At 42.6% G+C, this 134,769-nt stretch overlaps 4 protein-coding genes across 6 annotated transcripts; 2 read left to right on the top strand and 2 right to left on the bottom strand.

Moving 5' to 3' along the window:
- Positions 1-51,721: 51,721 nt before the first annotated feature.
- On the top strand, positions 51,722-69,489 carry SCNN1A (sodium channel epithelial 1 subunit alpha; the record flags this gene model as incomplete). The annotated part of the gene is made up of 12 exons (XM_083352083.1): positions 51,722-52,116; positions 53,658-53,898; positions 54,703-54,890; positions 58,513-58,613; positions 59,846-60,009; positions 61,576-61,674; positions 61,798-61,915; positions 62,192-62,270; positions 62,694-62,751; positions 63,366-63,421; positions 64,172-64,247; positions 68,719-69,489. 12 exons carry the CDS (start codon positions 51,722-51,724, stop codon positions 69,037-69,039), a joined length of 1,896 nt encoding a protein of 631 aa, XP_083208209.1. The 3' UTR covers positions 69,040-69,489.
- A 3,309-nt stretch (positions 69,490-72,798) lies between these two features.
- Positions 72,799-79,008, bottom strand: VAMP1 (vesicle associated membrane protein 1; the record flags this gene model as incomplete). The annotated part of the gene is given in 6 exon segments (XM_083353471.1): positions 72,799-73,044; positions 73,047-73,087; positions 74,845-74,896; positions 75,614-75,772; positions 76,219-76,351; positions 78,902-79,008. Coding segments are annotated over 6 exon segments (738 nt in total).
- An 8,257-nt stretch (positions 79,009-87,265) lies between these two features.
- On the bottom strand, positions 87,266-90,248 carry MRPL51 (mitochondrial ribosomal protein L51). 2 transcript variants are annotated; one of them, XM_083351672.1, is made up of 3 exons: positions 90,045-90,248; positions 89,552-89,659; positions 87,266-87,783 (listed from the first exon to the last, which is right to left on the bottom strand). In XM_083351672.1, exons 1-3 carry the CDS (start codon positions 90,133-90,135, stop codon positions 87,587-87,589), a joined length of 396 nt encoding a protein of 131 aa, XP_083207798.1. In that variant the 5' UTR covers positions 90,136-90,248; the 3' UTR covers positions 87,266-87,586. The 2 variants fall into 2 exon arrangements, with proteins under 2 accessions (XP_083207798.1, XP_083207799.1); XM_083351673.1 differs by lacking the exon at positions 90,045-90,248 and adding an exon at positions 89,858-89,999.
- Positions 90,249-91,606: 1,358 nt separating this feature from the next.
- Positions 91,607-133,710, top strand: NCAPD2 (non-SMC condensin I complex subunit D2). 2 transcript variants are annotated; one of them, XM_083351895.1, is made up of 31 exons: positions 91,607-91,813; positions 92,951-93,026; positions 93,462-93,520; positions 93,964-94,145; positions 94,765-94,898; positions 95,403-95,530; positions 95,667-95,790; positions 95,865-96,012; positions 96,811-97,008; positions 99,284-99,418; positions 104,286-104,367; positions 104,959-105,121; positions 105,720-105,847; positions 106,907-107,116; positions 107,726-107,900; positions 108,582-108,666; positions 110,516-110,649; positions 112,247-112,379; positions 117,350-117,434; positions 117,956-118,048; positions 118,203-118,420; positions 119,258-119,369; positions 119,750-119,873; positions 120,004-120,159; positions 120,307-120,484; positions 122,337-122,431; positions 123,125-123,205; positions 131,631-131,817; positions 131,970-132,111; positions 133,024-133,176; positions 133,436-133,710. In XM_083351895.1, exons 1-31 carry the CDS (start codon positions 91,669-91,671, stop codon positions 133,516-133,518), a joined length of 4,146 nt encoding a protein of 1,381 aa, XP_083208021.1. In that variant the 5' UTR covers positions 91,607-91,668; the 3' UTR covers positions 133,519-133,710. The 2 variants fall into 2 exon arrangements, with proteins under 2 accessions (XP_083208021.1, XP_083208020.1); XM_083351894.1 differs by having other exon boundaries at positions 117,884-118,048.
- Positions 133,711-134,769: the final 1,059 nt, after the last annotated feature.

Raw genomic sequence — 134,769 nt, 5'->3', positions numbered from 1 at the left:
CTGAGATCACCTGTTGAAACCATATTAATTTCATTCAACTATTTTCAGCAATTCTGGGAAGTCGGGGAAGGGGAGGGGAGGGGAGGGTGGGGTTGGGGAAAGGGGGGGAGGAGGGGAGGTTTTTTTTGTTTTTCCTTTTTGTATTTTAAAATGTATTTTAAAACTTTTCAATAAAAAAAACTATTTTCAGCAATTCTGAACCCAAAGGAGCATATTAGTGAGGTACATATCTGTGTATTTTGTTATCACCTTCTGTCCGACCCAATGGAGATTTATACCAAATAATCCTCAGAGGCGAGTTGAACAGTGATGGTAAAATAGGTCTAAAGGGAGCCTTGGCTGACTTTCCAAGGGACATTTCTAATCTTGCCTCTTCAGGGAAATGTTTCCAAAGTTAAAGTTTTGATAATCTTAATGAGCATCTGGGGACTAAAGTTAACCTGAGGCTTACATCAGAACAGAGACTTCTTCAAAGTACAATGTTGCTTCCACAGAATGTCATAGAGAATATCACAGCTTCCACAGTTCTGATCTTTGTAGAATATATATTTTCCAAGGCCTTTATGACTTCTCTACCAAGTGCTAATCTTTTCCGTGTTTCTTCTCTGCTTGTTCCATTACTGTAGAACAGTTAAAAAAGAGGGGGCTAAATGAGAAGTCATTTGTTGAAGTGAATAGATTATGATTTCGCTATTCATAAATAAAATGGCATATATCAGGAAGATTTAATACAATATCAGCATTTAATAACAAGTTATGTAGAACTCCAGTCGCATTTATATCCAGAATATTCTTTGCTTGCTTGACAAAGCATGTCAATTTTGTCAAATTAAATATGAGAAGAGATAAAAAGCATCCTTAATACCTTCTGTAAGACAAGTTAATATATAAGGAAATAATTCCATTTGTATCAATCCTTATTATAGCATACTATAATCCAATTAATAAAAAAACTGGGAAATCTGTATTTGGCAAAATTTGCACTGTATCAAAGTTTTTTCTTACATTCAGCAACACCACCCCCTGTCAATTTCAGGTTTTTTAGAATGTGTATCCAAAATGACAATTAAGGGACAAAGTGTAATGGTAAATGTCAATATTGAAAAGTTGTTGCTTAGATATTGAGTCATATGAAAAAGAAATTCGTTGCCTTGGACAATGTGCTACAAACAGGTACAGACAGGTGCATCATCAATGTACCTGTCTGTAGCGCTTTGTAGTACATTGATGATGTACCTGTCTGTAGCTACAGACAGGTACATTATCAATCATCATCAGGTACAGACAGGTACCTCAATGTGCTACATCATCTTCATCAAGATTATTCAGGCTCCCAGTGGCTTATAGTAAAATAAAACATAATAAAACTTCCATGGTAAAGAAAAGGCAAATGTAATAAATATAACCTACAGCCCTAATAATATTAAGAGAAGACAATTCTTATACTTAAAAACAACAGTAATAGTAACAACATAAAAATAATGGTGAAGAACAACCAGATCTCCCATGCTGTCTAGAAGAGTTCATTCTTAGCCTCCAGCAGCCATCATCAATGGAGCCAGTTTAGCTACCAGAGGGAAGCTGTATAGGTGCCATCGTCATCATCTTCACCATCAGCAGCTGTTTATCCTGGGAGGATGTAAAAATTAACTCTGGTTCGGTGATCCTGCAAGAACCTTGGTGTCAAACTTCATAAGTCAAACTAGCACTCTGAATAGTACCTGCAAACCTGTAGACAATGCAGAGCCTGTAACAGTGGTGGCGAACCTATGGCACACGTGCCAGATGTAGCACACAGAGCATTGTCTGCGGGCATGTGTGCCGTCACCCCAGCCCCGCTTCCCCCATGGAGGAGAGTTGCCCCCAGGCACGGCCCACGCAAAGCGGCACAGCCAAGGACATGGCAGCTGGGCATCAAGGACAAGACACCTCCCTCGCACCCCGTTGCATGCAGATGATGCTGTGGGGCGCAGGCAGAGGGCATGTCCGCCATGGTGTTGCAGGGCCACCTGAGCGATCTACTGCAGTGGGCCGTGGAGGCGGTAGGTGGCCCTGCAGGCAGGTGGGGCAGGGCGTTTTTTGGGCACTCGGTGTCTAAAAGATTCACCATAACTGGCCTATCAATCCATACTGTTTAATGTGATCAAAGTGCCTAGCACTAGTCAACAAATGGACTCTTACATTTTGCATCAATTTTATTTTCTAAAATGTTTTCAAAGGCATTCCCATGTAGAATACATTGAAGAAGTTTAACCATGTGGTGATAAGGTGGTAACGCTGTAGCCAGATCCATTCTCTTCAAGAAAGTCTAAATAAAGTTGGGCAAAACTCTTTTAATCAGAAATTCCACATGCCATCTAACAGTAGTTGTGAGATTAGGAGGATCCCCAAGTCATGGTATAGACGTCTCCCTCCCTGTCTTCCTCCATGTGAAATAGTGCTGCTAAACCTGTCAAGGTATAAATCACCTTAGTAGAGGGCGAAGGACCGTGCTTCAGAGGATGCATGATGTGCATGAAGGAAGGAAATAAAACACGACACATAATCTTACTAAATACCTTTTAATTACAAAAACTACATATATATTATAAAGAGAGCTAGCTGACTACATCCTAACATAACAGACAGTAACAGCAAAGTGAAAGACAATAAAAGAATAACTGTGAGAAACTTTTTCTAGGCATGCGCACAAAACAGTCTGAAACCATAACATAGCTGGACATATGACACTATGGTTACATGATAAGCTATCACCACAGGTGCAGAGAGCAGGGGAAATGTACAGTTAGAAATGAACTTTTCTGACGAACTAAAAAAAAACGTGCAGTGACAAAACCTAACCCAGGATACATGGTTAATGGTATCAAAAGCCACCAAGAGAACCAAAAAGACTGCTTCTATCTCTCTCCCTACCAAGATTCCAATAAATGACATCTAACCGAACAACTAATTCAGTCTCTATCTGATGCCCAGGCTTGCACTCTGAATGAAAAAGGTCCAGATAATTCATTTTTCCTAGGGATCTGCAACTGAATCCCCCCACCAGTGTTCAACAATGTTCCTAAAGAAAAAGTTTGGGAAGTGGGCTGTTGTCAAAAACCACTGGATCCAAAAAGGGCCCACTATTTGACTTCTTTCTTTTTAGCCTTAATTATTGTAAGATTAAATTTGAACTTGAATTTGTCATACACTTTTGATATTCAGTTGTTAAACCTATTACTTTTGAGAAACACAGGACTTACTATGTACAATATATGTGTTCTGTTCCCCCCCCCCCGGGTACAAACAGACAGACAAGCAGGCATGACTAGCAAGGGTTAATTCATCAGGCTTTAGTAATTGCCTTCTGATAAGGCCTTGGCAGCAAAATACAAACAGTCAGCCAAAATAGGCTCGTACCTCAAGCGTGGGCTGGAATGAGATAACTTCCAAACAATTACTCAAAATGAGTCCAAGCAAACAGTCCAGAAACGTACAGAAACGTACAGAAGCGTTGTCAAGAATTCAGGCCAGGGTTTCAAACAGGTAATAAATCCAACAGACTTCCAAAGATGTGACCAGAAGTTGATTAACTTATTGTTCGTCACAAAGTCCTCAGAGCAGCCACACCCCCTTTTGTACCTTGTGGGCTGTGGCTCAGTGACTCAGCTAATCCCTGACCCTCCTACTCTTCCTACGCTACTGTAAACGCTTGGCTCTGTGCCGTTCTCGGGGATCTAGCCATGATTCATCTCTGCTGCTCTCCATCTGCTGCAGCTGCTCTGGCTCACTCCCAGCTTGGCTAATCACAGGCTGCTCCTGTCGGCCTTCAGATGGAGATGGAGGCCTTGCTAGAGGGGAGGGTCCCAGAGAGGGAGGCCTTGCCAGTTCCTCCCCATCATCCTCAGAGTTTTCTTCCTCAGGTAGGACAGGCTCGGGGGTCGGGGCCACAACAATATGGTAGTCCTTCAGGTACGAAAAAAACATGCTTTTATGCAATTCATCTGTGGACATGAAGGTGGCTCTGCAGTCCTATGAGCCGTGGTAGGACAGTGGTTAGAATGCAGTACTGCAGGCTACTTCTGCTGACTGCCGGCTGCCAGCAGTTCGGCAGTTCAATTCTCACCAGGTCAAGGTTGACTCAGCCTTCCATTCTTCCAAGGTCAGTAAAATGAGGACCCAGATTGTTGGAGGCAAGCTTGTAAGCCACCCTGCTAAGCTTGTAAGCCGTCTTCGGAGAAGGGCGGGATATAAATGGAATTAAAATAAAATAAAAAATAAAGAAATATGCTGAGTCTATTAACCACTTAGAGAAGGCTGTAAAGCACTGTGAAGTGGTATATAAGTCTAAATGTTATTGTTATTACTATTGCAATTCCAGAAGCACAGAGTCTATCACAATGGGGGTCACTGGAACTCCATTGTTATAGTAACTGTGGGTATTATTCTGTATGTGGCTCACAATTTTTGCCGTGCCTTTCTTCAAAGCCAGTGAAGGCTTCATAGCAAGGACTCATCAGAGGGCTATATTAGTAGCCAGAGTTTCTAGTTACCTTGGCTAGATAGCACAATGGTTTGGATTTCTTTCATAGTATCTTTATAGCACTTGTGTGGTTGACCTCAAGGTCTCTTCCCTGACTCCAATACAGTTGGTAAGGCATACAGTGCTCATCCATTTTGATGATGTGTTCCATTCACATCTAGTGTCTGATAATAGGGACTCAGTGTTGATGATCTCCATGCAATCAAGACCTCCAAATTGGAGGCACAGTCTTGCCAACAAATGCTGAGAATGAAGCAGAGAGCACGTATGTGAAATTTCTCCAGTTGTTTAATGTGCTTTTGGTATAAAGTCTGGGACTTACATCTATATAAGAGGGAAGGAATAACCACAACTAGTCTAGCCAAAGAGCATAGCAGTATCTGAAAATAATCTTGTTATTATATTATACTGGTAGAAATGAAAATAACACACTGGATAATCAGCAAAGAATATATAATGGGTAGTTGGTGGACCAAAATTTGGATGCAGTCCTGAGAAATAATCTGGCATAATAAATTAAGGAATAATGAAAATGTCAGCTCATTGAAATATTTGCAATGTATGTCAGTATAGACTTCCGCATTAAGCATCCATTTTGGTCTAATGATTAAGACACTTGGCTAGAAACCAGGAGACTATGAATTCTACTCCCACCTTAGGCACAAAAGCCATCTGGGTGACTTTAGGGCAGTTACACTCTCTCAGTCCAACTCATCTCACAGGATTGTTATGGGTAAAATAGAAGGATGAAGAAATATCAGTTATGTTCACCACTTTGATATCTGTGGAGATTCTCAGTCACTCAAGTCATGGTTGTCCCAAAGGTGCCTTTTCAAAAGGCAACTGGACTTTCTTTGTTTTTACTTGAAGATGTTTCACTTCTCATCCATGAAGCTTTTTCGTTCTGACTGAATGGTGGAGAACGGAAAGCATCTGGTTGTTAGCACTCTTTCTGAGAGTCGCTGGAGATTTATTAAATAATACAAATGTTCTTGGACAACACGATCCTTTGGGCAGTTCCAAGAAGGTTCCACACCCTGAGGGCACAGATAAACCTCCAAGTGGCCTCAACAACTCTCAGAAAGAGTGCTAACGACCAGATGACTGCAGACAATATAAATCCTTCCATTCCCCACCATTCAGTTAGAAATAAAGAAGCTTCTTGGATGAGAAGCAAAATATCTTCAAGGAAAAGCAAAGAAAGTCCAGCTGCCTCTTGAAAAAGCACCTTTGGGTTCACCGCTTTGAGTTATTTACAAAAATAATAAAGGCAAGATATAAATAAATATTCTCTCAGTCAGGTACATTTCTGCAAAGAATTACGTATAATAACAGAAAAAGAACACTACTGGGAGCAATAGAACATAAAACTTATTCCAGGACCATATATTGCATATTAACCTCTGCTGTACCTGCTAATTTATCTGGAAACAATGTAAAACAAGTGCAAAATTCTGTTTTCCTTTCATGGATTATTTTGTTTTTAAGCTGTTTCCATTTTAATCCTTATCCTTCTTTCATGTAAATGAAACACAGAAATACAACTAAAGATAGCACAGAGATGATCATTCAGAACACACGAGTCAAAATACGTTAATTAAAGATCCAGCCTGACTCCCATGTATACAATCCTGAATTTAGTTTTCACTTTCTGATATACAGAAATCTTTATTAATTTCATCAATGACTGTCCACAGAAAGTTCTTGTCTGTAATAAGCTCACAGTGGATTTAATTAAGGAACCAGAGTTCCCACACATAGTGTAATCCAGCCTTGTCAACCATAACAAGGAGTTGCAGTGGACCTTATTATTAAAAATAAACAAGATAGTGTGTTTAACCACTGAAATCCATTGTGGCTAATTACTTTTTTTTAAGTGCCTTTGTTTTCTTATCTTCAGTGCCCTGTATTACGCTAAGAGTTGTACCCTTGCGGCCCCTGACCTGGTGCAGATCCCAGCGGGCTCCATGGTTTTCCGCGGAGCTCCGGGAGATGAAGTGTCGGAGACGGGGCCTAGAGAGCTGTTGGAGATCCAGCCGATCTGAATCCGACCGATTGCAACTAAGAACCTATATTAGGTCTTATCTCACGGCGATAAGGGTGGCGAGGTCTAATCACTTTGCTACCCTTATCGCGTCCGCAGATAATCGCCCGGCTGCCCTGTTTAGGGTGACCCGCTCCCTCCTTAATCAGGAGATGAGGGAGGAACCCTTGCAGGGACGTGCCGAGGAGTTTAGTCAACATCGGATTCAGACCGGTTTGGACTCTGACTGGGCAGAGTCTAACGATCAGGACACGGGTGGTCTTGTCAAAGTTATCTGGGAGGAGTTCGATCCTGTGACTCCGGAGGAAGTAGACAGGATTATGGGGAGGCTGAGCTCCACCACGTGTTTATTGGACCTGTGCCCGTCCTGGCTGGTTTATGCGGCCCGGGAGGGGACACGAGGCTGGTTCCAGGCAGTTATATCTGCATCTTTGAGTGAGGGTAGTTTCCCCGCCGTCTTGAAGGAGGCGGTGGTGAGACCTCTCCTCAAGAAGCCTGCCTTGGACCCAGCTGTGTTAAATAACTTTCGTCCGGTCTCCAACCTTCGCTTTCTTGTGAAGGTTGTTGAGAGCGTGGTGGCGCATCAGCTCCCTCTGGTTCTGGATGAAGCGGATTATCTAGACCCATACCAATCGGGCTTCAGGCCTGGGTACATCACGGAGACGGCATTGGTCGCTCTGGTGAATGATCTCTGGAGGGCTCGGGACAGGGAATATTCCTCTGTCCTAGTCCTATTAGACCTCTCAGTGACTTTCGATACCATCGACCATGGTATCCTGCTGCGGCGTCTCAGGGGATTGGGAGTGGGAGGCACGGTTCTTCAGTTGTTCTCCTCCTATCTCCTGGGACGTTCACAGTCGGTGTTGGCAGGGGGACAGAGGTCGGTCCTCTCGCGTCTCCTGTTCAACATCTATATGAAGCCGCTGGGTGAGATCATTCGTGGTTTTGGAGTTGGGTATCATCAGTATGCGGATGATACCCAGCTTTTCATTTCGACCCCAAACCACCCCAGTGATGCCCTTGACGTGATGTCCCATTGCCTGGAGGCGGTTCGGGTCTGGATGGGGAGGAACAGGCTTCGACTCAACCCTGACAAGACTGAGTGGCTGTGCGTACCGGAATCTCAGGATATTCAGAATATCCCATCTCTTTCTATGGGGGGTGAGTTATTACCCCCCCGTAGATAGGGCTCGCAACTTGGGAGTCCTCCTAGATTCACAGCTTTCTTTAGAAGACCATATAGTAAATGTGACTAGGGGGGCCTTCGCCCAGGTTCGCCAGTTGCGGCCCTATCTAGACTGGGATGCCTTGCGTACGGCCACTCACGCACTCGTGACCTCTCGTTTGGACTACTGCAACGCTCTCTGCATGGGGCTGCCCTTGAGGACCACTTGGAGGCTCCAACTGGTACAGAATGCAGCCGTGAGAGTTATGTTGGGAGTCTCCCGATACTCCCATGTTACACCCCTGCTCCGCGAGCTGCATTGGCTCCCAGTTGTCTTCCGGGTGAGATTCAAGGTGCTGGTAATGACCTACAAAGCCCTTCATGGCATGGGTCCGGAATACCTCAGGGAACACATGCGGCTGGCATCAACTTCCCTCCGCCCAGTGCGCTCCCACAGAGAGGGCCTCCTCAGGGTGCCACCGGTCAAAGAATGTCGACTGGTGGCCCCCAGGGGGAGGGCGTTCTCTGTAGGCGCGCCAGATTTATGGAACCATCTTCCGGTTGAGCTCCGGATGGCGCCCGACCTTCGCTCCTTCCGGCGCGATCTAAAGACCTACCTGTTCGAACAAGCCAGCCTGGCCTGATGGGTGATGGGTTTGGGTTTTATTGTTTTTATGTATTTTAACTTATTGTTATAGTTTTTGGGCATCTTATTTAATCTTTTTTAACTTTTGTATTCTTGTTTTTTAACATGTATTGCCCTGTTCACCGCCCTGAGTCCTTCGGGAGAAGGGCGGTATACAAATAAAATTATTATTATTATTATTATTATTATTATTATTATTATTATTATTATTATTATTATTATTATTATTATTATTATTATTATATAAAATATTCTGAATGTTATTTACCCAATATTTAAAATGTGTAGAAAGAAAGAGATACCATATTACTAGCACGAATTACATAAATAGCGATAACACTTAGCAATAGCACCTAAACTTATATCCCATCCCAAAGTCCTTTGCAAATAATGTGAAATATTAGTATGATAACAGTGAATGTTAACAACTACATCAGTTTTTTAAAAAATTCAGAGCAGGAAATAAATTATTTTTGGCCCAAAACCAGTTGAGTGACCTTGGGCCAGTCACTCTCTCTCAGCTCTAGGCAATGGCAATGTTCCCAAAGAAGCATAGAAGATGACAAGATATCATGTCTCTAAAAGGTACAAGTGTCTGTAAAAATACTGGTAGAAGGAAGCATCTTCTTCCAAAATGTTTGGAAGCTCATTGTCAGATTTCTTCTAACTCAAGGGCTTTAGTTTTTCTTTCCTTAGCTGATGAGGAAACATATCTCAGAGCATTTTCCCCCTTTCTTAAAGTTCCTACATTGCGTGGTGGCACAGTGGTTAGAATGCAGTACTGCAGGCTAGCTCACTGCTCACTCCAGGAGTTCGATCCTGAGCAGCTCAAGGTGGACTCAGACCTTCCATCCTTCCGAGGTTGGTAAAATGAGGACCCAGCTTGCTGGGGGCAATATGTTGATTCTGTAAACCACTTAGAGAGGGCTGTAAAGCACTGTGAAGGGGTACATAAGTCTAAGTGCTATTGCCATTGCTACATGATGAAACCTGGCACCAGCTTGACAAAAGAGTGAGACAAGGCTACATAATCTCTCAATTGAATTGGCAATTTTTATTAAGAGTTGTTGAGGAGATGAATTTTGGAGAAGGTTTTCTACATGCTATTAAAGCTATATATCAACAACAAACTGCACAAATTATAGTTAATGGGGGATTAACAGAGACTTTTAAAATTGAAAAAGGTACAAGACAGGGTTGCCCCCTATCACCATTATTGTTTGTTTTAACATTAGAGATTTTACTAATTAAAATTCGAGAGTCCTCTTTGATAAAGGGAATTAAAATAAAACAGAATGATTATAGATTCCCAACCGTTACAGTCGGTTATAGACTTGATGGAAATTATAACTCAGTATGGTAAGGTTTCTGGGTTTAAGGTGAATAGTAATAAGACTAAGATATTATCCAAGAATGTTTTATAGATGGCATCTGGATCCCAAGAAGTTGTCCAACATGTATCCTAATTTACAGTCTAAATGTTGGAGGTGCGGTAGTTTAGAAGCTACCTATTTTCACATGTGGTGGACTTGTAGAAATATAAAAGCTTTTTGGATTAAAATTTGGTGGAACATTCAAAAGATTTTTAAGAGAAAGATAAAGTTTTCCCCGCAATTGTTTTTATTGGGCATTGTTGTAGATTGTGATGTTAAAGAAACTAACTTGATGTTGAACATGATAACGGCAGCACGGTTACTGGTGGGACAATATTGGAAGAAGGATAGTTTGCCCACTGTAGAAGAATGGGTGTTTAAAGTTTTGAATCTTGCAGAAATGTCTAAGATTTCTGCTTATCTGAAGGATCATTCACAGGAAAGATATATTTCAGTTTGGAGGAGATGGATAAATTATATTCAAAACAAATATGGGACTAAAAAGTTCCATTTAGCTTATGAGTAGATTTTAGTGGGATATTGTTATTGGTACATTGTTTGTAGTTATGTTAAAAGAGAGTTAAAGCACATTATGAATTTGGTTAATTGTATATTATGCATAATTTTTATTTAAAATATGATTATTGTAACTATAATCCTGTATTTCGCTCTGGGAAGTGGGGGGGGGAGTGGGTTTGGGGTGGGAGGCATTTTGGGATATATTGTAAAATTTTGTTTTTGTAAAACTCTTTAATAAAAAAAAGACAAGACAACATAATCTCTCCTTCCATTTTGAAGCTATATGCTGAATGTAGGGAATTTAAGGAAAGCTTTAATTGGAAGAAGATGAACGTTATTTTAAAACTGGAGGGAAAAACATTAATAACCTGCACTATGTTGATGAGAGACAAAAATGCAAAGGATCTGCAAGCTCTAGTAATAGAAGTCAAGCATAATAAAAAAATAGAAATAAAATAAAATGTAAAGACAACCAAACTAATGACAACAGGTACAATGGCCAGCCTTAGAATTGACTATGAAGATATCAAAGTAGTAGATAACTTATTCCTTTTAGGTTCTCAGAACAAGCAATCAAGAAGTGTGCTACAGAATAGCAGTTGGTAGAGAAAGCTCTAAATGATGGGATGGCAGGAAAGAGACAAAGAGGATAACCAGGAGCAAGGTGGGATGGACAGTTACAGTGGCAATGAGCGCACTGTTGCAAGACCTGAAAGACCAGATTAGGAAGAGATATGACCAAAAAAAGTCATCCATGTGATCACTAAAAGTCAACACTTATTGATGGCATATCATTAGTCAGTCAAAGTTTCTAACTTCATTCTGAACCTTAACATTTTGAACATTCCCTGAAGTAGTACGTATGACTTTTTGTTATGTTTAAATAGTTAAGAATATAAATATGCTTAAACTGAGAATGAATAGTTTTCCCTTCCTCTTCTACTTCCTTTCCTTGCAATAGCTAATAGTATACATAACAACTCTGACACAAAACAATACGGCACGCAGCTGCTGAAGTTATCTACAGCAGGTAAGACCTGGATGGTTATCCATGAAAAAATTAAGACAAATGTTGTCTTTAATATGCCACAACTCTTGGAATTCAATATACATTTTATCATTAATTTCACTAATTCTCACCAGGAGGTGCTGTTGCCATTTTGAGCCTACATTAAAATCAGTGACTAGAAAGAATTCTCACCACTACTTTAAATCCAGAACGTTGATGCTTATATTTACACCAAAATATCCCACAGTGATGGTGCCTGCCACTGAGATCATCATAAGATGCCCTCTTCCAAATTCTTCCATCACTTGAAGAATGAAGGTTGGTGCTTTCTTCATAATGGCACCTCATTCAGGCTCTCCTTCTCCCAAGCGATTCAATACATTTTCTGTATAATATACTCCAGGGTCTTATTTTTGTATTTTGTATTATAGCTTCCCTTAAAGCACCATAGGAAGGAAAGAAGGAAGGAAGGAAGGGAGGGAGGGAGGGAGGGAGGGAGGAGGAGGGGGAGGAGGGGGAGGGGGAAGTAGAAGAGGAAGGGAGGGAGGGAGGAGGAGGGGGGAGGGGGAGAAGAGGAAGGAAGGAAGGAAGGAAGGAAGGAAGGAAGGAAGGAAGGAAGGAAGGAAGGAAGGAAGGAAGGAAGGAAGGAAGTTCTAACCCTCACTTAAGCTTCTGTGGCTATGAGTTAATAAGGCTCATGTCTTGTCCAAAATGTCTACATCCAGTGTTATTCATATGTGAATAATAATGCAGACTTTCAACATATGAAATGGGGTTGCTAAAACTTTATGCTATTTAAGTGGCTGCTCGCAAAATACTGTGCTAAATTTTCTGACAGAATAACAAGAATATAAAACAAAATACTACTGAAGATGTTTTTTGGGGGAAAAGGATGTCCTTCCCTGTATGTACTCATTATATATTCTTAGGTTCAATATTTTTAGATGCCGATGAATATCTCACTTTTCTTCCAAGAAGATCGTGGTGCCGCTCATAATTTCATTCTCACCACAGGCATTGACTGAACGATGAATGAGATGCCCTGATGGATAGAAGGGAATCTAAATCCACTCTCCCCTTCTTCCTTTTGCATTGAACTTATTACATCTGATTGGCTTTCCAAAACAAGCCACTGCTGATATTATTACTTGTTTTGCTTATGAAACAGTAGACAAATAGATAAATTAAGGAAATCCCAGAAAAAAGTTTATTTCAGCAAGCTTGGAGATTCCAGAGAAATGGGGAACCTGTGAAATGCTTATTTTATGCAGGGCTCTGGTCCATTCTACTGCAGTTTTATTTTTATTTCTATTTGTATCTAATTGTTTTCAACTATTGTTTTAACTGACTGTTATTCTACAGTACCCAGAGTTATATTTTGGAAATGGGAGACTATATAAATCTGATGAATCAAAAATAAATAATGAACATGACTATGCACAGAAAGATATACGTTCCTCTTTGACATCAGCCATGCACAGTGTTTGCCTACAAATATATGCTGTAAACTAATCATAAAGAAGGGATTTCTCCAGGCAGTTTGGGAAGGGAGGGAACCATTCAAAAGCTACAAAAGTAGCTCAGCAGGTTGTTCTCTTGTACCAGCTCCATAAAGTGAATGCAAGCATGAGAGACATGTACTACAACATTGGGTTATGCCCAAGACAGAGTTCACTGCAAGAAGATACTGGATTTATAGATGGATCTTTCTTGATACTAAAGTAGTAAAAATCCAGCCAGTAGAGTTTTATCAAGGCACTCCAGAGAACATGGGTTTCCTAATAATGACAAAAATGGCTAAATTTAGGTTATTTCAATATATGATTACTGTGGTAAGATAATTGGAATTGTCTTCAAGTCATTCTTGAGTCCTGGCAGCTGCCTAGACACGCTGCAGGGTTATTTGGCCAATTTTTTGAAAGTGGCTTGCCCTTGGTGCCTTCCTCCCAGGGCTTAGAGAGAGGGACTAGCCCAAAGTCACCCAGCTGGCTTTCTGCCTAAAGCAGGACTAGAAGTCATAGTTGAAGTGGCTGACAGACCACTCAGAGACAGCTGGCAACGTTAACAGGGTTTATTCAGAACAGGGCGACTAGGTACAGAAAGGTTCAGCTTTTATAGCCAGCAGCCGGCTGGCTTGGTCCAATCAGCGACTGGTCTTCTCCCGCCTCGCTTCCTGCTCCAATCGGCTTCGTGTATTGTTTGACAGTTCTTGCTCCTCGTGGCTGGGCGGCTCTGCGTTGTTTTGACAGCTGAGAGCTGTCAACCGGTTAGCGCCTGCGCCTTGCCGGTGAGTTTTGACAGCTGTCAAAACTCCCGCGTGTTCGGCTGTCAGAAGCTTTACCTCAATATTGTTAAACATTTTAGTGATAACTATTTACATATAATACACCCCTTACCCCTCCCCTGGATTGTTTCTGGCCCCCTGTAGTTGTCTGTTGCTGCCTTCCCATTTTGTAGTCCTGGAGGTAGGCAGGTGTTCTCCTGGTTCGGTTGGAGCGTCGTGGGGGTGTCTCGTTTTCCGGCTCCCCTTCCCCCTGCGGTAGTGTTGGCATTGCGTCCTCGTAAGGTGGGGTTGGGTCGACTGGTATCGAGGTTGGTGTGAGGGGTCGCTGGTCTGTTGGTGGTGGGGGTGTGTTTTCCAGTTTCCGGGTCCGGAGCTGGTCGACGTGCCGTCGTAACTGGCCCTCGGAGTCTGTGTGTACGAGGTATGAAATGGGTCCCGATTGTTTTATTATGACCCCTTGTATCCATTTCTGGTTGCTGGAATAGCTCCTGGCCCAGATGGCTTGACCTGGGGTGAAGGTTCGCGGTGGGGTGGTGGTTCTGGGTCAGCGGTTGCTCTGTCAGGATGCAACCGATCTAATCTTGTTATTAGTCTCCTGCCCCACCTGAGTTCTGCAGGTGATTTGCCGGTGGTGGTGCACGGTGTGGTGTGCTGGGCTAGGAGGAATTGGCTGAGCCGCCGGTGCCAATCCCCTTTTATAAACTTTTTTAATGCCTCCTTGGTGGATCTTACCATAATCTCTGCCATTCCGTTCATCGATGGGTGGAATGGCACTGATGTAACCAGTCTAATAGAGTTCCTCATAGCGAACATCTGAAATTCACGAGAAGTGAATTGTGGTCCGTTATCGGAAACTATGACGTCTGGGAGGCCGTGTGATGCGAAAACCCTCCTAAGTGCTTGTATGGTGGAGTTTGTAGTTGTTTTATTGAGGGGGACCACCTCGAGCCATTTTGTGTAACTGTTTACGATTATCAAAAAACTCTGTCCCCGGATTGGTCCTGCGAAATCTAAGTGGATGCGGGACCATGGGTTTTTTGTGGTCTCCCATTTATGGACTGGGGCGTGGGGAGGCTCACCTCTGGTTAACTGGCATGGGTAGCACCCCCCTACGTGGTTCTCTATGTCCTTATCAATGCCTGGCCACCATACATAGCTTCTAGCGAGAGACTTCATTTTTACCACTCCTGGGTGTCCTTCGTGTAGGGTTTTGAGTGTTTGCTGTGTGTTTTTGTTCAGTATCACCACCCTGTTTCCCCATAGTAGGCAGCCTAGATGGGATGTTAATTCTAGTTGCTTGGTGAAGAAGGGCCTGAAGTCTTCTTCCGGGCACTTAGTTGGCCATCCTGCAGTGACCCAATGCAGGACCCTGCTAAGGGTTTTGTCCTTGGCGGTGTTGACTGCTATGATCTTGGCTGAGAGAGGGCACTCTGGTAACTCTGAGATAGCTAGTATGTTCCCTGCGGGGGCTTGGTCCGAGTCATCTAGTTGTATAGGGAGTCTGCTCAGGCAATTGGCATGTCCTAGTTCTTTCCCTGGTTTGTGTATCAGCTTGTAGGCGTATGCTGATAAAAAGGTGGACCAACGCAGGATTCTAGGAGACAATATTTGAGGAGTTGTCTTATCCCAAGTGAATATACCTAATAGGGGTCTGTGGTTGGTGAAGATTGTGAAGAGTCTGCCATAAAGGTAGTCGTGAAACTTTTTCACGCCTGCCACGATAGCTAGTGCCTCCCTGTCTATTTGCGCATAATTCCTTTCGGCTTTGGACAGGGTACGGGAGTAAAAAGCGATTGGTCTTTGCGTGCCATCCTTGTCCAGGTGGCTTAAGACGGCTCCTATTCCGTACGGGGAAGTATCGCAAGCGATGCAGACGAGAACGTCCTCTTTAAACAAGGTGACTGTGGAGCTTTTGCAAATGATATTTTTGAGTGATTGGAAGCTGTTCTCGTGTGTCCTAGTCCAGGACCACGGCGTGCCTTTATCTAATAATCTATGTAGAGGCTCTGCAATTGTAGCCTTGTGCGGTAGAAAGGCATGATAAAAATTTAATAGCCCCAAGAACGCCTGGAGTTCTTGTTTGTTCTTGGGGCTGGGGGCTGTTTGGATGGCTTTGAGTTTTTCGTTAGTAGGGTGGATGCCCTGGGCGTCAATTCTGTACCCCAGGAATTCCGTAGAGGGAACTCCAATGGAGCACTTTTCCCTTTTTAGCTTAAACCCGGCTGTTCTGAGCCGATCCAGAACAGCTGACAACCTGTCAGCTAGATTGGCTTCTGTTTCACCGGCGATGAGCACATCGTCGAAATAGGGGCAAACCCCGGGAATTCCCTTCAAAGTCTTTTCCATTATGCTTTGGAATATTCCCGGGGCTGCCGAAATGCCAAATTGCAATCTTTTTACTTTAAATGCCCCGCGGTGCGTGACGATTGTCTGCGCATCCGCGGTTTCATTGGTTACAGGCAATTGCAAGTACGCCTGCGTGAGATCCAGTTTCGCGAAGATGGCGCCGGAGCGGATGGACGCGAGGACGTCTCTCACCGCTGGAACGGGGTAAGTGTGGGCATTGAGCGCTAGGTTCAGGGTGGCTTTATAATCAGTGCATAGTCTTATTTGCCTGTTAGGTTTGATGGGGGTTACTATAGGGGTCTCCCAGCTTCCCCCTTCGGTAGGTTCTAAAACCCCTAGCTGAACGAGGCGTTCCAGCTCGTCCTCAATTTTCTTTTTGAGGGCGAATGGAACCCTCCTGGCCCTAATCCTAATGGGTTGTATGGTGGGGTTTAGATTGAGGGAGATGGGTGGACCTGTATATTTCCCCAACGAGCCGTCGAAGACGTCTGCATATTTACTGCAGACGGCTTCGAGGCTTGAGGCCTGTACTGAATTGATGCCGGTAATGGCAATGCCTAAGGGGCTAAACCAGTTGAGCCCTATCAAATTGGTGCGATCCCCTCGTGTAACTAGCACTTCTAGGGGGCCCTTAAATTTTTTGTACTCAACCCAAACTTGGGCCTTACCCTTAAGTTGTATAGGGGTTTTCTGGTAATCGGCTAGTTGTACGTGCGGGGGCTCTAAGAGTATTGCTTTTTTGCTGTGCCGGCAGATTTCCTTGTATGTTTTCAAGGAGATTAGGGTTACTGCCGACCCGGAGTCGACCTCCATCTCGCAGGTGACTCCTTGAAGCTTAGTTTTGATTTTTACTTTGGGACTTAAGTAGTGGACCCTGTCTACCACCTCCACTAGACTTCCCCGGGTCTTCCCCTTACTGGCTCGGTGGGTGCTCGTACCTGGGGGGTTAGCCTCCACTTCGTGTAAGTTGTCGCAGAGGCGGCTTCGGCAAACGGGCTTGATGTGGCCGGTCTTTCCACAATTGTGGCACTTCCCATTTCGGAATCGGCAGTTGGCCCGGGTATGATTGCCCCCGCAGCTGGCACAGTTGGTGCATTGTTCCCTTCATGGCGGGATGAGGTTCCTTGGGTTTGGACAGTCGTTGTTGTCACTCCATCGGTTTTGTCGCCTCTCCATCCGGCATTGTAGTGCGTCAGTGTTTGTCAGGTTTATGGACTCGTTGTCATCGCTGAGGGTCGCTTCATCCTGATGGACGCTTCCCGGGGGTTCAGGCGCAGGCCGGGCTGGGGTTCTCCTGTGGTTGTCTTCGTAAGCCAAGATCTCCTGGGAGACCTCGGCTAGGGTCATATCTGGCTTAGATGTGATCTTTTTTTGGAGCCGTTCGTCCCTCAGCCCGATGACCACTTGGTCCCGGATCCGATCTTCCAGGTCTGGAAAACTGCAGCTTCTTGCGGCGTGCCGGACTCCTGCGATGAAGTCATTCGCCGCTTCATCTGGCCGCTGTTTCCGCTGGGCGAATTGTACCCGCCAGTACAGTTCCGAGCGGGCCGGCATATAATGCTTGTTGAGCCGGTCGGTGAGCTCGGCGTACGGGACCTCGGTGATCGGTACTGGCCTGAACAGCCCTATGGCGGCATCGTAGACCGGGGGACTGCTGATGTAGAGGAGTGCGGCAGCTTTTGCTCTGTCGTCAGTGATTTTACTGACGAGGAGAAATCCCTCGACCTGCCCCAGATGCGATTCCCATCGCTCTGGGTGGCGGGTGTCGAACTCCCTGACGCATCCAAAATTGGCCATGCTGTCCGGGTCCGGTGGTCCGCTCCGCTATGGAAGTTAAAACTTCCAGTGACTTGCTCAGCCGGCCGGGAACTCTCTTCCCAGGCCGTGACTTCAGCTCGGGGAAGCGGATCCCATCCTCGTCGCCAGTGAAGTGGCTGACAGACCACTCAGAGACAGCTGGCAACGTTAACAGGGTTTATTCAGAACAGGGCGACTAGGTACAGAAAGGTTCAGCTTTTATAGCCAGCAGCCGGCTGGCTTGGTCCAATCAGCGACTGGTCTTCTCCCGCCTCGCTTCCTGCTCCAATCGGCTTTGTGTATTGTTTGATAGTTCTTGCTCCTCGTGGCTGGGCGGCTCTGCGTTGTTTTGACAGCCGAGAGCTGTCAACCGGTTAGCGCCTGCGCCTTGCCGGTGAGTTTTGACAGCTGTCAAAACTCCCGCGTGTTCGGCTGTCAGAAGCTTTACCTCATAACCAATATCGTTAAACATTTTAGTGATAACTATTTACATACAATACAATAGTTGTCCAGTTTCTAGTCCAGCGAATGTCTCAAGACATGAACAGGTACTCTGCAAGACATAATTCATGGAAGAAATGGTTCACTTGCAGTTCTTTGGAGTATCCATTCCAGAGCACTCAAATAGGTCAACCTGATTTCCAGGAAAGATACATGCTTGAACGTGCTTCTCTGTTCCTTCTTCCTTATTCCTCTGAAGATTAATATCAGCACTGAACAAACAGATTCAAGGAACGGAAGTTGACTTGTCCTTTCCCCCAGAAAAAACAATGTGTCATCCCACAGCCTACACTTTCACCATTGGAAGATTGTTTTTTTTCAAGAAAAGCAGTGATGTCCCCAGTAAAAATGTTTTTATGTAATGCTCTTAATATGTGATTACAACATATGGTACATGTACATAAGGAATCAATGCACCCTATACTAATATTTGGACTACCCCAAAATATTATCTAAAATTTCCTGCAGATACCTATACATAATCTAGGGAGCTGATCCTTTATAACCACACTCCCTTGCCAACATTAGTCAATGTATTAATAAGAATCTAAAAACCAAAAGTAAGCTTTGGGCTGTTAGAAATATGTTGTTAAAACCAAAAGAATATTGTCTATTCAATACCCTAATGCTTTATTCTGCCAACTGAAGCATTTAATAGAAGACTAGCAATAGTATATTACATGGAGAGATTAAAGACTGAAACAACTAATTTACAGTGATATGTCATGGTAATTATTGCTATGGATCCAATAAACCAAAGTCTTGGACTAAATAAATGTTAGGTCATATCAAAGAAAGAAAATGTTTCCATCTGCATTTCTCTGGCATTCTTCTGGCATATGGAGATTTGCATTGCTTCATATTTCCTTTCATCGAGCAGATTATGACTTAGGGTGGCATCCAAACCATTGCACTGTCACTACTGTAGAATTTGGAAAGGAATACTGTTACTGCAAAAGTCCTGTTTTTTATTGACTCTCATCTAGAAATGCGCATGCGAAGCAGTGAGTTATATGCAGTTGTATGCCACTGCTGAGATTCCAGCAAGCAAAATAAGAGGGGTTTTTGTGTATGTGTGTGTGTGTGTGTGTGTGTGTGTGTGTGTGTGTGTACACATATATATAGGTATGTATGTATGTATCTTTGTGAGGAGAGGTTGTTAGAGTTTTAAAAAAATGTGTAGGACATGATGGCAATATTGAGGAACTTATTTCTTAAGGAAAGGAAAAATACTGCATGTTCTTTCCTGTTGAGTTGAAAGGTTGCAGAGCTTGGGAAAGTGATCCTGAAATGAAAAGATTAAGCAACCCCTTTGTAAAAAAACAAAAAAAATCTTGTTGGAAAAATACTAAGTAAACTTTATATTTGAACATAGTCCATACATAATTAGAAATAAATCCTGGGCATAGTTTCCTAGCAATGGCTCCCTCTCATGAACCCCAGATAGCCAGTGAACCAAGGCCTTCAAAAACTGTGGTATTTCCAGAAAAACCTTGCTAGGAGCAGCCTATCTGTAGGGAAATAGTTATAGAATTCAGTTGCAAAGAAATAAACTCATCCCACAAAATGTGAGGCTGCTCTTTCTGCTTGTTCAGTTAAATACTATGAAGTGAAGGAGACAAAAATCTTAAAGCTATTATATCCCATAGGCGACATTCCAACTATAGAACTATAGAGGGGAAAGAATATACAGCATTAACTAGCATTAAGTTTAAAACCTACATTTCCTATTTCTCATTGTTGCTCTCCTGCCTACTAGGAGTCACTCTATCAACTGGCAGACAAACTCTGTAGCAAGTGGGAGCTCAAACAGATTCCTAACCAATCTAGGCATCAACGTTTGTCATCCAAAAGGCAGAGGAGGGAACTAGAGGAAAAGCTATACTGGACCTGTTTTGTTGACAGGGTGATGTCTCTGCTTTTTAGTGTACTGTCTAGATTTGCCATTGCTTTCCTCCCCAGGAGCAAGCGTCTTTTAATTTCTTGGCTACAGTCCCCATCTGCAGTGATCTTGGAGCCCAGGAAAATACTGGACCTAATTCTTACTAACTGAGAAGAAATGATAGAGGGAATTGAAGTTGCCGGAACCTTGGGCAAGAGTGACCACGTCATATTTTAATTCAATATAAAGCAGACACAAGCAATAGAATATAATCCTACCAATGTCTTAAACTTTAAAAGAGATGATTTTAACTAACTCAGAGAGACCCTAAGCAAAATTTCATGGATAAAAATCCTAAAGGAAAAAACAACTCAAGAAGCATGGGAAACACTGAAAAATATGATCATAAAAGCCCAGTCCAACACAATACCACTGAAAAAGAAAAACAAGAAATCCAAGAAAAAACCCAGCATGGTTGCACAAAGATTTCTCTGATAAACTGAAAGACAAAAAGGATAAATACAAAAAATGGAAAGAGGGACACATAACTAAGGCAGATATCAGCAAATAGCTCAAATCTGCAAAGATGAAATCAGGAAAGGCTCAGAATGAACAAAGACTTGCAACAAAAGTCAAAGAAAATTTAAAAAGTTTCTTTCAACATATAAATAACAAGAAAAAAGTCAAGGAAACACTAAAGAGAGTGTCCACTAAACAGAGAAGATGGCAAGGAAGTAACAGGCAGTAAAGACAAAGTAGATCTGCTAAACTCATTCTTTGCATCAATATTCACACAAAAAGAAACTATAGGCCAACCTATCAAAAACGTAACTGTAAAAGACAGACTAGAAATAAAAATAGCAATATTTTCCAAAGCACCAGAAGGCAAGATAAGCAACAATGGATGGAAACTAATCAAGGAGAGAAGAAACCTGGAACTAAGGAGAGTTCCTAACAGTGAGGACAATTAACCAGTGGAACGACTTGCTTTCAGACGTTGTGGGTGCTTCATCACTAAACGTTTTTAAGAAAAGACTGGACAGCCACCTATTTGAAAGGGTATAGGATCTCCTATAGGGACGCGGTGGCTCAGTGGGTTAGGACGCTGAGCTTGTCGATCAGAAGGTCAGCAGTTTGGCGGGTTGAATCCCGAGTGCCGCGTAACAGAGTGAGCGCCTGTTACTCGTCCCAGCTTCTGCCAACCTAGCAGTTCGAAAGCACGTAAAAAATGCAAGTAGAAAAATAGGGACCACTACGGTGGGAAGGTAACAGCGTTCCGTGCGCCTTTGGCGTCTAGTCATGCCGGCCACATGACCACGGAGACGTCCTCGGACAAGCGCTGGCTCTTCGGCTTTGAAACGGAGATGAGCACCGGCCCCTAGAGTCGGAAACGACTAGCACGCATGTGCGGGGGAACCTTTACCTTTACCTTTAGGATCTCCTGCTTGAGCAGGGGGTTAGACTAGAAGACCTCCAAGGTCTCTTCTAGCTCTATTCTGATTGAACGTCTCCACTGAAATTTAGCTGTTTTCATTATGCAAATCCAAAGTATATTAGATGATAATCATACTCACAACACTGGCCACAATAATGCCTCCCAATAGAGCTGCGTTGTAGAACTATGATGCATAATAAAGACCACAGATGTTGCTCCTATAAACATAACAAATGAATATTTAGAAATTGGAATGAACGTATATACATAGAACAAGGAACCGAAAGAGCCAAACCACACATGACAGGGAGGTTCGTAGGAAAAAACTTCCAGAATCTTGATAACTCCGGGTTGCTCTTTAGAGTTCTGCAGTTGTTCTGCTGGTGATGGAAAGGCTTCATCTGCTTCTTGCTGGGTTGATGCTATGGATCTCTCAGAGCCAAGGAAAGAGTACTTATGGTGGAAAGGATTACACTGCACAGACTTACGGGGACCTCCAAAAACCCTGCAACCACATCTAGGCATCACACTGAGGGTTTCAGAAACGGTGGGCCTCTATCATAATTTCTATCTGATAGAATTGTAAGAAATGTGAGTTTCTTAAAACTGGGGTTTTTCTTTGGTCTTTGCTTTGTTTTGGGCAGGTTAAAAAACAACCTTAACACATACAAGTGCAACTTTGTCCAACACCTTAAGCCATAGTTGCTTGTTGGGTTTGGGCCAGGGGCATCAGGAAAGGGGTAGAAAGGGACCAAATGGAGGCAGATTGACCATATTTTCAAATTTCATCCCTTTGTACATGTACTGACACTGTACCGTATACATATACAAAGGAGTGGTGTTCAGTCAGACAACCGCACCTACCATCTTATCCCTCTCTATCCACATGGAGGCCCATACTTTCGCCCTTCCACATTATAAGCCATTTTGGTTCGCAAAACATAGTTTATAAGTTAGTGGGGACCCCAACCAATTCCTAGTTATTAAGCAACCATGATAAAGCAAATCATGGTTAGTTCAATATCTGAAGCTAATCAAAAGGGGTTTTTTTTTCTCATACTGCTATATTCTTAATTTTGCAGATGATATTGTATAGTACCTAGACAAGCATCTTTATATCACCAGTATATCTTATTATCCATTCCTTGACCAGTTTCATCATTTCTTTTATCATTTTTAACTAAAAGAAAGCACCTTGAATTTAAGACAAACCTCCCTCCAAAGAAAGAAGAGGCAGAAAACTATGCCAACACTGACAGAAGGGGTATGTACTAGTGCCCAAACTCTGCACTTTGCCTATTTGTTTGCCAAATTCAAACGAAGATTCTGGCCCTTCCAGAAAAGTGTATATGCAATATACTAATGTATGTTTATTCAGGGATAAATATAAAAAATAAGTGATATTGATTAAAAGGATGGCCTAATTAAAATCAGCGCACTTTAAAATATACCATTTTGCCAGGTAGTAAAGATATGAAATCATTTCCAGCTTCATCCATGTACCTGTACAATTCAGAGATAATTCTTTGGGGGGGAAAAATATATTATCTTCGTATCAGCAAATATTTTTTGAATTTTACAGGGCAAAGTGAAAGTTGAGCTTACATCCAAATAAAAGATTCTTATTTTGAAATGGATAGCACACCTGACGCACATGAAGGGGGGCATTTGCCCAGGTTCGCCTGGTGCGCCAGTTGCGCCCCTATCTGGACCGAGATGCCCTACGTACGGTAACTCATGAACTCGTTACCTCTCGGATAGATTACTGCAATGCTCTCTACATGGGGCTGCCCTTGAAGACCACCCGGAGGCTTCAGCTGGTGCAGAATGCGGCTGCGCGGGTAGTGATGGGAGCATCCCGATACTCCCATATTACACCCCTCCTGCGTGAGCTGCATTGGCTACCAGTTGTCTTCCGGGCGAGATTTAATGTGCTGGTACTTACCTTTAAAGCCCTACATGGCTTAGGCCCGGGATATTTGCAGGACCGTCTGCTACCGGGGACGACTTCCCATCGCCCAGTGTGCTCACACAGAGAGGGCCTCCTCAGGGTGCCGTCGGCCAGACAATGTCGGCTGGCGACCCCCAGGAGGAGGGCCTTCTCTGTGGGAGCACCAGCCCTTTGGAACCAACTCCCCCTTGAGCTTCGGATGGCCCCGGACCTCCGGTCCTTTCGCCGTGGCCTCAAAACTTTTTTCTTCCATCAGGCTGACCTGGATTGATGATGGGTTTTTAAATATGTTTTAATTTTTAACTGTGTAGTTAATTTATTTTGGGGCTGTTATTTAATTCTTTTTTAATTTTTGTATTGTTGTTTTGTATTGTTGTTAGCCGCCCTGAGTCCTTCGGGAGATAGGGCAGCATATAAGTCCCATAAATAAATAAATAAATAAATAAATAAATAAATAAATAAATAAATGAAGAGGGGACAATACTAAGAGGAGATGTTTACATTTGTCAGGTGATTTGCAAAGCCAGGTTCATACTCCTTGAAGACTCAAGTGCATTCCACTTGTCCTATTGTCTTAAAAAGGGCTAGATGAAAAAAAAACCCACCATCAACTTCAAAAGCAGTGTTTGCATTGATTATGAAATATATTTTCCTCTCTCATGCTGTAATAAGTCTAACAGGAAGAGCTGGATAATGCATCTAATCCCAGGCTGGACAGTCCAAAGAAAGTCTGATCGCCAGCCTCTCCCAGGTATTCGATCTCCTGCTAACTATAGGGCTTACCAGTTTGGAAAAACCCTTTGGAGCTGGCGCCTTCATTGACCAACACTTTAAAAAAATGGTTCTCTGCTCATATGATAATTGTCCTCTTCAAATTCAGCTTGTAGAAAGATACAAAGGCTCAAGATGTGGAGAGATCTGGCCCATAGAGTGGCCAAGAGTCAAACATGATTGAATGGATAACATCATCATCGTCATCAAACATGATCATATGATAACTTTTTGGAATAGTGTGTTAATGTATATGGGGAATGTATATACTTAAGCCTTGGAATCTGACTGTTTATCAAGAATTATGGTGGTACTGAGCAGGAAAATGCCTAGGAGAATCATACTGAGTAACCGGAAAACTGATGTTAAGAAGTAGCTTTCAAAAATGTGAGATGTACTGTATCTGTTTTGACAAAAGCAACATTTCCTAATAATCAAAGGCTAAAGCATTGTGTGTTACTATGGCAAAGATTTTGTGATATTTTACAATAAAAAATTATACCAATCATATTATTGTAGTGTATGGTAAAAAAAAGGTAAAGGTAAAGGTTCCCCTGCACATGCGTGCTAGTCGTTTCCAACTCTAGGGGCCGGTGCTCATCTCTGTTTCAAAGCCGAAGAGCCAGCGCTTGTTCGAGGACGTCTCTGTGGTCATGTGGCCGGCATGACTAGACGCCAAAGGCGCAAGGAACGCTGTTACCTTCCCACCGGAGTGGTCCCTATTTTTCTACTTGCATTTTTACGTGCTTTTGAACTGCTAGGTTGGCAGAAGCTAGGACGAGTAACAGGCGCTCACTCTGTTACGCGGCACTCGGGATTCGACCCACCAAACTGCCAACCTTCTGATTGACAAGCTCAGCGTCCTAACCCACTGAGCCACCAATGACTACCAATGACTACTGATAATATATACAGTAAGGTCATTTTTTTCATTTTCTCTTTTAATTTATTTGGGGATTTTCTTTTCTTTTTTGATATTTGTTTCTTTAAGTACAGTATATATACTGCTTCACTGCATGAGTTTTAATGTTATGTTGAACTTTTCTTGTAATTTGTAAATAAAATTAAGAGAAGAAAGAAGAAAAAGCTAGTCCAATGAATCACGGCTTTCAGAAGATACCCTTCTGCGTTCAATGAGACTTTTCCTTTGCAAATGCATATAAAACAGGGGTGTCAAACTCAATTTCATTGAGGGCCGCATCAGCATTGCGGTTGCCCTCAGGGGGCCGGGTGGGTGTGGCCAGGGTGGGTGTGGCCTACTGGGTGGGCGTGGCCTACTGGGTGGGTGTGGCTAGAGTGCGTATAGACTACTGGGTGGGCGTGGCCAGCTCTACATCGTTGGCATCAAGGGTGCCTATGGGGGCCTGGGCAGGAGTGGGTCAGATCTGGGGGTCTCTGGCAGGAGGAGGGTCTCTGGGCCGGGGCCAAGGCAGTGGGGGCTGCTCCCTCACTGTTTCCAGGATGGCTTCGTGGGCCGCATGAAACCACTTCGCGGGCCGGATCCGGCCCCCGGGCCTTGTGTTTGACATGTCTGATATAAAACAATAGCATAACCTGTGTAATGCTTTCTTCTCAACAATTCAGCATGTTTTCAAAACAGTAAATAAAACGCCAGGTGTCATGTACTTTTACAGCTTCTCACACTGTACCTGGACCTAATTTAAACAATGCATTTTGTCACAGAGGAAGGATTAAAAGTCCAAAGGAGGTAGAACTGCTAAGGAAGTTAGGTCTTTAACTGTTAAGATTTTCCCTCGCGCCCATGGAAATTTGCTTCCTGATTTCTGGTAGTGATCACAGAATCCTTTCTGAAGCTAGTAACTGCCAAATTCAGGCTTTTGTTAAGGGTCAGTTTGAGTTAGGGTTCCACCAAACATATAGTCTAGGTTCCTCTGCATAGAACCAAAGGGCAATCCATCAAAGGTTAACAGCTGTTGCACAAAAATATGAAATGAGCAGGTCTTGACATTTTGCATGTAGCTGGTCAGTCCACCTACCTCCAAGCCCACATGAACTAAGCCGGGTAATCTTCAGGACAAAAAGCTTAAGAGCCGTGGTGGCGCAGTGGTTAGAATGCAGTATTGCAGGCTAATTCTACCAACTGCCAGCAGTTCACTTCTCACCAGCTCAAGGCTGACTCAGCCTTCTATCCTTCTGAGGTTGGTAAAACGAGGACCCAGATTGCTGGGGGCAATACGCTGGCTCTGTAAATCGCTTGGAGAGGATTATAAAGCACTGTGAAGCGGTATATAAGTCTAAGCGCTATTGCTATTGCTAAGACAACCCAGGCTGGCTCAGTGACTATGCAGACTGTATAGTTGTAAATGATCTTCTCCAATACTAGAACGCATAAGAAAATCCTGATAACTTGTTTTGGAATGTATAAGGACCAGCCTTAAGAGTTCCCAGCAAAACTCAAGATTATGAACATGAACTTCTTTTTTACAGGGTTGAAACTGGATGCTTCCTAAGTAACCTAATGTAAGTTTGCTGAAGAGGATCTTATGTTTCAAGCACATGTCAACTTCTTACAAAAAAAAAAATAAAAAAAATAGAAAGGCTATTATCAGGGACTTGGGGAGAAAAGGAGAGAGTCCAATGCCATGCCAAGGGCCTAAATATTGGGCTTCAGGGCCAATATCTCTGTCCCAAGCAACCAGCAAGGCAGTGAGGTGGTCTAAAGGAAACTGGAGATAAAGTTGGTGAAAGTACCCAAAAGCCATTAGCAAATAAAACAGACAATAAATGACATCTTAACCACTGGAAAGGAAAAAAGAATCTCAAGATAGCCTTGCCTTGATTTTACTGCGTAAAGGTATGAGTGGGCAGTGGCAGGCTTTCAAAATTCTGTTTTTACCCCCTACAACAATATAGTGGTATTGTAATATGTATCTATTTTCTGATCCAGCCTACCTTGAACAGCCGATAAGAGATGGTAAAGGGTGGTAGCATGTTCAAAACATGCTGCTTGTTTAAGCATAATCCTGAGCTCTCTTCTTTGCCCAGAAACCCTGAATCCTGTAATAGGGTGCATATTCCCCAACTACATCTGCAATGCCAACCACATTTTTTTTAAAAAAAATTGTGATAGGAATTTTCCCATCCCAGAATTCACAAAAAACTTCTCTCCTTGGCTCTTCCTCCTCAGCTCTGCAGACCATTTGATTAAATGCTCAATTTGCTGCCTCTTAAACTAATTTGTAGGCTGCAGGTGCAAACTGGAGGATATATTTACTAAAGTACTCCAGTAAATGTTTAAACTTGTTGTTGTTAGTTGCGAAGTCGTGTCCGACCCATCGTGACCCTATGGACAATGTTCCTCCAGGCCTTCCTGTCCTCTACCATCTTCTGGAGTCCATCTAGGCTCACGCCTACTGCTTCAGTGACTCCATCTAGCCACCTAATTCTCTGTCGTCCCCTTCTTCTATTGTCCTCAATCTTTCCCAGCATTAGGCTCTTCTCCAGTGAGTCCTTCCTTCTCATTAGGTGGCCAAAGTATTTGAGTTTTAGCTTCAGGATCTGGCCTTCTAAAGAGCAGTCAGGGTTGATCTCCTCTAGGACTGACCGGTTTGATCACCTTGCAGTCCAAGGAACTCGCAGGAGTCTTCTCCAGCACCATAGTTCAAAGGCTTCAATTCTTTGGCGCTCAGCCTTTCTTATAGTCCAGCTTTCCCTGCCATACATTGCAACTGGGAAGACCATAGCCTTGACTATACACACTTTTGTTGACAGGGTGATGTCTCTGCTTTTTAGTGTGCTGTCTAGATTTGCCATGGCTTTCCTCCCAAGGAGCAAGCATCTTTTAATTTCTTGGCTACAGTCCCCATCTGCAGTGATCTTGGAGCCCAGGAAAATAAAATCTGAAACTACCTCCATTTCTTCCCCATCTATTTGCCAGGAATTGAGAGGGCCAGATGCCATGATCTTGGTTTTCTTAATGTTTAGTTTCAACCCAACTTTTGCACTCTCCTTCTTCACCCACAACAAGAGGCTCTTTAGTTCCTCTTCACTTTCTGCCATTAGAGTGGTATCATCTGCATATCTTAGGTTGTTGATTTTTCTTCCGGCAATCTTAATTCCAACTTTTGATTCATCTAGCCCTGCCTTTCTCATGATGTGCTCTGCATATAAGTTAAATAGGCAAGGCGACAGTATACAGCCTTGCCGGACTCCTTTCCCAATTTTGAACCAATCAGTGGTTCCGTGTCCAGTTCTCACTGTTGCTTCTTGGCCCGCATATAGATTTCTCAAGAGACAAATAAGATGGTCTGGTACTCCCATCTCTTTAAGGACTTGCCAGAGTTTGTTATGATCCACACAATCAAAGGCTTTAGCATAGTCAATGAAGCAGAAGTAGATGTTTTTCTGGAACTCTCTAGCTTTCTCCATGATCCAGCGTATGTTGGCAATTTGATCTCTAGTTCCTCTGCCTCTTCGAAATCCTGCCTGTACTTCTGGTAGTTCTCGATCCACATACTGCTGGAGTCTAGCTTGTAGGATTTTAAGCATAACTTTACTAGCATGAGAAATGAGTGCAATGGTGCGATAGTTTGAACATTTGTTTAATCTTACTCTACATTAAACAAGCAATATTTAGACCTTAAGACAGCTTCCTCCAAAGACAGCCCCAAACAGCCAACCTCAGACTGACAAACTGGAAGCTGGACCTCAGGTGACAGATCCAAGTAGTGGACCACATACCCAACTCCTGTTCTTGAGCTTGTTGGTCTTATGGCTCTGCCTTTCCCTCTTCCTCCTCAGTTTGAAATCCATTGCCCAAGATAGCTATCTCGTTTTGCCTAGGGGGTCACTTGGAAGGCTTTGCTGCTCCTGTAATTCTGAAATTATGTTTTCTTCCTCAGTGGCTGCTTTTAGCACCACCCAGGCATTGCTTGTTTGCAAGAACCTATACTCAGCAATACAATTAACTTCTCATACTTAAGCAGTAAGATTATCCAAAGCCTGTTTAAAAATGTTATGTGTAACTTGATGCTTCCTTGCAGAGCATATTTAATGTTTATTTTCTTATGAGTAGGCTAAAGAGGATTAAAGCAGATCAGAAAAAGATTCACCTATAGACTCCATAAAGATAATATGATAATTATCAGAAGAAGCAAGGATTCATAAAAGAGTAAATCTTGCTGGACTAATCTTATTTCATTTGGAAGCTGCGGCTGTTTCCTTATCAGGTTGTGAAAATGCTATAGACAGAATATGCCTCGATTATAGCAAAGTCCCTCATTTGTGAAATGTTAATTAACAAGCAAGCTATGTATGTGGGCTGGTTGGGAAGGAAATTAAATAGCACAATTATTCACTTAGAAAAGACAAAATCAAAATACAAAATAGAAGATAACTAGTTTGGTAACAGCACTTATGAAAAACAGCTTGGAACAATTGTTGGTTGCAAACTGTGTATGAGTCAGCTGGTGTCACTCAAAAATCCAGTTTTTGTTGCATTAACAGAAAACAATGTACTCTAAATTGTGTGAGACAACATAGTTGTCCATTTAGCTCTGAGAAGAGTAGAGGTGTTATACCATAGCACTCTTTAGATATCTGAATGGATATCATAGAAAGTTACATTTCTATATACATACAAACATACATGTTCTCAATAAATTCAGTGCAGACATGGAATTACAGATATCAGTTACGGTATATGAAATATTTCTAGTTCAATGTAGGAGGGAGAATCCTTCCTATTAATAAGAATCCTTTGATGGTGGGGATCCCACCCAGAGAAGCAGGGTGGTCAAGCAAAGGTGAGACAGGATACTTAGGAGGTTGCTTTAACTTGCATTCCAAATTGAGCAGTTAGTTTGATTAAATAACTTCAGCCAGCCCTACAGTTCTATGAATTGATAGGAAATCCCGTTTTTCACTGGAACATTGCAAAATGAACACAGGAATTCATGTGTGTTTTTTTTAAAAAAATGTGAATGTTTTTGTGCTGTTAAAAGTAATACAATTGCACCAATCCAAAATTACTGTATACTAAAATAATTCTACCCTATTCTTTATCCTTAAATTTGGCTGGCATTTATCCATCGTGGTTGTGCTGATGGCATAATCTAAGTAAATACTGTTGCAAGGTGTGTTTTCAAAAGTTGTGGTTTCTCATCTCCTTGGAAAACCTGTTTCCATTGTCTCTGTCTTATTTCAGAAATAAATGAAACCTGCAATCTAGTTAAAAAACATTCTGTGTTTGTAGGTATCTGGTTTCCCACGAGAGGCAATGCTAGCCATGCCCCCAGTTTCTTGGCTTTTTTGCCTAGAACTGATATTGAGAGAGAGAGAGATCCCTGTTCTGACCATTGTTACAAAGAAATTCTGGGATATCACCCTTCATACCATTTGCTGTAATGCCAAACAGACTGTAAAGACAAGATGTATGCATGCAGTTAGAAATGCTAGAAATTTATCTGCTTTTCTCCTTGTAAATGAAAGGTTAATAGAGATATGTTAATTCATGTCTTATGAAAGCTCTGCAGCAGGGCATTCAGCAGCTGGTCATCTGGAAAGTGAAAAAGAGCCAATAGTAATTGCTTGGCATTCTGCACAATTGTTATTGACTTGTCAGTCGAAATGTGAGCAGCACCTGAATGAAGACGTTTTCTGCTAGCTACACTTATCTAAGCATACAGAGAATGAGGTATTAAAAGCATTTGAAATCTGCAAATAGCGAGGACAATGTAGATAAAATGGGTTGGTTTTAAAGTGCCTTGAGATTGATTGATCAATGAAAAGGCTGCTTTGTGGTTGACTTCAGGTTATAACCAAGTACAATTCATGTGAATAAGTTATATCACTGCAAATGTCAAAGCCACCAGTCTTGGAAAAAAAGTGGAACCATGTTAAGTGGGCTAGTGGGGTGAGGGGGAATTGTATTTCATTCTTTCCACAATACGACCATAACTGGATGAGAATGCCTGGTAGAGCCCCACAAAACGAGATTAAAGTATGTAGTTTATTCCAGAGGAAACTTGTTTTGGGGAAACCTTCTGAGATTCCAATCACCTGTTTCAGCTGAGACTCTTCTGAATGGCAACTCCAAGTTTAAAAATAGTAGAAAGAATTCAAGCTCATGAATTACCATTCAAAAAGTCTCAAATTTGAACTTCCACTATTTCAGAAACTCACTGGAGAATCATTTTAATACCTAGATCCACTGTTTACGGTGGTGCAGTGACTCAGTGGTTAAGATGCTGGGCTTGTCAGCTGGAATGCAGGCAGCCCAGGTTCAAGACCTGAGCACCACACAATAGGATGAGCTCCCATCCTTGCCCCAGTCCCTGCCAACCTAGCAGTTCAAAATCTTGCAAATGCAAGTAGATAAATAGGTATCACTTCGGTGGGGAGGTAACAGAGCTGTCATGCTGGCCACGTTTTTGGACAGCCCTGGCTCAATGGCCTTGAAATGGAGATGAGCACTACCCTCGATAGTTGCAACAACCAGTGGAGTAAACTCCACAGGGACGCCTTTACCACTGTTTAGTAGGGCCACAATTGAACCCAATTGTTGCTAAGACAGTTGTTAGGTGAATTTTGCCCCATTTTATGACCTTTCTTGCCACAGTTGTTAAATGAATCACAGCAATTGTTAAGATAGCAATTTAGTTGTTGCTTCCTCATTGACTTTGCTTGTCAGAAAGTCACAAAAGTTGATCCTATGAGCACAGGACACTGCAGCTATCATAAGTACATGTGAGTTGCCAAGTGTCTAAATTTTGATCACATGATCATGGGGATGCTGCAACAGTTGTAAGTGTGAAAAACAGTCACAAATCACTTTTTTTCAGTGCCATTGTAACTTTGAATATTCACTAAATGAATGGTTGTAAGTTAAGGACTACCTGTATCAGTCTAAAAATTGGTTATTCCAGAGTCTAAGTTAGGCAGTTTTGATTTAAAGATGCTTTATTTCTCTATGTGGACTCAAAATCAAAGTCCACTGCAAAGCTAGACAATGGAGAAAAGGTTTGCTTAAGCTTTAATTACTGCTGTGTTGAAGATCTCCTGATCAGATGCCCATAGAATTGCTTTTTATCCAGTTAGCTTTTTTAGAAAAACTCTGGGACTTCAAGCTGCAGATAGAAGCGCTGAAAGATTATACCCCACTATCTAGTCTCTTGTTGCAGTTTTGTAACTGGACTCCACTTTCGATCCACCCACATGATCTTCAGCATCCTACTTTGAGAAAGGGCTCCTGAGAGTGAAGCATTGGGCAATATTTGAAGGAGCTCCATTGAGCAGAGAGTGCTGCCAAAGAAAGCAATATTTGAACTCTGCAATCCATCTAGAATGCCCAATGGCTGACTGAGAAAGCTGTGGTGTCCCTGGTGCTCTCTGAGCTGGGTCACTTGTTTGCTGAAGTTTCATTTCCCAATTATGTAATATTTACAGTGCTAGAAAGGAGTGGGGTTTGCTTGCTGTTTATATACAAGTAAGCTTGCCCTGGTGAGAGTGTTGTTTTCTCCTTAATTTATTAGGGTGTTGTTTGCTGATTTATTGTTTGGTGTTATCCTGGTGCTAATCCCTGATTATTTGGGTATTGATTGCTATCTTTGAGGTGTTCTTGTCTTTTTATTTCCTTTTTAGCTTTTGTGTCTTTTGTATGTTGTATAAACATTGTTTTTCTTTGTGTGCCTGTTGATTGATGATTAGGATTTAGCTTGGTCTAAGACACGGGTATCAAACTCGCCGCGTCACATGACGTGTCGCGACATATCATGATTTTTTTTGCATTGCTGGAGCTGGGGTGGGCGCAGCCTCTATATGATGCAACCAGCCCGTGGGCCAGCAGTTTGACACCCTTGGTCTAAGATGTTCACAGTTTCCCAGTCAAAACTATAGTTAAGTCTGTCCATGTGTTATGAAATTAAAGAGTTTTCATCATGTCTTCTGACTATATTCCTCATTGGATGCTTCCTGACAAAACCATAGAAGGATAATGAACAATAAGGCCAGGAAAATTGTGGACATGGCTCTTTAGGGGCAATTCAATCCCACACAGAATCGGATCTATATCTCCAGACCACAGTACTTCTCACAATACTTCATTTTATTTTCCAAGTGGTAGAAATAATAAAACAATGGACATGGCTGGGTATATGTACAAACTGATAACATAATGCACATATCGATATTAAAAAGAATGTTCACATAAGATAGGCTTTCATTCATTGTCTATGGACCAGAATATAATTTGGTCATTATTACTGTCAAATCCTTCATTCTAGATATGACTGAAATTACATCACAACTTGGAGAATGTGTTATTAATGGGATCAAACATTTAGAGATCCAAGAGAATGAGTAATGGGAAGAGTATTCTCTTCCCATTAATTTCCCACTTTAACTTATCCACTAAGACAACCAAGGCAGTTTATTTAAAAATCCAGCTCACAAGATGGATTGGAATGGTTCTTAAAAAGTAAGCTCACTAGAGTAAATGAATTAGCATTACTCCAGCTTCTTGTTTAAATTGGTATATTGTGACTGGATTATGATTTTTTCAAAAACATTCAAAAATTTCAATCTGGCTTTTTCAGTAATTCCCATTTGTATGCATATTGGGACAACTCTATCATGATGAGCATTTACCATTTCTGATAATAGTACTCTTAGCTTAATCCAGGAAGATGACACAAAATTTTATGGATAAAGGTTAGCCTCCAGACAGTCTGCTCACATTCTCAGATTGGAAAACACAGCAAATAACAAGACCAGTCACTGCAGTAGCTCAATACATCTCTGAGTCTGGTAAATCTGTGGCATCTATAAACAGATACTGGTAATTTGTACTGTAGAATGCAGCACAAATCATTCATCAGGGCTTGGTCTCCTCTGGGATGGACTGTCAGTGAGAAGTGTGCTTCATGTTTGCAGCAGATATTGAAGGAGTGGCAGTAGTTTATCTGGATATCTTCACCTAGCAGCTCTGTAATTTATAATACAGGAAGGCACCTGATTTCCAGCGTGCATCCCACTTTTAGTGTTTGTCTCTTTATATCATTTTGCATTTAAATGCAGTACAATATTGCATAAATTAAGAATCAATTTAACCACAGGCAATCAGCCAGTTCTAGAGGGACTGCTCTAAAGAGGGACTGCACTTCCGGAGGAAGTGGACAGGATCATGGGGAGGCTGAGCTCCACCACATGTTTATTGGACCCGTGCCCTTCCTGGCTGGTTTATGCAGCTCGGGAGGGGACACGAGGCTGGTTCCAGGTGGTTATACAGTATCTGCCTCTCTGAGTGAGGGTAGTTTTCCCGCCGCCTTGAAAGAGGCGGTGGTAAGACCTCTCCTCAAGAAGCCTGCCTTGGACCCGGCTGTTTTGAATAACTTTTGTCCGGTCTCCAACCTTCGCTTTCTTGCGAAGGTTGTTGAGAGTGTGGTGGCGCATCAGCTCCCTCTGGTCCTGGATGAAGCGGATTATCTAGACCCGTACCAATCGGGCTTCAGGCCCGGGCACAGCACGGAGACGGCATTGGTCGTGCTGGTGAATGATCTCTGGAGGGCTCGGGACAGGGGATATTCCTCTGTTCTAGTCCTATTAGACCTCTCAGCGGCTTTCGATACCATCGACCATGGTATCCTGCTGTGGCGTCTCAGGGGATTGGGAGTGGGAGGCACGGTTCTTCAGTGGTTCTCCTCCTATCTCCTGGGACGCTCGCAGTCGGTGTTGGCAGGGGGGCAGAGGTCGATCGCGAGGCCTCTCGCTTGTGGAGTTCCTCAGGGGTCGGTCCTCTCGCCTCTCCTGTTCAACATCTACATGAATCCGCTGGGTGAGATCATTCGTGGTTTTGGAGTTGGGTATCATCAGTATGCTGATGATACCCAACTTTTCATTTCGACCCCAAACCACCCCAGTGATGCCCTCGACGTGATGTCCCGGTGCCTGGAGGCGGTCCGGGTCTGGATGGGGAGGAACAGGCTTCGACTCAACCCTGACAAGACTGAGTGGCTGTGCGTACCGGCATCTCGGGATATTCAGGATATCCCACCCCTCATTATGGGGGGTGAGTCATTACCTCCTGTAGATAGGGCTCGCAACTTGGGAGTCCTCCTAGATTCACAACTCTCCTTAGAAGACCATATTGTAGCTGTGACTAGGGGGGCCTTCGCCCAGGTTCGCCTGGTGCGCCAGTTGCGGCCCTATCTAGACTGGGATGCCTTACGTACGGTCACTCATGCGCTCGTGACCTCTCGTCTTGATTACTGCAACGCTCTCTACATGGGGCTACCCTTGAAGACCACTCGGAGGCTCCAACTGGTACAGAATGCAGCCGCGAGAGTTGTACTGGGAGTTTCCCGATACTCCCATGTCACACCTTTGCTCCGCGAGCTGCATTGGTTACCAGTTGTCTTCTGGGTGAGGTTCAAGGTGTTGGTAATGACCTACAAAGCCCTTCATGGCATGGGTCCAGAATACCTTGGGGAGCACCTGCAGCCCGCGTCAACTTCCCTCCGCCCAGTACGCTCCCACAGAGAGGGCCTCCTCAGGGTGCCACCGGTCAAAGAATGCCGACTGGTGGCCCCCAGGGGGAGAGCGTTCTCTGTGGGTGCACCGGATCTATGGAACCATCTTCCGGTTGAGCTCTGGATGGCGCCCGATCTCCGCTCCTTCCGGCGCGATCTTAAAACCCATCTCTTTAAACAAGCTGGCCTGGCCTGATGGGACGGGGTGGGATTTTTATAAACGACTTTAATTTTAAATTTGTATTAATTTTATGGGCATTGTTTAATCATGTTTTAATAATTTTAATTTTTGTATCTAGTTTTTATGTATTGCCCTGTTCACCGCCCTGAGTCCCCTGGGAGAAGGGCGGTATATAAATTAAATTAATAAATAAAATAATAAATAAAGTATTGCAGCAAAATTAACAAGTCTTAGGACACATTTATCACCTTGTAGAGCAAGAGAACCTACCTCATATAAGGCAATAAAATCTGAATGAACAAATAAGCAGCAGCAAGCTCAATCTTCAGTAGTTTAAAGTACGGTATATGGGGAGGTCTTTCCACTTTCATAGGCCAGCAAAACCATTTTTTATTTATGCTTTTAGTGTCCTCCTCCCTCCCTTCCTTCGTTTTGGGTAACTCTGAAAGGAAATGTTGCAACTGTCCAACTGTAATTAAATAGTGTACAGAGGAATGCAATGATGACACACAGTGGACACACAGAGCTCTCCCAGGACAGAAACAGTAAATGGAGTGAATCTAAACCACAGTCAATGTAAGCAATGATCTGCAATGTTAAAGTGGTTGGGATCCTGAGCAAAAGCATGGCAAACCACTTTTAGATCCTAGTTCAGCAGTGAGTTTCAGATATGCACAGGTGCCAAAAAATGGGCTGAAGGAGGCATGAGACCATCCCCAATATTTCTGCAGCCGATCAGCACTGAAGTCTGAACAGAGTCTGGCAAGAGCAGTCAAAGCCTCTCTTCAGCCTTACGAGGGTTTCCAGTCATGCAGATGAACTTAACTAAAATGCTGGACATTGGCCTAGAATCAAAGCTGAAAGTCAAGTGCGCCTCTACAGCAGGGTTTTCCAACCTTGGCAACTTTAAGATGAGTGGACTTCAGTCTCCAGAATTCTGTGAGTTGAAGTCCACGCATCTTGAAGTTGCCAGGATTGGGAAACCCTGCTGTACAGAGACATGAGAAATGGAGCTTGGGTGCCTGCTCTGACTTGTACATACTGTTAGCGCTTATAAATTCAGCAAGTGGGGCTAGTGAAGCATAACTATCACTCATAGATATATTGTGATTTAAGCTTGTGCATGTTCCTCTGAGTTCCTTGAAGGAAGAATACATAGAAATTATCACAAGCAAATGGCATCATTACACTTTATACTGCTCTCCTGGGTTTGCCACAGCATTGGGATGTCTCACCAATACGCATTTTGGAGCATTTCCACATGACCGCATCACTTGGTGTCTGTTCAGTATTTTTGTGTCCTTGTTGTGTGATCCTTCAGAGAGACCCATCACTTGAATACACCATTCCAGGCCATGGAATTTCCACAATCTCTATGTGTTGGCAGAACCTGTATATGCTTACGTCTTGTTCTTGGGCCTTTCCAGCATATTCTCAGAACACCTGCACATTGGCAGGGATTGTCCAAAATCTCTAGGTTCATTTTCTTCACATTTTGCATGTTTCAGAATTCTTGGACAGCTGGATACAGAAATGGCTGAATGAATAGATATTTGGGGAAGGGGAGAAAATTCATAAGTCATTTTCAAAGCTCTGTTTTGCCATGAACACTTGGAAGAAGGAGGCCAATGAAGCTGCATCAGCAAGAAAAACAAAATCCTCCCTGACATCTTTTTGCCCAGAGTGAACCCTCTTTCCAACACACAATAAGCTGCTGGTCAAAAAAGTAGGAGCAGCTGCTCAGATTTACTGCAGAGAAGGGGCAAGGCTCACAATGGTGTGAATCAGTCAATATCACAATGTTGTGACAACAGGGACAGATTTCCTACTGAGAAATCCAAAGGGCAAAAAAAGGAAAAACTGTCCTTAGGTTTGATTCCTAAGAATTGCATGAATACATCCATGCACTTTTTCTGGCTGCTTAGAATAATGGTTTGCCACTGCCTCATTCTGGGGTTGTTGTTTTTTTTAACTTCCCAGTTTGGCCTGGTATTCCTCATCTCTCCAACCGTACCTGACCTTGTTTAGCATTCCAACCCAGGCAAGGTCAGCCAGATTTGTATATCCTCAGTGTTCCCCTCAAGGAGGAAGAATACTTTAAAAAAGAGGGCCAAAGAAAGATTGAATCTGAAAATGATCTGCATATCCTAATATATAACTGCTCTCAGTGAACATTGAGAAATGCAATATAAATAGAACTATAATCAATTTCACTATAGTGAGAAGTATATGGTTTATCTGCAATGTGTCTCCTCATGTAGGTCTCCACTGTTTATTGGTGACATCAAACAATGAAGACCAGCCCTCTCCCTTGCTTCAAGGGACTATCCTCTGCATTCTAACTCTAAAAGGGGATACAGGCACTGCAAAGTGTGTAGCTCCTGAGCATGGACAGTAAAAAAAATAGATCAAGCAATTGCCTGAAGGTTCCCCCTCTCTTAAGAATTTGCCTCCCGTGTCCGTTCGTCCTTCCTTCCTCCCTCCCTCCCTCCCTCAGTTACTCTGAAGCAATAGCATTATTTGCTGGTCCCTGCCCAGGCCCTCACCCCAGCCCCCCCTTTCTAGGAACATTATGTTCTTTATTGCAGCTTATAATTATACCCTGGAGCAGAAAGTGTATTTCTTCCCATCCTCCCCCTTACAGGTGGCAGAAAAGGGCCAGGAGATTGCAATCACACCATGCAAAACTGTCAAGCAAGATATAGGACAAAACGGTCAACAGTTAAGATCACCATCTTTTGTTTACAGGCCTAGCAGGGAATAAAATAGCCAGGGAAAATCTCACCTGTCCGTCATGGAGCTGTTAAAGGCACAGAAATTTTACTGCTGCTATCAGTTGCGGTCAGGTCTGTTTGTCCTGCCCAGGCTGATTGATGGGAATAAATCTGAACATTTCATTGTTCGCTAATTTCGCAAGGACTTGAGGGCAGGGAGGGGACAGTTTATTCTGCCAAGGAGGTCTGAGTTTCTCTAGGCTACCCCCTTCACCCAGGTGATAAATTTGCATTTAAAACCCAAGAACTGATTTTTAAAGAAAGTCCAAGACCAAAAAAAAAAAAATCCTGAGGCCTCCAGGCACACTTTATTTGTTGTTTCATTCTGCTCCACTGTTCTATACCAGCCTACTACCCGCCCTGCAGATAAGGCAGGGACAACCCCTTTACAAGAAGGCAAGAGGCTGGAACTAAGCCTGCCAAATTTATGGACACAAAAGCAAACAGAGCAAAACAAGACACGAACCATGAAACAGGAGCTATTCAAACAGTTGCCTTCAGCAAACCAGCCCTCCCACGCATTCCCCTTTTAAACAGTTCAGGGCGTGGCTTCTCTCTGCCGAGGTGCCCCATTGCCTTCGGGCGTCCTTGAACAGGGCCAGCTGTGGATCATCTTCATCCACGCTGTCAGGCTCACACAGCTGGGTCTGTGTCGTAACCAGATGGGAGGGGCCTGGCTGAGGGCTCTCATCATCAAGCTCTCCAACACCCCCCTCCTCCTCCTCTGAATCGTCCGACCCAACTGCCGAACCCACAGGCTGACCCTGAATCACAACATCCACTGCCTTTTTAAAATGGGAAGAAGTACATCAATACTTTGAATAAAATGATCAATAAAAAATTTTGTGCAAATTCCTCAGTTTTAATAAAAATAGGGGGGGAACAGTAGAACTGGACCTGCACAGAAAGTTACAGTAAAGCAATTTGAATAATCGATTCTAATAAAAAGATGGAATAAATAAGAATCCACCACAGTCAATCCACAACTGTGAAGAATAATATGAACTAACAGTGGGCTCTTAGTAGTATTTGTTTAAAAAATAGGGCATTTGGTTACATAAAATTGGAATATAGTTCTCATGGAAACATGGTCTTTGTTTTATTAGTGCTATGCTAGTTATTCATGTCACCAGAGTTAAGAAGAGATTTAGAGAGAACAATAGGGAATAAGCCATGCCTCAGGCATCATGAAGTCATAATGATATCATAATGATAGTGTGATTTATCTAAATTGCATGGTGATGCAGTAGCAATAGCAATAGCACTTATATACCGCTTCACAGGGCTCTCTAAGCAGTTTACAGAGTCAGAGTCAGCTTAATTGCCCCCAACAATCTGGGTCCTCATTTTTCTGACCTCAGAAGGATGGAAGGCTGAGTCAACCTTGAGCCTGGTGGGACTTGAACTACCGAACTGCTGGCAATGCTACATTTTAACCACTGCACCACCACGGCTCATAATGTACATGATGTTATCATAGCGTGTTCTGAACAGCTGTGGGAAAGCAACATTTTTACTTTTTACTTCGGTCTCTGCTGAAAGAAAAAAAATCAACAGTGGTCATGCTGCAACTGGGGTTATTGAAATGAGAAGGAACATAAACAGTCAGAGAGTCTTCTTTGGGGCAAGACAAACATTTTAAAAATCAGTATATCCAAGGATGCTTTTTTTCACCCATCTCATTGTTTGGCTTCTGTTACCATGTGGAGAATATATATCCATAAATGAAGGTATTCCACTGCTTTGTCTAAAACAATACATATAATAATTTTTGGTTTTCGTTGTCCAGTTGCCAGGTTCAATACCTGGAGAAAAAGATTTGAGGATGCATGAGAAGTTGTGTCTTCTCCCAACCACCTGATTCAACTGAATCCAAAATATGAACAACTGGGAGACAGATATGCCCATCTTTGCTGTGCTTTGCAGTAAATTGTCTGAATCCCACTATAGCATACAGTACTCAGAGCTGCTGTGCGTTATAATTTTGCTGCTTGAGACAAGGGAAAAGTCACGCCCCACCCACTTTCCATATACAGATACTGCCTGTCTGGCCAATAGCTTTTATTTCAAGGTTCCCAGCTCTCTGACATCCATCACCTGAGGCAGCTGATTCCTGCCCAGCAGCAGAGCATGTTCTCTGCCCAATTCCAGAAACATCCAGTTCACCAGACTGAAAGTACTACCTCCTCAGTTACATCATAGGTGCCAGGCTTGAAAACAATCTGGGATGATTGGTTTTATAAATGCAAAGAAGCCCAGCTGGCCAGAATCTAACAAAGGCAGTATATACTGTAGAGTACACAGGGATTGGCCTTGAAGGACGAGAGGAGAAACTGCCACCAAAGTTAACAATAAGGCAAATAGGGCTCAAGTCCTTTCCAAGGAACTACTGTAATTTGGGAAAGCACCCTCTGTCGCCACGCCTCTTTAGAGGAGCAGGAGCACTTTTAGGCTTGCAAGATTCAGTTACTCAGGGGTGTCAAACTCAATTTCATTGAGGGCCACATCAGCACTGCGGTTGCCCTCAGGGGGCTGGGTGGTTATGGCCAGGGTGGGCGCGGCCTACTGGGTGGGCATGGCTAGAGTGCGTATGGCCTACTGGGTGGGCATGGCCAGCTCTACATTGTTAAGGGTGCCTATGGGGGCCTGGGCAGGAGTGGGACAGATCTGGGGGTCTCTGGCAGGAGGAGGGTCTCTGGGCCAGGGCCAAGACAGAGGGGGCTGTTCCCTCACTGTTTCCAGGATGGCTTCGCGGGCCACATGAAACCACTTTGCGGGCCAGATCCGGCCCCAGGGCCTTGTGTTTGACATGTCTGCTATAGCTGTTCCACTAAAAGTAGTTTTAGACCTATATGGCAGGGCTTTTCAACCTTTTCACCGACTGTACCACTTTTAGGATACGTTAATATTCGAGTACCACCAGTTGCTTAGCAAGGTGTCAAAAACTTGGACAAAAAATAAAGGAAAAAAGTGATAAAGTACAGGTAGTCCTCGACTTACAACAGTCGCTTAGTGACTGTTCAAAGTTACAGCGACACTGAAAAATGTGACTTATGACCATTTTTCACACTTATGACTGTTGCAGCATCCCCAGGGTAACATGATTTACGTTCAGATGCTTGGCAACTGATTCATACTTACGACGGTCATTGTACCAGGGTCATGTGATCCCCTTTTGCAACCTTTTGACAAAGTCAATGGCTGGAGGCATGGTCAGCTCAATGTCACTCAGGCTGGGTGGCACGGGGGGCGGCAGGCAGGATTGTGGGGGGATCCAGGAGTCTCCGTTGGAAGTGGGGTGGGACTGGGGTGGGCATCAGGGCATGGTCCACCAGAGGAGCCTCACTGTCCCTCTTGGGTCGTGTGGGGGATTCTCAGATGGTGGTGTGGGCTGCCCGGAGCCCTGGGCAGCAGAGGGCAAGTGCCTAGCCCAGCCCTCAAGCTCCTGGGGCACCAGGACCCTGCAGCCCAACCCAGTCCAGCCCCACTTCCCTGAGGGGGAACCCGGCTACACTTACCTCCTCCTTGAGGCTGCTGCTGATGTGCCCACTCTCCTTGGCCAGGTTGCTCATGGTGGGTGCAGAAGGGCAAAGTGTGTGGGTCAGAGGCAGGCCCACTCCCTCTCCATGCGAAGAGACCCAGCTTTGTAACCAAAGCATCCTTCAGAATAGGATGGGAGACCACCAGGATAGGCCAGGAGGAGGGGCCAAAGGGATGGCGAAAGGGCAGCAGGGCTGCTGGTGGCCAAATGCTAAGGCAGGACTTGCCTCAGAGCCTTCCTCCCTCCCTCCCTCCTTCCTTCCTTCCTTCCTTCCTTCCTTCCTTTTTCCCTTCCCTCTTCATTCTTTCTTTCTTCTTCCTTCCCCTTTCCTTCTTTTTCCTTCCTTGCTTTCTTCCCCTCTTTCCTTCTTTTTCGTTGTCTTTCCTCTTTCCCTTTCTCCTTTCTTGTCTCTTCTTGGATGCTCAAATGCAAAAGGGGAAACATTTCTCGATGCCTCCTTGCCTTGTGATCAAAGGCCACTTTTGCTAGTAGTCTGTGGCCACTTAAAAGATTGAGAACAAACCAGGCTGTTTATCCCGTGCTTGCATTTGGTGGGGGCGTCCACAGACAACAGTACAGCAAAACTGTCGAAATTGTGGCTGTGATAGTTGATCAGAGCTCCTCCGCTTTTTATGTGCAACAGCTTTAGCGTTTAGGATCAGAGGTAGCTTAGTTGCTTTTCTATTAATACATAATCCTTAAAAGGGCTCTTCCGTAGGGAGCCTGCCTTGGTCTAATTCAGAATGGAAATATAGCAAAGGAAAATATTTTCCCCCACTCTGCTTTGTCTTGTTTTCCCAACTGGAAATGGCTGTTAGCAACACCCAAGGTGGGAATACTTTCCTAAAGAGCTCACAATTCAAGAACAGCAATGTTAACTTGGATTGCCAACAAAGTTCTGTCTGTGACAAAACAGAACAGAAAATTGCTTTCTCCTTTGAACTGGGGTATTTCCAATCAAGTTGCCTCTCCTTCCTTCCTTCCTTCCTTCCTTCCTTCCTTCCTTCCTTCCTTCCTTCCTTCCTTCCTTCCTTCCTTCCTTCCTTCCTTCCTTCCTTCCCTGCTTTTTTTAAAAGCTGCCAGAAGCTCTGGGCAGAGATGGCAGCAGACAGGCAGCGGTGGGCAGAGGCTTCACATTTTGACCCCTCCCCTGTCTTTGCCTCTGCGCTCACGTCTCCCAGACCCACACACGTGTTCTTGTCTGTATGTATGCGCACACGGGCTGGGGCCTCACCCCTTGCAGCCCCGCACCCTCAACAGAGACCTTCTGCCATGGCAGGCTGCAAACTAATGAAAGCTGTTTTTTTTTTTTTGGAGTCCTTGTTTCTTTTTTTCAACGTGCCGCCAATCGCATCATGCCCTGCCCCCCTCAGCTCCCCCACCCCCAGCCCTGTGGAAGGCTGCAAGAAGCTCCCATCACAGCTTCTCTCGTCTCTCCCGCTCTTTTCCTCCCCAATGTCACAGCGTGGGGCTACAAGTAGTGAGACACCCCCCCCACGCGCATGTGCACACACACACACACAAACATGTGCGTGGGTCTGGGAGAGGCGAGCTGAGAGCCATGCAAAGGCCCTTCAGGCACAGAGACAACAATGGGGGGGGGAGGGGGAAGGGGAGGGATCAAAATAGAAACCTCTGCCCAGAGCCTTGGGCAGCTTAAAAAAATTGAACTTGTGAAGCACTCAGAAGGCAGTCACTTTCCCAGCTCCTTCCTTCCTTCCTCTGTTCCTTTCTTCCGCCCTTGCTTCTCTTTCCTTCCTCCATGCTCAGGAAGGAATGATGGGAGGGGGAGAGATTGCTAGCATTGCCAGCGGCCATGCTGCTGGCGGCCATCACTATCCCACGCAGGCAGGGGCAGTCCCGGTGAAAGGGAAGCCTGGTGGCTGCAAGACTAGGTCAGTGAGAGGGCGTGGCGCTGATCTACCAGTGGGGGCCATCAAAGCCGGAACACGCTCAGCCTTAGATCCACGGGGCAGCCCTGGAGCCAGCAAGGTTCCCCCCCCCACACTGTCTCTGCCCGGCCCTCTGGGGATGCACAGAGAAGGTGGTGAGCGCGAGACCGCTGGCATCCTAGGGGAAAGGGAAGCACTTCTCTTACTTTTTTTCTTCCTCAGTGGTCAGCAGAGATGCCAGGCACTTGCTGCCTCCGCATGCCCAGGAGGTAGGGCGGGGGCAGCCCCTCGCTGGCCCTTTCCTGCCAAAATCTCCTTTTATATCCTCTTCTCTCTCCCCCCTCCTCCTTTTCTCTTCAGCGCACCTCAAACTTCCAGAAGCACCGATCAGCTGGAGCCCGGCGCTGACCTTGGAGCCTCTGGCAAGTCCAGACTGCCCTGCAGCTCCAGCTGTCTTTCCCTCAGGCTTGCTCATTCCTCTCCGCCCCACTACCACTTCTCTAGGATGGTTGCGTACCACCTGCTAGGTGCCAAAGTACCACCGGTGGTACACGTACCACCAGCTGAAAAGCCCTGCTATATGGCACTGGTTTCTTAGTCTGGTCTACCTTACATGACTGATATCTACTATATAGGGGCACTTATACTATATCCCTTCAGATTATCTTCCACCACCACCACCCCCAACCTGAGGCCACTTCTCTGGGCCTTTATTTATTTATAAAATTTATTAGCTGCCCATCTTATCATAAGGTAACTCTGAGTGGCTTACAGTCACAAAAATATATCTGCATTAAAACATAAATAAATTAAAACCAAAGATTAAAATTTAAGGACACAGATGAAGGTATGAGGGGTGGGATCTTCTGTTACTTGATCAACCACCTCCACTGAGCTATTCCCCCATTGGGCCCCCTGTAAAGGCCAACTTCTGACTGTTTAGCAACAATTTGAAGTTATGATGGCCTCAGGAAAAAATATTTTAGACTTATCCTCAAAGTTATGGCCATTGTACCACCTTACGGTCATGTGATCACAATTTGGGTGCTTGTCAAAGAACTTGCATTTATGGCAGTTGTGGTGTCTTACATTCACATGATTGTGACTTGGGACCTTCCCAACTGGCTTCCAACAAGCAAAGCCAATTGGGGAAAATGAATTTGCTTAATGACTCTGCTGTTTTGCTTAATAATGGTAAAATAGTGATAAAATAGTGATATTGATAAAATCACTATTAATGACTGTATTGCGTACCAATTGAAAGTCTGATCCACTTGTGATCATAAGTCAAGACTACCTATATTCATTTCTTTGAGTAGTAATCTGTTAAAATGACAGGGGTGCCCACAAGAGAGAAAAAAAAATCAAGTTAGTAGCCCTGAATATGCACACAAAGTTTTGATCTTTTTTAGTTGCAATGCACATAAAAAAAAGAAAGGGGCTTGATCTTATGGTTGTGACTGCCATCTTGACCTTTTTGACCTTCCAAAGGACATCCCTGGAAATCTGTATATATGAGACTGTCTGTCTGCATGTGCTCAAAATGTAACTTTTAACCAATAAATTTATATAGCTATATTGACAATTATTTAAAATAATTAATTATAAACAATGATTTAATTTATTAAATTAATTTATTAATTCATTAAATTAAACTAGTCATTTGACCATGCCTCTTTTTGCAGTATAACCTCCACAATTCCTTGAAAATCCATTTGTGGCTTTTGAGTTGACAAAAATATTGCATCTGTGGCTTGGACCCAACCCATAATTGTTCAAATCCAGAGGGAGGGAGAGAGACAGATTAGGATTAATCTGGTTAAGAAATACAGAATTTCACTCAATTATGCATCAAATGGAGAGAAAAAAACATTGAGTGTCACTGAAAGTCAAGAGTTTGGAATGTTATGCATGGGCAGGATATCTCATTCTGTCTGCTGTTTGTTCCTTTTCACTCTCATATTTTTGTAAGCATATAACAGGCATCTTCCTTTTTTTTATTAAAGAGTTTTACAAAAACAAGATTTTACAATATATCCCAAATCCCCCCCACCCCAAACCCGCCCACTTCCCCCCCCACTTCCCCGAGCTAAATACAGGATTATTGTTATAATAATCATATTCTAAATAAAAATTATACATAATATACAATTAACCAAATTCATAATGTGCTTTAACTCCCCTTTAACATAACTGCATACAAAGTACCAATAACAATATCCCTCTAAAATCTACTCATAAGCTAAATGGAACTAACAGGCATCTTCCATGAGATTTTTGTAAAAAGATAACTCCAGGGCAGAGGCTGGAAGCATCTTTAGCTGCTGGAGTAATAAATTAACTTTTTATGAGTCAGTTTGGCGTTGGGTGGCCCTGAAACCCAATCAAATAAATAAATAATGTATGGGTCAAAGCCAAAAGAAAAGATGGCATTAGCCACATAAACACAACATGATTAAATTCTCTTTTCAGCCACCAAGGTACCCCAATCAATGCTTGCACCTCCCATTCATTCAGTCAGCACCCTCTATTTTCTTGGCCTCTTTTTCCTCTCCCGATTAAGAAAGAAAGATTATTTCACAGATTTATTTCGCAACCAGTTGCCTGCCACTAAACTCATAGAAAATACGATACGTCAGTGGCCGTTAGCTGGAGCTAAAGATGAAGGAGGTTTGATGCGCAGTTAGAACCCAAGTACCATTCAAAATTAGGCACTGTGGTTTCATAAATCCTCAGATTTAAGCAGAACGTGTTTGTAGAGCAATTATCTCCTTGGTGTTTTCTCTGTTTTACTTATCCTCATCTACTAACCAGTGAACTGAGACACTGCTGCTGCTTGCCACTGCAGCTCAAGAAACTTCTCTTTCATCCCAGCCCCTTGCATGGGCGGGGAGAGCCAGGGAGGGCGAGAGCAGGACAAGTTGCTAGATTGATCTGGAAAGGAACCAGTTTAATCCCAACTATCAGGAAAAGGCAGCTGCCAGCAAGCCAAGGACAGCCTTTTCTGATCAGAGTGGAGAAGGAGGAGAAGGAAGAGGAAACCTCTCTCTTCTGGAGGAGAGACATCCACCCCCCCGCCCCAGATGCCTTCCTCTGGAGAAGCCACCAAGGCAAGAGCATCATCATGAGGAAAAGGCATGAGGTTGGTCTCCATTTACTGTAGTGCTGCCAGGTACAGAGAGTGCAGGGGGAGAGAAAGATCTTTGGAGATGATCAAGGACAAGTGAGATGCGTGAGAGAAGGAAGAGGGGAGGATGCCAATGATTTTCCCGTAGACTATTAAACTGTACCACTGTTTCAAAATCTATGCAGCTGAACAGGATTTCCAAGCAAACAGAGACAGAGTCAGACAGGCAGATTGATCAGATAAGGATTTTTGCCTTCAATCCAGACTTTAGGAGCACTCCAGGGCCACCGTTGTAAGCTCATCCCTGATGGAATGAGCCCATTGTTCCCTCTCGTGAAGGGTATTTTTTCCCTTTAGGAATTGTGTGCTATGATGCTGAAGTAGTGAACAGCCGGTAGCCACCCTCTCTCATTTCCAGAGCGAACCTTTCCTCGCTTCCATGCAATTATGGTATGTAGCTCATTCAAGAACAGAATGTCTCTTTATTCCCCCCTCCCGCCACGATTCCTGTATCGCATTGTTTGTCCAGCCGCTCCTTTTGTGGTTTACCTTGTGCCTTGTATCTCCTGCGATTTAATTACTGGGTTTAAAAAAAAATCAGTGCGTTTTCGCATGCCACAATGATGAACTGTCGACAGTCAGTGCAATGATTATTTTTTAAAAAACACATGGAAAAGTCATAGCAGGCTGGTTTTGATTTATTCTTAGAACAAGACAGAGATGACACTCAAAGTGGATGTATTAAACTCCAATGGCAATAATAAGCATCTGATCCACAAAGGAGAATTGTGTGTGGGGGGGGGGGGGAAGGATAAACTTTCCTTTGCTTACTGGTCGGAAACTGATCAAAGAGAGAAGCAACTTGGAACTAAGGAGAAACTTCTTGACAGTGAGGACAATCAACCAGTGGAATAGCTTACCCCCATAAATCGTGGGCACTCCATCAATTGAGATTTTTAAGAAGAGACTGGACAGTCACTTGTCTGAGATGATATAGGTTCTCCTGCATGAGCAGGAGACTGGACTAGAAGACCTCCAATGTTCCTTCCAGCTTCTATTCTATTCTATTCTATTCTATTCTATTCTATTCTATTCTATTCTATTCTATTCTATTCTATTCTATTCTATTCTATTCTATTCTATTCTATCCTATCCTATCCTATCCTATCCTATCCTATTCTAAATTCCCTCACTGCTCCCCACTTGTTTTGTCTTCTGCTGGGAATTTTGTCTTTTGGCTTGCATGAAAATCAAAGATGCTGAGTTTGTGTATATATTTGGGGAAGAGATTCTAAGTGCAGCATCAAGAAAGCTGAGGGTTAAGAGGTGATGAGCCCTCTCAACATTGTCTCCTTTTATGGACTGGGGCTCAACTGGCAGAAAAAGGCATTTTAAATGCCAGAATCCAGCTAGATAAGCCAAAGGAAAGAAAGAAAGAAAGAAAGAAAGAAAGAAAGAAAGAAAGAAAGAAAGAAAGAAAGAAAGAAAGAAAGAAAGAAAGAAAGAGAGAGAGAGAGAGAGAGAGAGAGAGAGACAGAGAACATGAGGCAGGGAGCTGATAATACAGACCAACTCTAGTGGATTAACTTTTTCTCGGAATAAGACAATAGGACTGTCCCTTCTTTGCTAGCACTGGGCTTAAGTTAACTTTCAGCACAATGGCAAGTTATTTAAATTACGTTTCAGGGAAAACCCTCCTGTGGGTTTCTTCCTTTTTCTTTCTTTTTTAATGGGTTCAGAGGAAGAGGATTGAAAAAAAGTTTCTCATTTCTGGAAATTCTGCTCTAAGCTTCCACAGGTCTCAAAAGGTCATCATCAATACTATTTTACTATTGTGCTAATATTCTACAATACTATAGCGTTAATAGCTATCTAGTAAATAATTAATACTGTAAGTCCTATAGTACTGTTCAATGCTATACGAAATTCTTGACTGAGATAGTCCGTAATTTTAGGGATTCATATTTTAACTCAGAATTTGGGATCAGCTGTCTTTATCCTAGACATATGGAGGCCATGATTAGTTGGGAAGAGACAGACAGGCAGACAGATGACAGACACAGTACTGATATTATATGGAATTTGCCTGCCTAGAATGATATATGTTTCAGTTTAAAAGTCTTGCCCTAATTTTATGTCCATCCTAAACTCTAGTGGAAAGTGTCTTTTGTCATCTCATTTCACTAGAAAGCTTGTCTGTTTTCTCTCTACACCAGGAGCTTGCCTTCTTGCTCATAAATACTTTTAAGCTCCAGCTTGAATACCACACCACTCTTTTCACGGGGCTGCACTTGAAGACAACCCAGAACCTTCAAGTCATGACACAACTGTTTGTTCTCCACACTGTTCAAGCTGTGAACCTGCTGAGCAAAAGTGCTCACAAGTGTTTAATCAGCAAGGACAATGATTGGAATGGAATGCCTGGCCTTTGCCAGCAACCAATTTACTTCTCTATGGGAATATGTAACTTCCTTAGGTAGGGTTTAGTAACGGGCAGTGACTAGGAACAGAGTAGCCTTACATGCATCCTAAGCTGTCATTGTGACATGGGAAAATTAGTCACACCGGCTTGAGGATGGCTATGTTGATTCCCCATCTCATCCCCTGCCATATCTTGTGAAAAAAATGGCAGGGAAATATCCATTTGCATCTGATAATAAAACTGCACCTTCAACTTGGGTATGAACATAATGTTAATGGGTACAAAGTGAGGTGTATTTCCTCCTCCCTTATTTTATTCACAACTTTCATTTCAACTATTCCACTTATATGGCTTTAGTAGGACAAGTAATGTAATGGCAGTGATATATTTGACCATTATACATCTGAAATGCCCAGCTAGCAAAAATCTTGTGACTATGCCTTATATGTCATGTTATATTTGGCACTCCACTGATTTGGCATTTTAGCAATGTCAGAGAAGAGACAGAGACCGCAGAGAGAGAGAAAGAGAGATGTCAGCATATTTTTAGGCAGAGAGTACACCCCTAATGAACTAGTTTCAGACCTATTACACATTTTTAAGTTGTTTTTTCAGATAAGGAACTTCACAAAACAGTTTACAGTAATAACAAAACACAAATTGCTACAGCCAGTGCAGAGATTAAATCAAAAGCTTAGACTAAAGAATGATAAATACTTTTTAAGTCTATGTAAAGAAATAACAAAGCTAGCAAGTTTTTATTTCTGATCGTTTTCTTTACGAGACAACCATAAACAGATTTTCAGATTACATGAACCAGCAACGTCCCATTTTCTCATTTAATGCCTATAATCCTAGATCCACATTGATAATATGTTTAGCAAATAACAGTGCAATTTTCTGTAAATATATGGTAAGGAAGGACCATCGTACAGCAACGACAACTGTTTTTTCACTTTACTTAGTGAATGTATCGTTTGTTATGAGCAGATGCTATGTCTTTTCTCCGAGGCCATTATTTTGGAATTTTTTGATTCATTGATAATGGAATTTCCTGCTTGGCCTGCTGCATCACGTTTTTATTGATTATTTGTTTCATCACTTATTAATGTACTTACTACGGGACTTTGCATAAAGAGTGACATAAGTAAAAGGAAAAATCCCGAGGCTCAAGGAGCTAAAGTTTAATAATAAAGGAGAGGGGGGAAAAACAGAGGGTACAGGAGAGGACAACTCTTTTACCCATGTGATTCATTCATTCACTCATTCATACTATACTATTTATCATCACCTCAGCAGAATCCAAATAGTTGATAGATAATGATGAGCAAGCTCTGATGAGAAAGACTTCAGAAAAAAGAAAAAGGATTTTTGGCATGCCTTCCCCAATTTGAGTCCATTTTTGGTGCTTATTCATTCATATTCTATTCTGCTATTATTTTAAGCATTGAACAGAAGAAATAAAGACTGCACAAAGATTCATATTTAACAATATGCAGTCCGTACGGTTATTTACAGTATGGTTTGTTTATTTATTGTGCAAACCCACAAATTAGACTAATGGATAAAACCATTAATCAGTGTTAGTCTTGTGTTAAGTACTGAACAAAATAAACCTAATTTATTTGTACATGATAGTTAACTTGTTATACGTAATATCCAGCATTAAAGTTAAATGTCCACAAAAATCCATATTTTAAGTCCAGAGATTTATGTTATAACAACAAGTTAACGTTTAAAGTAATACTTTAATATTTTGCATAATTTTATAGATTCTGAAAAATTACATCTGAGGCCTGCCAACATCCTAATGATACATGGAAGAGGTTTCTGGCCGCAATGTTACTTGGAAACCTGGTTGCATTAGGATTTATCTTCAAGGAAGCATGCCTAGTGTATGGCTGTACATCACTCAATTACAGATAACAAGGCACAATGTCACAGTCAAAATGCCAAGTCTTTTTATCTGATATCAGGACTTTCATATATGAATGGTAAAATCAGAAGCAGAAAATTCACAATATTGTTGAATATTCCTTTCCAGCTTTCAGCTATGAAGGTTGAAAATCAGTCAGAAGGTAAGAAGATGGAGCAGCCCAGACTGGAGGCAAAGCAACGGAGTGTGAAGGTGGAAACTGAGGTGGAAGAAGAGAAGACGGAAGGAAGTGAAGGCCTGATCGAATTCTTCAGTTCCTACCAGGACCTTTTCCAATTTTTTTGCAACAATACAACCATCCATGGTGCCATCCGGCTGGTTTGTTCTAAGAAGAATAAGATGAAGACTGCCTTTTGGACAGTTCTTTTTTTCCTGACTTTTGGCCTCTTGTATTGGCAGTTTGGAATCATTTATAAAGATTATTTCAGCTTTCCAGTCAACTTGAATTTGAACCTGAACTCTGATAGACTTACCTTTCCTGCTGTCACACTATGTACTCTCAATCCGTATAGGTAAGACTGCTGATCTTTCAGGTCTGTGTGTTCTGCTCTCCTGGCATTGGTATTTGGGAAACTGTGATCCGTCTGGGCATTTGATTTATAAAACAAGAGAAGCTATTGATTTTAGTGATGTGAACTAAAGGATTACTTCTCAGTGTTCCTATAACAATTTTTTACATTATTTTTACAAGGCACGGTTACTTGCTACAAAATTTCTCTTGACAAATCATTAGTGCCCAAGAAAAGCTTCAGGATTTTCAGGAGAAATTTAAGTTTTAAATGAAATTACCCTTATATTTCTGTAGATGTTCAGATTGTAGAGGTTGAATTCTTGCATTCTTCTTCAAGGGTGCAACTTACCTAAAGAGACATGGCTACTATTGCAAATTATCTTCCCAGTAATGCTTAATATGGCATCACCATGCCCTAAAAATCTTTTTTATATTTATATTCCTGAGACTGCCTTCATCTTATTCCCCAGTCCGTGAATGAGACAGGCAGCTGCTTAGGTTGTCAATAGCTGCACTGGTGACAGTAATTTTCTCCATATCCTTCCTCAAGGTGTGTGAAAACTGTTAGGCTTTCTCACAAGTCACGTGATTCAGAGCGACTGCAACACAGACATCAGTGACACGGATAAGGGTCAGCAACAAGGACAATAAATGTCATGCTATTATATTTTCTACCAACACAAGGATGAATGAATACCATTATTGTAGGGGAGACATGCTCCAACAGTCAAGAATTCTGGAACTGCTTTTAATTATGTGGTGCTTGGGCTAGAAAGCATAACAAAAATGATGAAGACCAGGAAATTATTAGGATTTAACTTAAAATTTAATTTAATTGAAGGAATGGCAGGAAAGAGAAAGATCGAGTCAATGGATTGTTTTAAAAATTATTCGTAATGGTAATTGATTTCTTTAACAAAATACTATAATGGTTGATGAGAATGGACAAAAACAGAGAATAATCTCAAAAATAGATGCACTTCATCAGTACTGTAAGATAAACTGTTATCATAGGGATCAATTTAAGCTTAAAATAATTTATTACAAAATGACGAAAGATAAGTTGATGGGAATGCAACGACCAAGGCAAAGCTTGGAAGAGAGGGGTGGGGTGATCAAGACTAAGATGGGCACATATTGTTATTGTAGTTGTTGTTGTTGTGTTTTCATGACCTCAGTTGCTTTTCCACTGGCCCTGCCCATTTCTGTGAGTATAAACCTTAACGAGTTACAAAAAGCCGAAAGTGACCCTGGACCTGAAATAGATAGATCTTCCCTGTTCTAGAAATGATACCCTCAGTCCAACAATCTTGGTAAGAATTCCAGCACAGCTGGATCCTAATTCATCTTCTGCTCACCTCCGATATACCGTATTGTTAAAGGGACATGAACTTCAGCCTTCCCGAGCTTGTGCCTTTGGATATGTTGAATTTTGGCCATATTGACAGAGATTTCTGGAGTATTAGTCTCACACATCTGAAGACCAGCAACTCATTAATAATTGGATACTGTATCCCTGAAGCCAATTCTTCCATCTTTTAGGTATAGTGCTTTTCGGAAAGAGATGGAAGAATTGGATCAAATGACCCGACAGACTCTTCTGGAGATGTACAAATACAATATGTCTTTGGAGCACAAATCCTCTCAGAAACGCATCTCTAGGAGTCTATACAATCACATTCAGCGTTACCCATTGCATCGACGCAAACGTGATATACGAGCCAACATGGAGGACAACAACCCCCAAGTGGGCAAAAGTGATTCGAGCATTGGTTTCACCCTGGTAAGCATGATTTCAGATTCTTTTTTGTACAACTATGCCAAGACCCCCTCAATCACCTTCATGGCCAAATTCCTGGATCTGAAAAGCATCCAACTGCTGTGGATTCAATCAAAATCATGAATATGTTATCCTCTCAATATCTATCATATCTCTGTGTGTATTTGAAATGGTAGAGGGTTTCCTGCCTGAGCAAGGGGTTGGACTAGAAGACCTCCAGGGTCCCTTCCATCTCTGTCATTATGTTCTAAATAAGATAATCTTATTACAAGTGGTTAAGATATTTGAGGGCAGTTCTACTGATCACTGAATCCAGTATATAGCATCATCATCATCATTATTATATTACTGAAATGCAAGCAATTAAAACACCAACCATACAGTATACGATTTTTAAAAGATCACACGTGTTACTATTAAAAATATAAAAAGGAAGAAAAATATGTTTTTAATAAAGATCCATATCATATTTTTGTAGATAACTGTGGGGTTGATTCAGTCCTTAAACGTCATTAAATCTAGACTAAACAGAAAAAAATTACTTCATCTTCCGATTTTTGAGAATGTTAACAAGTTTTCAGAAATAAAGAGATTTGCTGAATTCATTACATTAATAATGAGGCTCTTGTTGATTTGTGGATTAAAAGCATCATACGGACATACATCTGATTCTATAGATGGAGAAGAGTCATAGGATCATCTGGGGTCCCTTGTCCAGTGATTCCTTTATAACTGGGAATGTTTGCCCATCTTGCTTAGTTCATTCTTGTTCCAGAATGGATTTAATGGGATTATTTTCTTTTTCAGTGTAATGAAAACAAGACAGATTGTTTCCAGCAAATGTATTCCTCCGGTGTGGATGCTATACGGGAGTGGTACAGTTTTCATTACATCAACATTTTGGCAAAGTTCCCTGACACTAAGGCCCTAGAGGAATCCAACTTCACAAGCTTCATCTATGCCTGCCGATTCAACGAAGTGACATGTAACAAAGCGTGAGTTCCAACATTATTGCTCCATAGATCAACTTAAGTCCCTACCATTCCAGTCTTAGTTCTCATCATTTCCTTTTATTGAAAGTATCAACAACCCACGTTGCTATTATCAATAATTTGATTATTGATGTTGACTGATTCACACTGTCATTTAAATTTATTTCAAAAAACCATAGTGGTAGGTCTGGCTCCTGAGCTTAATGGAAGGAAGTCCTGACATGATCTACATAAGTTTTTAATCACCATTTAGTCAAGAGGTAGTTGGATTATAGTCTGCAGTATAGTCTGCAGTAAAGTAAGAGATCTGCCACTTCATCTATAAAACTAAGTTCCTAAGTAAACTCTAAATTTACCAAGAAAGGGACAGTTTCCAAGATACCAATAAACACATCTAATAGCTTTTCCTATGAGCAGGCATGGAAAACTGATCAGTAGATCTGAACACCTTCTTGGCCTCCTTCTCTGGCTGATCCCCAGAGGAATGTGACAAGGCTTGGCTGACACACTAAACAAATTATGTGTTGAGCTATTTGTGGCTAGATTATTACTACTATTGATGGGAGTAGACAGCAGGTGTAGTCTATACCAACACATCACTCATTCATCACAAAGCCTGAATTTCATTTGATTTAGTGGTGAGTACAACAAATCTTTACATAGGCTTAGACTTCTTAACTGCTTTCCAGGCTTATGGGGAGGGCTGTATGTAGATTTCCGAAATACATACATACAAGTTCATTTCAGGCCTTCCACTGCACACATAAATATCTGATTTGGGCTTGGAGGTGTAATTTTACTCCTTATTCATATCTCAAATCAACATACTCACAGCAGCATCATATGAAGGTAAAGCTAGATGACCCTCAGATTAACTTACTCTTCTGATTAAGAAAACGGAATTGAATGTTTTTACTCAATTCCATTTTATTAATCAGAAGACTAAGTTTGCTTTGTATATAAAATCTTTACTTGGATGGAAATCAAAAGGTACCAATCATGGCTCACTCACCAGGAGAAGGACGTTCTGTGTTTTCCCCTAGCTACTGCCATTTGTGCTCATACCTAAATGGTTTTCGACAAGCAGGACGGTTGTTATGGGAGATTTTTCCAACGGTGCCAGATCCTAAGCTAAGAAGAGTTGCACTTGTAGGTTGAAATGTGCCCCCAATTTGTTAGCCCTTTTAACAAGCTAGGTTCTCAATCACCAGTTCTGTTAAGCATCTGATGTATTTTGTACTGCTCTCATATCTACTTTCCTAACAGCACAGGGAACTCCAATGGACCTACTTCACTGAACATAAAAACATATAAAAATAGCTTCCAAGACATGCTGATATGTACCATATTGAAGTTGTGTAGTCAATAAATTATTTGAGCATAAATTTATTGATGACCTCATAGTTACTCAACAGATAAGATTATATAATAATATCATGCACCCACAACAGAGTAGAAGTGCTATATTTGTGAAATCCCATTGAGTAAAGTGACATTTTTACTTAGTTTCAAAGATCATTTTGAAGAACTACAAAAAGAAGGATGGAGACTTTGGGAGGGGAGGATAAGACATTTTCTCATATTTGCCCCATTTTCATTGCACTCCCCATTTTTCCCCTTAGCATTTCCTATTCCAGGGAGGTTACAAAAAGGAGTCCCTGTGAATTTTACTCCACTAGTTGTTGCCAGCTATAGAGGACAGTGCTCATCTCCATTGGCCATTGAGCCAGCATTGTCCAAAGACATTTCCAAGTCATGACATCACAGAGCACTGTTACCTTCCCACCAAAGTGGTACCTATTTATCTACTCGCATTTGCATGCTTTCAAACTGCTAGTTTGGCAGGAGCTGGAACGAGGATGGGAGCTCACCCCATCACATGGTGCTGGATCTTGAACCTGGGCAGCCAGCTTTCCAGCCAACAATCACAGTATTTTAATTGTTGAGCTACTGCGCCGCCCCCATTCCAGGCAGGGGGATTGTTCTAAAATCAGTAACTTGGAACATGGACATTAGCATTAACAAAAGTCATCTGGGTAAATGTTTTACAGATTAGTTTCTTCTCAATAACTGTCCAACTAGTTTCACTTTTTCCGTTTCTTCTGAAAATGCTTCTGCTTGCCCACCACTTTACATCTCTCTCTCTCTTTCTGTGGATATATATATACACACACATACACACTGTGGAAATACACACACACACACACACACACACACACTTATAATCAAGAGCTAGAGCAACTGAAGCATGGACAGAATAGGATGCAGGTGAAATAAGGGAAAAAAGAGTGATTCCTAGTTAAGCTCATAAGGTTTGTGATGCCACTAACTCTGATGGGATTCATCCCCACAAAGGGAACAGTGAAACAGACAAGATTTAAAGAATGGCTTCAAAATACCTTGGAGGAATTTCTTGGAGGCAATGGTGAGGGAGTCACAACTTGTGACTCATCCAAGCCGACACAGTCCACTGGCCATGCTATTCGAGTCTGATGCCAAGAGCTTATTAACTACCCCCTCTGCTTTTCTCTGACTTTTCAGTATGAGGAAAGCAGCAAAACCAGGAAGTTTATTAAATCCCTAGAGGGTTCCATTTTCATGGTGATGAAATAATGACTATGTGACCACACTTAAAACTGGAATTAGCCACCTTGGTTGGGTCTCTTGTTGGGAACAATATGGCCTTTTAGTGCAGCTGAACATAGGCTCCCTTGGATCCAGTTGGCACCTGGACAAGCCACCATTAGTTCCAGCAGTTGTTTGCAGACTTTGTTAACCTTTCTCTGGCATTTCTTTCACAACTTGCATACACTCCACCCACCCACCCCCACCCACTCAGCCAAGCTTACCTGCTACTGGCATCAAGCTTTCTCCTACATATTTAAAACCATTGATAAATGCCACCTGATTGTACTCAATGCAGGGGTCATAAGCAGTGTGACACAACGTGAAGTTCATCCGTCTCATTTTAGAAGTTGACCTTCTCTAGAGAAGCCCATTCATACATCTATAAGGATTTCCAATGAAAAATCACAAGTAGTTTGAACATCTTTCCTACAATCAACTAAACAATGTTCTAGTTCATTGAATTTTTCTTTAAGGAAGAAAAAAATATGTTGCCTGGCTTGATTTTTTAAAAAAAGTATCTGCAATAGTCTTAACATGGAACAAAAGAGGTGTGATATGTTATTAATTTTTTCTAGTACAAAAAAAAATCTCAAGGTGCAGCATGTACAGTGGAATATGTAGAATTATTTGGTTGAGTTCACACAATACATTAAACCCCAGACTGTTGTGTTCAATAACATGTTATGCCCACAGCATGGTTTATGGAATACTCTGATTCTCACAATAAGCTGATACTGTGTTCTTACATGTTGAAACACAAACCACACAATCCCATTTCAACCTAACCTGGCACAATACAGACAGCCATCTTAACATAAAAGTTCTCTTAGCTGAAATTTTGTGTGTTGTTTTTCCAACATGCAAAATTTCAAGTAAGTGAACTTTTATGTTAAGAGAGTCCCAATAAAGATACTATTCTTTTTCCTCTCAGGGCTGCAAACTCAATTATTTCAATCAGTTGCGTAGTTAGCTTCAATCTTTATTTTTGTTCTTTCAGGAACTATACACATTTTCATCACCCTATTTATGGGAACTGCTACACATTCAATGACAATAGCAGCACTTTGTGGATGTCCTCCTTGCCTGGGATCAACAATGGTGAGCAAATGCCAAAAAAAATGGTAATGAAGGGCTCTTATATCAATAGCCATGAGCCCCTTGTTTGTATGCACAAATAATACTAGGGAGGCCAAAGTGAAAAAAAAAGATTTTTTTTTAATTGTGTTTTCAGTATCCAGGCTCCTCTGGACATAGGCTTAATTGCACTAAGGAGATACTGCAGTTATTTCTTAAAACTACAGAATAGGGAGAAAGCATCCTTTGATTGGGAAGGAATGGAGAAAAATTCTACATGAATTTTGCCATATTGAAAATGAAGTCCAGAATTAAACTTTACATGGCCTGGCTTTCTATATCTACTGATCACTAGGGGCAAAAGAGAGAGTAAGTGTATCTGTGTCCACACTCACGCATGTTAAAAAAGGAGTCTGCACTGTTCTCTTCCTTTTCTAAGTAACTTGCGTTACTCTGCGCTACATCACAGGCGTCATAGTGGTTTGGTGATATTCTCAGAGCTGTCACCATTTAATTCCCTTCTCAATTCAATTGCATTTTTCTTCTAACTCATGATTTTTGTATTTCAAGTTCTTACGAGATTTATTTTCTCTTCCAAATGAAGGAGAGCAAAATACAGGCTCTTAATTGCAGATACATGAGGCTTTCCTACCACACCACATTATTTTTTTATGTAAAATTAATCTTTGGGTTATCTAAAGCAAAGCAACAGCCTCAAGATATTTTTTTACGAAATATATGTACTCTTAACTTTATTTCCATAGTACACAATGGTTAGGCTGCAACTCTTGTGTTAGGTAATTTTATTATCTATGCTGAGAACATTTTGTAAAAAGGTGTATCCAGCAATAGAACTTTCCCTGCTAGTTTGAAGTGATGTTTGCCTATTTATATAACACAGGCCTGGCCTCTATGACTCAATGACAAAGGCACAAACTGTACCTTGACTTTACTCCAACCGGCCTTTTTTCCCCTCTCCAGGTTGTCTTACATCCATTTTTAAGATCATTAGCAAATTCTACTTAAGAATTTTTTTAAGGTCAGCACATTCAGGCATAAGGCCACTGCACTGCTACATTGCAATTTCACCTCAGAAACATATTCAAAACTTTGGAAGGCTACTATGGCTCATCTCATTTGTTTCCAACATTGTTTGGACTCCTTCAACGTGGCAAAATTTCTCTTAAATTTTATATTTCCCTCCCTGAATCACTTGATCTCTTCACATAAATCAGCCTTGGTTTCTATCTCCACAGGCCTTTCTCTCGTCATCCGTACAGAGCAAAATGACTTTATCCCATTATTATCCACTGTGACGGGGGCCCGAGTAATGGTCCACAATCAGAATGAACCTGCCTTCATGGACGAAGGAGGTTTTAATGTGCGTCCTGGCATAGAAACATCCATCAGTATGAGAAAGGTGAGAGACAAGAGGAAGATAAGCCTTGCTTTCAGCCTCTGGGTGGAATTGCTTCTCTTCCAAAAAAAGGAAACATAAGCGCAAGGCTAAAAATAACCGGGCTCAGTTCAGTTCAGTTTGGAGTTTATTAGAACTCATAGTTTGCCAAAAGAAAACATGAGTTATTATGGTGCTGTAAAACTAGAGTCTGTCAACAAACCATCAATACAATGAATTGTCATAAAAACAACCTACCATTTTCTTATCTAGGGGTGTGCGTGTGTTTGTATGTTTGTGTGTTAAAAGGTTAACAAGGCACAGAACAGAAAGAACAGAAAGAACAGTCTACACCAGTAACGTTAAGCTGTGGGAACATCAATTCCCAGAATTCCCCAGCCAATATTCTGGGAATTATATCCATACAGGTCAAAGTTACCGGGGTTGAGAAAAACTGGTCTATACTCTTAAAAGTGTTTACTTGCTTCTATCCCACAATGTAAGAAGCAACTATGACCCCTTTCTTCACTACTTACAAAACACAGAAATCTATTCTGTGAAGTTACAAGATGTCACAGCTCCCAATGAGTGTCCTCCCATAGTGCTGATTTGATTTAAAAAATGGGCAAGGGTTTGTGTGTTTTCTCAATCAAAAAATGCAACTGGCAGTTGGTGGTTAATTGCTGCATCAGAGATTAATATACAGTACTTCACAGCATTCTTATCAGAATGAAATTGGGAAAATAATTCCCTTTTTGGTAAATACGATACAATCCCCCATCCCATGTTTGTGAAAAACAGTGCAATGCATAGCTTCACACAGTATATAATTCTCCTTTCCACTTAGTGTACCATTGTTATGTCAGAGAGATATTTAAATTTCACCATGGAGTACCTACCATCGTTTTCATGGGCCTCCATCACACAGGAAACCTCCTGGTATAACTTTTATGGCTTACTGTGTTATAATAACAAGAATGCAGATAGTCCTTGACTTATGATCACAATTGAGCTCAAAATTTCTGTTGCTAAACCAGGCAGTTAAGTTTTGATCCATTTTACAATCTTTCTTGCCACAATTGTTAAGTGATTCACTGTGATTGTTAAGATAGTAACATGGTTGTTAAGTGAATCTGGCTCCCCTGTTGACTTTGCCTGTCATAACTGTCAAACGTTATCAATACATGTCAGTTGCCAAGTGTCCAAATTTTGATCACATGATCATGGGGGACGCTGTAACGGTCGTAAATGTGAAAGCCAGTCATAACTATTTTTTTCAGTGCTGATGTAACTTTGAACAGTCACTAAATGAATGGTTGTAAGTTGAGGACTACCTGTATGACATTGTTATATTGGCTGGCTGCGGAATTCTGGGAGTTGAAGTCCACACATCTCAAATTCGCCAAGGTTGAGAAACAAATGACCTAAAGTGTACTGAATGCGTTAGCACAAATCTTCAGATGAACATTCCTACTTCGAGTTTGAGTCAGGCAGTACCTTCAGCCAGCCAGCAAAGATAAGATCTGACACCCAGATGCAAAAAAGAAAAAAAAACTGCATTGATTTGACAAGCTGCAAATTGATTGACAGGAAACCACCCAGCGTCTTGGGGGAAGTTACAGTGACTGCACAGAAGATGGAAGTGATGTGCCAGTGAAGAACCTGTTCCCATCTCGTTACACCGAGCAGGTATCACAGAACCACTCTCATTCTGCCCAGCCCTCTCCCTGCATTGGGATTATTCCCATCACCAAATATCTCCCAGCGTGAATGCACAGATGAATATTGAAAGGTCTCTTTTTGTGTTTCTAGGTCTGCATACGATCCTGTTTCCAGACCAGTATGGTAGAACAATGTGGCTGTGGCCATTACTTCTACCCCTTACCCCCAGGAGCAGAGTACTGTGACTCCACTAAGCATGTAGCCTGGGGTAAGTACAGAGAAAGGCAGGGAGGAATCTACCTGTATAATCTGTCTGTAAACCCACCCACCCCCGCCATCAGCTCCTTTTGTTCATAAAAAAATGTTCAATTATTTATTTTTTTATTTTATTTTAATTCCATTTATATCCCGCCCTTCTCCGAAGACTCAGGGCGGCTTACAAGCTTAGCAGTAGCCTTCATTCTATGTATATGCCTGCTTATTAGGGCTTTCACACACACCCCAAGCGGCATTATTTAATACATGCTTATTTATTTTCTATTAGGTTACTGCTATTATAAACTCCAAGCTGAATTTAAAGCAGACCATCTGGGCTGCTTCACAAAATGCCGAAAACCTTGCAAGTAAGTAAGTTTCAAAACTTGTGGAGTTGCATTCCTGGGTCTGGCCAAATTCCACAGAGCTTGCTTGGCAATAGAAGATATTCAGGGAAATGGAACGAACAGATGTTATCCTTGAGCACTTCCATGCAGGCTGGCCTCCCAGTTCTGGCTGTAAGAAGGAACACCCAAGCAGCGAAACAAAAGGGAAGGAGATGGGGCACCTCTGTTTAAATATTCTCATAGATTATTCAAGCTGCAGAGTAATAAACACATGTTGCTCAGATGCTGGCAGGAGGTTCAGCTATGGGACTTCCATCAACCATGCAAGCAGACTTTTGAATGAAGATGCCAACTAAAGAGCTTATCTTAAATGTGCTGGGTGACACATCTTAACTTTTTTACTTTTCTTTAGAGTGACAGCTTAACTTTTTTACTTTTCTTTAGAGTGACAGAGTACCAGCTGTCAGCCGGATATTCACAATGGCCTTCATCTGTCTCTGAGGTAAGAAGCTGAGTTTTGCTGTAAAGACAGTGTTTCTCACAGGAGCCAGTTTTGTATAGTGATTAAATCATCAGGCTAGAGACCAGGAGACTATGAATTCTTGTGCTGCCTTGAGCACAAAGCCAACTGGGGACTTTGGGCCAGTCTAGGAAGGAGGCAATGGCAAACCACTTCCGAAAAACTTCCCCAAGAAAATTACAGAGACTAGGCCAGGCAGGATTCAACCTTGACTTGAAGGCACCTCAAAAAAGTATTTCTCGACTTCTTGGTGCTGGGGAATTCTGGGAATTGAAGTCCACACATCTTAAAGTTGCAAGGATGAGAAATAATTGAAAGTTATGAGGAATGCTTCACACCAATAGATGCAATAGCATCTTCCCTTTATTGCCCTTTCTATAAGCAAAGGACATGGGGCCAAGAGAGAAATGTAACCCATATCTAACCGGTCACTTGGAGGAGAAAAATACTGAAAGCAAAAAGAACAAGCACTCTTTTGCACTCAAGAGAGTGCAATTTTCCTTTCCAATATTTTTTTAATAGTTATCTCTCTCTGTGCATAAGTGGTTAACAGTCCTTGAATTGTTTAAACTGATATTGCAAATCTATCATTTCAGTCCTGGGTGTTTCACATGCTGAACCTGCAGAATAAATACAATGTCATATCTAAGAGGTAAGAGCTCCCCCTATAGATGAAATAATATTAACAGCTGGGGAAAAAGTGTTGGTTAAAGTCAAACCAATGGGGTGAAACAGCAGTGCTGAGGTAAACAAAATGTTGAGGGAAATAGGGGGAAAGTACAATATACAGTATTAACTGCTACAAGATCAGCTGGAAGTATTAGAATGTAAAAGATCTGTGTAGTCCTGGTTATACCATTAGTTAATGGTTCAGGGTGCTATGAGCTCAGAAATTAGGTTAAATAAATCTTTAGTACAGCTTTCCTAATGACAGAACTTCAAGTGCAGAAAACTATTCAGAAGCCCATTCTTCCACAAAATATTAGGTTATTTTAGACTGCCAACCATAAAGTGCTGAAGTTAATGATCAGCAGCAATCCCAGCATCTGAACTGATGCTCATATTAATTACAAGTGCCTGACTCATTATACTATTTGCATATCACAAGTTTAAAGTAAAATTAGACATCCAATAAAGTTAGCTATTAAAAGCTGCACTAAAACTGGTATAGACTTGAGGATTCTGCCTTGAATGTTTGGGTAGTAAAGGCTCCTATTGTAGATATATTTGCCTAGCAGCAAGGTTCATTGAACTAAAGGACATTTATTTTAAGCAAACACGTCCTCAAAGTTGACCCACCAAGATGAAATTATTCCTAAATGAGGCTGAGTTGAATTGCAGTCTCAGACAGATACACCTTTCTAACAAAACTGGACTCATTCCATCTCTCTTCTCTTGCCAGGGATGGAATTGCCAAAGTGAATATATTTTTTAAAGAGTGGAATTATAAAAGCAACGGAGAATCTCCAGCTTTCACGGTATGTCCACACATTTGATTGCATGCTGCCAACAGCCTAAAATATCACAGAACTACCATCTTTAACGACCTTCTGGTTGGTCAAATTCTAGAACTATCCTTATAGGATCTTCTCCGGCATCTTCCTTTAAGACATCTTTCCATTTTTAATAGACTGTATTTTCTCAATGTGGGTGCTATTTGGAAGGTGATAGACAGAATGCAGTGTCAGATAATGCTAATTATTAACACTAATTAGAGCAATATTTTTAGGCATCCTAGGCTGGCAGAGCAAATTCTCTTCCACTAATCAATGGACAAGTTTTTAGTCTATGCTTCAATACTACCTAGCCAGCAGGAAATTTTGAAATTATTTTCAACTATCGTGAAAGGATACCCATACTAGATTGATCAGGGGGGGAAACTATTTTTCTTCCCCTCAATCTACCCATTTATTTAAATAAATGTTTATGGTGAATGTACTCTAGAGTCATGTATTTATTTATTTTATTTTATTGGATTTGTATACCGCCCTTTCCCGAAGGACTCAGGGCAGTTTACAGGGAATTAAAACAAGAAATACAAAAATTAAAAACAATTAAAAAGATTATAATAGTCCCTGAGAGAATAAAAACCCCAATTAAAATTAAAATTAAAATTCTCAGCCTGGGCCAGAGAGCTCGAAGAGCCAGGTCTTCAGGTCCCAGCGGAATGAACGGAGGTCGGGGGCAGTCCTCAACTCTACAGGCAGCTGGTTCCAGAGGGCAGGCGCACCCACTGAGAAGGCCCTCCCCCTGGGTATTGTCCGCCGGCAATCTTTTACCGGCGGCACCCTGAGGAGGCCCTCCCTGTGGGAGCGCACTGGACGAAGGGAACTTGATGCGGGCAGCAGGTGTTCCCTCAGATATCCCGGACCCAAGCCATTTAGGGCTTTATAGGTCATTACCAGCACCTTGAATCTCACCCGGAGGGCAACCGGAAGCCAATGCAGCTCGCGGAGTAGAGGTGTTACATGGGAGTATTGGGAAACCCCCATGACAACTCGTGCGGCTGCATTCTGCACCAGCTGAAGCCTCCGAGTGGTCCTCAAGGTCCCCATGTAGAGAGCGTTGCAGTAGTCTAAACGGGAGGTCACGAGCGCATGAGTGACTGTGCGTAGGGCATCTCGGTCCAGGTAGGGTCGCAACTGGCACACCAGGCGAACCTGGGCAAAAGCCCCCCTGGTCACGGCTCCTATATGGTCTTCAAAATTGAGCCGGGAGTCAAGGAGGACGCCCAAGTTGCGAGCCCTATCAACAGGTGTTCCCTCAGATATCCCGGACCCAAGCCATTTAGGGCTTTATAGGTCATTACCAGCACCTTGAATATCACCCGGAGGGCAACTGGAAGCCAATGCAGCTCGCGGAGTAGAGGTGTTACATGGGAGTATTGGGAAACCCCCATCACAACTCGTGCGGCTGCATTCTGCACCAGCTGAAGCCTCCGAGTGGTCCTCAAGGTCCCCATGTAGAGAGCGTTGCAGTAGTCTAAACGGGAGGTCACGAGCGCATGAGTGACTGTGCGTAGGGCATCTCGGTCCAGGTAGGGTCGCAACTGGCGCACCAAGCGAACCTGGGCAAAAGCCCCCCTGGTCACGGCTCCTATATGGTCTTCAAAATTGAGCCGGGAGTCAAGGAGGATGCCCAAGTTGCGAGCCCTATCAACGGGGGGTAACACCTCACCCCCATCTTAAAGGTGGAATGGTCTGGTTAACCCGAGATGCCAATATGCACAGCCACTCAGTCTTAGCAGGATTGAGATGAAGCCTGTTTCTCCCCATCCAGACCTGGACCGCCTCCAGGCAACGGGACATCACGGCGAGAGCATCGCTGGGTTGGTCCGGGGTAGAAAGAAAAAGTTGGGTATCATCAGCGTACTGATGATACCCCACCCCGAAACCACGAATGATCTCACCCAGCGGCTTCATATAGATGTTGAACAGGAGGGGCGAGAGAACCGACCCCTGAGGAACTCCACAAACAAGAGGCCTCGGGGTGGATCTCTGCCCTCCCGTCAACACCGACTGCGAGCGGCCCAGGAGATAGGAGAACCACCGTAAAATGGTGCCTCCCACTCCCAACCCCGAGACGCCGCAGTAGGATACCATGGTCGATGGTATCAAAAGCTGCTGAGAGATCTAATAGGACTAGGACAGAGGAACAACCCCTGTCCCGAGCCCGCCAGAGATCATTCACCAGCGCGACCAATGCCGTCTCCGTGCTGTGTCCGGGCCTGAAACCCGATTGGTATGGGTCCAGATAATCAGTTTCCTCCAGGAACAGAGGAAGCTGATGCGCCACCACACTCTCAACAATCTTCGCCAGAAAGCGAAGGTTGGAGACTGGATAGTTATTTAAAACAGCCGGGTCCAGGGCAGGCTTTTTGAGGAGGGGTCTCACCACCGCCTCCTTCAAGGCGGCAGGGAAGACACCCTCCTTCAAAGCAGCAGTTATTACTGCCTGGAACCAGCCTCGTGTCTCCTCCCGGGCCGCATAAACCAGCCAGGAGGGGCACGGATCCAACAAACAGGTGGTGGTGCTCAGCCTCCCCATGATCCTGTCCACATCATCAGGGGAAATAGGATCGAACTCAGTCCAGATAATATGCTCAAGACCGTCCGATTCCTCCACGTCAGACTCTGCCCAGTCAGAGTCCAGACCGGTCCAGATCTGAGCGATTTTGTCTGCCAGATTATGACTAAACTCCTCGGCTCGTCCCTGTAAGGCAGGGGTGTCAAACTCAATTTCATTGAGGGCCGCATCGGCATTGTGGTTGACCTCACGGGGCCGGGTGGGTGTGGCCAGGGTGGGCGTGGCCTACTGGGTGGGCGTGGCTAGAGTGCGTATGGCCTACTGGGTGGGCGTGACCAGCTCTACATCGTTCGCATCAAGGGTACCTATGGGGGCCTGGGCAGGAGTGGGACAGATCTGAGGGTCTCTGGGCCAGGGCTAAGGGAGTGGGGGCCGTTCCCTCACTGTTTCCAGGATGGCTTCACGGGCCACATGAAACCACTTCGCGGGCCGGATCTGGCCCCCGGGCCTTGTGTTTGACATGTCTGCTGTAAGGGATCATCCCTCACCTCCTGGTTAAGGAGGGAGCGAGTCACCCTAAACAGGGCGGCCAGGCGATTATCTGCGGACGCGATGAGGGCAGCGAAGTAATTAGACTTCGTCGTCCTTATCGCCGCAAGATAAGACCTTATAAAGGTTCTTAACTGCAATCGGTCAGATTGGGATTGGCTGGACCTCCAACCACTCTCTAGACCCCGTCTCCAACGCTTCATCTCCCGGAGCTCTGCAGAGAACCACGGAGCCCAACGGGATCTGCGCCGGGTCAGAGGTCGCAAGGGTACAACACAGTCAAGTGCCCTGGCGGCCGCCCTTTCCCAGGCATCCACCAGGGCATCCACTGGGCTGTGGGTGAGGGCGATGGGTATAGACCCAAGCGCCATCTGGAACCGTTCCGGGTCCATTAGGCGCCTGGGGCAGAACCACCTGGTCAGTTCCACCACCCAGCGGTGGGGGGTGGCATAACGGAAGACCAGCCGCAGGAGATGATGATCTGACCATGACAGGGGAACAATGGTTGGAGAACCCCCTCCCAGATCATCCCACCATTGTCCAGACAGGAACACCAGGTCGAGGGTGTGACCCCCCACAAGTCGGGCCCTAAATTACTTGGGTCAGGCCCATGGCCGTCATGGAAGCCATGAACTCCCGAGCTAACTCAGACGACCCTCCCAGTGAAGGCAGGTTGAAGTCACCCAGAACTATAAGCCTGGAGAACTCCACCGCCAACCCTGAGAGGGTATCGAGCAGCTCGGGCAGGGCTGTTGCCACACAGCTGGGCGCCAGGTATGTGAGCAACAGGCCCAACTGAGCCCAAGGGCCACATCTCAGAAGGAGGGACTCACTCCCGGCCATCTGTATGCACTCTAGATTTGTATGCTCTGCAAACATTTCTCAGTAATTGAAAACATTTGACCTCAAGTAATTTTACTGTAGGTCTCAGTAATTTTACACTTGATACCATTAGCAAAAGACAAGAATCAGCAGAATACCACAGCTGATATATAGCAGTAAGCGACCAACATTTCACATAGTACAATGACAGGGTAATTTTACCTTAATTCCATCCAACAAATCAAAGTGATAGCCAAAGCTTGATAACCATTTTTTTTTGCAATGTATCATTAAGTATTGGGTTAAATATCAAAATGTAATTTCAACTTTGAGAGGATTGATCCTGCTTTTGAGACAAAAGCAGCATACCTGTTCTTATGTATAAACAGAATGGTTTTCCAATTCCTGGAGCCAACAACAAAACGCCTAAAATCTAGGCAAGCCCAAAGCAAAAGATGTTAGTTCGTAAACCCCCTATCAGTACATTAACTGCACACAGAGAAAAAGCTCTTTTTGAACCACTTTTAATTTTTTTGTTTTTTCCTTGTACAGGTGGTGACATTACTTTCCCAGCTAGGGAACCAATGGAGTCTTTGGTTTGGTTCATCCGTCCTTTCTGTGGTGGAACTGGCTGAGTTGATTTTGGATTTTTTGATCGTCACCTGCATCCTGGTTTTCCGCCGGCTGTACTTATATCAATCTTCGGACCTTTATACACCCAGCAACTCAAATAACTCCGTCTTCCACAACGTACTTGCAGTTCACAAAACTCCACAAGAAATGCCTGCCGAGACTGGGATTGCTGCACTGCCATCCTATAACACCTTAGAAACATTAGACTTACACAGAGTTTCCTTCAGGAGAACAGAATAAAACCCAGACTTTGGATATGACATTGTTATGTATTCCACTTAATGCTGACTTATAGACTCAGCACTTGGAACTAACTGATTCTCACACCCAGAGGCCTGCATGTCATTTAAAAGAATTCTGATGGTACAGACCCAGCGACATGAAATCACCTTTCTTTTTCCCTTTATCCTTGGTGTGCGCGCAATTCCTCAAGTCTGTATCTGTCCACCACCAAACAAAATTAAAAAGATGGATTGTGGGTAAATATTCTTTCCCCCATATATTTTGTAAAATAAGTTTCTACAAATTGATCTTGGTTGTTGCTCCCCATTTCTTTTCTTTTGAGGCCACTTGCTGATCAAATTAAAGTCAAGTGGACAAAGACGCCTAACCCCTTTCTTGTAGGTTAAAAACAAGCACAAGCTTTTCAGAATTTTTCCCATCCCTTGAAATAGCTAGAAGTCTTTGCTGCTTGAAGTTATGCATTTGAAACCGAGAACAGCTAAACAGGATATGAAAGCTTCCTAGGATTAGAACAATCCTAGTACATATACATGGATAAACTTCCATACTTTGAAAAGTAAAGGTTCCCCAGTTCTGGGTCCATGAACTACAAAGGTACACCTCAATCAGTGATTCTTTAAGCAAGCTATATCAAGATCTTTATCCACTTCTCTTCCTTATGAGTAGATCCAAGCTTTGAAGGCTGTATACTTTATTCTGCATTTAATATGGATGTTACGTTTTGCTCTAATATTCTGAGACTCAATATTCAGTCCTGTATTGTGTATCTCCCTCTGAATGACTTCAGTTAAACAAACTGTTTCCCACTCCCTTTGTTCTCCTGAGAGGTAATGCCACAAAACAGTATTCATTCTTGAAGTGTATGGACGGGCTTCATATTGTCACCATTTCCCATTCAACAAATATGATACTTCTCCACAAGCAAAACATAGTCATGTGAACATCAGCTTCCTTTTCTCTTTCAATAGTACTGTATCAAAAAATCCAAGATGGGGTTACATCAGACTTTCTAACTTATGTAGTTAGAAAGCATTGTTGTTTTAATACACATTTGTCGTTTTCTAGCATACAATTCCTCTATGCTAGAAGTTCTGCAGAAACCCACTAACCTACATAGGAAGATAATTGTATGTTATACAAAGAAAAGATTATTTTATGAAGATTCCACTACTGCTCCATCAATCAAGGTCCACCTTCTATATTTCATCTCATCAACAAAAAAGAAAAAGGCATGGATCTCCAGCCCTTCTAATTGAAGAATTTTATGAATTAAGACTTTTAGCCCTTCTCTCCACAAAATATTGTGCTAATTTATGTATTACAGCCAGTGAAAATGGAAAGTTCTTTTAGCAGTGAAGATTTCCATATTGACAATGAAGCAAGAATCCTACCGACATCAGTGTTTCTCTCCCAGTGCTTCCGAGTTCTTAAATATTTCCTTGTTCCTTGACTGCATGTGGACAGCCGCTTCTCTCTTCTCCAAAGAAGACTCTCTCTGAATGTTTACTGATATGTTAGCTTAACCAGATAAAATGATTGTAGCTATCATATTATAAGGGTCCCCTTTGGGGCAAATATTTTTTTGCAAAAAAAAGTTTTGTTTTTGTTTTGCATTTTTAACATTAGGGATATCAAATTAAAAATGTATTTTCTGAAAATGTAAGAGAAAACATCCTATGATTTTGACTGGAAAGTATAACTATGACCAAAACCCAGAGTACCAGTGCCATTCTATAATCATTCATGTTTAAGTTACTTTTGTTGTGTAGCCTCTTCTGGAGACTCTTTAAAAAAGTTAATTATTGCTATTTGTTCTTCTTTTTGGAATCCTCTCCATATCTGTAAGTTAAATCAGTGGTTCTCACCCTGTGGTCCACAGAAAACTGGGGGGGGGGCTGTGACTTTGTCACAACTTGAAGAAATGTTATGATTAAGTGTTGGTGATCCATGGTCATGGTCCGTGGCCACAAAGGGTATGTAGAGTCCGTAGTGAAGAAAAGGTTGAGAACCACGTCTCAACCACGCAATGGCTTCTCTTAGCACTTTTGTATACATTGTATATGTGTACACATACACTGTCAGCAAGTTATAGCTTCCCATTCCATGTGCTATAGTTGGGAATGATGATGAATTGTTAATATACGATAGGACCTGTTAATTTTTTCCAGTACATCTGTAGCAAATACAATACACTCTCTGCATTTAAATCAGCGCATGACGGAGTGTAGAGAAAATATATGTGGCACACAGCAGGTGAAGTAACATAAAGGGGATGGGACTTCAGGCAATGACTGAAGATTGATACCCTATAAGTACACTAGAATAATCCTAATGCCATGTGCCATATTAACAGTGCAAGACAGACAAGTATTGCTCTAATTTCAGTATGCTGTAGTCTATATACTTGTATTGATAGCAGCTGGGCAGGACCTTAATGCACCATTTCCATATCATCTACACATAACCAAAGCAGTGCCATTTGAGAATTGTGTTACTTTTGATCTTACACTCTGATTTGAAGAGAAATAATAGAAAAGTAGATTATGAATATGGGAGAACTTCTGTTACTTCTAGTTTCTCTTGTATGCATAAACTGAGCACAAGTTGTTGTCAAACAGCACAAGGCCTATTGTGACAACATTGTGCTGCCCTTTCATCACTCCTTTCTCATGCAGGGTCAGCAAATTCATGAATTCCTTTTATAGATCTGAGACCATCGTACAATTCTTTTGCACAGTAGCTTTATATTTAAACACAAGGATTTGAACAAATTCTCATGTGTTCTCAACCACTGTATCCAAGACATTAGTTGTATACCGTTTATTTCCACACTGGAACTAATTAGGAATATTATACTGTTAGCATTTTGTTCTCTTTGACATTTGTTTATTCTGCTTGTAACAGTTATTTTGCTAAATTTGTTTATGCAAAAGAAATAGAAAATGCATTATGCTAGTACAGTACAATGGGGGGGGGGTCTATACAGGAGAGGCAGATTAGGCAAAACCAAAAAAAGGGATATTTTTAAGCCCTAGTCAAAGGCTGCCCTTGCTCTGGATTCTTCCAAAGATCTTGCCTGCTGATAACTGCAGCCAATTTTGTAAAACTTCTACAAGGCCATATCAGGTCCAAATTAAGCACAAATGCTGCTTGTCTACTCAATATTCAGTGCAACATCCCATTGTGCAATTGTACATATCAACTACTGAGCCATAATGCAGCCTGTTTTATGCAGCAACGAACAAGAATCCACATGGATGAAGATCAAGTTTGCCAGCTCTCCTGCATCTATCTATCTAGATGCCAGGTTGGCCACTTGTGATCTATCTCATATTAGATTATACATGTTCAGACAATACTATTTTAGTACTCTTATTTCAGTCTATGTTCTTCTGCTTTACTACCTGCAAGTAGAATCCTGTTTCCTCCAGTACTCAGACAGATGAACCCCACTGATTTTAGTGGGTCAAGAAGTATTTGTTAGCGGAGGTTATTAAGAGTACATGAGCTGGTAGTTACATATGCCAGAAGAACATTACGGCTGCATTCCTCACAAGAACAAACCACACATGTGTGAGAAAGCGGCTGAAGTCCTGTGCATAGAGAAAGTAGTCCCTTGGTTTAGGCAAAGAGGGCCTAGGGAAATGGGTGTACTTTTTGCCCATGCATAAAGATGGAGAAGTGGGGAGATAGAAAGGGAAGAGGCGTAACATACAACACCTATGAAAACAGATAAGAAAAGCAGAAGAAAGCAGCCTACTGGCCTTCTCTCAAAACAATACAGCAGCAGATTAAACCAAGATCTTGTCCAGAAGAAATCAAGAAGGGGCTGTACACCTTACTGTGCTTCCTCTCATACTGACAGCAGCATCGCAACTTGCGCCCCGGCTCCTCTTCAGGTGTTGCACTTCCATCACAATCCCACCGAAATAAGAAGAGAATTGTCCAAAGAAGCTGGGAACTCCATTCCTGTTCTCCCCCATCATTCCCCCAAAGGGGAAACAAGATGGGGATTCGCAAACAGATGGACTCTGCAAATGAAATGCTGGTGCATGGCAGTGAACATGCAAAAAATCAGTATCTCTGCAGCATGCTATGGTGAGAGTAGGGTTACTCCTAGCACAGCCAGAACAAATGTTTAGGAGCCAGATAAAATTGGTCTGAGGTTAAAGTAAATTAAGCCCAGTGGCCACCAGCTGATGTCCTGTCAGAGCATTACAGCTTCTGAGCCCCTTCAACAATATTCTCTGGTCAACTACTGACACTATAATGCCTCTTACCAAGCTAAGCCTCATAGTTTTATCAGTCCTTATATTGGAATCAGGAAAGCTATCATTCTTCAGCACGTTGAAACTCATGTTCATCACTCTCTGAACTCCTTCCACCCTGGAGTCCTACACCTACACAAGGGATAAATGAGCATGTGTTCACCTACACGTGTCACTGTATAGTCTGACAGCTATCACCAAGGAAGGAACTGAAAGTAAATGTGGTGAGAAACAGCACATCAAAACAAATATTCAGGCATTATTCCAGGATCCTTGGCATTCTGCGCTGCTGTTTCCAAGTCATGAAACCAGAAAGGGTCCTCGTTTTACAGCACACTGCTTTTAAAAGGAAACACTTCTAAATATACTGCAGAGGTTTCCAGGACATAGCTCCTACATTTACTATTCATCAAGAGGCAAACAGTTTGGGACTTTCCAATTCAGTGGGACCCTCCCTTATTTGTTAAGTCAGTCAAATAAGCCACCCAGCCTTTGAAAGCAAGAGAGACAGGACTTCAGGCAGTACACTACTAATCCCATATGCCATGTTATTCATCTCACCTCTAATTCTGGCAGTACTGGGAATAAAGGTGTACTTGTTCTTGGAGCCAAGGTTAATGAATCAAACCAGTTGGATTCTACCAAATCCAAGAGATGAAACAGTAATGACTGACAGTCATCATAAGATCAGAGTTTTGGTCACCAGACCATCAACAGGAGTTTATATTAGAGGGAAAACTCGATCGATTCTGGTTGCATGGCACAACACCAGAATCATCTCATCAGTATCACTCATAATAATGAGACCCAGCTTTTCTTCTCTCTCTTCTGGTGAAGTTTTCATTAGTACTGTTTGTGCCCAAAGGAAATGCTTTCCTATTCACTCACAGGAGAAGACATCTCAGAAGACTCAAAGGACTGCAAGTAAAACTCCAGGTGTAATCAACAGACTCCTTCAATCCTCCACAATTCCTCCCCTTAGGCCCAGTGCCACCCTCCAAAAACGAGCTGGTCCACTCAGAGGCTGCAGCAGCTGTGAAGGAGGTCAACTCAAATTTGGTAACAGTGCATTACACTCTTGAATGGAAGCAAACAAAACGAACAGAAAATTGATGACGAAGCCGGAAAGGAAAGAGAAAGAATTGGATCTGGAAAGGGAAATGGGGTAAGGCGGCTGTAGACTGGGTGGGGAAAGGGAGAAGGGACACATTCTCAGGTAAAAAAGTAAACTAGGAACAGAAGCAAGAGAAGGAAGAGAAAGGAGAAAACAAGAGGGCATGTTACACCGAGCACCCCACATTTAACAAACGTGGTTGAGCATCAGGAGAAGGAAACCGCCCGCCCACCCTCTCTGCCTGCCTCTCATGCAGCAAGTAATAAATCTCATCATCTTGAAAGACAGAACTGTTAGCCTTCAACAGTGCTGAGAGACAAAAGCAGTACCATTTCCGATGCCAGGGGCAAGCAAACATTGTTGTTTAGCCAATGTTTGTGACTCACAAATTCAGCTACTCCGATTCCCCTTAGTACTTACGTGCAATTGCAATGACCACAATGGCACAGATCACTCCCAGCATGATCATCATCTAAAGAGAAGAATTACAATGAACCCAAAGAGAAGCCCCACAAAACATCTCCTTTGGCAAAGTCCCGCAAAGATGGGACAATGGACCATTTGAAACTGTTTATTCCAAGTCTATGTTCATGTTCATTGATCCAACTACCCCATTATTTTGTCTGGCACTAATTTCCAGATTCCCAGCTAGACTTTACTTACAGAGATGCCAGCATTTTCTTGGAAACGTTTCAAATTGCACCTAGAACTTTAAGCATGGAAAATGTTGGCGCTATTTCTGATCTGTGGATCTCTGTCCCCTGTTCAGAAAATGCACTGTGGGCTTTATTTGTTTGGTTTGTTTGTATGATTGCCTCAGGAACAATTTTATAAAAGACTGGAAACCCTGAAAATTTTTTGGCTGAACTGGATAACAATGAATGGGGGATATAGGGATTTATTAAAAAGGTTTGCTTATGGGAAGAAGGGAACCATGATATGTAATTTGGGTGATGGTAGAAATGGTAATTACTATGTAAGTGCTGAAAAGAAGATCAGAAGTTGCTTCTTTAGATACTTTTTTCTTCGTGTTATCTTTCACTGTTCTTTTATTCCTTTGTATTTTTTCTAAATGTCCTCGTTTCCTATTTTTAATCTTACGTAACATTTTCTTGCAATAAACATATTTTTAAAAAGTAGGATTGCCTCAACAGCTATACATTCAATAAGCTGCCCACTTCTGACTCACCTTACAATTCTTCCACCAGTATTTCCTCTTGAGCGCTGCTGCACTACTTTCAAATACTTGGGCACCAGCTTGGAGAGCATCTGCTCGTTCGTCTAATTCTGAGAGTTTCTGATCTCGCTCTAAAACTTTATCCACATTCACACGCATAATATCCACCACCTGAAGAGAAAGAGTAATTAGCTTCCTAGCAAGAGAGAAAGCAGAACAATCAGATTGTGAATAATTCAAATAGGTATTTTATTAAAGGTAAAGATTCCCCCGCACATGTGTGCTAGTCATTTCCAACTCTAGGGGCCGGTGCTCATCTCCGTTTCAAAGCCGAAGAGCCAGCGCTTGTCTCAAGATGTCTCCATGGTCATGTGGCCGGCATGACTAGACGCCAAAGGCGCATGGAACACTATTTTATTACTGATGCCTATAACACAAGAATCTTCTCAGAGTGCCAGTTTACACCTAGCTAAAGTTCAACGGCATTCAAGTGAAGTCAGACCTAGCTCTCTTGTGCCTACACATAGATTCCAAATTCCCCACTTGACTCCTCCCCCTGGCTTGGCCAGTCTCTCAGCGACAGCAAAGGACCACAAACAACCATTTTAGTCACTTACTTCTTCCACCTGTGCTTGAGTCTGCTGCAGGCGCCAATTACTGGTCAAATTTGGAGGTGCACCAGGGGCCCCCCCAGCATTTTCACCTCCTTCCTGTCCTGTCCCTGGAGCAGCTTGCTGTGCTGGATCAGACCTGTGGATACAGGTCAATTATGAGGGGTGATGCAGATGTCTATGTCCTATACTCAGCCAGAAATCAGCACATTTAATATATACAACCGTAATTTAGCTGCAGACTTATTATCAACATGTATGAAACCCAAGCACTATAAAAGCCTTGGTGGAGCAGTGGGCTAATGCCTCCTTAAGTAACACCAGCTGCCTGCAATTAGTGCAGGTTCGAGTCCCACCAGGCTCAAGGTTGACTCAGCCTTCCATCCTTCCGAGGTAGGTAAAATGAGGACCCAGATTGTTGGGGGCAATAAGCTGACTTTGTAAAAATGCCGCTGGGGGGGGGGCGAAAGCCCTAATAAGCAGGCATATACATAGAATGAAGGCTATTGCTAAGCACATTGATTTGTGCTTCTTAGATAGTAAGCCGCCCTGAGTCTTCGGAGAAGGGCGGGTTATAAATGGGATTTTTTTAAAAAAAATGGAAATGAGAGAAATATATTCCAATTTTCTGAAGAACTGGGCCACTCAGATTCTTGAACTGTTCATCTTTAAAGTAAAAGCATCTTAAAGGGAAGCTGGAGGACTTAGGTCTAACATAAAATATGTTCTTGTATAATAACAGAACTATCTTACATTGTTGTACTGTCTATTAGTTGTTAATCCAGAAGCTTTAGAAGCAGTGGCTTTCTAGTAGTGAAAAATACTAGAGAATGTAAAAGAGAATGGATTTGGTACCTTTTAAACCAAAGGAAGTCACTATATTTCAGATGCAGTCTCTCCCTTTCTCCCAAGAGCAACTGTTTATTTAATTTATATGCCACCCATCTCACTACTAAAGCAGTTTGGGTATTACAATTCAAAAGTACTGTTAGGAGATGTGCTGGAGCTCTGCTCTGACTTATCTGAGCTCTTGAGGATACGAAGAATTGAAATACAGTTCACAACAAATATTGTAGGCCAAATTTAATGGAAATCCAGTGCATAGCAAGTGAAGGCTCAATAGCACGGTTGTGACATCTCATTTTAGCTGCTAAATTCAGGTCATGGCACTGTCTTCTCACCAGGAGAAGGCAAGTAAGATGACACAGCCATGTTTCAGGAAGTCACTCAACTCTTCCCTTACTTCGGTAACAATTTTTTTAGAAAGACGTAGGAAAAAAAGGATTATTTAACTCCCCCATCTTCTATATGACACTATTATTTGAATCAAGACATTGATTATGAAGTGTAATGAATTCATAAAATGTACTACTTGAGTAATGTTAACAGATACAATTAAAACCTGAGAAGATAAATGAAGAGGAAGCCTGCAAGCATAAAAGAACTGCCGAGTCACGAGACAGAAACATTTACACAAAAGTAACATTGCTAGATATTTTGGCTTTACTGCAGCAGCAGGAATAGGTCAAAGAAACCATCAAATAAATCAGTTCAGAGAAACAAGGAGGCATTTTCCAACTCAGTAATGGGGGCAGTGGTGCAAACTCATGAAGGTTACAGACTAATGACCAGGTTGGCCAAAAAAGGCAAGGTTTCCGTAAGCAATCTTGCCATTATCCCACAGATGAAGGATGAGGAGACTAAAGAAATGCAATGATGGAAAAGGCAGGAGTCCCCAAGAAAGAGAACAAAACTTAAAGACTTTTCTGTTATACTGTCCAAGCAAAGAAACATCTGCAGTCATTCGAACAAGCACCTTGCGCATACACCAGTATTTGCTTCTCTTTTCGGTGATGAATTCTCCATCATCATCAAACTGCTTTTTCAGCAGTTATTATTAGACGGCCAACTTGAATACCTCTGAAATAACCAAGCTACCTTATTACCCGGGTTCACACATGCACCTCCCACAGAAACCCATTATCAGAGCGGAGAAGATAGGAATCCTTACTGAATAGCTGTGTGGAGCCAACAAAGAGGAGTAAAAACTGCAATTAGTGCAGGTTCGCATCCCACCAGGCTCAAGGTTGACTCAGCCTTCCATCCTACCGAGGTAGGTAAAATGAGGACCCAGATTGTTGGGGGCAATTAAGCTGACTTTGTAAGAATGCCGCTTGGGGTGTGTGTGAAAGCCCTAATAAGCAAGCATATACATAGAATGAAGGCTACTGCTAAGCTTGTAAGCCGCCCTGAGTCTTCGGAGAAGGGCGGGATATAAATGGAATTAAAATAAAATAAATAAAATAAATAAATAAGTAGAGTTTGCCACCTTGATCATACAAAACTCTTGCTGCGTTTTTATCTCTTTATAGACGAGTCAATCGGCTGTGCTAATATACGTAAACTTTTTCGTCCCGGCTTGTACTCAAAGCAAAAAAATGGCATTTTCGAAGGTGCCTTCTGGAGTTCCGTGAAAATGCCCCCTCCTTCTCCACGGCCACCTATACTGCCATTCAAGACCTTTCGGCCAGCGGATAGCTCTCGTCTGAAACTACTCAAGGGTCGGGGCAGGCATCGCAACCAGGGGACGGGAGAAAGATCGGAGATGGCGAAGCAGGCGCTTGCAAACAACGAAAACCGCGGAGCCATCGGATGGGATGAGGCATCCGCCGTCCCTGCTCCATCTCACTTCGGCACCGGACAACCGAAAAAGAGAAAGCGGGGGTGGGGGGGAGGCGATGCTGCAATGCGCAACTCGGCGAGCGCCGCAAGCGTGCAGGAAAACCGGCCGCGCATTACGGGGAAGGCAAAGCCACGACGAGAGCCTCCGTCCCGTTATTACTCACATGGCCGGCCTCGGCTCTAGGAGCCCTTTATCTTCCTTTCAGGAGGAAATGCACGAAGCAGCGCGAGGGTCGATGGCTGGCCGGCCGGCGGGAACGACCACGCGAGAGGGTCCCCCACCAAAGGCTCTCGAAAATTACTGCAGCAGGAACCTCGCCCCCGTTCCCGGGTTTTATGCGAGGGGAGGGGCGGCCCTTGCGGCCCCGCCTCGTCACGCAGCGAGCCAATCGAAGAGCGCGTTCCTATCACACACGCCCCCCCGATGGTTGCCGGCAAAACTCCGCGAGCCAATCAGCGTTTCTTGCCTTGCTCTGCTTAAGCACGAAGTCCTCAGCGGAGGCTGCAGCTCGATATAGGGAATCGACGTGGGCCGAATCTGCAGCGTCCTCTCTTCTTCCAAACCTCTCCGGGATCCTGGGACTGCAATTCGGAACCCCACGCGTGCGAGAATCCCAGTAACTTCCCTCAGCAGTTTGCTGCTGTGTATGATTGTGCGCTGAACTCTGGTGCTGGAGAAGACTCCTGAGGGTTCCTTGGACTGCAACCCCGGTCAGTCCTAGAGGAGATCAACCCTGACTGCTCTTTAGAAGGCCAGATCCTGAAGCTAAAACTCAAATACTTTGGCCACCTAATAAGAAGGAAGGACTCACTGGAGAAGAGCCCAATGCTGGGAAAGATTGAGGGCAAGAGAAGAAGGGGACGACAGAGAATGAGGTGGCTGGATGGAGTCACTGAAGCAGTAGGCGTGAGCTTAAATGGACTCCAGAAGATGGTAGAGGACAGGAAGGCCTGGAGGAACATTGTCCATAGGGTCGCGATGGGTCAGACACGACTTCGCAGCTAACAACAACAAATGATTGTGCGCGGTTCCAAACTTTTGTTTCTTTTAGATCGTCTTCTGTGGGTAGAAGAAAGAACGGCCAACTGAACAGAATCTATGACTGGGACAGCAGCAATATATTCCTTAGGAGGGAAAAAAAATCATACAGAAATCCTGAGCTTCTCTTTTGCTTACTGGTGAACCCCCAGTTCTATGCGAGGAGGGAATTTTTAAACAGGAACATGTTTGCCTATGAGAGATACATTTGTGAGAATGAGAGATCGAGCATAATTTGAAGAGATTGAAATTGGCTATATGAAGATTGTACGGGGAATTTCGGTTGCAAAATCCAAATCGGCTTCTGTTCGTTTTTATTGGCAATTGGAATGACAACGCTGCAGCTATATTCTTCCAAGCAGAGCTCTACTGACTTTCCTTAATTCTGTCTGCATTTATGTCTTGCCTTTTTCTCAGAGACCACAGAAGTACAGTTGCTTCATACCATACTTAAAACCAACAGACCTAACCACTGGAGTTGCCACTTCCAGAATTGGCAGGTGACAAGATAGGGGGTGGCTCATCCTTGAAATGTTTTTAAAATAAGATGTGTTCATGCAGGTGCACCTTTAAATCAGGTTGTCGTTTTTTTACTCCTGGACAAATCTGTCCAATTTTCTTGCCAAGTTCTTTGGAAATATATTGCCATTGTCTCCTTCCTAGGGTTGAGATAGAGTGACTGGCCTAGGGTCACTCAGCTAGTTTTGTGTCTAGACCAGGGGTAGGCAACCTTGGCTCTTTTATGACTCGTGGACTTCAACTCCCAGAATTCCTGAGCCAGCATAGAGTTAAAGTCCACGAGTCATAAAAGAGCCAAGGTTGCCTACCCCTGGTCTAGACCAGGCCTTGTCAACCTTTTCACCCATTGTACCACTTTTAGGATATGGCAACATACGAGTACCACCAGTCGCCTAGCAGGTGTCAAAAACCTGATGACCAAAAAAGGGAAAAAGTGATGAAGTACAGGTAGTCCTCGACTTACAACAGTTTGCTTAGTGACTGTTCGAAGTTACAATGGCACTGGAAAAAGTGCCCAAGCCACAGCCAAGCAAGACACCTGCCTGCCTGCCCGGTGGCGCTCTTCCTCCTGTCTGAGGTTTTCACTGTTGTGAGCATTTCTGTTGAGGATTGGGAGCGGGAGTGGGGTGGGGTAGTGTTTGGTTTTTACAGGTGAAACTCGAAAAATTAGAGTATCATGCAAAAGTTCATTTATTTCAGTAATGCAACTTAAAAGGGGAAACTAATATATGAGATAGACTCATTACATGCAAAGCAAGATAGTTCAAGCCGTGATTTGTCATAATTGTGATGATTATGGCGTACAGCTCATGAAAACCCCAAATCCACAATCTCAGAAAATTAGAATATTGTGAAAAGGTGCAATATTCTAGGCTCAAAGTGTCCCACTCTAATCAGCTAATTAAGCCATAACACCTGCAAAGGGTTCCTGAGCCTTTAAATGGTCTTTCAGTCTGGTTCAGTAGGAATCACAATCATGGGGAAGAGTGCTAACCTGACAGTTGTGCAGAAAACCATCATTGACACCCTCCATAAGGAGGGAAAGCCTCAAAAGGTAATTGCAAAAGAAGTTGGATGTTCCCAAAGTGCTGTATCAAAGCACATATGTGGAAGGGAAAAGTGTGGAAGAAAAAGGTGCACAAGCAGAAGGGATGACCGCAGGCTGGAGAGGATTGTCAGGAAAAGGCCATTCCAAAGTGTTGGGGACTTTCACAAGGAGTGGACTGAGGCTGGAGTCAGTGCATCAAGAGCCACCACATACAGACACATCCTGGACATGGGCTTCAGATGTCATATTCCTCTTGTCAAGCCGCTCCTGAACAACAAACGTCAGAAGCGTCTTACTTGGGCTAAAGAAAAACAGACCTGGTCTGTTGCTCAGTGGTCCAAAGTCCTCTTCTGATGAGAGCAACTTTTGCATCTCATCTGGAAACCAAGGACCCAGAGTCTGGAGGAAGAATGGAGAGGCACACACTGCAAGATGCTTGAAGTCCAGTGTGAAGTTTCCACAGTCTGTGTTGATTTGGGGAGCCATGTCATCTGCTGGTGTTGGTCCACTGTGCTTCATTAAGTCCAGGGTCAACACAGCCATCTACCAGGAGATTTTGGAGCACTTCATGCTTCCTTCCGCAGACGAGCTTTATGGGGGATGCTGACTTCATTTTCCAGCAGGACTTGGCACCTGCCCACACTGCCAAAAGCACCAAAACCTGGTTCAATGACCGTGGGATTACTGTGCTTGATTGGCCAGCAAACTCACCTGACCTGAACCCAATAGAGAATCTATGGGGCATTGCCAAGAGAAAGATGAGAGACATGAGACTGAACAATGCAGAAGAGCTGAAGGCCGCTATTGAAGCATCCTGGTCTTCCATAACACCTCAGCAGTGCCACAGGGTGATAGCTTCCATGCTACGCCGCATTGAGGCAGTAATTGCTGCAAAAGGGGCCCAAACCAAGTACTGAGTACATATGCACGCTTATACTTTTCAGAGGTCCGATATTGTTCTATGTACACTTCTTGTTTTATTGATTGCATGTAATATTCTAATTTTCTGAGATTGTGGATTTGGGGTTTCATGAGCTGTAAGCCGTAATCATCACAATTATGACAAATCATGGCTTGAACTATCTTGCTTTGCATGTAATGAGTCTATCTCATATATTAGTTTCCCCTTTTAAGTTGCATTACTGAAATAAACTTTTGCACGATATTCTAATTTTTCGAGTTACACCTGTATTTCCCACATCTGCTGGGTGGTTGCAGCAGGTTTTGGTCACTTCACATGACCCTGGGACACCGTGGTACCATCAGAAATAGAATCAGTTGCTAGACATCTGAATGTAAATCACAAGACCCTGGAGATGCTGCAACATTCCAGCTGACTGGCGCTTCTTCTGGGCTCAGAAGCGCCAGGATCAGCGCCGAGCTCCAGCTGGAGCCTGGCGCTGATCCTGGTGCTTCCGCTGAGCCCTGACAGCCCTGCAGCTCCAGCCATCTCTCGCTTAGGCTTGTGCAGTGCTATGACCAGTTCAGCTCATTCCCCTCCCCCGCTACCACTTTTCTAGCATGGTCGCGTACCACCTGCCAGGTGCCAATGTACCACAGGTGGTACTTGTACCACTGGTTGAAAAGCCCTGGTCTAGACTCTTGGTTTGTGGCCTGATGCCTTAACTGCTACACCAAACTGGTTCTCTTAAAATATCAAATTATATTTACAGCCAAGAGTCCCAAAGCAACTAATATCATCTAAACTTGGCATTAGATAAAGCAGTTTAACAAATAAAATATTAAATAAATGCCACCTAATACACTTAAAACTCCAACTCATTGATTGGTTACTAAGAACCTTCTTTTTATAGCCAGAGTTAAAAATCCTAGACTTTTTAGGTTGACTTCTTGAGTTAATTCAGTCACTACACAGCACTTACCAACTATTTTTGTTTTTGATTTATTGGCTTAGTTAAATAGGTTTGCAGTACTTGTGCCCCAATCTACCTTTTTTTAGCTGTGCTACGAGTGCCGCATAACAGAGTGAGCGCCTGTTAGTCGCCCCAGCTTTTGCCAACCTAGCAGTTCGAAAGCACGTAAAAATGCAAGTAGAAAAATAGGGACCACTCCGGTGGGAAGGTAACAGTGTTCCGTGTGCCTTTGACATCTAGTCATGCCGGCCACATGACCACGGAGACATCCTCGGACAAGCGCTAGCTCTTCGGCTTTGAAACGGAGATTAGCACCGGCCCCTAGAGTCGGAAACGACTAGCACGCACGTGCGGGGGAACCTGTACCTTTACCTTTACTACAACTATATTTTGTTAGAACACACATGTTCAGCTGCAATATAGTTTCTTTGAAATCATGTAAGCACACATCCAAGTACAGGTAGTCTTTGACTTACAACCTCGTTTAGCAACCGTTCAAAGTTACAATGGCACTGAAGAGTGAGCTATAACCAATCATTGCACTTATGACCGTTGCAGCATCCCCCAGTCACATGATCAAAATTTGTGTCAACGCTGCTAAATTGCTTGACAAGAGATGAAGTAGCAGCCATTTCATGTTAAACTTTTGTATTGCTTTAAGAGGTTGGGAGGGGGGAAGAGGAGGATTGTTCCTCAAGGCCATCTGAAATAAAAGAAGATAAGAGCTTGGCGAGTTTTCTAACGAAGAAAAACTGATTCTTTAAATTAATAGGAGAATATGATTAATGACAAAATTAGAAAGGTGGAGAATTGTGTTTTAATATATTGTGCAAGGGACAGAGATTTCAGATTCCAGCTTCTTTCGAGCAAGCATTTGCCGGTATATTAGGCTGAATAAAGGACTTTTAAGGTAAACAATGCCTCAGAGTCACTTGAAAAGCCCATACGTCGGAAACTTGACAATTTGGGCATTTGGCAACTAGCATGTATTTACAGTGGTTGCAGTGTTCCGGGGTCACAGGATCTCTGTTTGAGACCTTCCCACCTGACTTCTGACTAAGTCAGTGGGAGAAGCAGGATTCCCTTAATATTGCAACTCACTTAACAACTGCAATGATTCACTTTTTGCCATGTTTTGACAATGGCAAAAAAGAACACAAAATCAGACACAATTTCAGTAGCAAACTAAAAAAAATTATGAAGTATGTATTTTTGGAAATGCTTATCTTATGTTACTAATCCTTTTAGCCATAATTGATAGCTCCATGGTGCTGAGAGCAAAACAGAGTAGCAGCAGATTCCGCAAAATATCAGCTAAATTGCTAAGATACAGATGCTTTATAAGGCATCTGATCTATTCTCTTTCAAATTAAGGTTCCAGAGGAGCAGTAAGTTCCCTCACTTTCTAATAGTTACATAAACCTATTCAGGATTAACTGAACTTGTTGAACCAATTTTCTGGGGCCACAAGTCACATTATACAAATATATAACCAGTGTGTTGCCAAAAGTGATGGTGAAGTAAAAACACCCGGAGCAGGATGGAAACCAACATACATTTGAATTTATTATTTAGATTCTTTGGAAGCAGTTCAAAAATTGCAACTGACTGAAAACAGAGCTCAATTCCAAAGGCTATTTTTATTACTTTTAAAACCATTTTTATTTTGGGACTGGAATCCTTAGAGGTCATATTAACATAATCCATACATCTAACCTTTCAACAAAAATTTCAGATACCACCTCCTTTATTTGGTGAATACAAGGGGGAAACCCTACTTTTCTACCAAGAGGGTCTTGTAAACCTATTTTGAGATTAAAGACCACTTATTTGTTATTTGATCCCAAACACTGAAATTCCATAAATCAAATATTTCACAAATATTATTGGTAGATTATATGTTCATCTTCACAGTCTTATTATAATGAAATAAAATAAATTACAGAAACCTGACTAATACCATACTCCAGTTTTAAATACCTTAAGAATTTAAGTTGTATTGAGCAATTATGCTTAAGCAAATCAAAGCAGATCTGCATTCTTGGTGAAATGTAAATTCTGAATAAAACATTTCTTTTTGGAAATCTTTGTTTTAGAAAACATGTAATATTTATTTAAGATGTTTTATATCTGAATATATTATAAACACAAAATGCTATGTTAAGCTATAAAACAAATCATGGTATATACTAACTCAACTAATAAAGGGTAGGCCCATCAGTTTCAGATGCATTCCTACAGACAAGACAACCAAAAGTAGTGTAAATATACCACATGAAAATAATGAGAAATAATACTTTGCCACTAGAAATTCTGAGGCTTCTACTGTTTTTCATACCGCAGTCAACTGTATTCTTTTGGGAAGAATTTCAGTTTGTAAAGTAAAGGTAAAGGTAAAGGTTCCCCCGCACATGCGTGCTAGTCGTTTCCGACTCTAGGGGCCGGTGCTCATCTCCGTTTCATAGCCGAAGAGCCAGCGCTTGTCCGAGGACGTCTCCGTGGTCATGTGGCCGGCATGACTAGACACCAAAGGCGCACGGAACGCTGTTACCTTCCCACCGCAGTGGTCCCTATTTTTCTACTTGCATTTTTACGTGCTTTCGAACTGCTAGGTTGGCAGAAGCTGGGATGAGTAACAGGCGCTCACTCTGTCACGCGGCACTCGGGATTCGACCCGCCAAACTGCCGACCTTCTGATTGACAAGTTCAGCGTCCTAACCCACTGAGCCACTGCGTCCCTTATTTCAGTTTGAGGGTATATTAAATCTGTGGAAATCACTGAGATTCTTCACAGGCAAAATACCCCTCTGAATCTTGGTCATAGAGCAATTCCAGCATAGCTATTTTGAGGCTGTCCAGTCTTCTGGGTGTATGTGCTGAAAAGACTTAGTCATTTAAAAAAAAATACAGTCCTAATTACAGAACATTAGCCATTCCCAAAGCTAAGCACCAGATTATTTAAACAAACTCTTTTGACTAGCTATATAATTTTTTCCATTTTCATTTGAAACAGTTTGTCAAGGATAAGACCTTCTTAGTGGTTGAACCACAGACATGTGCTGTTTTTTGACAAAATACAAGTTGCCTCTCTGGTTTTAGCACATTCACTTCAATATTTCTATTCTGTGTTTAACTATACACACATCAGTTGTTTTATGCTATCTCCAAAACTATTATTTTTCCTACTACACTGAAAGTTCATGATGTGGGATTGGGTAATCTTAAGTCACAGACCTCACATTTACTCGTAACGTATTTTATAAATATTTTTGGGAGGGACTGAAGACCATAGGAAATATAGTTATTAGTATGTTGTCACTATAGTGAGTAAAGGCCAACCAGGGAATCCAATTTTTGGAAACTGGGTAAGTTTTAAAGAAGAATTTGAGTGTCTTAAGACTATCAGAAATGTTAGATACCCACATTGACTCTTATTTTTTCAAATCCGATGATAAATGGATCTCATTTGACCACTCCTGCTTCTCCTAATCATTCTATTTAGCTCCTTTGAAGATTTTTCCATTGCCATCTCTCACTCATTTTGAGTCTCTATTTTTTCCCCTCCTTGGAAAACTAAGCATCCAAACAAGTTTAAGACCTACATACCATCTGCCATTTTGATTTTCAGCACACTAGCATCCCATAACTGAGGCAGTGAAAATCTTTTTAAATAAAAAGCAGAAAAGATGTGAAAAATATATAGAAGGTATCTACTTATATCATGTTGAGGGCCATTTGTATTTCAGTTTCACTGAAATACGCACAAAACTGGAAATCAGCCTCATGAGAAACAAATACTATACTAAAACAACTAAGAATATGGGTTGTAGTCCTACATAAACCTGTAGGGGAAAAATAAATGGTTAGATACAATGAGGAGGCAATGCAATATAAAAAGACGAAATTTATTATTTGTAATTATACTTTGACCAGGTTGGCAAATAACCATATAACGTATCCCATCCTGAAGTGCACATGAAATCAAAATTGCTTGAATGGTATTTCTAAGGCATGAGAGATCAGAACACTGAAGCATTTCGATTAATGAAGTGAAAGAAAAACTGGAAATAGAAAATAATTCAAAAGATGGAACACAATAACAAGGATATTTGGATGGTTCACACAACCATCAGTTTCTGCACATTAGAGCTACTAATATCTTCCAGTAATGCACAATATTTTGGGGATAAATTTTGCTATGGAGAACTTCTCTTAGCGATACAGTCTATAGCGATTATATCGCTTGTACAAGAATTTAATCCTCTTATTCAGATTATGGTAATCGTCAACAAACATCCGGTCACCCACCATTTTCTTTCTACGAATGCATCTCTGCAGCTCATTCCCCCTCCATCCACGTAGCCATATAGGCCCCGCAATCAGGCTTTTGGGGTGGGCTTTGAAATCCCCTAAGCAGAAAAATACAATAGATATATTTTAGAATTCTACTACTTTGATGTTCAAAAAAGTTTATTCAGTAATTTTTTTATCACATATTACTATCAACTTCAATTGCAAAAGGCATTCCCTTCCTAAATAAAGTAGCCATCTGAATGTTAAGCAAATAAAAACTGTCTTTCCCTTCAATTTTCTTATCAAAAACAATCATATGAGTTTTTCTCAGATTAGGAATTTCCATGACAATTTCCTTCTTTCAAAATGGCGGGGGGAGACGCGTTCCAGCACCTTTTTTTTTGAAAGAAAAAAAAGCTCCCTCTATTGGCTTTAGGCAATCTTGGCTCTTTTTTATGACTCGTGGACTTCAACTCCCAGAAATCCTGAGCCAGCCATGCTGAGGGGAAAGAGAGAGGTTTCCAAGCTGAGCCATGCTGGCTCAGGAATTCTGGGAGTTGAAGTCCTTGAGTCAAAAAAGAGCCAAGGTTGCCTACCCTGCACTTAGAGGAGGACATTAAAATTATTTACAAGGTTATTTCTTTAGGAACTAAACTTTTAGAATCTAAAACAGCTAATTCAAAAAAGCCAACAGCAAAGAACCTCACATTTTTCATCTGCTTCTGTCTTTTGGAAGGTAAAATTAGATAACAAAATAATCTATTTCCTATGTTAACATCTCTGCTATGAAATCAATAAAGGTAACAGGAAAGAAATGAGAAATATTTTTCTCAATGTAATATGTCTAATTTAGCTGATGCCAGAAAAAAAATAGTATCTTTTGTACACTCTTGAAAACTATTTTGATTCTATAACCATCAATTACAACTAAACCACTTTAAATTAAACAATTCTTAAGAATGAAATATTCTTAATTTGGACTTTACTTTTACTGTTTAGACTATTGTGTGTTTTGAAAAATAGATTATTTAGAATTTAGTTATGTTGCACTTTAGTCTTTAAATAATTAACCTAGTATATACATAACAATATATGATGTTTTCCATGGTGAGCTTAACATCAATAACATTATTTATTAAAAAGGCTAAAATAATTTATGGTGGTATTATCTGTTCATTAAAATTTTGTTTAGTCACAATCTTTCACTTTTCACATTCTGGACAAGCAGTGGTCATGTATCCTAGCAAAAGCTGTTACATATGTGCATAAGTGTAGTCAGTAGCATATGCCTTTTAAAAATATCAAACATACAAAGAAACAAAAATAAGTCCAAAATATCTGTATTACATTCAGAAATGCCAACTTTGCAACCAATATTTCTCATCCATAACTATGGCACCCTAACAATACCTGCATACATGCAAATGCTTCTCTGGGATCAGTAACGCAGCATGGATTGCTTTTTCCTTCCAGTAACAGATTGCTGGGAAATACCAAACATGGCCTTGAGAATGCCAGTGTTTGGTACAAATTTTTCTGGATGTGGTTGGAAAGAGGCTGTTTGGCGCCGGAGACCTCTGCCCCGAGGAACACAGCTCTGGGTCGGGGTTCGGAGCAGCTTCGAGTGGGGGCTCAGCACGGGCCACGGCGTGGCAACTGCAGGGAGGGGAATCCCCATGGCAGCTGTGGGGAGGGGCATGTGGCTCTGAGCCGCAGGGGCGGGGGTGCAAAGGACGGGCGGCGATGCCGAAGCAAGACACCGGCATCGCTCCCAGTGACAGCACCTCTGAGTTCTGGCACCTTTTTTTTTGAAAAAAAGTACGGCATGTTGTTATCGGAAGACATGTTGCTGGTAGAGATAATCTACTGTAAACTAATACTTACCCAGAATTCCAATATTATCATAGACACCAAAGAGTGCTCGTTTCTCAGTCCATCTGTCAACCACTTTTGGAGGAGGAGGCTCTTTCACCAGAAATGAGTTAGGAACTCCTGATTTAAACAAAAAAAAAGAATAAAACAGTCAATGTCACTGTAAAAGATTGCTTTTGAAAATCTTACTCTGACAAGTCAACACTTGGAGCTTTTATGCAACATACATACAGATCAACCTTTATATAAAATATAAACTTAAATCCTGGCCGGAAATCCCATACACATACACACACACACACACTCACAAAAGCTCACCTTCTACCTCATCCCCTTCTCGTTGCATCTGAAAAAGAAGGCGAAGGCGCTATAATTGATTAATGGCCGGGCTATTTAAAAGGGGGGCGAAGTTTATCGCGCCAGTTGAAACGCCAAGGCAGGGTTCAGGTCGACACTTCCCCATACGACAAGCCCCGGGTCCTTCTTTTCCGGCCTGTCCACCCACCTGTACTGAACAGCCGACGAGCCGTAGAGACGAGAAGGCTGCCCGTCCATAACCGCGGCGGGGCTGTCATCAGCCTCCGCACCGCCTCCATCGAGCTTCAGCCTCACGCCGACTCTTCCGCTGGAGATGGCAGCGCAAGCCCCGCAAGACAGCCGCCTCAGAAGCTTCCCAGAAGACACCGCGCCTCGCGTGTTTCGATTCCCTGTGGGGCGGCGAAGAGGAAGGGGAAAGGTCGCAACCGTAGAGATAAAAACCATAAAAAGTACATGTGTCAATCAAGACCTCAAGGCAATAATGTCTGTCTTGCATTCTTGGACACTATTTTATTAAACATCATGATAGTCGATTCTTTTTAACTTATCTGTTTAATTCTTTTTTATTCGTTCTCTCTTTTCTTTCTTCTCCCAATAGCAGGATTCTGCTCCACGGACGGGTTGAATGACTAAATCAGTGATTTTTTTAAACTTGGGAACTTTTCAGGCTGTTCTTATTGGCAGTTGAAATGTACGCGTCTTAAAGTCCCCAAATTTCAAAAATACTGAACTAAATCTTCCATGTGAAACGAGATTCTTCACTGTTCTAATTAAAGAGATTATCCAGTTCAAGCTGAAATAATTCATTATTTCATCCAAGGCAGACATTGAGCCCTGCCTGCAGAGAACAATGGAGAAAAATAAGGAGCTGTTTGTTTACATAAAAGGAAAAGTTTATCCACCATGGAAGTTACCATGGTACAAAGTTTACTTTTGAAATGTATATAGATATTTCAACCATTCAAATACAACTGAGCACTCCGTGCATTGAAAATACAATTTGGAAAATACGTTCCCAGCAATTGCGGAGTTGTACTGTATTAGTTGAAATACTTAGCAAGCTTATCGTGAACTATTCCGATTTCCTACGACGAAATAAATTTCCCCTCGAAATAAATTACATTGTTTTTATGGCGAGTATAGAATCCCCTAAACCCCGCTGAAGATGTTACTTAGCCCGATAACGAGACGTTCGGATACCAACCCACAGATATTCGCCACTATTGCAAACAGGGTTTCTATTTGCGAGCATTTAAAAGTATTTCAGAAGCTGTTTGATGGGTTACAAAACGTATGAAGGTTGAAATAAAGACGATACCTTGATTTTATTTTTTTAAGATGGGAGCCCCACTGTGTACCCAAAGAAATAAAAAAATAGAACCAATCAGCACCGTAAGAAACTCAGTCTTCAGCACAAATGTAACTCTATACTTTTTCATAACTCTTCGCCTTCCGAAGCGCGCCTGTCCTTTTGCGGATTCGATTGCGGGCCACGAGGCAACGATCGTCCTTTAAAGCGATTGGCTGTGGAGCTTTCAAAGGACCACCTGATTGGGCGAGAGGACATCATTCGAACTCTTGGCGCCTCGTTTTCCCTTCCCTTATTGATCTGCAAGTGCGCGTGAGAGGTGCAGGCCAAGTTTGATTTTTTCCCTCGGTTCTGCCGTCGAGCCGGCTTCACGAGAGGTCGCGCCCGTCGGTCCTGCGTTCCAAAATCTACGATGCTCTGAAATTCTGCCTGGCGCCGAGCTTCGGAGTGCGGGCGTTTGAGGCCCGGTTTGCCTCCCATTAGGCTGCGGATCGGCGGGATTATGGCCGACCCGACTTCGCTTTCGCCTCCCGCTTGGGAGTTCCATTTGCCTCTGTCTCCGACCGACTTGCTTCGCAGCGCGGGGTCCCTGCAGTACACGGTGCAGGAAGTGCTGCCCGTCAGACAGCTCCCGGGACAGCTGGCAGGTTAGTGGGAGAAGCGGGAAGGGGAAAATAGTCTCCTGGAGACTCCTCGTGTTTGTGTGCATGTCGGAAGTCCCGTGAAATGGGAAGGAGGAAGGCGAGTAATTAATGTGAGTCGTGCCTTTCCATCCAAAGCAGCGACAGAGGCAGCACTGACTAACAATCAGTTCTTAGACCAGGGGTAGGCAAACTCGGCTCTTTTATGACTCATGGACTTCAACTCCCAGAATTCCTGAGCCAGCTTGGCTGGCTCAGGAATTCTGGGAGTTGAAGTCCATGAGTCATAAAAGAGCCGAGGTTTGCCTACCCGTGTCTTAGACGATGCTGTCAGGTATCCCGAAGTAAACAAGAATCGGGTAGGTTGGATAATTCAGGATAGCAGATATTTAGGTGGTGGTGCATTTAGTGATTATATAATAAACAGCACACTTTTAGGATGTAATTTTTTACCCTTTTTGAAATTATGTAACACCCATTTTATTACTCTGGTTATGTAGTGCATTTGTATTCTGCACCAAAATATATATGATCTAAGCAAGACAGAACAGATCTACATTAGCTTCAGCAAGGTATACGTTCCAGAAAATTGGAAAGACCAAAGTTAAGTTCCTTAAAAATAAGCTAATGTTTAAGCTAAAGTGTGTTAAGTAAGGCATTACAGCAAGGTTCACGTACCGTATTACAGTATCAAAAGCAAGCAAATCACAGGATGAAGCAGGCTTTTTTGAGTTGTTATGATTTATGATTTATTTTTTCTTTTAATGTAACTACATACCCTGCAGCAGTGTATAAAATGATTAAGGAGCAGTTCTAGTAAGTTTTTCTAAGTGAAAATTAGGCATACATGATCTCGATTAATAAAATCATGGTTCACTAACTGCCTCTTGATGTACAAGATATTCTGAACTCAAGAATTTTGAGTACCAAAAATTTAATGAGTTTGTGGTTCTGCACATACAATCCATTCCATGCTTTTTTCACTTTGACAGCTTTATTTAAAGAATTATGTTTGTTGTTGTATCTGTTGCAATTATGATGTCCTTGTTTAAATCATCTAGAAATCTGCACATAGGTTCAAAGCTATCTTCTGCCAATTGATGTGGAGTTGGCATTTCTCACACATGGATTTTCTTTCTGCAGTATTTCGGACAGCATTCCAAACACAAGGAGCGCTTGCTATCCTGCAGCATTTTGATACTCTTTTCAGTATTCTACAGTGAGTCTGCATGTTACTACTGGTATTGTTGGAGGGAGCTTTGGTCTTAGGATTGAGAAGTACATCATAAGAAGCCGTGTTCATATGTGGTAGCAGCATTGAAAGAATTAAACATGTAAAGAACAGAAAATGACAGGGGAATTCTTTCTGTCCTAATTAGTCATTTTGCTAAAGAAGCCATTTAATTTCCTGTACCCAGTTTGCTAAATGGCAAAGAGAGAGGGTTGAGACTGAAAAGTATTATGTATGATATAAATGATTTGTAACTGGGCTTTGGACATCTTAGATGTATTATGGGAAATTTCTGAAATGTTCCCAGAAGTTCTGTTTCCAAAATTAACACAAGCTGAATGTACAATGGCAACTTTAGATAAATGGGAATACGTGGAACTCTTTAAAAGTAATGTGTTTTAACTTAATATTCATGTTTTGCAGCTACTTCAGGACTGTAGATACTGCGGTTAAGGAAGGTGCCTTAGAACTGATGATGAAAGGTGATTATGGTCTAATAATAGCATAGGAAATACAAGTTCTTACTGCAGCTAAATGATGATAACAAGGCAAATGTGACCTCATCAGCAGGTTGCTCCCTCAGCCTGTTCCTTGCATAATGGTCTGTAATCTTGGTGGTCAATGCAGAGTAATGTGTGTTCACTGTAAGGGCAGACCTACAGGACATCCCATTCCTTCTGTCTTCCATCTTTTTGGAATGAGAGATCCATCATTTGCATAGTATTGCAAGAGGTGGTCAGGGGGGTGGATACAGGATAAATCTAGTGTGCCTGGGTAATGGGTTGCTGGTTGCACCAGGCTTATGCTGATAGGATACCATGAGCACAAGTCTTTGGTAATCTGAAAGCTGTCCTGAATTCACATTTAGAACAAATATCTGTTGAGAGCGTGTCTGAAGATGGTACCTTCCTACTTCTCCTTTTAGTTGTGACTAGTCAATCCAGTGCCCTGACAACCATCCTGAATGATTCAGACCTGACATCATCCCTTCGGGTTCTCCATCTTAATGCTCTAAAGATGAATTGTTATATTCTGGTACGGCTAGTGGAGGCATTTGAAACGGAATCTGGCAAGACCAATCTAGTGGGATTGGATTCCAAGGGGAAGGTAGGTGGCTTGTATCTGTTTGCTAAATGTTTAATTCCGGGCAGCTTTTTCCCCTTTAAATCTGTTGCCCTGAAATCTGATTAATTTCAGTTTTACTGGTTGTCTTCTTCAGTGACTCCAGCAATGTCAGTTAGAGGATATGTTATGTATCCATATTGAAATTTATGTGATATTTTAAAATATAATTTTGTACTCGTAGAGTAAAAGATAATCAGAAGCTTCTATTTTTTATTATTTTTTTATTTCTGCACTTTTTTCTTTGCTCCTTCTACTCTTTATTAGTTTGTATTAGTTTTTATGTTCTTAGTAAATCTTTTAGTAAACATTTTGTAAACCTATATTAAATTGTGCGAGTGGAGCTGTCAAATATCCCATTCTTATTTTTGCTATCCCAAACACATTGGCAGCTCAACTCTCAGATCTTGAATAGGCTCTGCCTTATAGGAAGAATCTACAGGCAATCAATTGAGAATGTGTAAATATTTAACATAAGCAAATCTGGATACATCCAGAACTGAAATCAACAGAGGCAACTAATATAATTTCTGAACGTGACCTCCACATACATAGCTTTCATGCATGTCTTTTCTTAAATTGATGTTCTGGATTTGTTTTACAGAGCAAGAAAAACCAGACTAAAGGCTTTGCTTGGGAGGAAGAAAGGCAATCAATTATACAACTGTTCACACAATTACTTCAGTTGGATCTTCATCTGCTGTGGAATGGCTTGGTAGTGGAAGAAGAGTTTGTAAGGTATAGAAATGAAAAAGGTTGAATGGAAAGCTGTTTTTAGACAAAACTTCAGTGGGCTGGAGGAAAGTGGAGGGTCGGTCAGATCGGAAAAGAAGAAAATGATTATGATTCATGTGAGCCAGGAAGAAAACATAGTTTGTTTTTTAAATGCTAAGTACATCTTGATAGGATTGTAAAAGGTAAAGGAGTCCTTGCAGGTTTTACTCTTAGTCATAGCCAATTTTAGGGGCCAATGCTCATCTCCATTTCTAGGCCATTGAGCAGTGCTGTCCAAAGACGTACCTGTTTATCTACTTGCACTTACATGCTTTCGGACTGCTAGGTTGGCAAGGGCTGTGGCAAATGACAGGAGCTCACTGCCATGCAGTGATAGGACAGCAAAGCCCAGACCTTCTCTGACGTCTTTTAAGCCACTGAATTATTGCACCTCTCTGATAAAACATACTTAAAATACTTCATTGCAATATCCTCCTACTCTAACTCTTATTTTGACTTTCTTTTCAGTTTGATAACTGGCTGTTTCTATCGTATCCTGGAAAATCCTAGCATTAGCTACCAGAGGCATCAGCCTACAAGAGACACAGTGATTCATCTCCTGGGTGTTGCTCTATTTCGATATGACCATATGCTCAGTAAGTCCATTCTTTTCTTTTACTCTGGAGCCGGCCAAATACTGAAATAGGTCTAATTTCTGAGCCATAAATGGCTAATCTGAGCCATCCTAATTTATACTGTACGGTCTTCTCTTACCACAGTTCTCTTTGATAGGTGCCACTCTGAAAGTCACACAGATGCTTCAGCACTTTGAACACTTAGCTTCAGTATTTGTGGAGGCTGTAACTGTGTGGACCAAGGAATATGGTATGAAGAGTATTGTGGGGGAGATATTAAGGTAAGAGAGGCTTTCTTCTGTCTTTCTTGCAATTCTCAGCAGCGTGAATCACTGACTTCTGATTCATTGTTCAGGGAAATTGGACAGAAATGCCCTCAAGAATTGGCTCGAGATGCTTCTGGGATGAAGGGCTACGCTGCCTTCTTGACAGAACTCGCTGAACGAACACCAGCTATTGTTCTGGCCAACATGAGTGTCCTGTTGCATCACCTGGATGGGGAGGTTGTTTCACAGAGACTATATTTTGCATATAGAAAGTACCGTATATGAGAATGAAATAAATAACTTCCTATTTTCTTTGGCTGGAAATCTTGAAAAAACACTTAATGAACTTATGCTGAACCTGGTGTTTTCCTTTTTAAGCAAACTGAATCTTCCCCCCCCCTTTTTTTTAACACAAGCTTTTATTTCTAATTTTGTCTCTGCTGTGGGCTCTGTTGTGTCTTAATAGGTTCAGAACCATCACTTGTCCTCTCTTCCGAGTTGAATAAACACTCGGATTTCTGCTTTTTCCCTTGTAAGCCTGCTTGGCTTCCTCAGGTGGATACGTCTACCTGATATCTTGTGAAAAAAAGCCTGAAAATTTCAATGATGTCTTTATTTGCTTGCAAGTCTCTTGCTTGCAGTGTTGAACTCTAGAACCTTTTTTTTGAATAAATATAACTTAAGATACAAGTCTATTAAACTGATGCTGCATGTGGAAGCACAGGGATACTAAAGAGTGCAAGGCCCAGAAGGACTTTACTCAGCAATTATTGCAAGTATATATTTGGCTCACCAAAAACTCAGCAAATTTTCACTTTTCGTTGCCTTTTCTCATTTAGCAATTCATTATCAGTAAGTCCAGTCTAGCAGAAAGCTACTGTTGTAAAGAGCTTTTGGCCTGAGATTCTTGCATAGATGAATCAATTAAATTTGTTTCAAATTTAAAGCTGCTTTTGGGGTTTTTGCTCTCTGAGCATATTGTACTTTCGTTTGCAAGTTTCAGATGTCATTCTGAACCATGTTCTAATTCTGCAGAGTTATGGAATGCGTAATGCCATTTTGGCTGCTATGGCAGAGATGCTGTTACAAGTGCTGAATGGGGAGCAACTGGAAGAAGCTGCCAGAAATACAAGGGATCAGTTCTTGGATACTCTGCAGGCACACACATGTGATATCAGTAGCTTTGTGCGCAGTCGTGTGCTTCAGCTCTTTACCCGAATTGTGCAACAGAAAGTGAGTTTTGAAGAAAATACCATCAGGCGCGAACAACCAAACGCACACATTTACGGTTCAAACTGGCTACTTTAGTATTCTTTGCGTATAGTTACAAGAATCTCCCCAAACGCTACCTTTCGCCTGGGAAAGACTAGATAAGGCTGTAAGGCATTGGGGGGGGGAGTGTCAGACCTAGCCCTCTTGTGTTTACATAGGGCAGGGGAGTCAAACTCAATTTCATTGAGGGCCGCATCAGCATTGCGGTTGCCCTCAGGGGCCTGGGTGGGTATGGCCTGGGTGGGCGTGGCCTACTGGGTGGGCGTGGCTAGAGTGCGTATGGCCTACTGGGTGGGTGTGGCCAGCTCTACATTGTTTGCATCAAGGGTGCCTATGGGGGCCTGGGCAGGAGTGGGACAGATCTGAGGGTCTCTGGCAGGAGGAGGGTCTCTGGGCCAGGGCCAAGGCAGTGGGGGCCGTTCCCTCACTGTTTCCAGGATGGCTTCACGGGCCGCATGAAACCACTTCACAGGCCGGATCTGGCCCCCGGGCCTTGTGTTTGACATGTCTGACATAGGGAGTCCAGGCTGATTCCTTGCTTAAGGCGGGGTGGTGGTTATTGTTTTTCTTTTCTTTCCCCATGCTGTGTTTTTATTGCTTGCTAAGCTACCCAGAGTGGCTATGAGCAGGTAGGCTATTATATAAATTTTCTAAATAAATAAGCCCTCCTCCCATTTCAGATAGTTGCTCTCCAACAAATACTTTTTGAACTTAATTAGGTTAACTAAGATGCTACTAAAGGCTTTTATTATTTTAAATTAGGCTATAATAATTCAGAGGGACTTCTGTACTAAATAGTTTGAGCAAACACACTGTCTTGACATGGAGCCAGGCAAACAAATTTAATGACTGCCTGCCTATGGAGGGGAATTTAAGCTTTATTTGCATATTCCTATCAAAGGAACAAACCATCCAGAGATAAGGACTTTGGATAAGAGATTTGAAAGTTAACTACTTTGCGTAAAATATTTTATATTTCTACTGTCCTTCACAAAATGCAAAACGGTTTACCACAAAAAATACATCATCAGCCTAAAACATAAATGAAGAATACAGTGAAGTAGCTGAAGAACAATAGTAGCATTTAAAAAATAGTTAAAATACTAAAAGGAGTAGTGGTGAAAACAAGAACTACATATATTCCCCTTTGATTATTATAATGTGCTCTACATGGGGCTACCATTGAAGAATATTTGGAAGCTACAATTGGTCCAGTGGTGTGGGCAGTTTTGGAGGCCCCTCAGGTGGCACGTGTAACATCACTGTTATTTATTTTTATTTATTTTTATTTTAATTCCATTTATATCCCGCCCTTCTCCGAAGACTCAGGGCGGCTTACAAGCTTAGCAATAGCCTTCATTCTATGTATATGCCTGCTTATTAGGGCTTTCACACACATACCTCAAGCGGCATTATTACAAAGTCAGCTTATTGCCCCCAACAATCTGGGTCCTCATTTTACCTACCTCGGAAGGATGAAAGGCTGAGTCAACCTTGAGCCTGGTGGGAGGCGAACCTGCACTAATTGCAGGCAGCTGGTGTTACTTAAGGAGGCATTAGCCCACTGCTCCACCAAGGCTCAGTTATGCAAGTAAGGTGTGCTTTTCAGCCTTCAGTGAGTGTGAACCTGGGATGGAGATCTTTTTGTATTTACACGAAAGCTCCAGTGAAACAGGGGAGACTCACTTCTGAGTAAACACCCATATTCCGGCATCAAGTGCCCTGTTGCAGAATTATTTTTCAAAGTTCCAGCTCCCAGTGAGCACAGCACTGGTTTTGCTCCTCTTACCTGATGTCAGAAACACCCCAAAACATTACTTTTTTGTAAATTATAACACTGTAAAATAGAAAGTTTTTAACAGTTTTCTTGGAAATGCTTGCCTTCCATTTTCTCTGTATCCAGTAAGTTCATACTTTATAAGCAATTCATATAAGGATAACAGGCTAATTTCAGATGTGCACTTACTATTTGCTATCTAGCAGTGAAAATAGGCTACAACTGTTCCTTCCATATTTTTCTCTAGCAAAACCGTCCATGCTGCTAGAGAAAATGAAAGTTTGCACTGTATCTCTTAAGTCTTCCACGTATCTCCAGATGGAAGAAAATATTTATCACAGCCAGTGTCTGAGCAGAGTTGAGAACTTGTTAGGGAGGGATACTGGTTCTGCAGAAGAAATATGTCCTTACTGTTGTGATTGTATCAGTTGTATCAAATATCTTCTCTTTTTGCTATAGGCTCTGCCCTTAACTAGATTCCAAGCGGTTGTGTGCCTTGCTGTAGGTCGGCTACAGGACAAAGCAGTAACAGTGGTTAAGAATGCTATTCAACTGCTCTCTGCCTTCCTTTCCAACAATCCTTTCTCTTGCAAGGTAAGCTTTATGAATCTATTTCTCTGCAAATGTTTACTGCAGTATTTTTCATTACTCTTCACCTATTCTCATCTTCTGCAAATGAGTTTCTGCTCATTTTGCTGGCTTAAAAAAAGGTATAGGGCAAAATACCTTGAATAGAGGAAAGCAGAACACAGTGCGGAACAAAAACAAAACATTAGTAAAAGGGTCATTGCCAGGCACAAGCAACCAGAACCACTAGTGAAAAGCCTCAGGCCGAAACTTTGTTGTTTGTCATCTATGGTTACAAGAATCTCACCAAACTGCTTGCTTCCCCTGAGAGTAACCAGATAAGGCTTCATGGATTCTGGGGGAGCTCATGCTTCTGCTGTTTGTGGCAGTGTAACAACTCCAAGCTCAGCCTTTCCTTGATCCCCTCCCTCTAGCCTAGTTGGCAGTTCCCCTATAGTCATCATGCCATCGGTCAAGGCATTTTTCTACCATAGTATTTATTTATTTATTTATTTATTTATTTATTTATTTATTTAATTTATATACCGCCCTTCTCTCAAGAGACTCAGGGCGGTTAACAGGGCAATACGTAAAAGACAAATACAAAAGTTAAAATTATTAAAACATGATTAAACAATGCCCATAGTACAAATTTAAAATTAAAGTCATAATAACAAACCCACCCCGTCCCATCAGGCCAGGCCCGCTTCCTTAAAGAGATGGGTTTTAAGGTCGCGCCGGAAGGAGCGGAGGTCGGGCGCCATCCGGAGCTCTACCGGAAGATGGTTCCATAAGTCCGGTGCACCCACAGAGAACGCTCTCCCCCTGGGGGCCACCAGTCGGCATTCTTTGACCGGCGGCACCCTGAGGAGGCCCTCTCTGTGGGAGCGTACTGGGCGGAGGGAAGTTGACGCCGGCTGCAGGTGCTCCCCAAGGTATTCTGGACCCATGCCATGGAGGGCTTTGTAGGTCATTACCAACACCTTGAACCTCACCCGGAAGACAACTGGCAACCAATGCAGCTCGCGGAGCAAAGGTGTAACACGGGAGTATCGGGAGACCCCCGACACAACTCTCGCGGCTGCATTCTGTGCCAGCTGGAGCCTCCGAGTGGTCTTCAAGGGTAGCCCCATGTAGAGAGCGTTGCAGTAATCAAGACGAGAGGTCACGAGCGCATGAGTGACCGTGCGCAAGGCATCCCGGTCTAGATAGGGCCGCAACTGGCGCACCAGGCGAACCTGGGCGAACGCCCCCCTAGTTACAGCTACAATATGGTCTTCTAAAGAGAGCTGTGAATCTAGGAGGACTCCCAAGTTGCGAGCCCTATCTACAGGAGGTAATGACTCACCCCCCATAATGAGGGGTGGGATATCCTGAATATCCCGGGATGCCGGTACGCACAGCCACTCCGTCTTGTCGGGGTTGAGACGAAGCCTGTTCCTCCCCATCCAGACCCGGACCGCCTCCAGGCACCGGGACATCACGTCGAGGGCATCACTGGGGTGGTTTGGGCTCGAAATGAAAAGTTGGGTATCATCAGCATACTGATGATACCCAACTCCAAAACCACGAATGATCTCACCCAGCGGTTTCATGTAGATGTTGAACAGAAGGGGCGAGAGGACCGACCCCTGAGGGACTCCACAAGCGAGAGTCCTAGGGGTCGACCTCTGCCCCCCTGCCAACACCGACTGCGAGCGTCCCAGGAGATAGGAGGAGAACCACTGAAGAACTGTGCCTCCCACTCCCAATCCCCTGAGACGCCGCAGCAAGATACCATGGTCGATGGTATCGAAAGCCGCTGAGAGGTCTAATAGGACTAGAACAGAGGAGTATCCTCTGTCCCGAGCCCTCCAGAGATCATTCACCAGCGCGACCAATGCCGTCTCCGTGCTGTACCCAGGCCTGAAGCCCGATTGGTACGGGTCTAGATAATCCGCTTCATCCAGGACCAGAGGGAGCTGGTGCGCCACCACACTCTCAACAACCTTCGCAAGGAAGCGAAGGTTGGAGACCGGACAAAAGTTATTCAAAACAGCCTGATCCAAGGTAGGCTTCTTGAGGAGAGGTCTCACCACCGCCTCCTTCAAGGCGGCGGGAAAACTGCCCTCACTCAAAGAAGCAGCTATAACCGCCTGGAACCAGCCTCGTGTCCCCTCCCGGGCTGCCTAAACCAGCCAGGAAGGGCACGGGTCCAATAAACATGTGATGGAGCTCAGCCTCCCCATGATCCTGTCCACTTCCTCCGGAGTCACAGGATCGAACTCCTCCCAGATGACATCGACAAGATCACTCGTGTCCTGATCGTCCGATACTGCCCAGTCGGAGTCCAAACCGGTCCGAATCCGAGCGATTTTGTCCAACAGATGTTGACTAAATTCCTCGGCACGCCCCTGCAAGGGATCCCCACTAACCTCCTGGTTGAGGAGGGAGCGGGTCACCCTAAACAGGGCAGCCGGGCGATTATCTGCGGACGCGATGAGGGCAGCGAAATAGTTAGATCTCGCTACCCTTATCGCAGCGAGATAAGACCTAATATGGGTTCTTAGTCGCAATCGGTCGGATTCAGATCGGGTGGACCTCCAGACGCTCTCTAGGCCCCGTCTCCGACGCTTCATCTCCCGGAGCTCCGCGGAAAACCATGGAGCCCATTGGGATCTGCGCCGGGTCAGGGGCCGCAAGGGTACAACTCGGTCAAGTGCCTCCGTGGCCGTCCTTTCCCAGGCCTCCACTAAGGCATCCGCCGAGCTGTGAGCTGGGGAGGCAGGTGGGGCCCCCAGCGCTGCCTGAAACCTCTCAGGGTCCATTAAGCGCCTGGGGCGGAACCATCTAGTTGGCTCAACAACCCCACGGTGGGGAGTGGCAAAACGGAAGACCAGCCGCAGGAGATGATGGTCGGTCCATGACAGGGGCATAACAATTGGGGAGCCCCCACCAAGATCATCTAACCACCGACCAGATAAGAAAACCAAGTCAAGGGTGTGGCCTCCCTCATGGGTTGGTCCATGAATTACCTGCGTCAGGTCCATGGCCGTCATGGAAGCCATGAACTCCCGAGCTAACTCAGATACTCCTCCCAGGGATGGTAGATTGAAGTCTCCCAAAACCATTAGTTTAGGAAACTCAATCACCAGCCCTGAGAGGATATCGAGAAGCTCAGGCAGGGCTGCTGCTACGCGACTAGGCGAAAGGTACGCGAGCAGCAAGCCCAACTGCGCCCTAGGACCAAACCTCAATAAGAGAGATTCACACCCGACTATCTGAGGAACGGTGGCCTCCTGCGGACATAAGGTCTCCCTCATAACTACAGCCACTCCCCCACCCCTACCCTGAGTCCGAGGCCGGTGTAGCACCTGGAAGCCTGATGGGCAGAGATCCACCAGGGGGATACCACCCTCTGGGCCCAACCAGGTTTCCGTAATGCAAGCCAGGTCCGCTTGCTCACCCTCGACTAAATCCCGGACGAGGGGAGCCTTATTAGCAACGGACCTGGCATTTAGGTACACCAGTCGGAGCTCAGGTGGCTGCGCATCCCCGCTCCCAGAGCCTTGGGTCGAAGGCAGAGGGTCGGAGCGCCTCACCGCTTGCAGATAGCGGAGAGGCCCTCCCGGAGGTCGATACGGCCCTCTGATCTTACACCTGCAGCCATTCCCTATCGTCGTGGGAATTGGCATTCCCACGACCTGCTCCAGATCTCCAGAGATGACCGACCCCGGCTCCCTCTCAACGCGATCTCTACTAGGCCTGGTCTGAACAGCAGTTGGCAGAGTGCCCCCCCTCTCCAACCAACCACAACCCTCCCCCCTCCCTAACCCTACAAAAAATTTAGCTAAAAAAGTAATCAGGGGCCTCTTGTTAAATTTATATCTTAGGCCCCTGTTTCTGCCTGGCCATCTCTCAGGGTCCCAACAGTCGGACGCGTCATCAAGAGGTAAATTAAAAGGTAAGGCGGGTCGCTCCCATAATGGGGGGGCACCTCTGAGAGCGAGTAAAACCGTGCTGGAGTACCTCAAAGCCATGGTAAAATTGGGTAATACAGCAAAAACAGACCCAGATCGAATAAATAAAAAGGGAGGATCTTAAAAATGGAAGGGAAGTATCCAGACTGCAAACCCAGCTCTTCTGCCACTAGACCAGGGTAACCCCGGGACAATCCCCGTTCTCTCACAACGGTCAGAACCGGGGAGCAGCCTGAGATATATAGCCGGGGAGAGAGATACCGCCTAGAGCTCTCACCTCTAAGACAGGTAGCCCAACGTTTCCTTTGCTAAGCAAGGCAGCTAAGTGAGTCACGCCCCACTTTTACGACCTTTTTTGCCACAGTTGTTAAGCAAATCAGTGCAGTTGTTAAGTGAATCATGTGGTTGTTAAGTGAGTCTGGCTTTCCCCACTGACTTTGCTTGTCAGAACCCAAATGAGAAGGTCGCAAATGGTAAACACATGCCAGGTGCCTGGATTTTGGTCACATGACCCTTGGGATGCTGTAAGTATGAGAACTGGTCATAAGTCACTTTTTCAGTGCCATTGTAACTTTGGACGGTCATTAAATGAATGGTTGTAAGTCGTGGGCTACCTGCACCTCATTTTCTCTCTCTTATGAATAAGGCTCTTTTTAGTTCTCGGCAGCTGGTAAAAAATAGGAGCTTGGCTCAGAATGGTGCCTTAATTTTCTCTTTGCCTGCCCTCATTATAGGGGGCAGGATGAGCTGTTCTGGAATAAGTGGCTACTGTGGTTTTCTTCTAAGATGGGTTTTTAAAAGTCGACTCATTTCCTCGAATCTGCTACCAGTCATTCCATCACATTAATATATTCGGTGATAAAAGAAATAAGCTCTCATGAGAATATGAAAATAGTAGTATTAACGAAGCTAACATAAACATCTCACTTTTACAGTTGAGCTGCACTGACTTGACTGAACTTCTTGAAAAGGAGAAGCAAAAACTCCAAGAAATGAAGAAATGCGGAACCACAGTCGGTAATGTGCTTTCATCTATGCCAGGCATGTCAAACTGCCGGCCCGCGGGCCGGATGCGTCACGCCAAAACAACGCTCACCCCATTGCCGCCAATGGGGGGGGGAAAGTCCCGATACATCGCGTGATGTCATGTGACATCGTGAGTTTGACATGACTGATCTACGCCATAGCTCTAGAGAGGGTGGATAAGGTGGATAGACATGGTTTTAAAAGGGAGGGGAAGAAGAAATTGCAAAGTTAAAATCAGTTGTAACATGAAACAGGAAAGGCAGAATCCTACTCTGGTGCTAATAGGATTCATGATATCTCACAGCCATGCTTGGACCACCGGTCCTTATGGCCTCACTATCCTAAGTTCCTGTTCTTCCTCGGGACTGCTTAGCACCCCTATTTCATGGCAATCAGCTTGTCTCAGGGACAGCAAAGTCTGCCGTCACTTTTGAACAGAAACCTGATATTTTAGCCTGGAAACAGTTAAAAGAGGGATTGTTTCAACACCATCCTTGTTGATTCTCCAATATTCCTTCTGTAAATACCAATGATCGCTGTAGGAATGGAAAACTATAACCGATTCTCCCATTCGCCTCACAGAGGTGGTCATCTCCCCTGAGGAGGAATGGGAAGCAATGCAACCAGAGCTCCAGGCGACTCTGAAGAACTGCCTAGACTCAGAGGAGGAACGTGGCCTTGAGACAGATGACCCAGCCCAGCTAATCAACAATATTGTCCAGCTGTTGAGGAAATCCAATTACAAGTGAGTAAACTGCCGGGATAGGGGAGCTTCTGTTCTGAATGTAATACAGAAACTTTGGAGCTGTTTACAGGTAACCATTCACTTAAATTGAGCCTGGAGTTTGAGCCCTAAGTCATTGTGGTCATTGCATGAGTCACCAAGTGCCCTGAATTGATTTTTACATTTTTGTGACAGTCATTAAGTGAGTCGCTGCAGTCATTAAGCGAACTGCATAGCCGTTAAACAAGTCCAGCATATCGAATGTGTGTGGGGGGGGGGGTTCTTTTCCATTTTCTGCTGGAAAACACAGCAAAAACAAGTTGCAAATCACAGTCACATGACTGAGGAATGCTGCAACTGATCAGAAATGCGAGCCAAGTGCCCAATAGCATGAGCGCAGGAGAGCCTGAGCAGTCAAACCTTTGAGGGCAGGTTGTGAATAACTTCTGAATTCATTGTAACTTTGAATAGTTGCTAAGCGACCAGTCATTAAGTGAGGGCTACCTGTATAGTTATTAGACTAATACTTTGAAGTACACTACACTTTTCAAAGGTTAGTTGAACTGGTAAGAAATAGCTAAATAAAGTTTGGCTTTTCTGCATTTATTTCCTAATATAGGGATGCCATCTGTCTGACACGAGATGGTATGCGACAGTTCCAAGGTCTGGAGCCCTTCTCTGACAGACCAGGAACAAAGGAAGATGAGAAAAACTTTATCCTGAGTGTGCTGAGAGCCTTATATCTTGGTAATCCTCTAATGCTGCTCCACTTAATGTGCTGTTTGGTTGATTCTAGAAAATTCCAATTATAAATGGTAGTAATGATTGTTAGTTTGATGCCTGTTCTCTTTATGGGACGTGGTGGCTCAGTGGGTTAGGACGCTGAGCTTGTCGATCAGAAGGTTGGCAGTTTGGCGGGTCGAATCCCAAGTGCCGCGTAACAGAGTGAGCGCCTGTTACTCGTCCCAGCTTCTGCCAACCTAGCAGTTCGAAAGCACATAAAAATGCAAGTAGAAAAATAGGGACCACTCCGGTGGGAAGGTAACAGCGTTCCGTGCGCCTCTGGCGTCTAGTCATACCAGCCACGTGACCACGGAGACATCCTCGGACAAGCGCTGGCTCTTTTTTTGGCTTTGAAACGGAGATGAGCACCAACCCCTAGAGTCGGAAACGACTAGCATGCATGTGCGGGGGAACCTTTACCTTTACCTTTTATTCTTTATGTACAAAGTAGATAGGGAAATAAAAATAATTTTAAAAAAGATACGTTGATGTTTGGAGAGCTAAATTGCCCCCTTTTTCTCTTCTCTGTTGGATCCAGGCGTTACATCTGAAATGCCTCGTGTCACTTCTCGTTTAGAATACTTACCTTGGAAACTTCCAATACTGAAAGAAAAGAACGTTCCTAGACTGATACATTTTGCACACCCCTTCCACTCCACCCTAGATGATCCGTTAGGGAAACAATTTATTTCATCTGTTGTTGTTTTTTACTGTAATAATAGAAGAGAAGGTACACAGCTCAGGGTTGAACTGTGAAGTCCTTGGTGCTCTTAGCTTGATTCTTTGCTTAAAGACATTTCATTACCCAACTAGGTCAGATTATCAGTGCACCTTGATGATCTTACCCAGTTGGGTTAATGAAATGTCTGCAAGCAAACAAGCAAGTTCAGAGATCGCTAAGAAGTTCATATTTTATTGCAATAGGAGAATAAAAGTTCACCCAAAGCAATATAAATGTTTATGTTGTTAGTCATACCTTGAGTTTGGGATTTCGTATATTCAGTCCTTGTTTCTGCCGTGCAGATACCAAAATTACAGTTGGTGTCCAAGAATCCACAGATGATATTAACAGTACAGGGAATGAAAAGCAAACTGAGGAAGACTCTTTGCCAGCAGCTTTAGCAAAACAAGAGATGCTGGTACAATACTTACAGGATGCCTACAACTTTTCTGCAAAAATCACTGAAGCCTTAAGCATGGTCTCCAAACTCATGTATGAAAGCTCAGTATCTGGTAGGTATAATTATGCTTCTCTTCTTTTGTTTGTGTTTATCATGTGGTCATATGCCATAAAGTTTGGGTTAAGTCTTCATGCCTGTAATAAGATAGGTCTGAAAACCTGGAGCCTTAGTTATTTGGAACATTTCTGAAATCATTTTGGAGATTTTAGAGGGAGTCCTAGATCCACTACTCGCAACACAGGAAAAATAGTTCCTTAATTCTACTCACCAGTGTATATAGATAGTAATATACTAATAGAACTATTGTGTAAAGTACAACACAGTCCTTTCAACTCTTCCAAATGGGCTCCATGCCCATTTGCACTGCTGAAGACTTCATGCCCATTTGCACTACAGATAAGCCTCCAGGTAGCTTTAATGACTCTCTAAAATGAACAGGAGTATAAATCCTGTCATTCCCCACCATCCAGTCAGAGCTGAAGAAGCTTCTTGGATGAGAAGTGAAACGTCTTCAAAGAAAAACAAGAAAGTCCAGTTGCCTTGTGAAAAAGCATCTTTGGGATGAGCCTAAGAAGGAAAACAGCTGAAACCGTGATAAAAGCGGCCTGAGGATTGAATTGAAACTGCAGTAATCAGTCCTCTTCCTATTCTTTCTTTTCAGTGGCCCAAGAAGCTATTGAGTTCTTTGTCATAGTTTCTCAGTTTGGCGTACCTCAGGCTGTGCTTGGAGTCCGTCGCATGCTCCCCCTGATATGGTCTAAGGAACCTGGAGTCAGAGAAGCTGTGTTGGATGCCTATAGGAGACTTTATCTGAACCAAAATGGTGACTCTGAAAGGTTTGGCTTGATCCATTTCTCTCAATCGCAGCAGAAGGACAGGATACCCATTTTGATACAGATAGTCCTCGACTTAAGGCCATAATTGAGCCCAAAATTTCTGTTGCTGAGTGAGACGTTTGTTAAGTGAGTTTTGCCCCATTTTCTTGCTTACAGTTGTTGAATGAATCACTGTGGTTGTTGAATTAGTAACATGGTTGTTAAGAGACTCTAGCTTCCCTATTGACTTTGCTTGTCAGAAAGTCGCAAAAGCTGGTCACATGACCACGGAACATTGCATCCATCATAAATGAGTCAAATTTTGATCGCATGACCATGCTGCAGTGGTCATAAGTGTGAAAAATGGTCATAAGTCACTTTTTTCCGTGCTGTTGTAATTTTGAATTGACACTAAATGAACTGTTGTAAGTCGAGGACTACTGGTACAGAATCTAACTGCAAAGCTCACTATTCAGCCTAGTCAAATTTAAGCTGTATCTTGGCCGACTTTCTCATTTGAAATGTGTTGCGCAGAAATTCCCACAAGACCAAGGCATGCAGACCAAATGGAGAATATCCAGTCTGACGTCTCCACGTGCCTTACCCCATAGGACTGCACCTGGCTGCACCCAGCTAACTTGGGTAGAATGCCATGATGACAGTAGAATTAACTCTGCTTCTTCCCACTTATTTTCTACACAGGATTCGAGCCCAGAATTTGGTTCACTCTCTCTCTCTCCTAATGGTTGATGCATCTCTGGGGACAATTAGGTGCCTTGAAGAAATTGTGAGTGTGTATTCTCTTATAAAAAGCCATCTAGTTGCGTTTGACGGGTGTTCTTCATTTGAAGAATATTGGTGCCATAATCTCTGCCCCCCAAGCTGCCCTCACAATCACTGATCTAAATTTTTATTTTATCACTTCGACCTTTTAGAGTTTCGCAATGCCTGAGGTACTTGACTCAAACACAGATGTCACTAGGGCCTCTGTAATATGTTTTTGGAATTAATTAAATCAGAGCATTGCTACTTTAATTGATGATGGTAAGTTGAATGTTTTAAGGAGACGTGAGACTGGAATATAAAATGTTTAGGCACGGGGGAAGGGTTGTTTTTTTCTTTCTTACTAAATAGATAATCATCTTGTTCAGCAACCATTTGAAGTTGCAATGGTGCTGAGCAACCATCGCAGAACCCCTCCACGGTCACGTGATTGAGATCTGGGCACATGGCAACTGGTTCCCACTTAACCATGGTGTCAGCTTCCTGTGTTTATATGATCATCATTTGCAGCCTTCTCTTCTAGCTTCCCACAAGGGAAGTCAGTAAGGAAGTCAGCAGGAAATGTTGCAGGTTGCATCTGCTCCCATTGCTTTTTCTCCCGAGGAGCTCCTATACAGAGTAGAAGATCCCTGGGACTCTGTAGCACAGGTCTGTCTGCACCACCCCCACAACCTGCTTGCTCTGACACCAGGTCACTACTGCCTGCTGCCCTTGTGCCACACCACAGGATGCCTCTTCCCCCCCCCCCCCCGCATACCATTCCCCCACTACCCCACCAGTTTGACTGTGAGCCCCCATAGGGAAAGGCTTATACCTGGGATTTGCAGCTTCTGTCATCTTCCCCATTGACTTTGCTTGTTGGAAGCCAGTAGGAAGCCGCAGTTCATGGTCATGTGAGGTTTTCCCTTAACAACCCACAATCCTTGCTGAACAACAGGGACTGCTGGAATTGACACTGCTAAGCAATGCAGTTAGATAACATCACACTTTAGGACCACATCACTTAGCGACAGAAATTCTGGCCCCAGTTGCCATAGTTAAACCAGGTCTCCTTTCACTGGATCTTGGAAATGCCGAGAGCAAACATAGGATCTGCACTGTAGGCAACATATCATTTTGATTGATTGGATGTTTTTCTGGGGTTCTTTTTTTTTTAAAGGAAATGAGCTATGAGCTGGATAATACCAAACAAATCAATATCAGCTACTGGTTGGAAAATACCAGATTCTGTTTCTGGATTTCCTGGAAAGACCTTACTAGTAGTTGTTTGGATCAAGATAATAAGTTAGAGAAATCTTTGTTTGATCTTAAAGGTCTGGGATTTGCATCTGCTGTTCTAATTTCATTTGTGTCAGAATAAACATACAATATCAAAGAAGTAAAATCAATCATTCCTAGAGCAGCAGGAGGTTGGACTAGAAGAGCTCCAAGGTCCTTCCCAACTCTACGACTACTATGACTACTACTACCTATCCTCAATCTCATTTCTACATTAAAGTTTAAAAGAGGGAGCAAACATTTGCTTCCCTGGTAACCCTTCATATGTTTTTATCAATATAGTCCTGCCCCTTTAACTTCATCCACTGAATGGATGAATTTATCCTGCATGAATGAAGCTTTCCACATGCCCTGTGTAAATCTCTACAAAGGAAGAAAAAGTCAAATTTGTGCTCAATCCTAATTCTGATGCAATAACTTTAAAGGCCACCTGCTCGCTACATTGAAAAAAGAGTAGGAAAGCCTGCAAAGTGTCAGAGATAGCTTTAGGTTGGAGTTTGCAGATGGGGTTGACTGTTATACTAATTTTAAAAACCTCCTGGTTTCATTTCCTGATTACCTTTGTTGTTTCTTAGATCTCAGAGTTTGTGCAAAAGGATGAAATAAAACCTATTGTGATTCAACTGCTCTGGGAAAAATTTACTGAGAAATTGCAGTGCTCAAGATTGGAACGCCATGCTGCTATCATGCTTCTAGGAATGATGGCACAGTGAGTTGTTAGCTGTTTCTATATGGCTAATATATTTAGAAGATTCGGTATAATAATTGTATTTGTATGCAGTATATTCTAAAGAATCTAGTTCCTTGGGAAGCTTCAAGAAAGTAGTCTTACTTGGTATCTAGTTGATCTCTCCCTACCCTTCAGTTTATGAAGTAGCAGTTTAAAACCTGGAGATACATATGTGAGTAAGAGAAAGTCACAAGGAAATTAGATCATTGGTATTTGTTGAAAAACAAACACATGAGAAAAGGTAAATGTATCTTAGAAATAAGATTTTCCTAATTGGGATTACTTCTATAAATGTTCTTTTGGTTGTAGTGGAATGTTAGCATTCTGCTGTCAAATACTTCATGAGTTCTGATCCTGTGCAACCTGCTTCAACCTACCAGTTTTGCTGGAGGCAGGTGGAGGGAGGCAGGCACAAAATTAAATTCTCCCCCCCAAAAAAGTGGGAGTGCTTATGTGCCTATCACAATTATTGTCAAGGTTCCGACAGACAGAGACGAATAAAGCAGAACTCAGGCTTGCAAATTCCTCAAAAAACATGTTTATTAGTTACAAAGTATCAGCACATCAAAAGTGAAACCAAGTCTGAAGACACAGGTAACAATTCCCCAGTACAAAGTTTAAAAATCCCATCCCTAAAAATATGCAAGCAACTACGTTCCTCAATACATCTTCTTGGCGGGCTTTTTACACAACGCCCAGCCTGCAGTCTCGGGAGCAGCCGGTGACCTTGGTTCCCATGAGACCAAAGATTATTTGGACTAGTGAAGCACCTGGGCAAACACACATACACACCGTTCTGTGTGGCAACCAAAAATGAGTAGGAAAAATTGGCTGCAGACATGCTCATTTGTAGAGTTGACAATTATTTTATTTCAACAATGTGACATGTTTTGAAAAACACCTCCATCAAGAGCATTCCATGTGCATTGATCAGTCACTGAATATTTTCCAAAATATATTACCCCAACAATAAAATAATGTTGACTGGTACTTGGCTATCCCCTCTTGCTTTTATTTTGAAGGAGAAATATTTTCTTCTAGTAAATTCTCAATATTAATTGTTGCATATGCATTGTATTGTGGCCCTGTGATGAAAACATTTGTCTTTAGATATTTTGTTACATAATTTGTGCTGCTTTCTAAAGATTTAAAGTTTCAGTGATTTGCTCTGATTAATTTGACAACTTTTAGTCTCAGACTAAATGGCTTTGATACTCTTCTAGCCTTATCAATCACCTCACCTGCAAACACAAAGGTCTAGCTTGTTGAACATTTCTCAAGAACTTTACAGGATATAATTGGCCTAATAAAAATACTGTGCTGATATAAATGTTATCATTTTTCATGTCAGTTACCTTATGTTGTATTCTTAATTTCAGCAACCCAGTGAAATCTTTGATTTACATTATGTGTAAATAATTGATGTATAATTCATTATAATTATGCATAATTCATCATAAGAAATTAGTATTGGTCCATTGTTTCTCTAAGACACAATGCTTTGGTCTTTCTTAAGATCATTGTGGAGATTTCTATAATATTTGGATCTAATCAGGGATTTTTCTGCACTCAATAGGGGGAAGCCAGAGATTGTGGGAAGTAACCTGGATCTTTTAATCTCTGTCGGATTAGATGAGAGAGTCCATGAAGATTATCATCTTGCCCAGGAAGTGTGCAATGCTTTCTCCAAAATTGCCAATAGCCAGAAGGTTAGAGTTTGATGAGAATAATATTTTATCTCATTTTATGTAACTCGTGGACTAATAAATGTAACTGACAACAAAAGTCAGTTTTTCAACCTGAGAATAACTCCAAGGGCAGAATCTTTGTTCAATAGGATTCACTGATATCTGCCTTGAACATTGCTGTGGCTATAGTTTGTAATCCTGTATTGTAAGCGCATGGCCAGTTTTATACAAGGTTATATTAAATAATTACTTAGTTTTATGGGCTGTTTCAATGCACCATATCAGGGTGAGAATCCAGTTTTCACTATGTGCTTATTCTTTTTTGGAACTGTTAAATGTGTTGCATACATTAAAATAAATTTCAAGTTTTCGACATTCAGGGTAAAGAATCCCATAGTACTGTAAATAAAATTTAATGTCCCTAAAACAGACAAAAGAAGAAGCGACTGGGCTAAAGCCGAAAGGATGCTCAGCTGTGGATATGTCTGGTGGTGAAAAAAAAGTCCGATGCTGTAAAGATTTTTTCTCCATAGGAACCTGGAATGTAAGATCCATGAATCAAGAAAAGCTGGACGTGGTCAATCAAGAGATGACAAGACTAAACATCGACATCTTAGGTATCAGCGAACTAAAATGGACAGGAATGGGTGAATTTAATTCAGATGACCATCAGGTATACTACTGCGGGCAAGAATCCCTCAGAAGAAATGGAGTAGCCTTAATAGTCAATAAAAGAGTAGGAAAAGCAATACTGGGATACAATCCTCAAAATGACAGAATGATCTCAGTTCGAATCCAAGGCAAACCATTCAATATCACAGTAGTCCAAGTCTATGCCCCAACCACCGGTGCTGAAGAGGATGAAATTGACCGGTTCTATGAAGCCCTACAGCACCTTATAGAACTAACACCCAAAAATGATGTCCTTATCATCATGGGGGATTGGAATGCTAAAGTAGGAAGCCAAAAGATAACCGGAATAACAGGCAAGTTTGGCCTTGGAGTACAAAATGAAGCAGGGCACAAGCTGATAGAATTTTGTCAAGAGAATACGATGGTCATAGCAAACACTCTTTTCCAACAACCCAAGAGACGGCTCTACACATGGACATCACCAGACGGTCAACACAGAAATCAGATTGACTATATGCTCTGCAGCCAAAGATGGAGAAGCTCTATACAGTCAGTAAAAACAAGACCAGGAGCTGACTGTGGCTCAGACCATGAGCTTCTTGTTGCAAAGTTTAGGCTTAAATTAAAGAAAGTAGGGAAAAGCGCTAGGCCAGTCAGGTATGAATTAAATCATATCCCTGTTCAATATACAGTAGAGGTGACAAATAGATTTAAGGAATTAGATCTGATAGACAGAGTGCCTGAAGAACTATGGACAGAGGTTTGCAACATTGTACAACAGGTAGCAACCAAAACCATCCCAAAGAAAAAGAAATTTAAGAAAGCAAAATGGCTGTCTGAGGAAGCTAATGAACAATGCAAAGAAATAGAAGAAAACAATAGAATAGGGAGGACCAGAGATCTTTTCAAGAAAATTGGAGAGATGAAAGGAACGTTTCATGCAAGAGGTGGCAAAATTACACAGAAGAACTATACAAGAATGAGCTTAACGTCCCTGATAATCACAATGAGGTGGTCACTGACCTCGAGCCAGACATCCTACAATGTGAAGTGAAGTGGGCCTTAGAAAAGCTGAGCAACAACAAAGCTAGTGGAGGTGACAGTATTCCAGCTGAGCTATTCAAAATCTTAAAAGACGATGCAGTAAAAGTGCTACACTCAATTTGCCAGCAAATTTGGAAAACTCAACAATGGCCACAGGATTGGAAAAGATCAGTTTACATTCCAATTCCAAAGAAAGGCAGTGCCAAAGAATGTTCAAACTATCGCACCATTGCACTCATTTCTCATGCTAGTAAAGTTATGCTTAAAATTCTACAAGCTAGACTCCAGCAGTATGTGGATCGAGAACTACCAGAAGTACAGGCAGGATTTCGAAGAGGCAGAGGAACTAGAGATCAAATTGCCAACATACGCTGGATCATGGAGAAAGCTAGAGAGTTCCAGAAAAACATCTACTTCTGCTTCATTGACTATGCTAAAGCCTTTGATTGTGTGGATCATAACAAACTCTGGCAAGTCCTTAAAGAGATGGGCATACCAGACCATCTTATTTGTCTCTTGAGAAACCTATATGCGGGCCAAGAAGCAACAGTGAGAACTGGACACGGAACCACTGATTGGTTCAAAATTGGGAAAGGAGTCCGGCAAGGCTGTATACTGTCGCCTTGCCTATTTAACTTATATGCAGAGCACATCATGAGAAAGGCAGGGCTAGATGAATCAAAAGTTGGAATTAAGATTGCCAGAAGAAACATCAACAACCTAAGATATGCAGATGATACCACTCTAATGGCAGAAAGTGAAGAAGAACTAAAGAGCCTCTTGTTGCAAGTGAAGAAGGAGAGTGCAAAACTTGGGTTGAAACTAAACATTAAGAAAACCAAGATCATGGCATCCGGCCCTCTCAATTCCTGGCAAATAGATGGGGAAGAAATGGAGGTAGTGACAGATTTTATTTTCCTGGGCTCCAAGATCACTGCAGATGGGGACTGTAGCCAAGAAATTAAAAGACGCTTGCTCCTGGGGAGGAAAGCCATGGCAAATCTAGACAGCACACTAAAAAGCAGAGACATCACCCTGTCAACAAAAGTGCGTATAGTCAAGGCTATGGTCTTCCCATTTGCAATGTATGGCAGTGAAAGCTGGACCATAAGAAAGGTTGAGCGCCAAAGAATTGAAGGCTTTGAACTCTGGTGCTGGAGAAGACTCCTGCGAGTCCCTTGGACTGCAAGGCGATCAAACCGGTCAGTCCTAGAGGAGATCAACCCTGACTGCTCTTTAGAAGGCCAGATCCTGAAGCTAAAACTCAAATACTTTGGCCACCTAATGAGAAGGAAGGACTCACTGGAGAAGAGCCTAATGCTGGGAAAGGTTGAGGGCAATAGAAGAAGGGGACGACAGAGAATGAGGTGGCTGGATGGAGTCACTGAAGCAGTAGGCGTGAGCTTAAATGGACTCCAGAAGATGGTAGAGGACAGGAAGGCCTGGAGGAACATTGTCCATAGGGTCGCGATGGGTTGGATACGACTTCGCAACTAACAACAACAACAACAATACTTCCATATGGAAAGTACCGAAGTGTTGGTGAAAGAATCAGCCGGAAACATCACTTTTGCCTGGAGGACACCCAGTTGGGAGCTCCTTTCACATCCTCTTTAAATTGTCCATCCAAGTGGTACCCATCTATCTATTTGCAGTCGCTCCTTTCAAATTGCTAGGTCAGCAGGAGCTGGAGCACGTGACAGGCGCTCACCCTATCCTGCGACAGCAACTGGATCTCGAATATGAGCCTGTCAATCATCAGCTCAATGTCCTAACCTCATAAGCCACCATGCTTCTATGACAAAACAATTAAAACCTGTTCAGTGTATGTGTGAGAAAGAGAGAAGTAAAAAGCCAGCCAGTTTAATTAGGAAGAGGAAATAAAGTATGCATGAAATACGATAAGTATATAAAAGATAGTAGTGTTGCAGGATTCTCTGAATAATTATATTTATAAAGGATTGTGCCTAGAAAATTGCCTCCTTTTATTAAAGGGGCACCTTGTAGGGGTAAGAGGAAGGTAAATACCAATCCAAAATATTTTACACCAAAAGTGTATGTATTCATTATGAGATAGCTAACTGCATTTGAAAACGTACTTTAATGAATTAGACTTCTCTTTCACCTTTTTAGTGATGCAGAGGGGAATAAGATGTTTGATAGAATGGATTCATTTGGGGCAGAATGTTTAAGGAAGACATGTAGGGAATTCGTTTGAAAAGAAGGCAAGATGACTTAGTGATTATGCTAAGCAAAGAGCTTCTGAGGATCACCAGACTTCATATTAGCAGGATAGCTTGGAGTTTCAAATGGCAGACTTTCCTATTTACTTTCCTTCCCAATTCAAATTTGAAGAAAATATAAAAAGTGCAAGAATGTGGGCACATAAAATCTAAAACGTATTTATAATTTCCCCTTTCTTTTGATTTAATGAAAATGTTAAGATCAAATCATTTATGGTGGACATATGATAAGGCAAAGAAATATTGGAGTAGGATTCATATTAATGCAGAAAATTCTTAAAGTGAACATAAAGATTAAACCAGAAACTTTCCTTTTGGGTCTAGTGGAAAGAGAACTGGGGGAAGAAAATTTGGAACTCTGATTTTATATATGATGACTGCAGCAAGATTGCTCTAGTCTAGGCACAAAAATGGAAGGATGCCTCGATTCCTACCTTGGACAAATGGTTACAAAAGCTGATGGAATTAGCAGAGACGGCTAAATTGACTGTGTTGATAAAAGAAAAGAACACAAGTCTTTTGTTTCTACTTGGAAACCGCTTCTGGACTTTGTGCTTGAGGTGGAAAAAACATGATATTATGATTTTGGGTTTTACTAATTATACTGATTTGCCAATACAGTACAGAAATGGCCAGTGCATACTACTATAGAAATGTAAAAAGTTGAGATTTGATTTTAATGTCTGATTTTTTTGTTTTCCCTTTTTCTGCTGTTGTCCCCTACTATTTGCTTTTGTATTTTCACATTCTATGTTATAAATGAATAAAACTAATAAAAAAACATCAGCACAAGATATTTCTTTAAGCTACTTTTAGAGTACTTGCCTTCAGGCTTGGTCTATAGTTTTACATTTGTTAACGAGATAATTGATATACTTCCAAAAGTTCATGTATGTATGGCAGAACTATATCTGAGTTCTATAACAGGATCTTCTCTAATTGTGATGGAGCTTCTTTCAACATATAGGAACTTCAAAATGGACTAAGGAAGCACAAATTAGCTTTGCTTTCAATAAAGAAAACCAAAAACGTTCTGCTGGATATGACTAATATCTTTCTCTTTTCTCACAGTCTGACTTTGGAAAAAACATTACTCCCTTCCGACTTCCGCAGTCACATCTACTTTTCAAGCGTCTGCATGAGGCCATAACTGTGGGTGAGTTGGGGAAACTGAGAGGAAGGTAGGCATAGCTAAATGTAAAGGTAAAGGTTCCCCTGCACATGCGTGCTAGTCGTTTCTGACTCTAGGGGCTGGTGCTCATCTCCGTTTCAAAGCCGAAGAGCCAGCGCTTGTCTGAGGACGTCTCCGTGGTCATGTGGCCAGCATGACTAGACGCCAAAGGCGCAGGGAACGCTGTTACCTTCCCACCGTAGTGGTCCCTATTTTTCTACTCGCATTTTTACGTGCTTTCGAACTGCTAGGTTGACAGAAACTGGGATGAGTAACAGGCGCTCACTTTGTTACGCGGTACTCGGGATTCGACCCGTCAAACTGCTGACCTTCAGATCGGCAAGCTCAGCGTCCTAACCCACTGAGCCACCGCGTCCCTCAGGCATAGCTATAAGTATGTTATTTTGCCTAATTGTAGGCCTTTCCCCCCCTAGGTTTTGGTCATTCAAGTGCATATTGGATTCCCTTCACTGAGAGAGCTGTTGCCCTTATCTATCTGTTGGCAGAAGGACCTGAGGAAATATGCGCTCAGATCTTGCAGTGTTGTAGCCAACAAGCACTGGAAAAGTTGCAGGAGTTTAGTACAGCAGCTGAGGCGGGTGAGTTGAAGGTGGGCGTGTTCTCTGCTTTTGGCAAAGTCTGCTTGCGATACTTGAGGCAGGTGACTTAGAAGGGGCATGGCGAGAGAGGGCAGCAAGAGAAAAGAAGAAAAGAGAATAAGTGTACTGTTAAAAAAAATTGTCTACTCTCCAGAGTTTGGATCTTCTTCCGGTGAAGCAACTGATGACTCGAGCATGATTGATATCATTATGTTAACACATTTGGTCTCCCTTGCGGGAGATGTGGCCTTGCAGCAGCTTGCACACCTGGAGTTGTCTGTAAGCAATGAGCTACGCAGGCGCCGTGTCCTTGGGGAAGAAAGAGACGCAAAGGAACAGGCTGCCAGCACTGTAAAATTCCAGACTAGCAAGGTGAGGACTGGAATTCTTCTTGTTTCCATGTCTACTTGCCTTCAGTTATTTCAATGGCTCACCATCAGATCACGTTACTCAGATTTCCATAATTTGGGACAGGGACCTTTGCTGAGTGTATCCTGCAGAATTGCTCAGCTAACTGCGAGGAGTAGTGGTATATATGGGGGGGGGAATCATGAGTGCCTTCGACCTTTTAATAATAATAATAATAAGTTGGAAGGGACCTTGGAGGTCATCTAGTCCAACCCCCTGCTCAGGCAGGAAACCCTATACCATTTCAGACAAATGGCTGGCCAGTCTCTTCTTAAAAACTTCCATTGTTGGAGCATTCCCCCCTTCTGGAGGCAGGTTGTTCCACTGGTTAATTGGTTCTAACTGTCAGGAAGTTTCTCCTTAGTTCTAGGTTGCTTCTCTCCTTGACTAGTTTCCATCCATTGCTTCTTGTCCTGCTTTCAGGTGCTTTGGAGAATAGCTTGACTCCCTCTTCTTTGTGGCAGCCCCTGAGATATTGGAACACTGCTATCATATCACCCCTCACCCTTCTCTTCGTTAAACTACACATACCCAATTCCAGCAACCGTTCCCTATATGTTTTAGCCTCCAGTCCCCCAATCATATTTGTTGCCCTTCTCTGTACCCTTTCTAGAGTCTCAACATCTTTTTTACTTCGTGGTGACCAAAACTGGATGCAGTATTCCAGGTGTGGCCTTACCAAGGCATTGTAAAGTGGTATTAGTACTTCACGCGATCTTAGTTTTCTTAATCTTGACGCTGCCTTGCTCCACTGAGGGGCAGAACAGTGCTAGCTTTCGGTTATTTCTTCCTTCTGCATAGTGCACTGGGAATGACACCACCATGGAGGAGGACCTAGGCTTGGTTGGGGCTTCTGCTGAAGATGCAGAAACGGAGCTCATCCATACCATTTGTGAGACAGAGCTCTTGGATGGTAAATATGGAAGCTGAGTGGGGGTTTTCCCCCTTATTGATGAATCTTGTAATTGTTATTTGTGGGTGAGAAATTAAACTACAGACATACACACAAATCCCTAGCTTTCAATTACTTTGTGCCACGACCCCAATGAGGTAACCAGCCTCAGTTAGGAGAATGCGGAATGTTAGATTATACTGAAATAATATTTTAAAAAATTCAGAGGCAGAGTGCGTGTTTTTCAGTGACTGAAGCATATCACATTATAGGCCACATTAAATGAATTGTCTTATTAACAATGGCTTCTTTATGCTTGCCTCAAGTATATATTTTGCATGCCTGAAGATTTTTACTTGTATTAAGGTTCCCTAGAATGATCAGCTTTCTTGCCTTTATAGGAAAACAGCTGCTTTCAGCCTTTGTTCCCCTTGTACTCAAGATCTGCAACAATCCGGGACTCTATAGTGATCCAGCACTCTCAGCAGCTGCCGCGTTGGCCCTGGGAAAATTCTGTATGGTCAGGTACGATTATTCTGTGAGGAATATTTCTTCCAAACCCTTTTTGCCGATGTGCTGCTTTATGCTCCTTCTTACAGCTGGGAAGTCTTTTAACTGATGAACTGAAGTTTGCTCGCTTTTCATTCCCCTGCAGTGCAGAATTTTGTGACTCACATTTGCGGCTCTTCTTTACAATGATGGAGAAAGCCACACTCTCCAGTGTACGTGCAAACCTCATCATTGCAGCTGGAGACCTGGCCATCCGCTTTCCCAACTTGGTGGAGCCTTGGACACCCCACCTCTATGCCAGGTAATTCTTTGGGGGCAAGGTCTCTGGCCTGGAAGGTGAAGAAATCCAGCTAGCCAGCTGGGTGTAGCATAAACACCTTTCCAGCAACTGAAGCCTTCAAAAGTTCTGACGGTGTACCTCATGATGTCGCTTGGTTTTGCTCCTTAGGTTGCGGGACCCTTGTCAACATGTCAGACGGACAGCTGCTATGGTGATGACTCACCTGATCTTAAAAGACATGGTGAAGGTGAAGGGGCAAGTGAGTGAGATGGCAGCTCTTCTCATTGACCCTGAAGATGAGATTGTTCATCTGGCTCGAAATTTTTTCACTGAACTCTCTAACAAAGTAAGGAAAGAGGCCTCGTGCTAAACTTTCAGAAATGTAAAACCTCATTTCTGTGCTGCTAGATTTTAAATAATGCTTCGTAGACTACATAACTGAAGCATGGTTGCCATTTAAATGTCCAAAATAGAAACTTGAAATGCTCTCAATATTTATGGAGCAGGCTGTAGGTGTTTGAGATTGGGCTGGTAATGGAATAATTTCAAACATTAGAAAGGGCTCCATTTTTTGTGTTTGTTTTTACTCAGCCCTTAGTATGCAGGCAACCTGCTTTAAATAAGCACCATTCAGTTAAATCCTAACCCTTTCCATCTTACTGATCTGTGGAATACTGTGAGTCTCTTTGCTCACAACCAAACAAAACCTTTTCTGCCAGAAAAACACGGATTAGAATCAAACTGCCAGCCAATGTATTTTGGTGCAGATATACCAGGCAGGGCTTTTCAACCTTTTCACCCATTGTACCACTTTTAGGATATGGTAATATCCGAGTACCACCAGTCGCCTAGCAGGGTGTCAAAAACTTGATGACCAAAAAAAAAGGGAAAAAGTGATGAAGTAGTACAGGTAGTCCTCGACTTACAACAGTTTGCTTAGCGACTGTTCAAAGTTACAATGGCACTGAAAAAAGTGACCTCCAAGCCACAGCTGAGCAAGACACCTGCCTGCCCACCCAGCGGCGCTCTTCCTCCTGTCCGAGGTTTTCATTGTAAGCATTTCTGTTGAGGATTGGCAGCGGGGATGGGATGGGGGGTGTTTGGTTTTTATTCCCCCCGTCCACTGAGTGCTTGCAGCAGGTTTGGGTCTCTTCACATGACCCTGGGACACTATGACTGTCATAAATATGAATCAGTTGTCAAGCATCTGAATGTAAACCACAAGACTCTGGAGATGCTGCAACATTCCAGCTGATCGGCGCTTCTTCTGGGCTCGAAAGTGCCAGGATCAGCGCCGAGCTCCAGCTGGAGCCTGGCACAGATCCTGGCGCTTCCAATGAGCCCTGACAGCCCTGCAGCTCCAGCCCTCTCTCGCTCAGGCTTGTGCGGTGCTGCCACCGGTTCACCTCATCCCCCTCCCCAGCTACCACTTTTCTAGGATGGTCATGTACCACCTGCCAGTTGCCAATGTACCACAGGTGGCGCCTGTACCACTGGTTGAAAAGCTCTGATACCAGGAACCACTCTTAACTGAATAGAAAAGTTCAGTGTAATGTACATTTCATTAATGGGGGTAACAGCATCCTGTTATGATCATAGCTATAAAAGAACAAAATGTTCCGAATCAAGGCTCTGTTTATTTATTTATTTTATTTTAATTCCATTTATATCCCGCCCTTCTCCGAAGACTCAGGGCGGCTTACAAGCTTAGCAGTAGCCTTCATTCTATGTATATGCCTGCTTATTAGGGCTTTCACACACACCCCAAGCGGCATTATTACAAAGTCAGCTTAATTGCCCCCAACAATCTGGGTCCTCATTTTACCTACCTCGGAAGGATGGAAGGCTGAGTCAACCTTGAGCCTGGTGGGATGCGAACCTGCAATAATTGCAGGCAGCTGGTGTTACTTAAGGAGGCATTAGCCCACTGCTCCACCAAGGCTGAAATTGTTGGCTGAAATTGTTTGATTTCCTCTCTCAAAATAGCCTTTTCCAGTTTTTCCTATAAATGGAATGGCCTTCTTCCCAAGATAGAGTGGAATCTCTTTCCAGATGTAACTTCTGAATAAATGTGTCTGGCTTGTCTTGATCTTAGCATCTGTATTTTATCCAGAATTATCTTATATAGGTTGAGGCCTGTCTCCAAAGCCGGATGGGTTCAAGAGTTTAAGAAACTCCACTCTTTCTTTGCAATGCAGGATAATGCTGTTTACAACCTGCTCCCTGACATCATCAGCCGCCTCTCGGATGCAGACTCTGGCATAGAGGAACAGTCTTTCCATACCATTATGAGGTAGCCCTTTTATTTTAGTTTTTTTTCCTCCTCCACACCTTTACATGTCACGTCTAAGGCACTGAGCTTCCTTAATGCCTAAAATTACTTGGCACATAAAATGGGAGCCAAAACAGTAGGTCAGATTATGGAATGCAAGTTTGTTTGGGATTGTCTATGGAGATTCTCAATCATCCAGGTCATGGTTGTCCTGAAGGTTGTTTTCAAAAGGAAAATGGACTTTCCTTGCAAATGTTTCGCTTCTCATCCAAGAAGCTTCTTCAGTTTACTGAAGTTCAGCTCACTGAACTGATGAAGCCTCTTGGATGAGAAGCGAAACATTCTCCAGGAAAAAAAACCTGAGGAAGTCCAGTTGCCTTTTGAAAAGCACTTTTGTTTGGGATTATATTGAATGCTTGGAATTCTTGAGGAAGAAACAATAAAAGAAGCATTATTGCCTTTCGATATTGTGTGGACAATGAATTTCTTGAGCTAACCAAACAAGAAATGAGATCAAGAAATCAAATTTCAAGAAATTCCTTAACTTGCCTCCTGTTTTAAGTAATACTGAGAAGAACAGAAAGCTGACATGTCAGAAAACCTCGTAATCTTGTAATTGCAGTCCAAGAGTAAAATACTGAACATTAATACTTGAAATCTTTTTTTTTTTTTGTATTCCTTCCTTTTCCTCCGCACTCTGCCCCCCTCCACCAGGCAACTTTTTTCTTTTATCACTAAGGACAAGCAAACTGAGAGCCTGGTAGAGAAACTTTGCCAACGATTTCGAACTGCTCGGTGAGTAAGGAATTGCTAAAGGAATGAGTGTTCTGGGTGAGAATGTCTGTCAGTCCTTTTGAACTTGAAATGAGAAGGTTTGGCCTCTGGAATGAGAACCCCAGTAGAGTAAATTTAGAGAGGAGATACATTCTCCTCACAGTGTAAAATGATATAGCGCCATAAAGACCAAACAAATAGCCCTGCTGCTGTCTAGCAGGATGCAACTAGCGTTTCATCAGTTATAGTTAGACAGTGGCCGTGGCGTCCTATTCCGTGTGTAGGTTGAGAATGAGGTCCTATCAGATGACAACATTTAAGGAAGGGAACCTGGAGCACTCCCACACTATGTCGTCTACTAGACAGGCAGATATCCTCAGGGAGAGGCGGTTTCTCAAATAACCTAGCCCTATGCCATGAAAAGCTTTAGGTGTAAAGCTGATTACAAGCACCTTGGCTTGCACCTGGAAGGCAACTGAGCACTAGTGCAGCTCACACAGGAGTGGTGTCCATCCTGTATCCCTCTGTGCTTTTGCTACCATTGATTGATCGTGGTGCCCTGTTTCCCCGAAATAAGGCCCGGTCTTGTATTTTATTTTATTTTCCTCCAAAAGAGGCACTAGGTCTCATTTTCCGGGGATGTCTTAACCTTAGGACCGCCGTAGCCAGGCCTCCCATGCCCCGACCCCTTTTGCGCTGCTGCTTGACTTCTTCAGTGTCCACTTGCAGCCAGACACACATGGCGCACAGCATTGGTGCCGTCGCTTGAGGCAGGAGCCCACTTGGTGCTTCACACCGGTGCCGCTGCTCAGGGCAGAATGCCATGCAGCACTTCAGGCCATTGCCACTGCCGGTGGCAGGATGCCCCGTGGTGCTTTGGACCGTTGCCGCCACCACTCACAGCAACGGCTCAAAGTGCTATGCAGCCTCCTGCCACGAGCAGCAGCACTGGCGCGATGAGCCACACGGCAGCTACACACACATACCAGCTTGATTTTTAGGCGTGCTTATTTTTGGGGTAGGACTTATATTAGACCCACCCACAAAACTCAAGCTAGGGCTTATTTTCAGAGTAGGTCTTACTTTTGGGAAAACACAGTATCTGGCTGGACTGTCTCCAGGGATTGGAGAAAGGAAGCGCATTTTCTCGCCCTGCTGTGGCTCAGGGGATTTTGCTACCACCAAATAGCTTCTAAAATACGATATGACAAGCAGCCCCATGCAGTTGTGGGGCTGTCCCAAAAGGCACAGGAGAGGGTAGCCCAAAAGGTAGGGGGGGATAGATGGTTTGAGAAGTTGAAGGGGAGGAAGTGCCTTGCCTTGGAAGAATCGATGCCCAGGGCTGGGAGGAACCAAGCTGGGAATGATTTGGATCAGAATAGGTCCTCAGCTAAAACAAGTGGGATTTGGTTAACAACAGCAACAGGAAGTGCCAGGATTGCCATTGTTAGCGATGGGGTTATGTGACATAGAACTTTACAATTTCATTGCTTAGTAATGGAAACTCCAGTCCTGATTACCATCATGACATGAGGACACCTGTATGGGTAACCCTAGTGAAGCAACATAATAAATGTGGAGAGGGGGGCTATATGACAATGCTAGCCTATAGGCAACTCTCATTGATTGCTATTGGGACTAGCAACTCTTGTCACATAGCAAAGTTGTTAAGTACAACATCACCAGTTCTAGCTCTAATTGTTAATTTCAATGTCACATAATTATAAATACTTCCTGGCTTCCCCATTGACTTTGCTTGCAGAAGCTGTCTGTGAATTTTGCAAATGGCAATCTCTTGGCCATGATTAACACTGCAATCATCATAAATGTGTGCTAGTTGCCAAGTGCCTAAATCACTATCACTTGACTGAACAGACGTTGCAATGGCCGCAGCTTTAAAGACCCGTGATATGTCTCTTTTTTCAGCACCATTGTAATTTTGAACAGTCAGTCAATGAGCAGTCAGTAAGTGAGGACTACCTGTACTATCCTGCTTATAAGGAAGCTATTTATGCAGTTTTTAGAACCTCCACTCCTGCCATTTATGAATGCTTTTCTTAAGATTTAGAATGACTGCTTAAAATGTGATGTGAGTGTAAGCCAGGGGTGTCAAAGTGCCAGCCCGTAGTCCAGATGTCATGCTGAAACCATGCCCACCCCATTGCCGGCAATGGGAAAAAAAGTCGTGACACGTCACGTGACGTTGCGAGTTTGACAACCCTAGTGTAAGCAAATTCAGTCATTTGTTTTCTTAATTATAAAATCAGCTACTTTTGTGCCTTGTTCACCATCATGTTAAAACAGATGCATCTCTCAAAACCTTGTCTCAAAACCTTGTCCCTATTTTGTGAACTTTCCAAAGTAGTCTCTTTAAAAAAGAGTGATTTGTCCAATATGAATGCTGCCCTAGAAACTGAAAAGGCAGCCAACCAGCCAATAGACCAGGATGTTTTGTAACACTTTTCTTGTCAAAGTGAATCTGTAATCCAGCCTCAGACATATATGTGCAGAGTGAGTTTCGCAACACCAAACATTTGCCCTTTTCATCGTGGATTCTCCATTTCTAAGAATGAATCTTGCCAAATTCTGATCTTCCATTAATGGCCCCAAATCTATATCCTATCTCTAACAACTACTTTTTTACACAGATTCTCGTTGAAAATAGCCTAAGATCCTGACCTAGATACTTTATCTTATATCTGGTTATTTCTGTACTTTGTGTTCTGTACTTTTGTACTTTGTCTTCGTTCTGTCAATGTAATCAACCCGTATCAAGGTTGATCTCTCCAGACCAGTTTGTCAACTTTAACAACTTTAGGATGATTGAATGTCAACTCCCAGAATTCCCCCAGCAGCATTCTGGCAGTTGAAGTCCAATCATCTTAAAATTGCCAGAGCTGAGAAACATTGCTCTAGTCTGCATTAAAGAATACAGTAGATAATCTCTGGGCTTTGCCTTCGTGTGATGTCTACACAGTTTAGCATTCTGGAACATTAGCTGAGCTTTTGGCAAAAAGTCTGTCTTCTAAAGTCAGATCACGCTGAAGTCCTCAGTTTTGGTTTTCATTCATTAGCATTTTTCTTTCAAGGCGTCTGTACAGCAGTGCTACTATATAGCATAAAATTCTAAACAGTTTTTTTTTTAAATGCATTTACAGCAATATGTTTCCCTTCTTTGAGAGGCATTTGCAGTATTTACTCTTTTTTTAAAAAGGCCAGCAAATCTATACTAAATTCTGGCTTGTCTAAAACTTAATCCTTTCTTTGGTGCAGTTACAAACCATATCTCAACTCTCATTCCTGTTATGTTTTTTTTTTAATTAGGCCATTTCTTCCCTCAAACATTTCTCTTATCAGTATATGAGCCAGAAACAAAAACCAGGATCTATTTCTTCATCTTTCCTTCTATTTGTGATTCCAACAATACAGTTTGGATTGTAAATCAAAAATGAAACCTGGGATGGTTCTCCTAATGATGCTGCCTGACTACTTTGACTTCTGTGTCAGTGAGGAGTTCTGTCCCTCAGAAAGATTCGTTCTGTTTTGCCACCAGGATGCTTTGGTCCCAGCCATATTCTGCAACTCAGTCCATGAATCAGAACCCGTGAACTCCTTTTAATTTTTTTTCTTCTACACATCCCAGGCTAAATGCTTTGTTTGTCTGTTTGTTTACTATCCCCTTGTAGAATCCAGAATTCTATTCTGTAGAAGAAACTATTTCACTGTCAAGACAATTGGCAAACTGTTACTTCAAATGAGTGGATTCAGATTGGTGGGTCCTCATTTTAAGGGCTGGCATTCTTCCCCCTTTGACTGGCATCCAAACTTTTCTTCTGCTCTCCCTGAAGAGGTAATCAAGCTGTTGGATTAAGGGAGATGTATAACTGTTGCTAAGCAACAAACACAATGGCTATTCACCATTCTCTTCGTACTTTATAGCACCCAAGGAATAGAGCAATCTTTCTCATTCTACATCCTTGTGATTTGAATTTTATCCTACTATTCCAATATGTCTTCAGTCCAAGTTGATTATGTGGGTATTCATTTTGGATATGTATGCATACAATTGTTGTTGTTGTTGTTATTACTACTACTACTACTACTACTAATATTACTATCTTTCGTTTTACCTGGTTTGTTGTTTATTGCCCAGTCTTTAAGTCAACAGATAAGTTAAGTACATAGGTTGATCACACAGGTTCAGAAATTCCAGATGGTATCAACTTTAATCATCCTTTCTTTTCAAGAAGGAGACTGGGTTGTCACACAGGCCTCTTAAAAGATGCTTATTTTCATGGAAATCACCAAACATGTATCCCATTCTATTTTGCTTTGAACCAGATTGACTGATAGCTACATTGGTATTGAATGCTAGTCTTCAAGATTGCAACTGACCAAAGATGATCCATCAAATGTGGACATTTTTCTAATCATTATCATTTCTAATCAAATGTGTGCCACACATGGGTGACTGGCTTCTTGTTAGGAAAAAAAAATACTTTCCCTCATACAACCTCTGTGCTTTCTGTATTCTGTTTCTGTATAATTAGTACAAGTCCGGCATTCATCCCTTGTATGTGCTGTCGTCTATAGAGGTAATTTTGAATTATTTAACCAGCAACGTACCACAACTACATTGTGAAAGGTGATAGTCTGAGAGCAATGGCCACAATCACCATCGGGTTCTAGCAGATTATGGCCTTGGCCGCCATTATTTTTGCCTTTGGATAAGATGTTAGGAGCTTTTGTTTGCCCTCAGCCAGATGTTGTCTCTCATTACCATCAAATGTTTTGACTTCTTTTTTTGTGTGTGTGATGTGGGAGGAGGGAACAAAAGGGACACTTAGAAGAGACTAGATTTTCCAGAACCTAACCATGAATAATTCCAAAAGTTTGGATGTGCACTCCAGGAGCCTCAAGAGCTCATTCGACTGAGCTCCTCAGAAAACCTGATTGTACCTGAATTTCTGCTGATTCTTAAATTCCACATTTTCTTGTTCATGCTCTTCAGTGATCATTGTAAAGGTGATGGCGTACAGTGGCACAAATATATACACTTAGTCCTCGACTTGCTACCAGAATTGATCCCCAATTGTTATTTCATTTCAAACTTATTGGTTTATCAAAATATAAAATACAAAGAGAAATTCAAAAAAGTAATAGAAGGAGGGGGAGGGAAAGGGAAAAAAAGATATACTGTAGTACAGACATGTCAAACACAAGGCCTGGGGGCCGGATCCGGTGGTTTCATGTGGCCCGCGAAGCCATCCTGGAAACAGTGAGGGAACGGCCCCCACTGCCTTGGCCCTGGCCCAGAGACCCTCCTCCTGCCAGAGACCCCCAGATCTGTCCCACTCCTGCCCAGGCCCCCATAAGCACCCTTGATGCGAACGATGTAGAGCTGGCCACGCCCACCCAGTAGGCCATACGCACTCTAGCCACGCCCACCCAGTAGGCCACGCCCACCCGGCCCCCTGAGGGCAACCGCAATGCTGAGGCGGCCCTCCATGAAATTGAGTTTGACACCCCTGCTGTAGTATAAAGAGGAAAAAGGAAAGAGCCCAAAATTTCTGTTGCTAAATGAAACATTTGTTAAGTGAGTTTTGCCCCATTTTGTGGCCTTGCCACAGTTCTTCAGTGAATCACTGCAGCTGTTAATAAAATGGTTGTTAAATGAATCTGGCTCCCCCATTGAGTTGGCCTGTCAGAGGGTCATAAAAACTGATCATATGACCCTGGGAGACGGCAACTGTAATAAATATAAGCCAGTTGCCAAGCATCTGAATTTTGATCACATGACGATGGGGATGCTGCAATGGCCTTAAGTGTGAAAAAGGGTCTTAAGACACTTTTCGCTGCCACTGTAATTTTAAACAGTCACTAAACGAACTGTTATAAGTTGAGGACTTCCTATATTCACACACATGCATGTACACACCCATGCCTAAGGGAGGTAAAATCATATGAAAACCTCAGTTATAATCCTTGCTTTTACTACATCAGGTAAGAATAAATAATAGATCTCAGGGGGATTTATTAGTGATTGATGCTACCTTAATGAGGTAACATGCCTCTGAATATCATCCACTGTTTAACGAGACTAGTGATTATTGCAGTACTATTTCCAATAATAAAAAGGCTGCTGTTTATTCTGTGTCATTAATGGCATTTGGATCAGGGCTTTTCAACTTTTTCACCCATTGTACCACTTCTAGGATATGGCAACATCCGAGTACCACCAGTCGCCTAGCAAGGTGTCAAAAACTTGATGCCCCCCCAAAAAAGGAAAAATGTGATGAAGTACAGGTAGTCCTGGACTTACAACACTTCACTTAGTGACTGTTTGAAGTTACAATGACACTGAAAAAAGTGCCCCCCAAGCCACAGCTGAGCAAGATGCCTGCCTGCCCGCCTGGCGGCGCTATTCCTCCTGTCCAAGATTTTCGTTTTTGTGAGCATTTCCGTTGAGGATTGGCAGCGGGGATAGGGTGGGGGGTGTTTCATTTTTATTCTCTCCCCCCCCCCCCCCGTCTGCTGGGTGGTTGCAGCAGGTTTTGGTCACTTCACATGATCCTGGGACACTGTGACCATCATAAATATGAATCATTTGCCAAGCATCTGAATGTAAATCACAAGACCCTGGAGATGCTGCAACATTCCAGCTGATCAGCGCTTCTTCTGGGCTCAGCAGAAGCACCAGGATCAGCGCCGAGCTCCAGCTGGAGCCTGGCGCTGATCCTGGCGCTTCTGCTGAGCCCTGACGGCCCCGAAGAAATGTTGATCCTGGCGCTTCCGCTCAGCCCTGCAGCTCCAGCCATCTGTCACTCAGGTTTGTGCGGTGCTGCCATTCCCCTCCCCGCTACCACTTTTCTAGGATGGTTGTGTACCACCTGCCAGGTGCCAATGTACCACAAGTGGTACACATACCACTGGTTGAAAAGCCCTGGTTTAGATGACTGGCCCAGAGGAAATGAAAGTTTGGATGTTCCATTTTTTCCATACAGTAGTTACCCCAGCCCTATGAATTTTCTCTCCGTATCACATGTACATAGGATCCGTGAGAAATAGGATAACTGAGGTCACTCATGCTGACATTGCATTCATTCTCACAATCCACAAAACTTTCCCTTATAGCAAATGCTTCTTTCCTATAATGGAGCATATTAGTGGTTTAGGAATTGAAGTTCAGTGAGAGCTGGGTCTTTAGGGGACACATCCTCCTAAAAAACCTGTTAAAGAATGTTCTAATCTAGAAGATTAATTTGTACAGGTGCAACTTCCCCTGTGTGAGTTTACAAAGAGAAACAGACTTGAATAACCACTATTACAAGTCAACAGCTTGTTCTCTTGAGTAAATTAAGCCTGAATCTCCTTGGTTTCAAAATACACTCTGTTTTAGTTCTGGGCTGGTTGTTGCAAAGTTCATGATGTCTCTTCCTCATGCCAACTTCCCGGCCAGGCCAGAGAAAAAAGGTACATAGGCAGAATAAGCTTCCTTCAACCTTGAATAGAATAGAAGGCCACCTGCCTTGTTAGCGCCAAGCTTGGTGGAACTGAAAATTTCCTGAGCCTCGCAAGGCAATTCAGAAATGAGAGTATGGATTCATATTCAGAAATCTCCCTTGTCATCTTGGCAACCATTCTTTTCTTTGCCATCTAATTTTTGTCAACAAACTGTTTGAATTCCAGTAGCCATGAACAAATACTTTGGGGCTTCATGCCTTCAATTGTTACCTTTCTCTTTCACTGCCCTTTTTCTTTCCTTCCTCTTAAATAAGCTCACAGAGTACCTTACTTATTCATGAGGGGAGGAGCAGCCACATTACTTGTTTAAAGGCAGCTGATTTATAATTCTGAAGTTCTTTGGTTTCCTTCTGGGTGATTTTTACTGATTTATTTTGAATTCTGCAGAGAGGCCCATCAATAATAGTGTTAAATATGTAATCCTATAATTAAGGGATTTAAACTGAGTCAATTAAGGATGAAGTGGAAATCAGTAGGATCCAAGTGCAACAAACGTGGGTACTTACTCTGTAGAGAGAAAATATATTAATTGTGGGCTCTAGAATAATACACATGAAACAATTATCTATAGGAATTTTAAACATCCATGAGATCTGTAGCTCTGACCCTTGTGTGGGTATCTTCCTAGGGTATCTGATTGGCCTATGCAGGAGACAAAATGCTAAGCTTGGTAGGTTTCAGCGTTATTCAGCAGGATTCTTTTGTTCTTAATTTACTTTTGCTGTGTTATCACAGCTTGGGACAGTTCTTGGGTATTTTTGTGGGGATATGTTTTGTCCTTCCTGATATGTAGTCATAGGCATACAGTTCATTTGGGGAACAACGCTTCTCGCTATCCTTCAGTGTAATGTGTTCTTTGTGTTTGGTTGAGAAAGTAGGTCTTGACCACTGAAGCTGCATTATTTTGCTTCCTCTTTTTTAGAACAGAGCGCCAGCACCATGATTTGGCGTACTGCCTTACCTTGCTTCCTCTCACAGAACGAGGGCTCCGTAAGATGCAAGACAACTTCGACTGCTTTGCTGATAAACTCCAGGACTTGGTGGTCTACAACCACTTCCTTGCTGTGTTGGGACGGGTTCGTAGAGCGGCCACTAAGCCAGAGATGAAGGTGAGGGTCATCTTTTTGTCCCACGCTAGCAAAATGACGTATGCTACCTTTTTTGTGTGTGAAAAAACTCATTGCTAGATCATGGATATATAATAATTAAGTCTATGATACAAAATTTATATTTCTCCTCTGTATGTGATACCATTCCTCAGGCTCTTATTGAAGAATTTGAACAGAAGCTCCATAAGTGTCACCACAAGGGTCTGGATTCCTTCACTGAAGCTCCACAGGAGGCCACATACCCAGAAGGCAATAAAACACCTGTGCTGCGGCCAATAAAGAAAGTAGCATCACGTATGTCTGTGTTTTATCCTAACACTTCCTAATTCAGATATTTAAATATATAGGTAAATGTTCCCCCGCACATGCGTGCTAGTCTCTAGGGGCCAGTGCTCATCTCCATTTCAAAGCCAAAGAGCCAGCGCTTGTCCGAGGACATCTCCGTGGTCATGTGGCCGGAATGACTAGATGCCAAAGGCGCACGGAACGCTGTTACCTTCCCACCGGAGTGGTCCCTAGTTTTCTACTTGCATTTTTACTGCTTTCGAACTGCTAGGTTGGCAGAAGCTGGGATGAGTAACAGGCGCTCACTCTGTTACGCAGCACTCGGGATTCGACCTGCCAAACTGCCGACCTTCTGATCGACAAGCTCAGCGTCATTCCAAAACATGCTCTAAACTGTTATTGGATGAGGAAAAATGGTACCCAAGTTAATGTTGAACAAAAGATGTAAGGAAAGTCCAGCAAAATATACAGAGAATTCATGAAAATGACTTTTCAATTGCTGCAGAGCACTATCTAGCATACCCATCCTCCCATCTAATTTTGCAGAAAAATATCTAGCTTTCCTATGAAGGAATAAGAGCATGCCTTATTAGCATTTTACTTGAAGATTGAAAACCATTTGCAATGATTTGATAGGATAATGACTACTGCAAATTGCTACATGTGTCTCTACAGGGTTATACTTACTCCCCATACCAAGGGGACAACAACTGGTTGAAATACTCCCACTTTTACATTTAATTTTATACTAAACACTTCAAATCATCCGGAAAGAGTATTTATCTTGCTTACTTTACAAAGAACACAAAATTTAAGTATGACTCCTGCTAATTCAGTTCTTTGGAACAATATGAGATGTGACTTGCACTTATCCGAAAGCTCAGTTATTGATAAAAATGAAATGTCTGTTTCCTTTCTTAGGATCCTGTCGGCGACCTCTTCGGGCATCCAACAGAAAGACTGACTCTGCCTTCGTTACTCCTGAGCCCCGCATTACTCGATCTAAGAGGAAGACTCCCAAACACAAAGTTACCATTGTTTTCTCTAGTGATGAAGAGAACAGCCTAGATGAAGGTGAAAATATTCTCTGTCTGAATTTAAGATAGTGGACTAGTCAAAATGCATTTGGGAGCTCATCTTTGGGGGAGCTCAGAATACAAGAATAATTTTTGTGTTAATTCCATTAACCCTATTTAAGCTCTGGATTGTTTGTTATGTTAGAGAGGAGATTATATTTTCATAAAATTAATATGAGCTGGTTGAATATGCTGCCTGTTGCCATAAGTCTTCTTTCTATGCCAGTTCTCTGAAGGTCATTTCTTGCTTCTTTCAGACCTTGATGCTGAATTGAAAGCGGAGGAGACCCCCAGCAAAACAACTCCCATTTCTCGTTTATCATCTCACCGCTCTCGATGATTACCTGCCTTTTTGTTGATTCTGTTGGTTAACGGGAACAAAAGTTTCCAAGATTTCAGAATGAACTGGGTCCCTTTTTTATTTTTGGTAAAGTTACACGAGAGGTTTATTTTAGATTTCAAGACTTGGCATCGTGACAATTTCTTACTCACATGGTTGATAGATTAAAATATGCCTTTCAATAAATACATGTTCTGATTATTATTATTATTACTTTTGTATTATGTCTTAGGAGCATGACTGAAATTCCTACCTATTCATATTAACTAGGAGATGTTTGAGAACCACAAAAATGTACCTTGATATAATACAAGCCTGTTTCCATGCTTACATTAGTTAAAGAGATGCATTAGCATACATAAAGGACAGAATCGGAATGTTCTTTTAAGGGAGTACAGTAAGCAGAATGCTTTTTTAATGGAACTAAGTAACCAAATTGGGAAACAAAATAAAGGAAAATTTAAGTTAAATAAGGCACAAAATTTAAAATACAGTGTGGAAAAGAGCTTTTTAAAATAAGAGTTCATGGTAATTAGTGCTGAGTTCAAACAAATTTGAAGCCATCTATATAGCCATCACACAGGAATCAGTCAACAAAATCAGTAATGAAAAATAAAAACAAATACAAATTTAGAACTCTTGGTTTGATCTGAGTTTAAAAGAAAAAGAAGAGAAATGTTCTCTCACAAACAGCACATCTGCATTTGAACAGGAGTGGAGTTCAACCTGTAGAAGAGATTCAGTTTCCAGATGAAAGGCTCCCTAAATGACCTGGACGGGACAAGCAACAGATGGCTGTTTAAGTTCTAGTTGGCTTTGCCTATCTAAAACAGGGTTTCCTAACCTTGGCAACTTTAAGATGCATGGACTTTAAATTCCCAGCTGGCTGGGGAATTCTGGGAGTTGAAATCCGCACATCTTAAAAAGTTGCCAGGGTTGGGAGACCCTAATGAGCAATTGAGAAATCAATAAAATCTTGATTTTTGCAGACTAATGGGGGAGAAATAGTGTTACAGTTGAATTTACATCATTTTTATATAAACACCTGTAAACTACTATACTTGTGTCAATTGTCCAGACTTTGTCCATTATTTGAGCATGAAGTCTGAACTAAATGCTGCCCACTGTATCCAAAATTCACTGAATGGGGGTCCAAAAATGGATGCATCAGCACAACCACAAAATAATAAAACAAATTTAAAATCAGGTGATAGAGATACTACAACATACTATTTTTCTTGTCTCTTCATG

This window comes from Vipera ursinii (genome assembly GCF_947247035.1).
Source record: "Vipera ursinii genome assembly, chromosome: 2".
In the NCBI taxonomy this organism is placed as follows: domain Eukaryota; kingdom Metazoa; phylum Chordata; class Lepidosauria; order Squamata; family Viperidae; genus Vipera; species Vipera ursinii.
This window is presented reverse-complemented; position numbering and strand designations above follow the sequence as displayed.

Coding starts and splice junctions, on each gene's coding strand:
- MRPL51 (XM_083351672.1), bottom strand. CDS start 90,135: ATGGAGGCGGTGCGGAGGCTGATGACAGCCCCGCCGCGGTTATGGACG. Junction 89,660..90,044: donor TCGTCGGCTGTTCAGTACAG/GTGGGTGGACAG, acceptor TGTTTAAATCAG/GAGTTCCTAACTCATTTCTG. Junction 87,784..89,551: donor TGATAATATTGGAATTCTGG/GTAAGTATTAGT, acceptor TTTTCTGCTTAG/GGGATTTCAAAGCCCACCCC.
- NCAPD2 (XM_083351894.1), top strand. CDS start 91,669: ATGGCCGACCCGACTTCGCTTTCGCCTCCCGCTTGGGAGTTCCATTTG. Junction 93,521..93,963: donor CTTAGAACTGATGATGAAAG/GTGATTATGGTC, acceptor TTCTCCTTTTAG/TTGTGACTAGTCAATCCAGT. Junction 95,531..95,666: donor TCGATATGACCATATGCTCA/GTAAGTCCATTC, acceptor TCTCTTTGATAG/GTGCCACTCTGAAAGTCACA.